The sequence below is a fragment of the Solanum lycopersicum genome, chromosome 8 (assembly GCF_036512215.1).
Source record: "Solanum lycopersicum chromosome 8, SLM_r2.1".
NCBI classification, from domain to species: Eukaryota; Viridiplantae; Streptophyta; class Magnoliopsida; order Solanales; family Solanaceae; genus Solanum; species Solanum lycopersicum.
Genome location: NC_090807.1, coordinates 48,569,364 through 48,713,542, shown reverse-complemented (window position 1 = coordinate 48,713,542; position 144,179 = coordinate 48,569,364). Strand labels below are relative to the sequence as shown.

Genomic DNA, 144,179 nt, shown 5'->3' with positions numbered 1-144,179 from the left:
CCAAGGATAGGTGATCTCTTCGATCAACTCCAAGGTACTTCTTGTTTTTTCCAAGATTGAGGTCAGATTAGGCTATCATCAGTTAAGAGATAGAGAATGTGATATTCCCAAGATAGCTTTTAGAATAAGGTAAGGGCATTATGAATTTATGGTTATGTCATTTGGTTTGACTAATGCACCTGCATCATTCATGGACCTTATGAATAGAGTTTTCAAACCTTATTTGGATTTATTTGTCATTGTTTTCATTGATGACATACTTATTTATTCAAGGAATGAAAAAGATCATGCTAGTCATCTAAGGGTTGTTATTTAGACTTTGAAAGATAAGAAGTTGTATGCCATGTTCTCCTGGCATTCTTAGGTCACATTGTTTCTTGTGAAGGTATTAAAGTTGACACTCAGAAAATAGAAGCAATTCAGAATTGGCCTAGACCCATATGTCTGACAGATATAAGGAGTTTCTTAGGTTTAGCAGGGTATTACGAGAGATTTGTTGGAAGATTCTCATCTATCTCTTCTCCTTTGACAAGTTAAATCATAAGACATTCAAGTTTCAGTGGTCTGAAGCTTATGAGAAAAGCTTTCAAGAGTTGAAAAAGAGATTGACTACCGCTCGGGTTTTGACGTTACATGAGGGTACTAAAGGTTTTGTGGTGTATTTTTATGCATCAAGAATTGGCTTGGGTTGTGTTTTTTATGCAGAATGGCAAGGTTATCGCTTATGCTTCCAGGCAGTTAAAAGTTCATGAGAAGAATTATCCAACTCATGACTTAGAATTGACTGCAATATTGCTTGCATTGAATATATATCGTCATTATTATTTGGTGTTCATGCGGATATATTTATTGATCACAAGATCCTCCAATATGTGTTCATTAAGAAAGAGATCAATCTCAGCCAGAGAAGGTGGTTGGAATAACTCAATGGTTATGACATAAGTATTCTTTACAACCTAGGTAAGTCTAATGTTGTTGTTGAGACCTTAATAAGTTTGTCCATAGGAAGTACCTTCTATGTCAAAGAAGAAAAGAGGGAGTTAGCAAAAGATGTGCACATACTTGCACGTTTGAGAGTCAGAGTAATGGACTAACCAGAAGGAGGCATAGTGGTTATCAATATGGCTGAATCATCCATGGTGTCAAATGTGAAAGAGAAGCAAGAAAAAGACCCTATTCTATTTGATTTGAAGGCAAGTGTCCAAAGAGTATTGGTTTTTGAACAAGGGGGAGATGGTGTGCTGAAATATCAAGGCATGTTATGTGTACCTAATGTTGATGAACTTAAAGAGAGAATCTTGGAGGAAGCTCATAGCTCCATGTATTCCAACATCGGAGTTCCACCAAAATGTTCCGAGATTTGAGAAATATATTGGTGGGAAGGAATCAAGAAAGACATTGCTGAATTTGTTTCCAAATGTTCAAATTGTCAAGAAGTGATGATAGAGAACCAAAGACCAGGAGGTTTATCTTAGGATATATAACTTTCAGAGTGAAAGTGGGAGATTATTAATAGGGACTTCATCATAGGCTTGCCAAGATCGCGAAGGAAACATGATTCCATTTGGGTGATTGTCGATAGAAAGACAAAGTCAGCCCATTTATTGTCGGTCAAGACTACCGATTCGGATGAGGATTATGTTAAGTTGTACCTTCAGAAAGTGGTAAATCTTCATGGGTTCCGATCTCCATTATTTCAGATAGAGGTGCATAATTTACCACACAATTCTAGTAATCTTTCAAGAAAAGTTTAGGTTCTAAGGTGAATTTGATCACTGCTTCTCATCCTCAGAAAGATGGACAAGCATAATGCACCATCTAGAGCTTGTAAGATGTGTTGAGAGCTTGTGTGATCGACTTTAGAGGAAATTGGGATAATCGCCTACCTCTTATTGAATTCGCTTACAACAATAGTTATCATTCGAGCATCCAAATGTCTCCATATAAAGCTCTATATAACAGAAGATGCATCCAAATAATCCATAAACATTACATCGTGATCCTTGAATTCATAATTCAATTCAAGTAAAGTTAAGATAAAAGTCAAAGGAGTTAAGAGTCAAGTCTCGAACTAAAGAAGTAAGTAAAAGTAAGGTTACAAGTTCTCTAAAGTCATTCACAAATATTTTCACATTATTTTAAAGACTTAAAGTTCAAAGTCAAGTAAAGAGTTGAGTACATTTCTCAAAATCTAAAAGGGAACTAAGTATTCCCTAAGATTAAAGTTTCTAGTTATGTAAAGAGAAAGAGTTGAATTGATTTCTCAAAAGATATAAGGGAACTAAGTATTCCTTAGAGTTTTACAAATGTTTCACATTTGAGTAGAGAGTGGAACTAGAAGTTCCAAAAGAGTTTTGAACCAAAAGGGGAACATTGATTCCAAAAGAAGTTTTTTTTAAAGCTAATAGGTGTCGTAAATTATCTCAACCCAAAGGAAGGAAGTTTTATTTAAAGTATGAGCTAAAATACATTTTTGGGAATAGCCGATGTGGATATGAGATTTCATATTAAATCAAGTCTTGATGTAACCATGTAGCCAACATGGGAATTGGCGCGTCATGCTTTATAGATGATCACGTAAGGAGAGGTAATGGATCCACTATGTTGAGTAAGTTCCTATACAGATGGCAAGGTATAGGATGAACCTCTTGCAATGTGAGGTAAGACGTTGTACCATCACTTAGGCTCATTGTGATGGTTGTCGTCTAGAGAAACTCCCACAGAAGCTATATTAAGTTCTTACATAAGTATTATATATATATATATATATATATATATATGTATATATATATTGCATGTGATTCACATCATGTGTTCACACTGCTTTATATGTATACCATTTGAGTTAACTATACTCTTGAGTAAAGTAGAGACATGGTAAGTTCAACGAATCCCCTCAAGGTTACGTCATTGTTTAGATATCCTACTCGCATACTCGTACATTCAACGTAATGATGCGAGTTGGCCTGCATCATCTCATAATGCCGACGCAAGTACCCAAGATAAGCATGAACCGTTTAGTTGATCCAGATTGAGATTCATAGTATGTGGTGAGCCTTGTTGCATTATGGAGGACATCTTTTTATTTCTACATTAGTTTAGCTTTTGAGGATGTTGTGGGGTCTCCACCAACATCCCTCTCTAGATACATTAGAGGCTTCGTAGACTAAAGTATTTAACTTGAAGTTCTTTTCAGTTATTAAAACTCAAGTGCCATTTTGGCAAAAATTATGACATGACGTATTTCACTTTTATTAATTGTACTCTTGTCAAGTTGAGGTTTTGTATTCTGCTGATTTAAGTAGCCAGACCGGGGGTTCGCTTGAAGGACAAAAATTATCTTCGAGTGTCGGTCTTGTCCAGGGTGTAGGCTCGAGATATGACATCAGTGATGGTCTTTGAGTGTTGATCACATCCAGGGTGTAGACTCGGATCGTGACATTAGTATATTTTACTCAATTGAAATGATAGGTATAACAAAAGGTGTTCATTTTTGTCACTTATCCTAAACCTAACAGATTTATCAAACAAAATGTAAAATTTAACTATGAACCTTCTTCATCTAACAAAGTTCACCATTTTTACCTTCTTTGTTAGCTCAAAAGAAAAAACACCATAAAATCTAAAACTAATTTTTTTCTACTTTTTTCAAAAAAATTTACTATGTTCTCTTTTCCAATATATTATTCCACCTATTTATATATTAAGCATTATAAAATAATAAATTTTGTTATAGAAAGTAAAAACAATGATGTTATATCTATGTCATGAACTTCTTTCTTTGGAAATAATTAAAAAGATAACAATGATAAATAATTGCTAGCCACTTGGTTTCCACAAATAACTTTAAGACATTTTTATTGGATAACTTCCAAAACTCTATTAGTTTTGAAGTTAATATTTAGATGTATGTTAATTTGCAATATTATGAATCTTACTAATTTTTTGTGCGACAAGGGACGTCCATAAAACATATATATCGTGATATATGAGATCAAATTTAAGTGTATTTTGTTAAACAATGTAGGCAAGTTTACATAAATATACTACAAATAAAAAATATTTAACATTTATAGCAGTAATTTTTTTTTCACTTTATGTCTTATAATTAGGGGTGTCAAAAATGAACCCAAACATGGTAACCGGCCAAGAATTTTGAGGGTTGGGCTCATGATAATTTGAATTGGGTTTAATGTGAACTCATTCAAGCTTAACCCATTTGAATAGAATTCTCAATTGAGCCCAATTCAATATCCAATTTAAACCCATTTTAGAACTTTTAATTAAGATATGTTCCCATATTAAAATTATGAACTATTATCAATTTAACATCATTTATGATTTTTCTTTCCTTTTGTTACTTTTTTAACAAAAAATCTTGAACGGAAACTCAAATTGTGATTATAAAAGTTAAATATCAATATGTTAAATTATAGAAATTTGGTGGGTCAAGCCCAACCCATTTGAGCCCAAAGTAAACTTGAGTGGGTCAAAACCCAACCCGATTTCTATTCAACCAATTGCAATATTTTCAATTTCAACTCAACCCGCCCATTTGACACCCCTACTTGTAATACATTTATAATAAACTTTCAGTTCATATTACAAAAAATAATTTATTATTCACATATAGTACATGTTTTAACGACGGATAATAAATTTATCACACATTTTAATACCTTTATAATACAATATATAAACTTCTTGCTTAACAAGCATAATATATTTTACAAATAATTATAATAAATATGTATTGCATACTTAATTCACTTTAAATATAAATTGTTGATTTAACACAATATTGCTATAAATGGTAATAAATAAAAAAATATCGCTGAAATAAGTAATTATTCATTAAAAGACATTCATCAAAGTACTATTTCCTACAATGTATCCAAGCAGGTTCGCAAGTATCTAGTATACATAGACAAATCTCAATCACCTCCCCTACATATCACTCACCATTCTCTATCTCGCTCACGTATCGATATCCCTATTACATCTGAATCACACCAAATCTTTGTATCTAGTGTGATTCACAGGTATTTGAGATATATATGCAAATCTCGCTCGCCACCTTCTGGTTCTTGCTTGTATGTCTCCCTATTTTTGTATATAGAAAAAATATATATCTGGTGTATCTACTTAATATCTGATATGAAATTATTACTTGGTGAACATAATATATTAATTTCAAACTATAGAGACAATTAATAAATATGATAGCAATGTTGTGTAATTAAATAGTTTCTTCCTTTTTATTTTATAAATCTTTTACGTTTAGAGAAAACGAGTGAAATATAAAATATTTATTATTTAGAGCAATTTCAATAAAATAAAATATTCTAAAAATATTATAAGAAATGACCATTTTGTTATTTCTGCAACCAAAATTTTTGCTACAATTATGGAAAAAGCACACGTATCTCCTACACTATGACCGATATCCAACAGACACACCTTAACTAAACTAAGGTCCCCAAAACTCATTTCTTTTATAATTTGATACACCTTTTGTCTTACGTGACAAACTTCATGACTCGACACAGTTGAGGTGCATTGGAGATGTTTGGATGCCGTGTACGTTAAAAAGGTGTGTAAAATTCCAAAAATGGGCTCAAGGGTTATTAGGACCTTAGTTTACTTAACGCGTGACTATGATATTTTAGTCATAATCTAGGTAGTAATTGTACCTTATCTCGCTAAAATTGAAAAATTACTAAAATTGGCCAAACCTTCTATTCTTCTTCTTCTTTTTTCCGATTGGCCAAACCTTATCTCGCTAAAAGTGAAAAATTACTAAAAAAACTTTGTTTCTTCTTCATTGTTTTTACTATTCATTAAAATATTACGTACTGCAAAGGTGAACTTTTTCGAGCGAATTATATATCAAAAGACTTGAAACATCGAGAGAATTTCATATCGAAAATTTCATATTCTTTAGACGTAAATATTAGTTGATCGAGATTGAATTGTTAATGTATAGTTCATATATAGTCAATGTAAACCTCATACAGTTAAACAATTTTTTTTAGTGAATCATAATGTATAGTAAGTGTATAACTCTATATAGGTACGATATATTATATAGTCAGCATATATTTTCCATGAATTTTAGTAAATTATAGCATTTATTATATATAATTGAAACTTATATTCCTAACATATAACGCAAAAATAAAACATTAATCTTAAATTAAGTGTCATTTTAGTTATTTTCTTAAAAAGTATCACATAAAGACAAAGGAATTAATTCATATCCTACGCACACACTTCAGTTACTTAATGCCAAAAGATAGTTGAAAAGGCAAAAGTCGGGATTGGACGGTTAAGCTCACAATTATTTCCTTCTTTATTAAGCTACTTTGCTCCATCAACCTCCAATTTTGATTGCAGATTCCTACCTATTGCTCAATTTGATGGATTCCTATATATTTTTGTACTCATCAACATCAATTGTTAAGTTGCTTTCTTTTTTTAAAAAGACGGAAAAAAAAACTTAGTTGAGATGTGAATGAATTTATGATTAATTTTTCCAGTGAATTGGTTTCATTTTGTTTAGAGTCAATATACGAGGATCAAAACATGATTTTTTTTTGTATCCTCAATTCTGTTTGGATGAAATTAGGGTTATGGTTTTTTTGTGCTTGTTTGTGTGGAGGAATGCATTATTTTTATAATATCTTTTATGTATAAGGGACTTTGTCCATGAAATATCAGAGATTTATTTTAAAAAATCATACTTTTTACACTCCAAATCAAGCGCAGTAACTCAAAAACAATGAACTCATATTTATATTCACAACAAAACACAACTCCGTTTTCTATAATCATTATTCGCTTTTTTGATAGTGAAAAATTATAATTGAGAATTGGAGTTGTGAATGTATATTGGAGTTCATTGTTTTTGAGTTTTTGTGATTGAAAAAAGTGAACACAACTTGAATTACATGGCCAACTGTGTTTGTTTTTTGGAGTCTTTCTTCCCTGCAACTAAAATTAGTGGCAGGGGAAGAAAAGAAGTTATGTTATTCATGAATTTTGAAGTGAAGTTATGGAATGAAATTAGATATAAAGTTTCAAATTTTGTATAACTAAGGTGTGAAATTTGGAGAGAATAATGAAACTATTGGTGTCACGACCCAAATCCGGGCCGCGACTGGCACCCAGACTTACCCTCCTATGTGAGCGAACCAACCAATCTAGATCTTAACATTTCAAGGTAATATCAACATAAAGTAATGCGGAAGACTTAAACTCATTAATAAAATCAATAACTATTATTATTCCCAAAATCTGGAAGTCATCATCACAAGAACATCTATAATCAAATTACTAAACTAAGAGTATTCTAAGAAACTAAAAATACATAAGAAGCTAGTCCATGCCGGAAGTTCAAGGCATCAAGACTTGGAGAAGAAGATCCAGTCCAAGCTAGAAGCATTAGCTCACCCTGAATTTCTGATGTAGTAAGACTGGCTTGAGTTACTGTTGAGTCGAAGATGACGGCACGTTTGCTGCACTCCACAAATAAACAAGAAGAAAACAATAAAAGTAGGGGTCAGTACAAAACACGGGTACTGAGTAGATATCATCGGCCAACTCAAAATAGAAAACAGTATGTATTAAGCAATATCATAAAATCAACTAATATCCTTAGCATGCAGCATTTACAGTTACCATAACCCTTGGTTACAACACCAAGCACATCAATGAGGACTCACACCTCCTCATCATACTCATTTGGGAATTTAATTCATTAGATTGGATATATTAACATATTTCAAGATTCATTATCTTTATTCCCCTCGTGTCGGTACGTGACACTCCGCTCCTCAATATACTATCCTGGTGTCGGAACGTGACACTCCGATCCTCATTCTATCCTGGTACCAGAACGTGGAACCCGATCCATATTCTATCCTGGTGTTGGAACGTAGCACTCCAATCCTCATATACTATCCTGGTACCGGAACGTGGCACCCGATCCATATTCTATCCTGGTGTCGGAACGTGACACCCGATCCATATTCTATCCTGGTGTCGGAATGTGACACTCCGATCCTCATATACTATCCTGGTACCGGAACGTGGCACCCGATCCATATTCTATCCTGGTGTCGGAACGTGACACCCGATCCATATTCTATCTTAGTACCGAAACGTGGCACCCGATCCCCTAATCTCACTACTTTCATTCATCAAGCCTTCTTTCATACCAAGGCATCATCATTATTAAAGTAGATTAGGGTTTCTTTTCAAGATTTGGGATTCAATAGCTTCATCATGCTTATTTATTCAGAATTACATAATCACATTATTCATGCAAGCATACAATTAAGCATATAGAAGGGTTTACAATACTACTAACACATATCATTCACTATTAAGAGTTTACTACGAATAGCATGAAAACCATAACCTACCTCCACCGAAGAATTGAATCAAGCAAGAATTTTCCCAAAGTTTTGTTTCTCCCTTCTCGTTCGATTCTCTCTCTCTCTCTCTCTTGTTCTTTCTATTTTCTTTATTCAAACCCTCTTTCTTTTACCCTAATTAGTATATAATTAAGAATAAAAGATGGCAATAATACCCCACTAATTAACTTAGGGTTACCTCTTTTAACCCCCAAGAATTTGCGTTATTAATATAAACCCACGAACTTTATAATTAAGATAAGAATAGTCCAAAAACGTCCCTTGAAACGTGTAAGGAAATCCGATTCTGCCTGGGATTTGCGCAACCTGCGACAGGCCGTCGTGCCTGCGACGGTCCGTCCTGCAGGTCGTCGCAAAGTTCAGAGAATGGATTTTCACTGAAGTCTCCGTGACGGTCCGTCACGCCTGTGACGGTCCGTCCTGCCATTCCGTCACGAAGTTCAGAGAGTCAATTTTCAGTACCCAATTTCAGATTTTCTAAGTGTTTTGCAACGAGACCCTGCGACGGTCCGTCGTGCCCATGACAGTCCGTCGTTGGGTTCGTCTCCTCAGCCTGTTTTTCCAGAACTAAAATCTGCTGCTCAAACGACTAAACAGGTCGTTACAATAGATATCAATTTACCCATCGTTCGTCCCAGAACGATCACAAGAAGAAAACAAGGGCGAGAAGGAGTACCTGAATCTTTAAACAGATGTGGGTATCTTTCTTGCATATCTGCCTCCTTCTCCCAAGTGACTTCTTCAACCGGCCGATTCTTCCATTGCACCTTGATGGATGCAATCTCTCTTGACCTAAACTTGGGAACTTCTCTATCTAAGATAGCAACAGGCTCCTCCTCATAAGACAAGTTCTCATCAAGCAAGACTGAATCCCAACAGATAATGTAATTTCCATCCCCATGATATCTTTTCAACATCGACACATGGAATACCGGATGTACTCCGGACAGCCCTAGAGGCAAGGCTAACTCATAAGCCACCTCTCCTACTCGCTTAAGTACTTCAAATGGTCCAATGTACCTTGGACTTATTTTACCCCTTTTACCAAACCGCATCACCCCTTTCATTGGTGAAACTTTCAACAAGACTTGTTCACCCTCCATGAACTCTAAGTCTCTAACCTTTCGATCTGCATATTCTTTTTGTCTACTTTGCGCCGCTAGAAGCTTTTCTTGAATGGAATTCACTTTCTCTATCGAATCCCTCAACAGGTCAGTACCCCAAGGCCTAACCTCAAATGCATCAAACCAACCAATGGGAGACCTACATCTCCTACCATACAATGCTTCAAATGGAGCCATTTCAATGCTTGAGTGATAGCTATTATTGTATGAAAACTACTCTAAGGGTAGGAAGCTATCCCAATGACCACCAAACTCTATCACACATACACGAAGCATATCCTCCAACACTTGAATCGTTCACTCAGACTGACCATCGGTCTGAGGATAGAACGCAGTACTAAGGTACAACCTAGTACCCGATTCCGCATGCAATGTTTTCCAAAACTTAGAAGTAAACTGCGTACCTCTATCTGATATGATGGATAGTGGAACCCCATGCAATCGAACGATTTCTGAGATATAGATCTTGGCTAATTTCTCGACATTGTAAGTCACCTTAACCAGAATAAAGTGAGCAGATTAGTTAACCTATCAACAATCACCCAAATGGAGTTATACTTACCCATTGTCCTTGGAAGACCCACCACAAAGTCCATTGCAATTCTCTCCCATTTCCATTCCGGAATGGGCATTCTTTGAAGTGTTCCTCCGGGCCTTTGGTGTTCGTACTTTACTTGTTGACAGTTGGGACACTTGGCAATAAAGTCAACAATATCACGCTTCATTCTACTCCACCAAAAGTGTTGCTTTAGGTCACGATACATCTTGGTTGTGCCCGGATATATAGAATACCTTGAACTATGAGCCTCTATCAGAATAGTGTTGATCAAACCATCGATGCGGGGTACACATACCCTTCCCTTGATCCTCAAAACACCTTCCTCATCAATTTGTGCTTCCTTAGCCTCTCCTCGCAATACCTTATCTTGAATTCTGCGCAGTTTCTCATCATCAGACTGTCTTCCCTTAATCTTGTCAAGAAAGGAAGATCTTGCCTCCACAGAAGCCAACAACCCTCCCTTCTCATTTACTTCTAATTTCATCAAGTCATTAGCTAGAGTCTGAACCTCTCTAGCCAATGTGCGTCTAGAAGCTTGCAAGTGAGCTAGACTTCCCATGCTTCCCGCCTTTCTACTTAAAGCATCCGCTACAACATTCGCCTTTCCCGGATGATACAAGATAGTGATATCGTAGTCCTTTAGTAACTCCATCTATCTCCTCTGTCTTAAGTTCAAATCTTTCTGAGTAAAGACATACTGTAGGCTACGATGATCCGTATAGATCTCACACTTAACCCCATATAAATAGTGTCTCTATTGCTTTAATGCAAACACTACCGCAACCAATTCCAAATCATGAGTTAGATAGTTACGTTCATGCACTTTTAATTGTCTTGAAGCATAAGCAATCACACTCTTCTCTTGCATTAGTACTGCACCCAAACCAGAATAGGATGCATCACAATAAACAATGAAGTTCTTACCCTCTACTGGCAAGGTAAGGATAGGTGCGGTAGTCAACAAAGTCTTGAGCTTCTAAAAGCTTTCCTCACATTTGTCCGACCATACAAATGGAACATTCTTCTTAGTCAAGTTCGTCAATTGGGAAGCATTAGAAGAGAATCCCTTGACAAATCGGCGGTAGTAGCTAGCTAACCCAACAAAGCTCCTTATTTCTGACACATTAGTAGGTCTTACCCAATTCTTCACTGTCTGAATCTTAGAAGGATCCACCATCACTCCATCCTTAGAAAGCACGTGCCCCAAGAAGGACACTGCATCTAGCCAAATCTCACACTTAGAGAACTTGGCATAAAGCTTTTTGTCCCTCAACGTTTCCAATACCATTCTCAAATGTTCTTCATGTTCCTTCTTGCTCTTTGAGTATACCAATATATCATCAATAAATACGATCACGAAGAGGTCCAAATATGGCTTAAAAATCCCGTTCATCAAGCTCATGAACGCAGCAGGGGCATTCTTAAGATCAAAGGACATCACCACAAATTTGTAATGCCCATACCTCGTTCGAAAAGCAGTCTTTGGCACATCCGTTGCCCGTATTTTCAATTGATGATAACCGGATGTCAAGTAAATCTTAGAGAAGACACAAGCACCTTGTAACTGATCGAACAAGTCATCAATGCGAGGAAGAAGATACTTGTTCTTTATGGTTACCTTGTTTAGTTGTCTGTAGTCTATACACATTCGAAAACTCCCATCCTTCTTCTTCACAAACAAAACCGGAGCACCCCAAGGAGATGCACTTGGTCTAATAAAGCCTTTGTTTAACAACTCTTGAAGTTGTGCCTTTAACTCTCTTAACTCTGCGGGAGCCATTCTATAAGGGGGTATAGAAATGGGGCGAGTACCCGGTTAAAGATCGATACAGAAGTCAATATCCCTATCTGGTGGCATACCAGGAAGATCTGCAGGGAACACATCCAAAAACTCACGGACTACTGAAACTGACTCAATCGAAGGCACTTGGGTAGTGTCATCCTTGAGATGTGCCAAGAAAGCTAAACACCCTTTACTAACCATTTTCTTAGCACGAAGGAAGGAGATGATACGCACCGGATTGGAAGTGTAGTCACCCTCCCACACTAACGGATCTGTCCCAGGCTTGGCTAACGTCACCGTTTTAGCATTACAATCCAAGATTGCAAATTGCGGAGAAAGGCAAGTCATACCCAGAATCACATCAAAATCATCCATTTCTAAGATAACCAAATCTACATAAGTGTTGCTCCCCACAAAGTTTACCACACAAGACCTATATACCTTTTCAACTACCACAGACTCACCCAGCGGAGTAGAGACACGAATAGGCATATCAAGTAATTCACAATGTAAATTTAGACCATTAGCAAATGAGGAAGATACATAAGAAAATGTGGATCCAGGATCAAACAATACAGAAGCCATGCAATCACAAACCAAAAGATTACCTATGATGACGGCATCAGATGCCTCCGCTTCAGACCGCCCAGGGAAAGCGTAACAATGGGCCCTATCGTTCATCTATCCGTTTCCCCTACCTTGTTGTGATGTACTGGCTCCAGTTTGCCCATCACCTCGGCCATTTTGGTGACCACCATTTCCTCGACCACCACGTCCTCCAGAATAACGGCCTCTGCCATGACCACCTCTACCTCTAACATTTGGAGGTCTGTAACTCTGTTTTGGACAATATCTCTTAATATGTCCAATCTCCCCACATCCATAGCACTCTCTGGGTTCATGCATAGGTCTCTCAGAGAAGTGTTGACCGGTCGGAGGTGGGCCCTCAACTACAGTTTGTAGTGAAGACTGAATGGGTCGAACTACGTAACTTCCCGAACCCTGTCCTTTAGTGTAAGAACCATTAAACTCTCCTCCCTTTCGAAACCTTTTTGATGTCGATGTTGTGGTGAAGTCGTCTGGCTTCACTCCTTCCACTTCTATCACAAAGTCTACCACTTCTTGGAAGGATTTTGCCATTGCCGCTATCTGTAAGGCCGAAATCCGCAATTCTGACCTCAACCCCTTCACAAACCGGCGAATCCGCTCTTGAGGACTGAAACAGAGTTGAGTGGCATATCTGGATAGTGCACGAAACTTAGCCTCATAAGCATTAACCGTTATCCTACCTTGCTCTAGGCTCAAGAACTCATCCCTTTTCCTATCCCTCAAAGTCCGGGGGATATACTTCTCCATAAACAAACTAGAGAATGAGGCCCAAGTCATAGGTGGTGCCTCTATTGGTTGAAACTCGATATGTGACCGCCACCACATTTTGGCGTTCCCTTGAAACTGATAAGTCACAAACTCCACACCAAACCGTTCTACTATACCCATCTTGTGTAGTAGCTCGTGACAGTCAACCAGAAAATCATAAGCATCCTCCGATTCAGCACCCTTGAAGACCGGAGGTTTCAATTTCAAGAATTTACTGAAAAGTTCATGCTGATCATTTGTCATTATATGCCCAGTAGTCAGACGTGGAAATGTGCCTATGTCCAATGGAACATCCATGCGGGGAGCCATAGTAGCCGCATGTTGCACTTCTGAAACCGGAGGTAATGGCGCAGAAAACACTGGAGGTGCCTGACCTTGATCAGATAACCCGCTAAGATAAGCCAGAACCTGATTGATCATCTCTGGGGTAGGTTGGGGTGGCATTTCCTCATTTTGCACTTGTTCAGTTTCCCCATCCTCCCCTTCTCTTATTACTTCCTCAGTCGGTGGAGGAGTCACTGCCCTAGTATCTGATGGGCTAGGGGTTCGTCCTCTTCCCCTAGAGGACGTCCTCCCACGACCTCTTCCACGGCCCCTCGCCGCTGTTCTTCCTCGAGCCACAGCCCCAGTGGCTAGCTCAGTTGTTTCTTGTCTGGCCGGTGTTGGTGTTGACGTAGTCATTGCTCTAGTTCTAACCATCTGCGAAAGAGAGTGAAGATTGTCAGATACCAATTCGTATCGCCTAGATACCAATTGGACTCAAGTAGTAGCACGAAAGAAAGAATGAAAGAGTGAAATTTTTCCTAAAGTCTTATAGCCTCTCAAGGAAAAGTAAAGGCGTCCCCCTATCGTTCCTTAAGACTCTACTAGACCTGTTCCTGTGTGATGAGACCAACGAATCTAATGCTCTGATACCAAGTTTGTCATGACCCAAATCCCGGCCGCGACAGGCACCCACACTTACCCTCCTATGTGAGCGAACCAACCAATCTAATTCTTAACATTTCAAGGTAATATCAACATAAAGTAATGCGGAAGACTTAAACTCATTAATAAAATCAATAACTATTATTATTCCCAAAATCTGGAAGTCATCATCACAAGAACATCTATAATCAAATTACTAAACTAAGAGTATTCTAAGAAGCTAAAAATACATGAGAAGCTAGTCCATGCCGGAAGTTCAAGGCATCAAGACTTGGAGAAGAAGATCCAGTCCAAGCTAGAAGCATTAGCTCACCCTGAATTTCTGATGTAGTAAGATTGGCTTGAGTTACTGTTGAGTCGAAGATGACGGCACGTTTGCTGCACTCCACAAATAAACAAGAAGAAAACAATAAAAGTAGGGGTCAGTATAAAACACGGAACTGAGTAGATATCATCGGCCAACTCAAAATAGAAAACAGTATGTATTAAGCAATATCATAAAATCAACTAATATCCTTAGCATGCAGCATTTACAGTTACCATAACCCTTGTTTACAACACCAAGCACATCAATGAGGACTCACACCTCCTCATCATACTCATTTGGGAATTTAATTCATTAGATTGGATATATTAACATATTTCAAGATTCATTATCTTTATTCCCCTCGTGTCGGTACGTGACACTCCGCTCCTCAATATACTATCCTGGTGTCGGAACGTGATACTCCGATCCTCATTCTATCCTGGTATCGGAACGTGGAACCCGATCCATATTCTATCCTGGTGTCGGAACTTGACACTTCGATCCTCATATACTATCCTGGTACTGGAACGTGGCACTCGATCCATATTCTGTCCTGGTGTCGGAACGTGACACCCGATCCATATTCTATCCTGGTGTCGGAGCGTGACACTCCGATCCTCATATACTATCCTGGTACCGGAACGTGGCACCCGATCCATATTCTATCCTGCTGTCGGAACGTGACACCCGATCCATATTCTATCCTGGTACCGGAACGTGGCACCCGATCCCCTAATCTCACTACTTTCATTCATCAAGTCTTCTTTTATACCAAGGCATCATCATTATCAAAGTAGATTAGGGTTTCTTTTCAATATTTGGGATTAAATAGCTTCATCATGCTTATTTATTCAGAATTACATAATCACATTATTCATGCAAGCATACAATTAACTATATAGAAGGGTTTACAATACTACTAACACATACCATTCACTATTAAGAGTTTACTACGAATAGCATGAAAACCATAACCTACCTCCACCAAAGAATTGAATCAAGCAAAAATTTTCCCAAAGTTTTGTTTCTCCCTTCTCGTTCGATTCTCTCTCTCTCTCTTGTTCTTTCTATTTTCTTTATTCAAAACCTCTTTCTTTTACCCTAATTATTATATAATTAAGAATAAAAGATGACAATAATACCCCACTAATTAACTTAGGGTTACCTCTTTTAACCCCCAAGAATTTGAGTTATTAATATAAACCCACGAACTTTATAATTAAGGCAAGAATAGTCCAAAAACGTCCCTTAAAACGTGTAAGGAAATCCGATTCTGCTTGGGATTTGTGCAACCTGCGACGGGCCGTCGTGCCTGCGATGGTCCATCCTGCAGGTCGTCGCAAAGTTCAGAGAATGGATTTTCACTGAAGTCTCTGTGACGGTCCGTCACGCCTGTGACGGTCCGTCCTGCCATTCCGTCACAAAGTTCAGAGAGTCGATTTTCAGTACCCAATTTCATATTTTCTAAGTGTTTTGCAACGAGACCCTGCGACGGTCCTTCGTGCCCATGACGGTCCGTCGTTGGGTTCGTCGCCTCAGTCTATTTTTCCAGAACTAAAATCTGCTGCTCAAACGACTAAACAGGTCGTTACAATTGGAATGTGTGATGCTTATCCATTTTTTTTGGAAGTTATTTCTTTTTTTTTTGGGTGCTCTTTCATGAGAAGATGAGTATTAGAATATGGAAATTTTGATACATATGTTGGCTATGACTAGTTATCAGAATGGATAAGGGTGATGTAGAGATGGTGGATGCTGAAAAAAATGTCCCCGATAGTGATGTCCTAGTGTCAAATGAATCACCGGTCAAGTACAGAAGTGGCGTTAAGATAGAAGGATTTATTGGCATAAGTAATGTTGAAGACAAGACAGATGATCAAAGTGATTCAAAGACAGAGGACTTGAAGAATGCTAGAAGTGAGATAGAGGACCGGCAACATTGCTTATTCCAATCAAGCCGTTTTTCTTAACACCATTTTCATATTTGATCGATGACTCATTGAACGCTAGGACATTACTAGAAAGGACATTGTTTTAGGTATCCACCATCTCTACATCACCCATATCCATTCTGACAACTAGTCACAGACAACATATCATATGTATAAAATTTTGACAATCTAATACTCATCTCCACGAGAAATAGCACCCAAAAGAAAAATGAAAGGGAATAAATAACTTCCAAGAAAACTGATATGTGTCACCCATTGCGCTAGTTATACGATTATCTAAAAATTTCATACCTATATTTCAAATTCAATTTTCAAAATAAAATAAAATTTATATATTAGTGGCACTGATATTACTTACCATTCTAATTAACAAAAGTATGTTTAGTGCCACGTGGACTCCACATGGATGCCACATAGGGGCCAGCGATTTCCAACTTCCATGTAGACTAATAAGATTTCTAATATCTAATTTTCCCTCATTTCTCTTAAGTAACAATTTCGGCCATTCCCCTCATTTTCGCTGGTAGGTAAAGAAACGATTCAGTGATTTCTTCACCTTGCGGCTAGGTTTCAAAGTGGATCGTCGCGGCCGTAGGTTAGTAAATCTTTGTTCTTATTTTATGTTCTTTACAATTTCAAATTTGTGGATGGATCCATAATTGGTGATGAATTGATGGATTAAAAGTGTAAATTTGATCTATTTACGATACTTAAGTTGTATTTTTTAGCCTTTTCCATAAAGTGTATAATGACTATATAATATAGCGTACCTATATATAAGTTATATATTTACTATATATTATGATACACTAAAAAAACTCAATATAGTTTAACTATATATGAAGTATACATTGACTATTCAATCTCGATTAACTCTAATTCATCTCTAAATAGTCTCAAATTTTATCAATAAAATCATCTCGAATTTTCGAGTCTTTTTTTTTTATAATTCGTTTGAAACGATTCACATTTGCAACAATTCAAATTTTAAAGAAAAGGATAAATAACTAGGAAGACGAATGAAATGAAAAAAGGAGGAGGAGGGGGATAAATGACGGAAAAGATGTTATTAATGGTGAAAATTGAAGGAAGAAGAAGAATAACAACAACAAGAAGAAGAAGAGTGGAATGTCTAGCAAATTTTAGTAATTTTGAACTATTAGCCAGATAAGGTACAAGTAACCCCTAGACTATAATCGAAATGTCTTAGACACCCCTTACCTAAACTAAGATCCTATAAAAAAAAACACCCCACCCTGGAGCTTAGGGAAATTTGAAGTAGTTGATACACTCGATACACTCCACAAAAGAAAAATACATGTAGGGCTAATACAAGGGAACATGTACTACGTAGATATCATTGGCCGACTCAAAATAGTAACCATTATGCATAAAGTAAAACTCTAAAATCAACTATAGCACTTAGTAGGTGATAAACAACAAACGACATGAACAAGTGACTTCTATAGCAAGAATCTAATCAATGACGATGTCTAGCACACACATGAAGATCCAAACCTCCACCCCACACTCATTTGGGAAAGGGGTCCTTTAATATTGAGTATATTCAGTTTACTCAATATGTTTTCCTCTTTAATGTTATTGTATTGGAACTTGACATCCCAATCTATTAATATTGTATAAAAATTTGACACAGCGATCAAATCATACCATGTCAAAATCTGAAACCTCTAATATTGTGTCTAAATGTGACACAATGTAACACCCTGATCCAATAATACCGTGTTAGAATGTGACGCCCCGATCCAAAAATATATTGTTAATTTATCATTTATTATCACCACTTTTTTCACTTTCTTAACTATATTTCATTAAGTCTTTTTAATTCAAGGCATCACTTTTATAGAGAAGGTTCAAGATTATAAATTTCACTAACTAAGGAATCCAGGCCATTCACAAAAAAACACATAGAGTATCAAAACCACACAACCAAGGCATAAAATCACACAACCAAGTATATCGAGAACTTCATAATATCACTCGCTGTATATCAATCACTATTAATAGTCTATTTATAAAATAAAATAAACCATAACCTACCTGCACCTAAGAACCGAAGTCAAGTAAACTATTTCTCTAATTTTTTTCCTTTCCTCAATGCATCTGAACCTTTCCAATCTATCAAGTACCTGTTCATAATTTGTATGTTAAAGAGTATATAAGAACTCATATTATACTTTTTTCTAGCCTAGACCCAAAAACTTTCATAATTCTTTTGATCAATTTCCTAAACTTCAAACCTAAGCCTATGTCTTAATTCCTCTAGTTATAAAAATTTCAATGGAATTTAGATAATTTGATACACCTAATATTTAATTAAATAACTCTAAAAAATAAAAATCTTGATTTTTAATATGATAATTAAGGTAATTTAAAAAGTCAAACTCACTATTTTGTGAAACCAATTACTCGTACTAGAAACAAATTGCAGCACTTTAATCTAATTACACCTCAGTGTTGAACTTCTATTCTCTTAAAACCTATAATTACAAGATAACTAATAACTTCCCATGTGCATAAATACGCAATAAAATTACAAATCATGCCTTTAAAATTAAACTTTGCAACTTCTTTCTCCCAGCACATCATTAAATAAAATGAATGGCCAGACTTTCAACAGTTAACTTTCTTAAATAAAAGATGTAAACATTTTTAATCTAACTTAAGCTTCCTAGTAAAACCCACTACAATGTATTAAATATTGTTTAACCCAATCAATATAAACCTACATGCATATAAGAAATTTCCAATTCCTACCTCTTCTTAATCTGATTTCTCTTTCCAAACTTATAACAATGAAACATACTAATAATAAAAAGAACTCAATACATATTACTGAAAGAAATCAATGAGTTGAAGCATTACCAGGATGAGAGTCGCTTCTAGTTGACACTAGAGGTAGTGTTTTTTTTTTCTTAGTGTTTTTTATTATCTAGGGTACCTAATTATGAACTAAAAAATATTATATCTTCCTAATTCTAATGTTATCTTCCTGAAACACCGACTATTTAAACTTTTAACTATAGCCTACTAATTTTATAATGTAGCTAGGAATAGTATAAAATATCCATTTAGCATCTAACGAAAGTGTTTTATGAAATAAAAAGTTATAGTACAAAATATGATCAAATGGGTCGTTATATTAGATACCAATTTATCCATCATTCATCCTCGGACAATAAAAGAAGGCGAGGGCAATAAAGGGTACCTGAATCAACGAAAGGTGTGGATATCTATTGTGAAGATCCCCTTTAGTATCCATGGGGACTTATCAACTTAGTGATTCTTCCTCTAGACGTTCACGTAGGCAATGTCTTTTGACCTTAAATTTCTGACCACCCTATCTAGAATAGCTACAATCCCTTCCTCTTAATACTCAATCTTCGTGTAGTCTTTGGACATCCAAAAATTACTATCCATCTTCTTCACATATAAAAACAGGAGCACCCCAAGAAGATGCACTAGGTGAAATAAAACCTTTACCGAAAAACTCCTGAAGTTTGGCCCTTAACTCCCTTAAATCAGCTGGGGCCATTCTATAAAGTGGAATGGATATGGGAAGAGTCTTGTGGTCGAAGTCAATACTAAAATAAATATCTCTATCTAGTGTCATACGGTCAGCAGGAAAAATATCCACAAAATGACATACTATCAGAATTGACTCGATCAAAGGCACTTTGGAAGTATCCTATTTGAGATCTTACAAGAAAGTTAATCAAGCCTTACTCACCTACCTCTCAACACGAAGAAACGAGATAATGTGAAATGGGGTTGAAATATAGTAACTCACCCACACTAGTGGATCTATCCCAACCCGCCCGCCACCCTCGCTGAACTGGTGACCACAATTATCTTGACCACCACTTCCCCACAAATAACGGCGCCTTCCATTACCGTCTCGACCTATGACTCAAAAAGATCTGTAACTCTGATAGTATCAAGCATAACTCTATTTTGGACAATTTTTCTTTACATGTAAAACCTCTACATCCATAACAAATCCTAGAATCGAGTGTAGGTCTTTGTGAAGACAAAGAAGACTAGATATAACCCCCAAACTTTGAAAAAGTTTGAATGGTCTATAATGGATCCTCATCTTAAGCTTCTACTGATGACTGGATAGAACGTTTGGATATCTCCTTTAACTTTGTACTCTAGAGTACGAACCACTTAACTCGCCTCCCTTATGGAACTTTGTAAATATTGACACTTTAGTGAATTCATATTGCTTGACCCTCTCTACCTCTATGACAAAATCAACCACTTCCTGAAAAGAATTTACAGAAGCATCTACTTATAAAGATGGAATCTACATATTTGACCTCAATCCCTTTAACAAAGTGGGAAATCCGCTCTTGCACAATAAAAAAAGCACGGTAACATACCTAAATAATGCATGAAATTTATCATCATAAGCTGCAATAGACATCCTTTTCTGTTCTACATTTAGGAACTCATCTCTCCTTATGTTCCTCAATGTCCGGGGTATATATTTCTCAAAAAAGAAGCTAGAATAGGGTTTCCAAGTCATCGGTGGTTCATTTAGTTGTTGACACTCAACATGAAATCGCCACCCCATTTTTGAATCCCCCTGAAACTTATTAGTCCAAAATTTAACAGTGAACCTCTCAACTATATCAATCAAATGTAGAAACTCATGAAAATTAACTAGGAAATCATAAGTATCTTCAAATTCAGTACCCTTGATGACTGAATGTTTCAACTTTAAGAACTTAATACAAAGGTCTAGATTGTCAGTAGTCATTATAGACCATGTAGTCAATCAAAGAAATGTGCTTATTTCTAAGGACACATTCATGTAGGGAGCCACAACATCTTAATGTTGTACTCCCTGAACCTGAGGTGCTAGTGCAGAAAATGATTTTGGTGTGTGGCATTGATCAGATAACCTGCTAAGATGAGTAATAACCTGATTTATCATTTCTGAAGTAGGCTGGGGTGGTACTTCCTTCTTCTGAATATACTTATCTTTCCTTTCATCACCCACTCCCGCTACCTCATCAAACGGTGGAAGAGTCACAACTCTATCCCTAACTGGACCCGATGCTAGTCCTCTGCCTCTAGAGGGCCTTCTCTCGGGAACTCTACCATGACCTCTCTCCATTGATCCCCCCGCGATGTTGCCTCAATGGTTGTCTTTGGAAAACCTTGTGTTACTTGTTATGGTGTTAGCATGATTGTTTCTCTAGTTCTAACATATGCAAAGTACAGTGAATAAAGTGAGGTACTAAATTTATTCAAGCAATAGAATCAAAGAAAGAAAAAGAATACTTTTCCTAAAGTCCTATTGACTCTCAAAAAAAAGTAAAGGTGTCCTTAACTGTTTTGCAAGACATTACATATGTCCTTGTGTGATGAGATCATTTAACATAAAGCTCGAATATGAAATTTGTCACGACCCAAAACGAGTTATTGGTGACAACCACCCTTATCCTCTTAGGTTACAGGAAAAACAAATTCAAAACAAACTTATATTAAATAGTTTAAATACAGAAAACAACCATATTACAGAAGCTTTAAACTTCTTAAAGTAACCACTAAAATAAAACTCTAGAGTCTATTACATATTATCCCCAAAACCTGAAAGTCATCACATCATGGACATCTGATCTTAAAGTAATAAGTGTAAGAGTATTAAATAAATCAAATAATTAAAGTAAATATTTTATTTCTGAAAACTAAGGACATTATGTCATGATCAAAAGAATCCAGCACGAGCTTGGATGAATAGGTCACCCTGGAATCTAATAAACTGGAGACTGGATAGAGCTATGGAAATTCAAAGTCGCTGGTACACTCGATCCACTCCACAAAATAAATACAAAGAAAAACACAAGTAGGGCTCAATATAGGGCAACATATACTAAGTAGATATCACTAGGTAACTCAAAATGGTAATTCATATGCATAAATTAATAATATAAAATCAACTATAACACTTAGCAGGTGATAAACAATAACGACCTGAACGAGTGACAAATGAACCAAGAATGTAATCAAGTACACACATGAGGACTCATGCATCCACACGATGCTCATTTGGGAAATAGGTTCTTCGAGTTTTAGTTCATTCAATTAATTCAATATGTTTTCCACTTTAGTATTACCTTGTCAGAACATGACACCCAGATCAAATAACACTTTGCCAGAACGTGACATCCTAATACAATAATACTGTGTTGAAATGTGACACCCCGATCCAATAATACAATGTCCAAATGTGACACCCCGATCAAAAAATATATAGTAAATCATTTGTCATTTATTATAACCACATTCCACTTCCTTAACATTATGTCATTAAGTCTTCTTTATTCAAGGCATCAGTTTGATAGAGAGGGTTAAATATTTAAAAATTCATGGTCTCAGGGTTCCACACCATTCACAAAGAACACATATATTATCCAAACCTCAAAATCAAGTACATAGAGAACTTCAAAATATCACTCAACGTATAACAATCACTATTATGAGTCTCTGTACCAAATAGAATAAGTCATAACCTACCTCCACAGAAGAATTAAAGTCCAATAAACCACTCCAATGAATTTTGTTTCCACAATTCCTCTGAAACATTCCAATCTATCAAGTATATGTGCATAATTTTTACGTTAACAAGTTTATAAAAGCTCATATTATTCTACTTCTATACCTAAAAAGTATGTGGTGAATTCCTTTTCTGATCTTAGAACAATTATTTTGAGTAACTTTCTTGATAAAATCATTTCTCGGCTTATTCGTGATATATTATAAGGCTTTCTTCCAATGTTGATTGCCAGAATCTATTTGGCTTTGTTAAGGGTATAAATATCTTTGAAAATGTGCTTTTATATCAAGGAATTGTTTTTAATATAAGATTGAGGGGTAAAGTAGCTATTGTGGTTATTAACTTAGATATGAACAAAGCTTATGATAAAGTTGATTGGAATTTCTTGATTAAAGTTTTAGAAAGGTTGGGTTTTAATTCTAATGTGACTACTATGATCTGGAGGATTCTTGCTAAATATTGGTCTTCAGTACTAATTAATGGGCAAGCACATGGCTTTTTTCATTCTACAATGGGAGTTAAGAAAGGATCCCCTATCTCTTGCTGATTTTATTTTAACTTGTGAGGTTTTATCTCTATCTCTTGTTAAGTTGCCCGAAAGATATGATTTAAGTCTGATGGACTACAAAAGTAAAATGAACAATTAAATCATTTAGCTTATGCAGATGGTACAGTTATGATTTCAGCAACAAATGGAAGATCCTTACACCTGATTATGAAGACTGCAACACTATATGAACATTAACTTGGTAAACTTATTGATAAAAATGAACGTTATTATTATATGTTCAGAAAAATTGCACAGATTTCTATTCAGGTTGTGATTGAAATTAGAAGTTTGTCTTAAGGAAAGTTCCCTTTAATGTATTTGGGTTGTCCCATTAGGCATGGTAAGAGAGAAAAAAGGTAAACCTTTCATAATTGATCGAATAAATTCAGAATAATCTCCAACTATGGAAAGGAAACATTCTGTTTTTTTGTTTTTTTGGGGGGGGGGGAATAAATCTGATAAATTATGTGTTACAAAGTATGCCTATTTACCTTTTTTTATGCTATTATCCCTCTGAAATGTGTTATTTATGATATTCATAGGATTTTTGCTAAATTCTTATAGAACTTTAATGATTAAGGCAGAGCCACTCACTGTACTATTTGGGATGATTTCTGTGTTCCAAAGAGTGAGGGAGGTTTGGTATTCAGATCTTTATTTGATGTGCCCGAATCCTTTTCGCAAAACTCTGGTGGAAGTTTAGGACTTCCAATTCTTTATGGGATAATTTCATGTGGAAAAAATATTGTAAGAAACATAGACCTCAAGTAGTTGAATGGAATGGTGGTTTAGAGGTACGGTAGTCTATGCTTCAAGCTAGAGACTTTGTTGATCAAGAAATTTGGTGGGAACCCAAAGAAGGTCATGCTAGTTGTTTGTTTGATAATTAACACAACTGGGATCCCTTAAATATTTCTTACCTATCTCACATGATTATGGACATGTTAAATCTGGTTTTCAATTATACAATATAGGAGGATGGAATAATGAGGTGTTAGTTTCTATCTTCAACGAAAAGGTTAGTGGGCACATAAAAATGTTGTGGGAGATATGCCTTTTGCATAAGGTGGAGATAAGCCTTGGTGGATGCCTATTGGTACTGGTAAAGTTAAAGTTGGATATGCTTGGGATTTGTCCAGGTTGAGGAAATAACCTATAGATTCAATCCTTCACAATCGGGAAAAAGATCATACCGTTTAAGGTGTCTTCTCTTTTGTGAAGAATGTGGTTGGGTTTCATTAGAAGGGGCATAACTGATTCTATGGAGTATTGTTGTTGTAATGATATTATATAAGAATCTTTTATGCATTTGTTTATTATCTGTTCTGACTTATATCAAGTTTGGTGATTTTTTTAATAGAAGTTACATATTCACATTTTTCATTGGTTCAGTTTAGACATGTTCTAGAGGTTTGGTGGAGTGGTGACTGCTCTACAAAACTTAAACCAATTTTTAAAGCAGTTCCTGTATTTATTATATGGAACCTATGGAAAAGAAGAAACTTGATCATGAATGGGGAAAATGAGTAAGCTAGATTTAGTGTTGGAGAGTCAAAGAAACATCTATTTATTAGTTAAATCTAGGTATACTTGGTTGAAAAAAAGCCTAACACTTGGCCCCTAATTGTGAGTTGTTAGAGGGTATTCACCACTGATCAACTACAAGGTTGTTAGATGGATTAATCCTCCCAGTGGAACATAAAATGCAACATTGATGGGTCAGGGATAAATCTTTTGCCTTTTAGGTACGAAATTAAGGTGATTTCCTTTATTCTAAGACCAGGGGATTCAAAGATGTTTCAGTTGTTGAGTCTCAAACTAAATATATCAAAATTGGCCTACATTATTTTTTTGCATAATAATCAAGTTCCACTGATCATTGATACAGACTCTCTATTGGTTCAACAAGTATTCTATGGAAATTTTGAGGTTCCATGGTTGAAAGCTTGGTATGTTAGCTACATAAAAAGTCAGATGATTAATAAGAGTGTGGAGATATGTCATTTATTAAAGGAAGCGAACTCCCTAGCAAACTCTATTACTTATCATATTATTAATTTTGTAGGTATAAATAGGCAGCAATATTACCATTTGCAGGAGGTTTCGCAGAAGACTAAAGGAATTGTGCAATTACAAAAAGTAAAAATTCCTGATTTGTGGATAATAAAAATTTAAAACAACAACTACTTGCTATAATAAGGAGACATAGAGTTAAGTAAATGTATCAACAGCAATGTATTTGTTAACAGACTGAGCTGATATGCAAGAACTAAATCAGTGAAATATTTAGTAGATTTCGGAACAATACCTATTTTTTTTCTTGTCTTGAGCAATGGTATCAACTCCTTTGGGGGCTTATTCTGCTGGGACAATAAATCAGAGGTGAGAACCAAAGAAAACTAAATGTCAATCGAAGGGGTGGGAGACTTGTCTAGATTTGGCTCAATTATGCTGGGATGAAGTTTGAGCATATCGTGAGACCGTAAATTTGAGGCCATTTCAAAGGAAAATGAACTGAAGTTCTCTAGAACATCCTGCATCTCTACTGAAATTTAGATCTACGCCACTCAAATTGAAGAAGTTTTCATTCGCTGGAATCATAGCATTAGTGAGAATTCGGCATAAAATGATTTCACACAAAATTTGTTATCTTGAAGATTGTAGTTTCTGCGGAGGTCGTTAGAGTTGAAAGGAGATCTGCAAGTTGGATTTTCATTGGACAGATGCGACGGTTTGGGGAAAGAGATAAGAGTATATTAAATAGATATCTTCCTTTTTAAGATTTCCATTTTTGTTTTTTTTTATTTTGTTTTTTTAACTTTGAATGCATACCACTTTTGGTCTATTCTTTATAATTTTATTTTACTAAATAAATGACCCTTTATTGGATTGCATTTAAAAAAAGCATACCTAATTCTTTCAATCAATTTCCTAAAGTTCAAATCTAAGGGTAAGGCTTAATTCCTCCAATTAACATAACTTCAATGGAATCTAAATAATTCGATACACATAATATTTAATCATCTATCTCCATATATCAAAATATTTATTTTTTATATTATAAATAAGTTAATATAAAAAGTCAAACTCACTATTTTGTGAAACCAATTACTCCTAATAGAAACAATTGCAACACTATAATCGAATTGCACTACTAAGTGTTGAACTCCCATTTTCCTTAAACCCAGAAATACCAACCCTGCCCTTAAAATTGAACTTTTCAATTAAATAAAATGATTGACCAATCTTTCAACAGTTAACTTTCTTAAATCAGGAATGGAAACATTTTTTCTCTAACTCAAACTTCATAATAAAACCACTACTACATATGTGAGGAATTTCAAGTTCCAACCACATCTCAATTTAATTTTTCTTTCCTAATCAACAACAACGCCACTTAATAAATATTAATGATAGAAATCAATGTTTTTGAAGCATTAACTGCATGTCAATCACTTCTAGTTGACGCTGTATGTAGTGTTTCTTTCGCTTACTCTTTTTGATTATCTATGGTAACTAATTATGAACTAATAAATTTATATCTTATTAATTTTAATGTTATATTCCTGAACCACAAACTAATTTAATTAATAAAACTACCCCACTGATTTTATAACGTAGTTACAAATATTCCGAAATACCAGTTTAGTATATAGAGAAAGTATTTTATAAAATAAAATCTATTAATCAAAATGATCAAATGGGTCGTTACAATAGTGTAGGAGGTACTTGTTCCCTTTCCCAAATATTTGTTGAAATTTTTGTAAAGGAAATAGACGAATGGTCACTTCTTAGCATTTTTTCCATATTTTACTTGATTGAAATAGTCCTAAATGATAAAAAGTGTTCATTTCGATCGTTTGCCCTAAACCAAATAAATTTATGAAATTAAAAAAAAAAGAAACTATCTTATTACACAACATTCGTACCATATTTATTAATTTTCTCTATAGTTTGAAATTATTATATTTTTCTCACTAATTAATAATTTCATATCAGATTTTTAGTAGATATACCTAGATATATATTTTTGCTACCAGATATATTAATATTAGAGAGAGAGACAGGAAAGAACAAGAAGGAGGTGAGCTAGACTTGTCTATATATATCAAATACATTTGAATCACACTAGATACATGTATTTGATGTGATTCTCATGTAATAGGGATACCATACGGGAGCGAGGTAGAGAATGGCGAATGATATGTGAGGGAGACGAGCAAGATTTTTTAATGTATACTAGATACGTATGAATCCAGTTGGATATACTGTATCTAGATCAAATTCCACTAAATTTTATCATGTTTCATGATATCCATGTTTTATGGACGTATATTGTCTCACAAATTTATCCTTGGTTGAATAAATGTAAAATTGCTTACTAGTGGGTGAACTATATCTTTGTAAGGTATAAGATAAAACATGTTATTATATTTATTATTTTATCGATAAAATATATTCCTCAATTTTAATTTCTCAGTTTTTCATGTAAAAATAAAGAAAACCTTTCTTAGTTAACTATTGACTTACAAATAACTATTTTTTATTTATGTAAGCAGTTAATCTAGAAGTCAAATATAAGAGTCAACAAAAAGTACGTCATTTATTAAGTTATAGCCTATAAAATAAAATTTAATGTAAATTGTTGTAAAACTAAGACAAACTAATAATATGAAGATAAAGAAAATAATAATATAAGACAACAGATATACAAGATTAAAACAATAAAAATAGGGAGACGATATGAGAGTTTTTCTTATTCATCAAAGTATTCAAAAAATCTTCAATTGTATACAATATGAATCATTATGCCTCTATCTATGGTGTAACATAGAGACATACAAAAGATTTGTCATAAATATGACATTAACATCAATATAATGAGGAGGTTATGAAACTGAAAGGTTACATGAATAATGGTTATAAAGATGGAGGTAATGATCATCTTCATAATGGAAAAATAGTAGGGATAATGGGTCAGTAACTTCTTGATGTAGTGGACATCCACACTATAATATTTTATAACACTCCCCCCCTTGGATGTCCATTAATAATATTCCTGGTTAAAACCTTACTAGAAAAAAACCACTTGGGAAAAAATCCTATAGAAGGAAGTGGAGTACACATATCTTTTAATAACCTTGAATGTTGCCTCGTTTAACCTTACAAGGAAAACCCATTTGGGACAAAACCATGGTTAAAGAAAATAGTACAACACGTATTTTTATCCCTCTGATAAGAACTTTACTTAATATCTCGAAGACGATGCATTCCGATTTTATATCACAACTTCTCAAATATTGATGTTGGTGATCCCTAGTAAATAAGTTTACAAGATTATCATTTGAACGAGCCATTGAACATCTATCTCACCATTTTGTTGAAGATCATGTGTGAAAAATACTTTGGTGAAATATGTTATGTCTGATCTCTTTTGATTGTATCCTCCATTGAATTGAGATATATAATATTTTCGTATATGGTGGCTGGAATATCCTTTGTCAATGGAAAATCACATATTTTCTGAATATGATAGATTATGATTCCAACCTAACACCACCCTGACTTACTTCGTTGCTCAATATAACTTGAAGAAGTTGTTACAAATGTTTGTTGAATGACCAGATATTGTTGTGCCTCCACATGAAGGTCGTCCTTTCTTCTCAAAGAAATTCACACATCTTCAAGCATTTTCATAACAAGCAATATGAAAGTGCACCAATTTCACTAATACATAATATTTTAAATCATTTTCATGAGGTTTAAAAATATTTTCTTTGTGTAAAGAAATCTCAAAATCTTTCAGTACTCAATGGAATAGCTTTAAGACCTTTTAAATTCTTAAATGATTTTCATATGACCTTCATCGTCAGTTAGACGTAATAATCATTTATTATGCATATTCAAGTATTTCATATATTGCCATACTGAAACAAATCTCATTGCATTCACCATTGGAGAACATATCTTCATTCAATAAGGTCAGGACTTCTGCAAAAATTCTTTATGCCTCGAGGCACAAATAGTACTTTATATCTTACAGTTATACGTTCGCATAATGATTCATTTGTACCCTCACTGACATATATTTTTATATATGAACTATATGTTCAAAGGCAACACTTTTCTAAGTCAAACAAAATATACTTAAATAATGTCAATCATTTATCTGTCCACACTATATCACATTTTTGAATTTAAGATCCTTGTAACCATATATATCACTGAGTGCTACATGATATCAAAAATATCGACGACGGCAATTTTTATATCGATTCAAATACGACACAACTTATCAATATTTCTTCATTTTTCATCATATTTAGGTACCTGAACCTTTTGCAAGGTGTTATGAAATTTTATGTCATAGTGCTCTTCAAATAACTTGTGTCAATATCAATGACCATTTTGATAATTTTATCCTCTCCTTTATTAATCATTTTTAATTTTTGAATCGATTGATCTATCACACTTCAGGCATACCACAGACCCTATCCTTTAAGGACTATTTATTGGAGTTGAACACTCCGAAAATTCCATTAGTTAAACTAGAGATTAATCTATTAAATAATGTTTAAAATTATTTTTCCATACTTCTATTAATGTAATGAGCTCATTTGAAAAAGGTCAGAGCCAAGACGACAAAGAAAGACCTTGACGTCTGAAAAACTAGCTAATTCGAACTAGTTGACCTCCCTATGTTTGGTGAAGGTTTCGATGTGTCAAATGAAGTCTAAAACATATAAAGAGACCTTGAATAGGTAGTATGTATTAAAAATGGTCCAAACAAAAATATGGGTGGGTAGGCTGCCTGGCAGCCTGCGAACAGGCATATTTTGAGGAACAGGTATGCCACGCGCGTTCCTCACGTAAGTCACTGCCTTAATATTTGAGAGGCAGCATCGTGACGCAAGGATGACATACACCTCACTTCCTCAAGTCAAATTTAATAAAAGAATGACGGGATTTGGCCCCTAGATGCGCAACTACTTAGCAGAATCGTTAAACTAGTATTTTTGGTAATTTAACTTCTTGAAAAGACCCATTTAAGTGAGGTATTTTGGGTAATTCATAGGACGAAAATATATTGATATTAGGTCAGTTTTAAACCACTTTTAAACGACACAAATCAAATCAAACAAGTTTTTTCTCATCTGTCTCAAGAACAATTTATTTTCCAATATCCATTGAAAAACAAGAAGGTTTTAAAGAAGAAGCCGACTTCAAGCTTTTTATCCAATTTGGGTGAATTTTTCATCTATAAGTTATTAGTTCTTCACACTTTGGATTCATTTCCCCAATAGGTTCTTTAAATGATGGTTTTCAAGAACTTCAAATACTTGAGTTTTTACTCTACAAAATGAATTTTCTTCCTAACCCTAGATTTATGATTTTCAATGAAAAGTAAGTGTTTTCTATGGTCTATTTCACACGAATTGATGAGTATGTGGTAATTTATGATTGAATTTCTTGTGACGCATGTTCTTATAAAGATTATGATTTCGTATGATTGTTCTACTAGTTGATAATATGAAAACAATAAGATTGGAACTAAGACAAGAATGAACTCTTAAATGAACCTTTCCTTTACCCTACATTATGCGCTAAGCGTTTGTATGATTTGAAGAGTTTTTCTAGGTAATTATGTTGAGTATTTCACCAAGTTATGATTAAGAATGTTGTAAGTTGAACTAAGTTCTTGAATAAGGTTCTTGGAAGCAAGAGGTAAGTCTTTTAAATTTGTGATTACTCTACAATATATATGTAAGCCTATAAATCATGATGCTATAATATGGAAGTATGTATGATGTTGTTATGTGTATATTATGGGCTAATAATATGTTATTTTTGAGATGATGAAAATAATAATATAAATGCAAGTTACGATATGCTCTTATATGCTTTATACAAGATGGTTATGTTAAGTTAATCTCACATACGAAGTGTTATGATGAAAGGAAATTCTCATCTAATCATAAAGAGGTCAGCATCGTGTTTATACAATTAGTTAATCTCCTATGACCTATTATAAGTTTATGATAAAAGACAACTTAACGGTTATTCAAGAAAGAGAATTAATCTAAAGACCGATGAACTAGATATGAGAGGTGTCCCTTCCCTAGTTGGAAGGTAGGTTCACAATGACTCTCATGAGATAGATACTGCAATGTAATGTGGAACTATGATCTTCTAATACATCTCCTATTTATTAAACTATGTTGTCACCATAGGATACTAGCTACTGGATCCACCTAGAAAGCTATGTCATGTTAGGTTCTACTTTGGCCGGTAGACCACTTTCTTCCAGTGTAGGGTTATATGACACTAGATTCCATGTTTAGCTCACATGTTCTATGTCAGATAAGGTGAATGTTGCGTCCTGTAAATTGAATTACAAGTAAATGAACGTTAAAAGGGTGACTTGACGAGTATACTTAGTTGAGGTAGGGGTAAGGGACTTTACTTAGAAATTGCACAAGTTGACTCTAATAGATGTCCTAGGAGATTTTTCTTATGCAATATGATAACATGAAAGATATATGCTTATGATACATGATGGTATTCTTATATGATGTTGGTCATTATGATGAATATGTTATTGGGTTATGTTGCTATATGGAGTGATGACTACTTATGTTACAAGTTATATGAAGCAGAGTTTTACTCATGGTCTCCTATCTTAACAACTTGTTGTGTGGGGTTATGGGGCTTCACATGACCATTGCACTTGTATGTTGGGGATGGGATCATTGGTAAGTGTTTTGTAAGTTATGTTCTATGATCTTTTGAAAATGAAATGTTAACATGAATCTATGATAATAAGCCTTGATTATGATCATGTTATATCATGATGAAGTCTTTAACTTGTATATGATCTATGGTATGTGTATTGAGAAATTCACATGACTTAGCATGTTTTCTAAAGAAACGATAAATGATCATTTTTCATGCATGTCATTAAGTGCTATGCGCATATACCCATAATTTGTACATGTGGCGTACTAACCCCATTACTTTATGGTATTATTGTTGTAGATTCCGGCCATTGAAGTTTAATGAGGTCGATTTGAAGAAGCATGGAACTCTTTGTCTATGTGTTGGTAGGTCATCAATGTTCGGGGATGCTATCTTTTCTGTATTCTAGCTTAGGAAGATTTTAGTAGTTTTAAAAATACATTATTTCCATATGTTCTCTTCATTCTTTTGTACTAAGGCCAATATGATATATTTATTATTTATTGGCTAAGACAAGAGTTGTACTCTTAGATGCTTTTAATATATGTGAGACAATGTTTAAGAATATCGTATGTTTTATGGATGTTCAGTATGAAGTCTAAGTATACTTCAGCTAGAATATAAAAGTCTTAATTTTCCATAATTTTTACTGATCACAAGTTATAACGAATGCGTCCTCTTTGAGGACGACACCGGTCGCATCAGGGGTATGCTCTCCGGGTGTGACAGACTTGGTATCAGAGCATGAGGTTAAATATCCTTGGGATTAATGTATCACTAAACCATGTTACATAGTATCTTATTCATTATTGTGAAGAACACCAAAACTACGGATGAAAGGTTATGTGAGGACTAGGAAACTTCTCTTTTTCTTGATACTCCTATGTCATGTATTTACAGTTTTGACACTATGTGTCATTTAACATTCAATCCCTTTCATGTGGTTATAGGCAATGAACACAAGAAAGACATTTGTGAGAAGAGTAGGAGAAGAGATTGCAAATGTGGTAGCTACTCCCCAAGGCAATCAAGTTCCTCCTCAAGTGCAAGCTGCTGATTAAGTTTCGTTAAGTCCTCCGGCAATGACGGATGGTGAGGTGAGGGAAGCCCTTCTTCAAATGGCCCAAGCTATCACCACCCAAGCTCAATACATCACGGCTCAAGCTAACGGGGAGGTTGTTCCTTGAGAGAACCAACATGCTAGTAATATGGCTAGCCGCTTGAGAGATTTTACGAGAATGAATCCTTCTATATTCTTTGTATTGAAAGTTAATGAATACCCCCAAGCTTTCTTTTATGAGGTTTACAAGATTTTGTTTGTTATAGGGGTGAGAACCACTGAGAAGGCTGAACTTGCTGCCTATCAACTCAAGGACGTGGCTCAAACATGGTACAATCTGTTGAATGATAGTAGGGCTTTAGAAGGTGTTCCTGTGACGGGGGAGATCTTTAAAAAGGATTTTCTTGATAAATTATTCCCAAGGGAGCAAAGGGAAGCTAAGGTAGAGGATTTTACCAACCTTCGTTAAGGAGGTATGAGTGTCAAGGAATACTTCTTGAAGTTTATTAAGTTGTCCAAATATGCTTCCTCTTTGGTTATTAATGATAGGCATTAGATGAACCATTCTGTATGGGAGTGTCCGAAAAGCTTAGAAAAGAATGTCGTGCATCCATGATTCATGACAATATGGAACTTTCTAGGTTGATTGTTCATTCTCCACAGGTTGAGGATAGTTGTCTAAGGAAGAAGAATAGGGAAGCTAAGAAGGCATGGTCTGTCGAAAGTGGTTCCTCTAAGAATATGTTTGATCTGCAAGACAAGCCTAAGTTCAAGAAGAGGTTTTCAAATCAGGTTCCTTCTAATTTGTTCAAGAATTTCAATAATAAAGGTTCTAATCCTAAATCTCAAAGGGGAGAAATGTTGATCCACCAGATTATACACCAACTTGTGGTAAGTGTGGTACGAAACATATGGGTGAATGTCTTGTTGGGACTAACAGTTGCTATGGTTATGGCAAGGATGGCTATATGGTGACAGAATGTCCTAATGTGTGAAGCCAAAGTAAGGGGAATGGTCAAACTGAACCAAGCGGTCCTAATTCTTAAGCACCCAAAAGAAGCCGTTTCTATGCAATCAAGGCTAAGGGTGAACAACAAAACTCTCCCGGCGTTGTCATTGGTATTTTACAAATTTTCTTTTTTAATGCTTATGATTTGCTTGAACCAGGTTCTACCCTTTCTTATGTTACACCTTTTGTAGGTAGGAAGCTTGATATACTTCCCGATGTTTTGATTGAACCCTTTTCGGTTTGTACCCCAATGGGTGACTATGTTGTTGCAAAAAGAGTCTATAAGAAATGCCGTGTAATAGTGCCCAATAGAGTTGCTCTTGTTGATTTTGTAGGAGTTGAGATATTTTAATTTTATGTCATCTTCGTTATGGATTATCTTCATGCATGTTTTTCTTTCATAGATTGTAGAACAAGGGTAGTAAAGTTTCAATTCCCTAATGAACCAATTTTTTAGTGGAAAGGTGGAGGGGAATTCTATGCCAAGAGGCCAAATTATTTCTTGTTTGAAGGCTGGTAAGATGATAGAGAAGGGTTATTTATACAATGTGGTGAGGGTTAAGGACCTGAATGTGAACCTCATTTTATTGATCATTCCTTGTAGTGAGAGATTTCCAAGAAGTTTTTCCTAGTGAACTTCAGGAAGTTCCTCCCGAATGGGAAATTGACTTTGGCATTGATTTATAACTGGATAGGAATCCCATTTCAATTCCTCCATATAGGATGGATCCGGCTGAAATGAAAGAGTTGAAGCTCTATCTCAATGATTTACTAGACAAGGGTTTCATTCAACCTAGTATTTCTCCGTGAGGTGCTCCAGTCTTATTTGTTAAGAAGAAGGGTGGGTCTCTTAGAATGTGCATTCATTATCTCCAACTCAATAAGGTTACCATAAAGAACAAGTATCCTTTTCATAGGATTGATGACCTATTTGATCATCTCCAAGGTGCTAGTTACTTTTCCAAAATTGACTTAAGGACGGGATATAACCAAGTTAGGGTGAGTGGTGAAGATGTTCCCAAAACAACTTTCCGAACTAGATATGGTCACTATGAATTCTTAATTATGTCTTTTGGGTTAACAAATGCCCCAGCGGCGTTTATGGACCTAAGTAATAGATTTTTCAGAGATTGCCTAGTCTCGTTCGTGATTGTGTTCATTGATGATATTCTGATATACTCCAAGAATGAAGATGATCATAAGAGTCACTTGATATTATCCTTTAAAGGTCCTCAAATAACACCAACTTTATGTGAAATTAAGTAAGTGTGAATTTTGGTTGAGGTCAGTTGCTTTGCTTGGCAATATTACCTCTTGTGATGGTGTAGAGTTTGATACGAAGAAGGCGTATGCAGTCAAGTATTGGCCTAGACCTTTGAATCCCATATAATAAGGAGTTTCTTGGGTCTATCTGGCCATTATATAAGGTTTTTTGATGGATTTTTGTCCATTGTTTCTCCTTTGACAGCCTTGACCCAAAAGATGGTGAAGTTTTAATGGTCGGAATCTTCTGAGAAATGTTTTCAAGAGTTGAAAGATAAGCTTACCTCCGCTCTGGTGTTGACTTTACCCGAGGGAAATGAAGGCTTTCTAGTGTATTGTGATGCTTCCCGAGTGGGCTTGGGATGTGTTCTCATGCAGCATGGTAAGGTGATAGTTTATGCTTCTAGGAAACTCAAAGTTCATGAGAAGAATTTCCCAATTCATGATCTTGAGTTAGATGTTGTAGTTTTGCTTTGAAAATATGGAGACATTACATGTATGGTGTGCATGTTGATGTATTTACTGACTATAAAAGTTGTCAGTATGCGTTAACACAAAAGGAGTTAAATCACCGACAGAGAAGATGGTTATAATTGTTAAAGGAATACGACATGAATGTCCTTTACCACCCTGGCAAGACCAATGTGGTTGCAGATGCTTTTAGTCGTATGACTATGGGTAGTGTGCTTCATGTTAAAGAAGAGAAGAAATAACTTTTGAAAGATGTTCATAGTTTGGCTCAGTTAGTTATGTGGTTAGAAGATTCTCCATATGGTGGTTTCATGGTCCATTATAACTCTGAATTGTGATTAGTGGTGGGTGAAATCTAAGAAGCATCATTATCAACTACTGATGGAGTTGAAGGAATCAGTACTTGGTAAGATCAATAAGTCATTCTCCCAGAGTGGTGGGATGGTTTTCTTAGGTACCTAGAGAGATTATTGTTAGGACCGAATCCACGCACACACATTTGATGAATGCAGAACACAAGAACTTTCAAGAGAAACAGATGACAGATCTATAGAGATAAAGAGAGAAACCAATATTTCGTGGTAACACCCAGTGAGTAAACTTTCACGGCGGTGGTGTATATATATATTAATAAATCAGAATACTTTTGGTTACCAAGAATAAATGAAGTACATTAATATATGACAGTACATCAAATATTAATCAGGCTCCACAACCTAAAAATTCTTCCACTTGGAGACTGATTCAGTCATCCAAAAAATACATTCTTAAAGAAAAAAATCGCTTCATCATCAACATCTTCACTGCACCGCAACATCTGTAGCAATAACTACCGAAGACCAATCAAGGTTTTGCGTAACTCCAGTTTTCAAACATCAACACATTTCGTCAACATGTCTGCTGGGTTCTTTGCACCCTCTATCTTCTCCAAGCATATATCACCATCCTCCACTGCCCTGCGAGTGAAATAGTACCGCCTTTTAATGTGCTTTGTCTTCGAATGATAGACTGGATTTTTCACCAACTGTATGGCACTGTAGCTATCTGAGTAAAGAATCTTCTCGCTCTACTTCTTTCCCAATTCCTCAAGATAATCTTCCAGCCATATAATCTCTTTCCCAACATCAGTTATTGCCATATACTCAACTTCAGTAGATGAAATAGAAACACACTATTGAAGCCCTGACATCCAGCTCACTCCTGTTCAACCTATGGTGTAAATGTACCCAGATGTACTCTTGCTCGAGTCAAAAACCCCACCAAGATCAGCATCCACAAAACTCTTTAGAGTTACATTGCCTTTGCCAAAATAAAGTGAACTACTGAATGTACCTCTCATATATCTCAAAAGTCACTTCACAACTTCCCAATGCTCTTTCCCACGGTTTACCATGTACCTGCAAACAACTCGTACTGCATGTGCTATATCAGGTCTAGTGACCATAGCATACATCAAACTCCCAACTGCTGAAGCATATAAAACAAGTGTCATATGCTCACTCTCCTCGGCTATCTTGGGTGACTGCTCCTTTTACAATTTAAAGTGATTTGCCAATGGAGTAGTCCTGGGCTTAGAATCATTAACCCTGAATCTGCTCAACACCTTCTCAATGTATAATTCTTGAGATACATTTACATGGCAAGAAGATCTATCCCAAGAAATCCTCATCCCAAAAATCTGCTTTGCTGGACCCAAATCTTTCATTTCAAACGTTGTAGACAACCTTGTATTCAGATTGTTAATCTCCCTCATACTAGATCCTACAATCATTATATCATCCACATACAAGAGTAGAAGGACATATGAATCAGTGTTTTTCTTGAAGTAACAATGCGGATCCTTCTCAGCTTTGCAGAATCCACTCTTTGTCATGAAGGAGTCAAAAATCTTGTACCAATGCCTTGGTGCTTGCTTTAGTCAATACAAACTCCTGGTGAGCTTGCACACATGTGCTCCTTACCCGGAACAACAATTCCTTCCGATTGCTGCATATCGATATCTTTGTCCACATCTCCCTGTAAAAATGTTGTTTTTACGTCCATTTGCTCTAGATGCAAATTATCTGATGCAACAATACTCAATAGAAATCGAATAGAGGTTAACTTCACAACAGGAGAGAATATTTCAACATAATCAATACCTTTCCTTTGTGAATATCCTTTAACCACTAAACGGGCCTTGAACCTTCTTTTGCCACCTGGTACAGTCTTGATTCTGAACACCCACTTGTTCAGCAAAGCTCTCTTCCCTGCAGGTAACTCAACCAACACCCATGTCGTTCTTCTCATGTGACCTCATCTCATCATCCATGACTTGCTCCCACTTGATCGAATCCTCCACCTATAGGGCCTCATCAAAAGACTCTGGTTTCCCCTCATCAGTCAGCAATAGATAGTTTAGTGAAGGTGAACACCTATTTGGTGCCCTGATGGTTCTGGATGATCTCCTTAACACCTGCTTAGGTGTAACTTGCTGCACTTTAGATTCTTCAGTACGAGTTGGTTGAGTATATGCTTCGACATCTCTGGGGTTACTCTTCTCCAACTCAACTCCCACTTGCTTTGTAATCTCTAGAACCTTCTTCTCTCTGTCTTTGTACAAGACAAACTCATCAAATGTAACGTCACAATGTCTCAGGATCTTTCTATTATTGTCATCCCAAAACCTGTATCAAAACAAATAAGAACCATAGCCTATGAAGTAACATTTCACATCCTTAGCATCAAGATTGCCTCTCTTATGTAGATCAACATGAACATAAGCAGTGCAACCAAAAGTCCTCAAGTGTGAGTACTTGAGTTCTTTTCGTGTCCACACCTCCTCTGGAATCTTGATCCCTAAAGGAACTAATGGTCCCCTTTTGATCAAGTTTGCAACTGTGCTCACAGCATTCGCCCAAACTATTTTGGGCAGCCCAGGAACTGTTCTCCTCAATCTGATTCCCTCAGCTGCACAAAATGCATTGAACTCTGATTTGTCATACTCTTCTCCATTATTAGATCTTAGGCATTTAACTTTCAAACCAGTCTGATTCTCAACTACAGCTTTCCACTTCTTGAAAGTTGCAAACACATCTGACTTATGCTTCAAAAAGTAAACCCATACCTTCTTGCTGGAATCATCAATGAAGGTAACATAGAATATGGATCCTCCTAGTGATGATACTGGAGATGGTCCCCAAACATCTGTATGGACCATTTTTAACCACACTTTCTTTGGCTCTCTAGGAGTCTTTGTGAAGTTTACTCTTTTCTGTTTTCCCATAACACAACTCTCGCAAAAACCCATATCAACAGAATTCAGACCCTCTAATGCCCCCTTTGCAACAAATATCTTCATTCTTTTTGGCACACATGTGTCCATGTCTGTTGTGCCACATACATGAACCGAAAGCACATTCAACAACAACGGCCATGTTAATACACCCTACAGTGGTGTACAAGGTTCCAGATTTGGTACCATGAGCTACTACCATAGATCCTTTCACAATCTTCAACGAACCTTTCCCAAACTCTGTTGCATATCCCGTTATATCCAACTAACAAATAGAGATCATATTTTTCTTGAGCTTAGGAATATATCTTACATTCTCCAATGACCACTAGTTTCCCGAGGTGGTCTTTATGCAAACATTCCCCTTTCCTTCAATCTTTAGGGCTTTATTGTCAGCAAGATATACCTTTCCAGAATTTGAAGATTTGAAATTTTTGAACAACTCTTGCTTGGAGACAAATGGAAAGATGCACCAGAATCCAAAATCCATGATTCAACCGGCTTGTTCACATTAAGGATTACAGCATCCCCAATGTCCTCTGCTGAATTTACAGATTCATTGTCATCTCCAAATTTCTGATTCTATTTCTTTGTTTCTTTGTATAGCTCGTCTGAAAGTGACCTTTTTCTCCACAATTCCAACAAGTCACGTTTGATCTGTTCGGGGATTTTCTTCAATTCTTTGATTTTGATCGACCATGTTTATTTTGGCCTTTCGTCTTACTTCTCCCCCTTCAGTCAACGCTGAGATCACTGCCTGATGAATCCCCACTTCTCGTTTGCAAATACTTTTGCTAAGAACAACATCACGGATTTCATCAAACTTCAATTTCTCAAATCCATAGGAACTGCTAATCGCAGCAATAAATGTATCCCAAGACTCAGGCAGAGATGACATCAAAATAAACTCCTTAATTTAATCTTCGAAATTAATATCCACATAATTGACTTGAATCACAATCATATTGAACTCGTTTATATGATCAGAAACATATCCATTCTCAGACATCTATAAATTGAACAATCTACGCATCAAATATACCTAGTTCATCGCCCATGGTTTTTCATACATGTTTGACAGTGCCTTCAACAGATCGGACGTACTCTTCTACTTCACGATGTTGAACGCCACATTTCTTGACAATGTCAACCGGATCAAACCTAGAGCCTGGCGATCCTTGATCTTCCACTTCTCCTCCGTCATGGATTCCAGCTTCACCCCGGTAAACGGTTCGTGAAGATCTTTCTGGTACAGATAATCTTCGATCTTCATCTTCGAGAAACTAAAATCGAATCCATGTAACTTCTCGATTCAAAGCTTTGAACTATCCATCTTCAATGATCTTGTCGAATCTCCTTAGCTATGATACCAATTGTTAGGATCAAATCGACACACACACACTTGATGAATGAATAACAAAAGAACTTTCAAGAAAAAGAGATGAGATATCTAAAGAGAGAAAGAGAGAAACCAATATTTCGTGGTAACACCCCGTGAGTAAAATTCCATGGCGGTGGGGTGTGAATATATATTCATAAATCAGAGCATTTTTAGTTATAGAGAATATATGGAGTACATTAATATATTACAGTACATCAAATATTAATCAGGCTCCACAACCTCACAATTATGTGTACCCGATGTTGAGGATTTTAGAAATCAAATTATGGAAGAAGCTTATGGTTCTAACTATTTTACACATTCAAGTGCCACCAAAATGTATCATGACCTTAGATACATCTATTGGTGGGATGGTTTAAAAAAGGAACATAGCTGAATTTGATGTTAAGTATCCAAACTACCGACAAGCTAAAGTTGAGCATCTTAAATAGAGTGGTTTAACCCTAATCATGAATGTTCCTACATGGAAGTGGGAAACCTTCAATTTGGATTTTATTGTTGGGATTCCTCGAACCAGAAGGAAAATGATTCAATATGGGTTATTGTGGATAGGTTGACCAAATTTGTCCATATTATTCCCGTTAAGTCCAATTACAGGGATAAGATTATGCAAGGATCTAAAATATGAGATTCTAAATCTTCATGGGATTTCTTTGTCCATCATTTTGGATAGAGGCGCCCAATTCACATCTCGTTTTTTGAAGGGTTTTCAAAAGGGTTTAGGTACTCTAGTGGAACTTACCCTTGCCTTTCATCCCCATACAGATGGTCAAGCGGAGCGTACCATTCTTACCCTCGAAGACATGTGAAGATCCTATGTTATTGATTTCAAGGGAAGTTGATATTGTCACTTACCTTTGATCGAGTTCTCTTACAAAAATACCTATCATTCGAGCATCTCCATGGAACCTTTTAAAGATCATTATGGTAGAAGGTGTAGATATCTGGTTGGATGGTTTGAGGTTGGTGAGTCCTCACTCCTTGGTCCAGAGATTATCCATGAGGCTATAGAGAAGTTTCAAATCATAAGAGATAGATTGAAGACAACCTATAGTCCGCTAAATTCTTATACCGACAATACAAGAAGACATCTTGAGTTTGAAATAGGTGATCATGTCTATTTGAATATTTCACCTATGAAAGGGGTGATGAGTTTCAGTATAAAGGGGAAGTTAAGTCCCCGGTGTGTTGGTCCTTATGAGGTTTTACAACAATTTAGGAAGGTTACCTATGATTTGAAACTACCTAGTGAATAGCTTCAGTTTATCCTGTATTTCATGTTTTTATTCTTAAGAAATGCATAGACGACCCGGTTTCCATTCCTCCCATTGAAGGTTTAGGGGTGGATGAGAATATATCTTATGAAGAGGTTCCGGTTGAGATCATAGATTGCCAAGTAAACGAGTTGAGGAACAAGGAGGTTGTCTCTGTAAAAGTTATATGGAGGAACCATTTTGTCGAGGGGGCAACATAGGAGGCTGAAGCCGACATGAAGTTACGTTACCCTCATCTTTTTACCTTAAGGTTAGACATTCCTCTTGATACAAAAATGAATGAATAATCATAAAATTAACTTGTTTTCATAACTTGGTGCATGTTTAGTAAAAGTTGTGCCAACTAGATTTTTCAGGAATTGCCTTCATACTCTATTCTTGCATATATGTGAAATATGTATGCATGTGTCTTCTTGAGATTTTTTTGTCTTGTTGTTGTATTGAAAAGAACGATAGCATGGTAACTTTTTGATGCATTTTTAGCTTATGATATGGTTGAGAAGGAAATTCCTCACTAAGTGTTATGAATATGGAGCTCTTATATGTTGTTCATCATGAATTGAGTGCAATGTGTAATGTTATAGTATGTGTTATGTGGAGTTGTTATATACTCCTATAAGTTTTGACTCATTTTTATTTTATGTTGTTGATTGGTCGGGCTTCTAGTATTGAGTCTATTCCTCACCTCCAAATGATTTTAGTGTCATTCGGGGATGAATGCTCCTAAGGGGAGGGGGGTATGTAACACTCCGGAAATGTCATGACTTAGACTAGATATTAATCTATTAAATAATGTTTAAATTTATGTTTCAATAAATATACTAATATAATAAACTCATTTGGAAAAGGTCACCACCAAAAAGACACAGAAAGACCTTGACGTCCTGAAACCAGCTAATTTGAACTAGTTGACGTCCCTATGTTTAGTGAAGGTTTTGATGTGGCAAATAAAGTCTAAAACTTGTAAATAGACCTTGGATAGGTAGTATGTATTACAAAGGGTCCAAGAGTCCGGTAACTACACCCCAAGGAACACCCGAAGGGTCCATGGGTAAGATCCAAACATGGGTGGGCAGGCTGTCTGGCAGCCCACGAATAGGCAGACTTGGAGGAACAAATACGCGATGCCCGTTCCTCACGTGGGTCAATCTCTCAAGATTTGAGAGGAAGCCTCGTGATGCGAGGATTAAATTCACCTCACTGTGTCAACTCAAAATTTAATAAAAAATGATGGGATATGGCCCTTAGACACTCAATTACTTCCCATGATCGTTAAAGTCGTATTTTTGGGTAATTTAAGTTCTTAAAATGACCCATTTAAGTGGAGGGTCTTTTGGGTAATTCATAGGACGACTATATATTGATATTATGTCAGTTTTAGACCATTTTTACAAGTCCCAAATCAGATCAAACAAGTTTTCTCTCATCTCTCTCAAGAACGCTATCTTTTCCAAACTCCATTGAAGAGGAAGAAGAGCTTAAAGAAAAAGACGAAGACTTCAAGCTTTTCACCCAATTTTTGTGGATTTTTCATATATGAGGTATGGGTTCTTCACTCTTGATATTCTTTTTGCCAAGATGTCCTTTCACAGATGGTTTTAATGAACTTCACGTACTAATGTTTCTACTCCACAAAATGGATTTTCTTCCTAACCCTAGATTTATGATTTTCAATGAAAAATTAGTGTTTTCTATGGTCTATTTCACAGGAATTGATGATTATGTTGTTATTTATGATTGAAATTCGTGAGAAGAATGTTCTTATCCAGATTATGGTTTCGTATGATTGTTCTACTAGTTGACCATATGAAAACATAAGGATTGGAACTAAGACTAGAATGAACTCTTAAATTACCCTTTCCTTTAACCTACAATATGTATTGATCTTGTGTATGATTTGAAGAGTTGTTCTTGGTTATGATATTGAGTATTTTACTATGTTACGATTATGAATGTTGTAAGTGTCACGACCGGAGTCTAGACCACAGACAAGACTGGCATCGTTAACCTCTCAGAGGTCGCAGACAAGCCTACTTACGTCATTCTTACTTCGTCTAGGTTAATTTTAGCGGAAAATTTGAAACTTTTTTTCCTTAACATACATCTAATGATTCTATTAGATTCATAATTATTCATCATCAACCATCTAACATTAAGACCATCAATGAATTAAATAGTTAAATATAGCATTAAATGTATACTTGCAAAAATGGCACCAATACAATGTTTGAACAAAAGCGGAAAGAAACGCTAGTGGAACAAACTCCACTAGCTACTCTTATAAATAAGATAGAATTTAATGGGCAAGCATCCTCGAAAGCATGAGGTCTTACCAAGTCAGGCTGAATGCTCGACGTCCGGATAGCTGTAGCGTTGATCCTGTATCTCTAGCATCAACCTGTGCCTGCACCTAAAATTTTAGAATTGTATAGGGATAGTACACACTTGTACTATGTATGGGTATATCAAAGAACACACCAAGGACATGCATGAGTAAGAATATCTCTCTCCTAACAACATGATTTTAGAAGGTCAAGTCAATGGACTTTCCAAATTGAGATTAGGAATGTCAGTGAGCTTTCCAAATTTAGATTAGGAAAGTTTTTGAGCTTTCCAAATTTGGATTAGGAAAGTTATTCCATGAGAGTAACATGCATCATCATACTTAACATTTTGCACACAGCACACAACAACATACATATAGTTCATATAAGAATTCATATAAAACATAACGTTGTTCATATCATTCATTCATATGCCATGAGACCTTGGAATCATGGACTTGACATTAAGACTTCTCGAAAATGACGGCTCAATATATAATACCTCAATTACGGAGTCTGTTTTAGAAAACACAGAGTCTACTTAATTCATTCATACGTACTTCATTTCATTTCACTCATGGGTCATTGTAAACACCAGCTATACATAGGATGTAGTTTAAGACTTTCATCGGGTTCATTATGCAATGACCAGGAATGACCTAATTTCATTACTTGAATATCCCATCCTAATACCTTTGGTATCATTCGTTTCATTATGTGCATCATTTGAGGCTGACTTCATTCATTCATTTGGAACTTTAACTTTAACCGACATAGATCATGTGAGCATCATGATATCCAGTGTCATGAAACCCCACACTGAAAAAAGATGGCATCAACGGCCAAAGTGACACAAAACATGCTAGCATACAGGGGAATTTAACCCTGCCAGATCCCTATATTGGCAGTATAGGTTCGAAGACTAGGAGATATAAGGAGACCCATACCTGGCATGTAAGTCACTCTCATCTCATGAGTGTTACATGAACCTCCGCCCTTCCGGAAAGAGGGCATCAACACTCATAGCTAGTCTATCACTGCTAAGTATAATGTTCCAATACATTCAACTCATACATAATGGAAGTTGGCTTCTTGTATGAGGACATCATATCTAAAAAGATGGTTTCTCATCTCATCATTAGTATTAAGTTTTTTAATCTCAATTCTTTCATTAGAGTGTTCATAGATACTGGTCTCTTCATTAACGTTACATTTTCATAGGTGAGTATGTTTTGGTAACATTTACTCAGGCTCATTTTCCATTAGCCTCATATAATGTTGTCACCACATTCATTATCATTAGCACACTTGCTCTTCATAGTTACTGAAATCTATTTTACGTGAATGTTCATTTCATCAACTTCTAATTCACTTGGCATTTTGGTGTGTTTCACACTCTTACTTAACCCTTATAGGGTTGCATTATTTAATCGTTCATTTCATCATTTAATTATTCTTTTCATCATTTCATTATTCATTTCATCATATGTGAATGCACTTGGCCATTTAGTATATTTTACACTCGTACTTAACCCTTCTAGGATTTCATCATTTCATTACATACATCTTAGGTTAACTTACTTTGAAAAGTATGCTAGACTTAAAGGTCTATAATTACAAGCCATGGGGCTTCATCCATAGTTTGTCTAAGTGATTCATATTTACTTAAGATTATGTGGTACAAGACTTATGCTTCTTGTAGATATGCCAAGATATTGATTTTGATCTTTAGAGGTAGCATTCATTAAATATTTACTTGAGTGTGACTTATGTGTCCATAAGGAATTGAGCAAGGGAACCTGATTTTGAATCCCTTGGAAAATACTTAGTCTTATTTTAAACTTGATAATCACATTATTCAGATTTGGGGGACCCTAGTTCGATCTCCATCAACCCCATATTATTTCCTTTCTTTTTCTCCTCTCTTTTTCCGTTTAAGTCAAGGAGGTTGTGGGTTCAATCCCACTCTCCTCATTTATTTTCTCCTTTATTTTTCTCGTAACTCTTTAATCCATCCAACAGGTTGTGGGTTCAATCCCCACTCACCATATCTATTTTTTCTTGCATTTTACTCACAAAATTTTTAATGAAATTTTCATTTAGCGATGTCATGGTTTTTAATCCATAATAATATTACATTTTAAAAATATTTGAAACGAAGCTCATTTAATTAAATGTTGGACAAGACTACAATTTCCAGCAGGCTGGAAATTTAGTCTCTTCCAATCCATTTTAGTCTTAAATATTTTTTTTTATTTGGAGCTTTCATGTAATGATGTCTCTAGTTCAATGCTTAGTGATCTCACTTATTTTACGTTCATATTTCATTCATTTTGTACCATTTTGTTCGGCAAAACCCAACATACCAAATGTTGGAAATTTGTTCACTATTTTCAACTTCTTTTTATCATCATTCATACGTTAATTCTTAAGGCATTTCGTGGATCATTTGCTGCATCTTTAAGTGTAATCTTTTTATGATTATATTATGCCAAGAATTACCCTTTCATGCAGCGACATTACAACACTGTTAAACCTCATGATTTACACAAATATTTGCACATAAAATTCAACCATAAAAATATTTTCACATACTTTCGGTTGACATAACTTAACATGGTTACAATTCCAAACATATAATCAAGAACACATTATCACGAAAATCAAACTACATACTTAAACTACCAGAAAACATACCAACAACATGATCTCTAACCTATTTCACATTGAGATCAATAGGATACTAGGGACAAGGAGTTTGACAAGAACGGGAACAACCCTAGTTTTCGAGTAGATTCATCTGAGCCTTAAGGATCTCTTGGGAAAGGGACTAAGAGTTAGAAAACCCATACCTTTTGTGACGTTCAAACCTCGTTTGGATTTCCAAAATATTCTCCCAAAATCATGTTCTAATACCATCAAAGTCAAGAACAACTCGATGTACAAACTTCTCCTTGCCTACGTGATTGATTGCGTTTGTTTTCTTATATTCTCGTTGTAAGTTCTTCAAGTCTAAAGAACTTTGATTTATCTATTGTTTTTTGAAGTAATTTTGCAGATATAATCATGAGTGAGAGTAATAGAGATGTGACAGAGAGAGAGATGAGCGTGGGAGTGAAGAGTTTTCATAGGATTAGGAGTCTACTTTAGGATTTAGTCAATTAAGTATTTTATTTAACTAGTAAATATATGATTTAATTTTATTTTAAATCATCTAATAAATAATAAATATAAATTAATTATATTTATTTGCCAACTTAAATTAAAAATAATTTAATTCATTGCTTCCACCTAGGTTTGAACTCGAGTGGAGCAAGACTTCACTTCAAGAGCCTAATTTCGGCCCTCTCTCCCTAAAATACCCATCCACCTTTTTAATTAAATAATTAATTATATATTTAGGGTAATTACGATACTACCCTTAGCCAGGAAAAAGACAATTTTACCCCTAGATCCTACAAACCTACGATACTCTCTTTCTAAGTTCGGTAAAGACTCCTTCGAGTAAATCTTCGTATTCGAGAGCCCTACATGGTTAGATCCGACATTTCCTAGCTAAACTAACTCCCCAAGTTAGTTGTAATGGATGTAGCAACGGTTCAAAAGTCAAGTTCTACGTGCATCAATCCGTGTGAACCCTGATCTAATCATAGGCATTCTTGACACATAAAGTATCACTTACTATATCCATTTGTATGGGTTGTTACATTATCCCCCCTTAGGAACATTCTTCTCCGAATTAGAGTACTCTTTACTAACAATAAGTAAGTCCTCTATACAATGTATGCGTACATAGGTAATTCGGTACTCCCCATTGGTGAATATCTGATTCACATATTAACATGATGATGCACATCTTTTAAACCTACTAGTAGCTTTACATGAATAGTCTAATGAACTCTTTCCTAAACTAGTCTCATCGAAGCATACAACATAAATTAACAAGTAATTCATACAAATCAGCAACCAATATGATGACTCAAATATATTAACTTCATAGTAGTGCATAAACACCATACACACTCAAATACATGAAAGACTAATTAAGGCTACGCACCCTAGACTTCACCAGAGTTGCCTTCCCCTGCACCCTTAGACTTGAGTGCGAAGAATCGTTGCCTTCATGGAGCCTCTTCACTTTGACCATTAGGTTGAACTCTCTCCATCCCTTGTTCTTGACTTCAACTATTCGGACAATCCTTCACCATGTGGCCCAGTTTGGTACAAATCTAACAAGCATTAGAGCGCCTCATACACTCTCCTCAATGAAGTTTGACACACTTCCTACTCTAGACTCTAGGCTTGGAATCCCTATCACAGCGATCCTTGGACGAACTTGACTCCTCTTTGTGGGAAGTCCCTTCTTAAACCCGGGCTTATCCCTGATTTCAGTATAATCTTCCTTGAAAAATTCTTCTCAGCTTGTCTCTAGTTGTTCCCTGCCCTAGTATGCTTCTGATTCCTGTTTTCCTTCACTTGTTGGACATGGACAATAAGACTGGAAAGGACCATGCTGGCATGCAATATAGCTACCCTACAGTCCTCTTCGAGATTCTTATCAGTCTTAGATCCAGTGTAAATTGGAGGATTCATCATCTTGAAGTCCCTTAACTTGCTAGCCATGGTGCTGGGACGTGGGTTCTCTCTAGGAACACCTTGTTTATCTGCCTTCGTTTATCCTCGTATTCATCATTTTGATTCTCAGGAGTTGATGTTAGATACACTCTTAACAGCAAGAAACAGATAGTAGAGAAGGCATGATAAGATTAAAAAAAGGGAATTTTTCTACGCATCATGTAAGTATCTAATTCAGGATAGTGGTGCACTTCACTTCCATGACTTAGAAACTACTCAATGTGGTTGATGTGAACTTATAATCCTTGGAATTTAACCTAGCGATATCAGATACCAACTTTGTCAAGATCGGAGTCTAGACGCCGGACGAGACCGGCGTCGTTGACCTCTCAAAGGTCGCAGACAAGCCTACTTACGTCTTTCGTACTTCGTCTAGGTAAATTTTAGCGAAAAATTTGAAACATTTAATTCCTTAACGTACATACTAATCATTCTATTAGATTCATAATTGTTCACAATCAACCATATAACATTAAGATCATTAATGAAAGAAATAGTTTAAGATAATATTAAATGTATACATACAAAATGGCACCAATACAATTTTTAAACAAAAGCGGAAAGAAACGCTAGTTGAACATACTCCACTAGCTCATAAATATAACTAAACTAGAATATAATGGTCAAGCATACTCAAAAGCATGAGGGCTTACCAAGTCTAGATGAATGCTTGACGTCCGAATAGCTGAAACCTTTATCATTTATCTCTAGTGTCAACCTGTGCCTGCACCTAAGAGTTTAGAATTGTATAGGGTTAGTACACACTTGTACTAAGTATTTGTATATGCAATCACCCACCAAGGTTATGCATGAGTAAGAATAGATCTTTACTAACAACATGATTGTAGAAGGTCAAGTCAGTGGACTTGCCAAATTGACATTAGGCAAGCGAGTGTGCTTTCCTAATTTGGATTAGGAAAGTTTATGAGCTTTCCAAATTTGGATTAGGAAATTTATACCATAAGAATAACATGCATCATCATAATTAACATTTTTCACACAACACACAAAAATGTACACATAGAACATATCATCATTCATTTAACACATTATGTTGTTTATATCATTCATTTGTATGCCATGAGACCTTTGAATCATGGACTTTACATTAAGACTTACCAATAATGAGGGCTCAACATATGGGAACTCAACTAGGGAGTCTTCTTTAGAAAACACAGAGTCTGCTTCATTCACTCATACGTACTTCATTTCATTTCATTCATGGGCCATTGCAAACACCAGCTATACCAAGGATGTAGTTTAAGACTTTCATCGGGTTCATTGTGCAGTGACCAGGAATAACCTAATGTCATTACTTATATCTAACTCACATATTTATTATCTAATCCTAATACCTTTGTTATCATTTGTTTTATTATGTGCATCATTTGAGGCTGACCTTATTCATTCATTGATAACTATAACTTTAACCGACATAAATCATGTGAGCATCATGAAATCCATTGTCATGAAACCCCACACAAAAAAGAGGTGGAATCACCGACCAAAGTGACCCAAAACATGCTAGCATACAGGGAAATTGAACCCCGACGAATCCCTAAAGTGGCAGTATAGGTTCGAAGACTGGGAGATATAAGGAGACCCATACCCGGCATACCAGATAGTATCATATGATGAGAGTTACGTGAACCTCCGCCCTTCCCGAAAGAAGGCATCACCGCTCATAGCTAGTCTATCGGTTCTCAGTATAAAGTTCCATCACATTTAACTCATACATCATGGAAGTTGGCTTGTAGTATGATGACATCATAGCTTAATAGATGATTTATCATCTAATCATTATTATTCAATTTGTTAATCTCAATACTTTCAATAGAGAGTCAATAGACTTGTCTCTTGATTGACTTTACACTCTCATAGGTGAGTACATTTTGGTAATATTTACCTAGGCTCATTTGAGATTGCTCTCTTCCTTTACATTAGACTCATATAATGTTGTCACCACATTCATTATCATTAGCACATTTGCTCTTCATAGTTACTCAACTCTTTTTATTAAGTGATGTTCATTTCATCATATGGTCATGCACTTGGCCATTTGGTGTGTTTCACACTCTTACTTAACCTTTCTAGGGTTTGATCATTTCATTGGTCATTTCATGTTTTAATCATTCATTTCATTATTACATTGTTAATTTCATCATATGCCAATGCAGTTGGCCATTTAGTATATTTTATACTCGTACTTAACCCTTCTAGGGTTTCATCTTTTTATTACATACATCTTAGGTTCACTTACTTTTAAACATCTGCTATACTTATGGGTCTGTACATACGAGCCATGGGGATTCATTTATAGTTTGTCTAAGTGATTCATATTTACCCAAGATTATGTATTACGAGACTTATGCTTCTTGTAGATATGACAAGATATTGATTTCGATCTTTAGAGGTAGCATTCATGAAATATTTAATGATGTATGACGTATGTGTAATTACGGAATTGGGAAAAGGAACCCGATTTTGAATCCCTTGGAAAATACATAATCTTATTTTAAAGTTGATAATCTCATTTTTCCGATTTGGGTGACCCTAGTTCGATCCCTATTAACCCCATAATATTTTCTTTTCTTTTTCTCCTCTCCTTTTTCGTTTAAGTCAAGGAGGTTGTGGGTTCAATCTCCCACAAACTTATTATTGTTCTTTTATTTTATCTCTTAGCTTTCTCACCTATCCAAGAGGTTGGGGGTTCAATCCCACTCTTTCTCATTTATTTTCTCCTTTATTTTTCTCCTAACTCTCTCATCCATTCAACAGGTTGTGGGTTCAATCCACACTCACCACATCTATTTATCCTTGCATTTTACTCACGAATTTTTTATGAAATTTTCATTTAGTGGTAATGGTTTCAATTCCCAATGACCTCACATTTTAAAAAAATGAAACGAAGCTCATTTAGTTAAAAGTTTGCAGGCTGGAAATATAATCACTTCCATTCCGTTTTAGTCTTAATTTTTTGTTGATTTTATTTGTATCTTTCATGTAATGATGTCTTAGGTTCAATACTTAGTGATATCAATTATTTTACATTCATTTTTCATTGCATTTTGTGCCATTTTTTTTGGCCGAACCCAACCTACCAAATGCTAGAAATTTGTTCACTATTTTCAACTTCTTTTAGTCATCATTCATACGTTAATTCTTAAGGCATTTCGTGGATCATTTTCTGCATATTTAAGTGTAATCTTTTTATGATTATATTCAGCCAAGAACTACCATTTCATCCAGAAACATTACAACATTGTTACCCCTCATGATTTACACAAATATTCGCACATAAAATTCAATCATAAAATCATTTTCACATTCTTTCGGTTGACATAACTTAACATGGTTACAATTCCAAACACATAATCTAGAACACATTATCACGAAAATCAAACTTCATACTTAAATTACCAGCAAACATACAAACAACATGATCTCTAACCTATTTCATATTGTGATCAAAGGGATACTAGGGACAAGGAGTTCAAAAAGAACGGGAACAACCTTATTTTTCGAGTAGATTCATCTGAGCCTTAAGGGTCTCTTGGGAAAGGGAAAACGAGTAAGAAAACCGATACCTTTGTAACGTTCATACCTCGATTTTCTGCCAAAATCTTCTCAAAAATATCATGTCTAAATCCCATCAATGTAAACACCAACTCGACGCACTACGTGATTGATTTCATTTGTTTTCTTATATTTCCGTCGTAAGTTCTTCAAGTGTGAAGAACTTTGATTTACCTACTATTTTTGAAGTTATTTAGAAGATATAGTCGTGAGTGAGAGTGATAGAGACGTGAGAGAGAGATGAGCGTGGGAGAGAAGAATTTTCTTAGGATTAGGAGTCCAGTTTAGGATTTAATTAACTAAGGTTTTTATTTAAACATTAAAATATGATTTTCTTTTATTTTAAATCAGCTAGTAAATAAAAATTAATTACATTCATTTACCAACTTAAATTAAAAATAATTTAATTCATTGCTTCCACCTAGGTTCGAACCCGGGTGGAACAAGACTTCAATTCAAGAGCCCAATTTCGGCCCTCTCTCCCCAAACTACCCATCCACTTTATTGATTAAATAATTAATTATATATTTAGGGCAATTACGATACTACCCTTAGCCAGGAAAAAGACCATTTTACCCCTAGACCCTCCAAACCATAGATTTCATCTTTTTAAGTTCGGTAAAGACTCCTTCAAGTAAATATTCGTATTAGAGAGCCCTACCTGGTTGGAACCAACCTTTCCTAGATCAACTAACTCCCCAATTAAGTTGGCATTTACGTAGCAAAGGTTCCAAAGTTTGGTTCTATGCGCATCCGTGTGAACACTGGTCTAATCATAGGCATTCTTGACACATTAAGTATCACCTACTATATCCATTTTTAGGGTTGTTACATTATCCTCCCCTTAGGAACATTCGTCCACGAATGACACTACTCTTTACTACTAATAAGTAAGGCCTCTATAGAATGTATGCATACATAGGTTATTCAATACTCCCCATTGGTGAATATCTGATTAACATATAAACATGATGGTGCACATCCTTGAAACCTAATAGTAGCTTTACATTAATAGACTACGGAACTCTTTCCTAAACTAGTCGCATCGAAGCATAAAACATAAGTAAACATGCAATTCATACAATTAAGCAACCAACATGAATACTCAAACAAATTAACTTAATTCTAGTACTTTATAACCATACATAATCAAATTCATGAAAGACTAATTAAGGCTACGCACCCTAGACTTCACCAGAGGTACCTTCCCCAGCACCCCTAGACTTGAGTTCAAAGAATTGTTGCCTCCTTGGAGCCTCTTCACTTGGACCATTAGGTTGAAATCTCTCCTTTACTTGTTCTTGACTTCTACTATTCGGACAATCCTACACGATGTGACCCAGTTTGGTATGAATCTAACAAGCATTAGAGACCCTCATAGAGTCTCCTCCATGAAGTTTGACACACTTCCTACTCTTAACTCTGGGCTTGGAATCCCTATCATATCGATCCTTGGAAGAACTTGACTCCACTTGGTGGGAGAGTCCCTTCTTAAATCTGGGATTATCCCTTATTTCAGTACTAATCTTCCTTGAAAAATTCTTCTAAGCTTGTCTTGACCTTTTCCCTACCGTAGTATGTTTTCTATTCCTGTTTTTCTGCACTTGATGGACATGGACCATAAGCCTGGAAAGGCCCATGCTGGCATTCAACATAGCTGCCCTACACTCCTCCTCGAGATTCTCAACATCTTAGATATAGTGTAAACGGGAGGATTAATCCTCGTGAAGTCCCTTAACCTGCTATCTATGGTGCTGGCAGGTGGGTTCTCTCTAAAAACACCTTGTTGATTAGCCTTCTTTTCTCCTCGTATTCATCAATTTGATTCTTAAGAGTTGATGTTAGATACGCTCTTAACACAAAGAAACAGACATTAGAGAAGGAACAATAAGATCAGAAGAAGGGAATTTTCCTACGCATCATGCAGTCTCTAATTAAGAATAGTGGTACACTTCACTACCATTTCTTAGAAACTACTCAATGTGGTTGATGTGAACTTATTATCCTCTGAATTTAACCTAGTGCTCTGATACCAACTTTGTCACGACCGGAGTCTAGACCCCATACGAGACCGGTGTCGTTGGACTCTTAGAGATCGCAGACAATCCTACTTACGTCATTCTTACTTCGTCTAGGTTAATTTTAGCGAATAATTTGAAACTTTTATTCCTTAACATACATACTAATTATTCTTTTAGATTCATAATTGTTCACCATTAATCATATAACATTAATATCATCAATGAAAGAAATAGTTTAATATCACATTAAGTGTATAGTTAAAAAATGGCACCAATACAATGTCTGAACAAAAACGGAAAGAAACGCTAGTTGAACATACTGCACTAGATCAATCCTATAACTCAGATAGAATATAATGGGCAAGCATACTCGAAAGCATGAGGGCCTACCATGTCTGGATGAATGATCCTGTAGCTCTAGCATCAACCTGTGCCTGCACCTAAAAATTTAAAAATGTATAGGGTTAGTACACACTTGTACTAAGTATGGATATATGCAAGCACACACCAAGGACATTCATGAGTAAGAATAGCTCTTTCCTAACAACATGATTGTAAAAGGTCAAGTCAGTGGACTTGCCAAATTGACATTAGGAAAGTGAGTGTGCTTTCCAAATTTGGATTAGGAAAGTTTATGAGCTTTCCAAATTTGGATTAGGAAAGTTATGCCATGAGAGTAATATGCATCATCATACTTAACATTTTGCACACAACACATAACAGCGTACACATAGCACATATCATAAGTCATATAACCCATATCGTTGTTCATATAATTCATTTGTATGCGATGAGACTTTTGAATCATGGACTTGACATTAAGACTTCCCAAAATTGAGGGCTCAACATATGGGACCTCAATTAGGCAGTCTACTTTAGCAAACACAGGGTCAGTTTCATTCATTCATACGTACTTCATTTCATTTCATTCATTGGCCAATGTAACACCAGCTATACCTCGGATGTAGTTTAAGGCTTTCATCGGGTTCGTTGTGCAATGACCAAGAATGACCTAATGTCATTATTTTAATCTTACTCACCTCTTGATTATCTTATCCTAACACCTTTGGTATCATTCATTTCATTATGTACATCATTTGAGGCTATCCTCATTCATTCATTGATAACATTGACTTTAACCGACATAGATTACGTAAGCATCATGAAATCAAGGGTCATGAAACCCCACACAGAAAAGAGGTAGAATTACCGACCAAAGTTACCCAAAACATGCTAACGTACGTGGGAATTGAACCCCGCCAGATCCCTATATTGGCAGTATAGGTTCGAAGAGTAGGATATATAGGAAGACCCATGCCTGGCATACCGAACAATATCATTGCATGATAGCTACGTGAACCTCCGCCCTTCCCGAAAGAAGGCATCACCGCTCATAGCTAGTCTATCGGTGCTTAGTATAAAGTTCCATTACATTCAACTCATACATCATTGAGGCTGGCTTCTTGTATGAGTACATCATTACTCAATATATGATTTCTCATCTCATCATTAGTATTATGTCTGTTAATATCAGTACTTTCATTAGAGTGTTCATAGAGACTGATCTCTTCACTAACTTTACACTCTCATAGGTGAGTACGTTTTGGTAACATTTACTTAGGCTTATTTGAGATTGCTCTCTTATTTTACATTAGCCTCATATCATGTTGTAACCACATTCATAATCATTAGCACATTTGCTCATCATAGTTACTCATCCCTTTTTAATGTTAATGTTCATTTCATCATATGTGAATACACTTGTCCATTTGGTGTGTTTCACACTCTTACTTAACCCTTCTAGGATTTCATCATTTCATTGTTCTTTTCATTATTTAATTGTTCATTTCATCATTTCATTGTAACTTTCATCATATGCCAATGCACTTGGACATTTAGTGTATTTTACACTCGTACTTAACCCTTCTAGGGTTTAATCATTTTATCACATACATCTTAGGTTCACTTACTTTTAAATGTATGCTAGACTTATGGGTCTATACATACAAGCCATGGGGATTCATTCATAGTTTGTCTAAGTGATTCATATTTACCAAAGATTATGTAGTACAAGACTTATGCTTCTTGTAGAGATACCTAGATATTGATTTCGATCTTTAGAGGTTGCATTTATTAAATGTTTACTTACGTATGACTTATGTGTCAATATGGAATTGGGAACGGAACCCAATTTCGAATCCCTTGGACAACACTTAATTTTATTTCAAACTTGATAATCGCATTTTTCAGATTTGGGGGACTCTAGTTCGATCCTTATAACCCCATAATATTTACATACTTTTTCTCCTCACCTTTTTTGTTTAAGTCAGGGAGGTTGTGGGTTCAATCCCCCACAAGCTATTTATTTTTCTTTTATTTTATCTCTTAGCTTTCTCACCTATCCAAGAGGTTGTTGGTTTAATTCCACTGTCTACATTTATTTTCTCCTTTTTTTCCTTCTAACTCTTTCATCCATTCAAGAGGTTGTAGTTCAATCCCCACTCACCACATCTATTTTTCCTTGCATTTTTCTGACAAAATTTTTAGAAATTTTCATTTAGTGAGGTCGTGGTTTCCATCCCCAATGACCTCACATTTTTAAAAAATTTTAAACGAATCTGATTTTTTTTAAAGTTGTCCGAGACTACAATTTCCAGCAGGCTGGAAAAAAAGTCTCTTTCAATCTATTTTTGTCTTAATCTTTTGTTGATTTTTTTTTGTAGCTTTTATGTAATGATGTGTTGGGTTAAATCCTTAGTGATCTCACTTATTTTACATTTCTTTGTCATTGCATTTTGTACCATTTTGTTTTGCTGAACCAAACCTACCAAATGCTGGAAATTTGTTCATTATTTTCAACTTCTTTTAATCATCGTTCATACGTTAATTCTTAAGGCATTTTGTGGATCATTTGGTGCATCTTTAAGTATAATATTTTTATGATTATATTCAGACAAGAATAACCATTTAATCTAGCAACATTACAATACTTTTACACCTCATGATTTATAAAAAACATTCGCACATAAAATTCAACCATAAAAACATTTTCACATACTTTCAGTTGACATAACTTAACATGCTTTCAATTCCAAACACATAATCAAGAACACATTATCACGAAAATAAAACTTCATACTTAAACTTACAACAAACATACAAACAACATGATCTCTAACCTATTTCACACTGAGATCAAAGGAATACCAAGGACAAGGAGTTCGATAAGAATTGGAACAACCCTAGATTTCGAGTAGATTCATCTGAGCCTTAAGGTTCTCTTGGGAAAGGAACCAAGAGGAAGAAAACCCATACCTTTTATGACGTTTAAACTTTGACTTGCTGCCCAAATTCTTCTCTTTACCTACGTGATTGATGTTGTTTTTTTCTTATATTTTCGTTGTGAGTTCTTCAAGTGTGAAGTACTTTTGGTTACCTACTATTTTTTTTGAAGTTATTTGGCAGAGATAATCATGAGTGATAGTGATAGAGACGTGAGAGAGAGATGAAACGAAATTCCCATCAAATTATAAAGACTCATGATTATGTTTATACAACGATTTAATCTCCTATGACCTATGATGAGTTTATTCTAAAAGACAAGTTAAAGGTTATTCAAGAAAGGGACTTAAACTAAGCACCGATGAACTAGATATGAGAGTTGTCCCTTCCCTAGTTGTAAGGTAGGTTCACAGTGACTATCATGAGATAGAGGTTGCCATGAAATGTGGAATCATGGGTCTCTAATACATATCCTAGTTCTTGAACTATGTTACCACCATAGGATTCTATCTAGTGGATCCACCTAGAAATATAAGTCATGTTAGGTTCTACTTTGGATTGTAGACAACCTTCTTTTTGTGTGAGGTTTTGTGATACCGGATTCCATGTTTAATTCACATGGTTTATGTCGGTAAAGGTGAATGTTCCCTCATGTAAAAAAATACAAGTAATTGAACAGTGACGAGGGTGACTTTAGGAGTCTACTTAGTAGAGATAGGGTATGAAACTCTACCTAGCTATTAAACGAGTTGATTATAATGGAAGTTCTAGAAGATTGTTCTTATATAATATTATAACATAAAAGATATATGCTTATGATACATGATATTATTCTTATGTGATGTTAGTCATTATGATGAAGATGTTATTGGGTTATGTTTCTATATGGAGTGATGACTAATTATGTAATAAGTTATATGAAGCAAAACTTTACTCATGGTCTCCTATCTTACCTACATGGTTGTGTGGGGTTATGGGGCTTCACATGCCCATCGCACTTGTAGGTTGGGGATGGGATCATTTCTAAGGGTTTTGTATGTTATCTTTTATGATCTTTTAAACTGAATTTTTAACATGACTCTGTGATAATAAGCCTTGATTATGATCATGTTGTATGATGAGAAGTCCTTAACTTGTATATGATCTATGGTATGTGCATTGAAGACATTCACATGACTTAGCATGTTTTCTAAAGAAACGATAAATGATCCTTTTTCATGCATTTCATTAAGTAGGTAGATTTGAAGAAGCTTGGAACTCTTTCTCCAAGTCTTGGTAGGTCCTCAATGTTCGGGGATGCTATCTTTTCCATATTCTAGCTTAGGCAGATTTTAGTAGTTTTAGGAATACGATATTTCCATATGATTTCTGGATTCTTTTGTACTAAGCCTTGTATGGCATATTTACTATTTATTGGCTAAGTCCAAATTTGTAATCTTAGATGGTTTTAATATGTTTGAGACAAATTTTAAGAATATCATATTTTTTACGGATGTTCAGTAGGAAGTCTGAGTATATTTCAAGTAGAAAGTAAAATTTTTAATTTTCCACAATTTTTACTGATCACATGTTATCATGAATGCTAAAGTCTTGTCTGAGTCCTCTGAGAGAACGGTGACACCGGTCACATCTGGGGCATGCTCTCCGGGTGTGACAGGAGCATTTGCAGCTTAATTAAAATATTGGGTCAACAAATACATCGTGCAATTAAATGCAACATTTTGGAAATAAATTATCCTTGTCTAATATACCCTTTTTGGCCCCAAAGGTATATTAGAGTATGTACCATTGGACAAACATTCTCATATACATCCCCACTATGTTGTCCAGCATTTGCAGTTAAAGGATTGATCAAAAAAATTGGACTACCTGGTTCTGGCATTTTTTCAATAGAAGAATTAGTAAATCAAACTTTGATTTTGGGAAACTCAATCAATCTAGCACATAACAGTTGCAACATTTGTTTTAATTCAATGGTCTCTTTTCTATCAACCATTATATCATTACCATTCTGATTGACCTCATAGACCATTTTCTCACTCTAATGCGCTTCATTGAGTTCTCGTTCATCAATCTTCTGTACTTGATGATCAATCACCTTCAAATAGCCACTTACCATATAATTTGATCCACTATCAATATTAGGTGTTTTTTTTAATCTAAAGCATATTTCGTTCAAGTTCCTCTTCTCCATTTTCAACACTTTGTGGGACTTGTAAACCGTTTTTTCCTTACCGAATACATTGTCGTGTTCCTATGGCTGACTCTTAGAGTTGAGCTGGTTCTCTGTCTCACTTGTAATATTCTTCAAGTCCTCTCCCTTTGAAACACTCTGATCATATATTTTTTCCTTAACATTACTTATCCCAATCAAGACTTCTATCCTAACACCATTTTCTTACTTGACCGATGACTCAATTGACACTAAGACATCACTAGCAAGGACATCCTTTTCGTCATCCACCATCTCAACATCACCCATATCCATTTTTGACAACTACTCACAGACAACATATAATATGTATCAAATTTCGGCATTCTAATACTCATCTTCTCAAGAAAGAGCACCTAAAAGAAAAGGAAAGGGAAGAAATAACTTCCAAAATAACTTATATGCATCACTCATTCAACTAGTTCTATGATTCTCTACAAATTTTACACCTTCTTAACAAGAAAAGAAACTTTAATCTCATTTCATCTATAACCTCACCTCAAAATTCATGAATAATGTAACTTCTTTTCTTCCTTTGCAACCTATATCGGTGGCAAAGGAGGAAAGAATCCAATAAAAAAACATGATTGGCCATACAATTGAAGTTGTTTTTAATTATTTTCACTCCAAATCACTAACAAAAACTCAAAAAGAGCACAAATTTTCAATCATCATCATTGAAAGTGAATAATTGAATAATGATCACTGAAAATCGGATTTGTGTTAGGTTGTGAATACAAATTGGAGTTACTGTTTTTGATTTTTTGTGAGTGATTTGGAGTCGAAACGTTTTTCAAATTCCATCAGTTTTCATGTTCACTCTCCCTCATATATAAAATCAATTACTGAAAGCATGCATTCCTTCACACAAACACACAAAAAATTGTAACCCTAGTTTCATCAAAACAGTATTGAGGATAAAAAACAGAAAATAAATCATGTTTTGCATCCCCGTATTCTAAATTTAGCAGAATGACAACTAAAAAAGGTCCTCCCACCAATAAATTCACCCGAATAAATATAAAAATTTCGTCCACATATCAAATTTCTTTTTTTCATTCTTTTTAAATAGAGCAACGTTCAACAAATAACAAGTAATGCCAATTAGCAAATTTTTTTAAAGGATTTCATCAAACTGAGTAACACGCAGGAATTTGCAATAAAAATAGAAGGTTAATAAAGAAGGAAATGATCGTGAGTTTAGCCCTCCAATCATGGCTTTTGCTTCTTCAAATACTTTTTTGGCACTAAGTAACTGAAGAGTGTTAGTAGGATATTAATTAATTATGAAAATTACACTTAATTTCAGAGTAATGTTTTCTTTTGGTCTTATATTTTAGAAATAGCTTGAATTATATATAATAAAATTAGTAATTAGTTTACAAATTAATACAGTTATATAAATTTAAAAACTATTCAATATATACATTGATTATATGTTATAGTTTGCTAAAAGTCATATTACGTATACCAAAAACGCTCAAAAATACCCCTAAACTATCGGCAATTGCTCAAATTTTCCATTAAATTATGTTGTGGCTCAAAATTACCCTTCTCATCTAAGTATTGGGTCATGCTTACACTTCTTTTTAAAGGAAGTATGTTAAGTGTCAAATGGACTCCACATGGACGCCAATAAGTGTCAAAGATTTCCCACTTCTATGTAAACTAATAAGATCCCTAATATATTATTTTCCCCTCATTTCTCTTAAGGTTAAATTTCAACCATTTTCCCTCATTTTCACGGGTAGGGTAAGAAACGATTCACTGATTTCTACACTTTGCGTCTGGGTTTTGAAGTTGATTTCGTAGTTGGGTTTCAAAGTGGATCTTCGACGCCATAGGTTAGTAAATCTTTGTTCTTATTTTATTATGTTTTATATTTCAAAGTTATGTTGGATCCATTATTGGTGATGGATTGATGGATATAAGGGTAAATGTGAGCTATTTCTGATAGTTTAAGTGTATTTTATAGCATTTTCCATAAAGTATATATTGACTATATATTGTAAGATACCTATATATGAGTTATAATTGACTATATATTATGATACACTCAAAAAACTTAATATACTTTAATGATATGAAGTATACATTGACTATTCAATCTCGATCAACTAGAATTCATCTCGTAATAGTCTCAAATTTTAAATATGGAATCATCTCAATCTTTCAAGTATTTTTCAATTTAACTTGCTCAAAAAGATTCATGTTTGCAGTGCATTCAAATTTCAAAGAGAATGATAAACAACTAGGAAGACACATGAAATAGAAAAGAGGAGGAGAGGAAGAAAGAAGGAAAATATGTTAATAATGGCGAAACTTGAAGGAAGGAAGAAGAAGAAGAGTAGAAGGTCCTGCCAATATTTGTAATTTTGAATTTTTGCGAGATAAAACACAAATAACCCCTAGACTATAACCAAAATTTAAAGTCGTTGGAACACTCAATGCACTCCAAAAAAGAAAAACAAAGAAAAAACATAAGTAGGGCTCAATACAATGCAACATTTACTAAGTAGATATCATTGGCCGACTCAAAATAGTAACTAATATGCATAAAGTAATAGAATAAAGCAAACTATATCACTTAGCATGTGATAAACAACAAACAACAAGAACAAGTGATAACTAAAACAAGTACGTATTCGATGACAATATCAAGCACACACACGAGGACTCATTCCTCCACACCACACTCCTTTGGGAAATGGGTTCTTTAAAATAGTGTACATTCAATTAATTCAATATGTCTTCCTTTTTTATATTACCGTGTGATAACGTGATAGCCTGATCCAATAATAACGTGTCAGAACATGATATCCCAATCCAATAATACCTTGTCAAAATGTGAAACCCTAATTCAATAATACCATGTGGGAACGTGACACCCCGATCTAATAATACTGTCTCAGAATGTTACACTCGATCAAAAAATATCGTGTCAGAACGTGACACCCCGACTATAAAATATATTGTTAATTTATCATTTATTATCACCACTTTTCACTTCCTTAATAATTTTTCATCAAGCCTTATTTGTTCAAGGCATCACTTTTATAGAGAAGGTTCAAGATTATAAATTCACGGTCTTAGGATTCTAGACCATTCACAGAGAACACATAGATTATCAAAACCACACAACAAAGTCACACAAACACAGAATCAAGTATATAGTATCAACCTCTATTAAGTGTCTATCTATCAAGTATAATAAACCATAACCTACGTCCAATGAATAACCTATGTCAAGTATAAGTGCATAATTTGTAAGTTAACGAGTTTATAAACACTCTTATTATTCTTTATCTATCCTAGACCCAAAACTTACCTAATTTTTTTAATCAGTTTCCTAAAGTTCAAACGTAAGGGTAATTTCTAATTCCTCCGATTAGCGTAAATTCAATGGAATGTTTGTAATTTGATACACCTAATGTTTAATTACGTATATTATATATCAAAATCTTGATTTTTACTATGATAATTAACTTAATTTAAAAATTCAAACTCGCTATTTTTTGAAACCAATTACTTGTACTAGAAACCGATTTCAATACTATAATCCAATTGCACCGCTATGTGTTGAACTTCCATTCTCTTTAAACCCACAGTTACTAGATAACTATTAACTCCCATGTGCATAAATTTCTCAATCAAAATACAAACCCTGCCTTAAAAATTTAACTTTTCAGTTTCTTTCTCCAAGCACATCATTAAATAAAATGAATGGCCAACCTTTCCACAATCAACTTTATTTCTTAAATTAAGAATGTAAACACTTCTTTTCTAACTTAGTCATCGTAATTAAACCCACTACAATGAATTAAATATTCTTTTCCCCCAATTAATATAAACCAATGTGTATATAAGAAATTTTCAATTCCAACATCTTCTTAATTCGATTTCTCTCTCCCTATAAATAACAATTGCAACATACTACTAATAAATAGATCTCATTACATATTATTGAAAGAAATAAAATAGTTGAAGCATTACATGGATGGCAGTTGCTTCTAGTTGACAGCAAATGTAGCGTTTCTATCTCTTACTATTTTTAATTATCTAGGGTGACTAATTATGAACTAACAAATATTACATCTTACTAATTTTATTGTTATGTACTTGAAGCGCCGACTAATTTAACTATTCAAAACAACCCTACTAATTTTATAATGTATTATGAATAGTTCAAAATATCCATTTATAATCTAGAGGTATTATTTTATGAAATAAAAAGCTCTGGTACTCAAAAGGATCAAATGGGTCGTTACATTAGATACCAATTTAGCCATCGTTTGTCCTCAAACGATAAAAGAAAGCGAGGAAAATAAAGGTTACCTGAATCAACCATAGGTGGGGATCTTCTGTGCATATCCCCCTCATTATCCAGAGTGGACTTATCAACTTTGAAATTCTTCCACTAGAGATTCACTAAGGCAACCACTTTTGACCTCAACTTGTAGACCTCCGTATCTAGAATAGCTACCAGATCTTCCTTGTCAGACAAGTTCATATCGAGAAATACTGAATACTATAAAATAATACAGTTCGGATCAACATATTATTTCTTAAACATAAGCACATGAAAAACTCAGTGTGCACCTCACAACCCTTGATGAAGGCCAATTCAAAAGCTGCCTTCCACACACATTTAAGAACTTCAAATGGCCCAATATACCTAAATTTAAGCTTACCCCACTTAACAAAATGCATTACACGCTTCATGGGTGAAACTTTAATCAAGCCTCGCTCACCCTCCATAAACTCTAAGTCCATGACCTTCCGATTTGCATACTCCTTATGCTTTCTCTAAGATTCTAGAAACATCTCCAGTATGAATTTGAGTTTCTCTAACAATTCCCTCAAAGGTTTAGTACCCCAAGGTGTCATCTCGAATGCATCAAACCAACTGATGGGAGACCTACATCTCCCACCATACATGCCTCAAATGGAGCCATATCACTACTAGAGTGGTAGTTATTGTTGTACGAAAACTCTGCTAAGGACAAGAGCTAATCCTAATGACCACCAAAATCAATCACGCACGAACCAAGCATATCCTTTTGCACTTAATTTCTCGCACATACTACCCATTGGTTTAAGGGGAAATGTTGTACTAAGATTCAATATAGTACCTAATTGAGCATACAAGTTCCTCCACAAGTTAGAAGTGAATTGCGTACCTCTATTTGATATGATGGAGATTGGAACTCCATGAAATCAAACAATCTCACAGATATAAAGTAAGGCTAACTTCCCAATATTATAAGCCATGTTAACAGGAATAAAGTGATAATATTTGAGCAATTACACAAATATAATCAAACTTACTCAACGTCTTTGGAAGACCAACCACAAAATCCATTACGATTCTCTCCCACTTGCATTCACAAATAGACATTCTCTAATGTGTCCCTCAAGGCCTCTGATGTTCATACTTTACCTGTTGACAATTTGGACATTAGGCAACTTTGTCAATAATGTCACACTTCATTCTCCTCCACAATAATGATATCTCATATTACGATACACCTTGGTTGCACCAAGATGTATGGAATACATCAAATTATGCACCTTTACAACAGTAGAATGAGTCAAATCATTAACACGTTGATCGCATACCCCCCCCCCCTTAATTCTCAAGACGCCTTCATAATCAATCAAAGCCTCTTTATCTTCTCCAAGAAATACAATATCTTGAATTGATCTCAGGTTCTCATCATCGAACTGCTTTCCCTTAATCTTTTAAAGAAAAGAATACCTTTACTCCAAACAGGCCAAAAGTCCTTATTTCTCAAGTAATTCAATCCTGATAAAGTCATTAGCTAGAGTGTGGACTTATCTAGCCAATGGGCGTCTAGAAACATGCAAGTGGCTAAACTACCAATGCTCCCTACTTATCTACTTAGGGCATCTACCACAACATTAGTTTTTCCTGGGTGATATCAAATAGTCGTATGATAGTCTTTCAATAACTTGATCCACCTTCTCTTCTTCTAATTTAAATCCTTCTAAATCAACACATATTGTAAGGTGCGATGATTTGTATGCACTTCGTGCTTGACACCATATAGATAGTGCCTCTATTGCTTCAATGCAAATAAAACTGCAGCCAACTCTAAATCATGGTTCATATAGTTACATTCATGCATATTAGATTGCTTTGAAGTATAGAAATTACATTTTGTCCTGCATTAGCACTGCATCCAAATAAGAATAAGATGCATCACAATATACAATGAAATTCTTACCTTCCACTAGCAAGGTAAGAGTCGGTGCAATACTCAAAACGGTTTTTAGTTTGAGGATGCTTTCTTCACACTCAACTGACCATACATATTGAACATTTTACTTGATCAAATTTGCCAGATTACAAGAAATGGAAGAGAATCCGTTGACGAATTGGCGATTAGTATCTATCTAAACAAACAAAGCTTCTTACCTCAGAAACATTAGCAAATCTTGCCCAACTCTTCACTACTTCAATTTAGTGGGGTCCACTATCACTCTATCCTTATAAACCATGTGCCCAAAGAAGGACATTGAATCGAGACAAAACTCACACTTGGAGAAATCGTCATAAGACCCGTTCTCCCATAACAACCCTAATAAAATTCTCAAATGCTCCTCGTGTTCCGTCTTGCTCTTTATGTATATCAGTATATCATTAATGAATATAATAAGGAAGAGATCTAGATATATATATTTAAAAAATTGTTCATCAGGCTCATGATAGAAGAATGGGCATTAATAATCCCAAAACACATTACTAAGGATTTGTAGTACCCATACTAGGTTTTAAAATAGACATTTGGCACGTCTATTACCCACATTTTCAATTGATGATCAGCGAACCTCAAATCTATTTTATAGAAAACACAAGAACATTATAATTGATCAAACAAGTTATCAATGTGAGGAATGACGTACTTTATCTTAATAGTTACCTTATTCAACTTCCTGTAGTCTATGCACATCCAGAAACTGTTATCCTTCTTCTTCACAAATAAAGTTGGAGCACCACAAGGAGATGCACTGGGTCTAACAAAATCTTTACCTAACAACTCTTGAAGTTGGCCCTTTAACTCCCTTAACTTAGTTTTGTTTATTCAATAAAGTCAAAAAGAAATTTGGCGAGTATCCGACTCCAGGTCAATACAAAAATCAATATCTCTATCTGATGGTATACCACACAGGTCTGTAGGGAAAAAAAGCACAAACTCACAAAAAAATAGGCTCGATCGAAGGCACTTTGGAAGTACCATCTTTGAGATGTTCCAAAAACGCTAAACAAGACTTACTCACCAACCTCTTAGAATGAAGAAGAGAGATATAATGAACTGCGGTGGAAATATAGTAACAGTCACACACTAGTGGATCTATCACAGATTGGCTAAGGTCACAGTCTTAGTATTACAATCTAAGATACCAAAATTTGGAGAAAGCCAATTTATACCCATAATTATATCAAAATCAACCATCTCTAGAATAATCAAATCTACATAAGTGTTTCTTTTAACAAGATTCATAAGGCAATACCCATACACCTTCTCAACTATCAAAGACTCACTAACAAGAGTAGAGACACGAATAGGCATGTCAAACAAGTAACAATGTAAATCGTGACTAGTACTGACTGATGAAGATACCAAAGAAAATATGGATCTACGATCAAATATTACGGAAGCCATGTGATCACAAACTAGAAGAGCACATGTGATAAAATCAATAGATGTCTTAACTTGTGGGCTCCCAGGCAAAGAATAAGTATGGGCCCTATAATCTATAAGTCCATTGCCCTTGCCGGAATGCACTCTAGTTATTCCAACCTTCCGACCACCCTACCTGAACTGGTGGCCACCATTACCTTGACAAACATATACCCCAAAATGACGGTCCCTTCCATGACCACCTCTACATATAAAATCTGATCGTATCGAGCCTTACTTGGCTTTGCACAATATTTCCTGATATGTATGGACTTTACCCACCAATAACAAATCCGGGAATAGAGTGTAAGTCTTTGTGAAGTTCAAAAAGACTAGAGATAAACCCCAAACATTGAAAAAGGTTTATTGGTCTTCAATGGACTCTCAACATTAGCCTATAGTGAAGACTTAATAGAACATTTGGATAGCCCCCCATAAATCTATCCTCATGAGTATGAACCACTAAACTCACCTGCATTATGGAACTTGTAAAATATTCACACCATTGTGAAGCCATTTTGCAAAACCCACCTCTTCCTGAAAAGATTTTGCAAAAGCAACAACCTGTAAAGCTGGAGTATGCAAATTTCACATCAATCCTGTTACAAAAAAACAAAACCACTTTTATTGAATGAAGAAAAGTTTAGTGGCATATCTGGATAATGCACAAAATTTAGCCTCATAAGCTGCAACAAAGAAGATAGCTAGTTTAGTAAAATAAAGAAACTATGATTTGAAAGAGAGATTTTAAAGCTATGTTTGAGAAATTATCTCAAACCAGAGATAAAGTTGTTTCAAAAATATATGAGCTAAGTATTTTCAAATTTCTATTGAGAACCTATATGGGGACGCGAGTTCATATCAAATAAAGTCTCCATAAACCATGTTGCCAACACGGACGGGATAAAAGATAATACTATTTAGATGATTACTCAGTGCTTTTTGGCATAGACTAGTGGATTGACTTAGTAGTTACGGTTTTATACTGATGTCAAGGTGTAGAGCGGTCCTCTTGCAACATGAGGTAATACGTTTTACCATCACTTAAGCTCATAGTGATGGTTGTCGGTTAGAGAATCTCCAACAGAAAATATATTACTTTCATATATAAGTAAAGTTGAGTTTATTATTTTTTTATCTATGATGAACTAACTGTTTACACTATTTTACAAGTTTTCCTTATATTGCATACGTCTTTACTGCTTTATATTAAGTTATGACTTTTTTAGTTTAGCATCGCCAAAGTAATTTAATTCTTACACTTTCAAGCCTTATAGTTGTGTTTAGTATTCCAACTGGCATAGTCCTACATTCAATGTTCTAATGCAAGTTGGCCTGCTTTGTCTTATGATGCAGACTCAAATAACCAGGATCAGCGCGTACTGCTTCATTTATCTATATTGGGCTTCAGATTTAGTGGTGAGACTCCTTGTATTTCGGAAAATCTTTTTATTGCATTCTAGTTAGTTCAATAGAATGTTGTGGGGTTCGTCTGAACATTCATCTAATTCAGTTTACGGGCTTCATAGACAGATACGCAATTAGTAGTTTAGTTTTGGAGCCTCGTTTACTTTGTAACTTCATATGTTCAAGTGTTGAGACTTAAGTGCAATTTTTGCCAGATTATCATATTAAGTATTTCTTTTAACCATACTTTATTTCTTTTTTTAGTTGAGTTGAGTATTCCATCGAGTTAAGTAATCCAGGCCAAGGATTCGCTCAAGGCTAGCAATAGTCGTAGGGTGTGTTCCACATCTTGGGTGTAGGCTCGGGGCGTGACAACTTGGTATCACGACATAGAGTTCAAGAGTCCTAGAGAGTCTATGAATCCCTATCAGTAGAGTCTTAGTCATCGGTGTAAAGCACGCCACATCTACTATTATGAGGCTACAACATTTAGCAATGTCTCACTTCTTTCATTTTCTTTTTGTGTGTTAGAGCTCTGAAATTCTCTCTCTAACTCGTGCTTGGACGTATTTCAGTGGTTTACAATGCCTCCAAGAAGAGCAGTGAGATGTCGTCCCCTAGAAGTGATATTGAGGAACAAGAGTTACCCAATGCACCTTATGTGTAATTACAAGGAAAAGACGCAAACACCAAATTCCCGGAATTTATCCAGATATTAAGTCAAGTAGCAACAAAACATGTCGAGCAACAGAGAGAAGTTCGATAAGAATGGACTGACACCTCTAGTGTTCGTGAGTTTTTGAGAATGGATCCTATTAGTGCAACAGTTGAATCAATAATAAGGATCAGGAATTTTTTTTTTGAAGAATTGAAGAAAGTGTTTGAGGTGATATATGTGTTTTAATACTGAGAGGGTTTAATAAGCTGCTTATGAAATGAAGAGTGTGGCTAGAATTTGGTTCGACCAAAGGAGGAAAGAGTGAGGATGTACCACATACATGTTGGAATTTCATTGAAGAAGCCTCCTTGGGGATTTTCTTTTTTCGAGAATAGAAGGAAGCAAAGGTACATGAGTTCCTCACTTTGAAACACAACTCGTTGAATGTGCACAAATATGGGTTGAAGTTCACCGAACTGTCTCGCTATGCTCTGGTGATGGTGAATCATATGAGGAGCAGAATGAGTTTGTTTGTCGCTGGTTTGGGTCGTGCTTCAAGCAAAGAAGGCAGGGATATAATGTTGATTGGAAAAACAGACATATCCAGGATAATGAACTATGTGCATCATGTTGAAAAGAAATAGCTGAGGAAAAGAGAAGGGTACAAAAACAAGAATGACATCATTGTAAATGAGTCTGGACAATTTAAAGGTGGTCCGATTCGACAACAAATTTAGAAATAGAAAGGGAATGCCCCATCATCTACTGGTGCACATGCGCCAAGAAACAAAGATTATTATAATGGTTCAAATTTGTAACTGTAAGGCTAGACCAGCCCATTCGCAAGGTAGTGTGGCGCAAGGTAGTGTGGCACAAGGTGATAGTTGGACTCATGCTTCTGGTCTGGGAAATTGAAAGGTGGTCCGATTCGACCACAAATTAAGAAATAGAAAGGGCATGCCCCATCATCTACTAGTGCACATGCGCCAAGAAACAGAGATTATTATAAGTGTTTGAATTTGTAACTATAATGCTAGACTAGCCCAATACCAAGGTAGTGTGGCAAAAAGTGGTAGTTGGACTCATGCTTGTGGTAGGTATGGTAGAAACCACATCGGTAGATGTCCTGATAGCCTGCCATGTTTCTTCAAGTGTGGTCAAGAGGGAGATTACATGAAAGATTGTCCTAAGATTAAGCAAGTGGGTTGAAATTCAGGCAATAGAGACCAATCCTCACCAGTTGCCCCACCAAATAGGGTTGTACGTAGAGTAGACACTTATGGTACTGACGGAGGGGAAAATTGTCTATACGCAATCACTACTTGTGAAGAGCAAGGGAACTCTCATATGATGTCACGGGTATAATCGAAGTCTAATTTCGATGATTATTCTTTGTTAGACCTAGGAGAAGTTAATCTTTTGTAACTCCTTATGTTGAAAATCAGTTTGCGATTCTTCTTAAAATAATTAGTGAACCCTTTTGTGTATTTTCACCTGTATGAGAGTCTATTCTAGCGGAAAGAGTCTATCGTGAATGCCCAATTTCCATCAATCACAAGAACACTATGGCTGATATAGTAGAACTAGACATGGTAGATTTTGATGTCATTCTAGGTATGGACTAGATTCATGCCTGTTAATCATCAATATATTGTAGGACTCATGTTTTCAAGTTTCAGATTCCTAATGAGCCAGTCATAGAGTGGTGTAGCAGATCAGCAGTGCGTAAGGGTCGTTTCATTTTGTACCTTAAGGTGAGAAAGTTAGTCTCAAAATGGTGTTTCTGTAACATAGTCCGAGTTAATAACTCAACTGCTGAGATACCTTTCCTTTAGTCAGTTCCTATAGTAAGTGAGCTCCCAGAAGTCTTTCCTGATGATCAACCTAGAGTCCCTCCCGAAAGAGATATAGACTTCCACGTAGACATCATTCGAGATACTCTTCCTATCTCTATTATTCCATACATAATGGCACCAACAGAGTTAAAAGAGCTAAAAGAACAATTGAAAGATTTATTACATAAAGGTTTCATTCGACAAAATGTCTCACCTTGGGGCGCTCTAGTCTTTTTTGTATGGAAGAAGGATGGCACCCTTAAGATGTGTATAGATTACCGTCAGTGAATTAGGTGACCATCAAGAATAAGCATCATTTACCAAGAATAGATGATATATTTGACCAGCTTTAAGGTGCTTCTTGCTTCTTGAAAATTAATCTTAGATTAGACTACTATCAGTTCAAAGTTAGGAAATGTGATATTTCAAACAGAGATTTAGAACCAGATATGGGCGTGTTTTGGGTTATGTCTTTGGATTAACAAATCTCCCTGCAACATTCATGGATCTTATGAACAGATTCTTTAAACCTTATTTAGATCTGTATGTCATCGTCTTCATTTATGACATACTGATTTATTTAAGGAGTGAAGAAAATCATGCTAGTAACCTAAGAATTGTTCTACTGACTTCGAAATATAAGAAGATAGATGTCAAGTTCTCCAAGTGTGACTTTTTGCTTACGTGTGTGGGATTCTTAGTCCACATTCTTTCTGGTGAAGGGATTAGAGTTGACACTCAAAAGATAAAGGCAGTTCAAAGTTAGCCTAGAGCCACATATCCAACTTATATAAGGAGTTTCTTTGTGTTGGTTGGCTTCTATACAAGGTTTGTTGAATGATTATCATCTATGTCATCTATTTTGAACAAGCTAACTCATAAGACAATTAAGTTTCAATGGTCTTAATCTTGTGAGAAAAGCTTTCTGGAGTTGATACAGAGATTTACTACAGATCCCGTTTTGACCTTACCAGAGGATACTCAAGTTTTTCTGGTACATTGTGATGCATCAACAATTGTCTTGGGATGCGTGTTGATGCAAAATGTAAAGGTTATAGCTTATATCTTCAAACAATTGAAGGTTGATGAGAAGAATTATCTAACTCTTGACTTAGAATTGGCTATTGTAGTTTTCACCTTGAAGATATGGTGTCACTTCTTATGGGGTGTTCATGTTGATATATGCACTGATTACAAGAGCCTCCAATATGTGTTTACTCATACAGAGCAAAATCGCAAATAGAAGGGGTGCTTAGAACTACTCAAGGATTATGATATGAGTATTCTTTACAACCAAGGTAAGTCTAACATAGTTTTTGATGCCTTAAGCGGGTTATCCATGGGGAGTACCATCCATTTTGAAGAAGAAAAGCGAGAGTTAGATAAAGAGGTGCACACACTAGCATGTTTGGGAGTAAGACTTATGGATTCCACAGAAGAGGGATAGTGGTGACCAATGGAGCTGAATCATCACTAGTATCTGTGGTGAAATAAAAGCAATATCAAGACCCCATTTTGCTTTTATTGAAGGCAAATGTTCATATGCAAAGAGTATTGAATTTTGAACAACGGGACATGGTGTGCTAAAGTACAAAGGTTGATTATGTATACTAGGGTGGATGTACTTCTAGAGAGGATTTTGGACGAGGCTCATAGCTCAAAATATTCCATTCGTCGAGGTTCAACCAAGATTTACCGCAATTGGATAGAGGTATATTGCTAGGAAGGCATGAATAAAGACTTGGGATGATCACATACCTCTCATAGAGTTCTCTTACAACAATTGTTACCATTTGAGCATCCAAATGGCTCCATATGAGACTCTTTACATGAGAAGATGTAAATCTCCTGTTGGGTGGTTTGAAGTTTGTGAAGTAGGGTTAGGTGGACAAGACTTAGTTCACCAAGCCATAAAGACATTAAAAGTGATTAGAGAGAGATTTAAAATTGCACAAAGCCGCCAAAAGTCCTACATAGATGTTGCGAGAAGGATGTTAGAGTTTAAGGTGGACGATTGATATATCTTAAAGTTTAACCCATGAAGGGGGTTATGAGGTTTGGTAAGAAGGCATGAAGAAAGGTATATTAGTGGGAAGGCATGAAGAAAGGATTGAAAGTTTCGTTTATGCTCCTAATACTCCATTCATCCGAATTTTACCAAGATGTACCGTGATTTGAAAGAGGCATGTTGTGCAAAGTTATGAAGAAAGATATTACTGAGCTTGTTGCCAAATGTTCAAATTGTCAGCAAGTTAAAGTAGGGAATCAAAGGCCTAGAGGTTTTCCTCAGACTATAGAACTTCTGGAATGGAAGTGGGAGATGATTAACATGTACTTTATCACTGTTTTTCAAAGATCTCGCACGCAACATGATTCTATTTGGGTGATCGTCGATAAAATTAAAAAATCTGCCCATTTCCTAGCTGTAAAGACTACCTATTTGGCAAAGGATTATGCTAATATATACCTTTAAGAAGAGGAAAGACTTCATGTTGTTCCAGTCTATGTTATTTCAGATAAGGCTGCACAATTTACTGCATAATTTTGGGAATCATTCCGAAAAGGTTTCTGTTCAAAGGTTAACTTAAGCACTGCTTTTCATAAGAAAGATAGACAAGCATAGAGTGTTATCAATACATTAGAAGATATGTTGAGAGCTTGTGTTATAAACTTCAAAGGGAGTTGGGATGATCACGTACTTCTCATTGAGTTTCCTCACAACAACATTTACCATTCGAGCATCCAAATAGCTCCAAATAAATCTTTATGGTAAAAGATGCAGATCATCAATTGGATGGTTCGAAGTTGGTAAATCAAAGTTGATAGGACAAGATATATTTCATCAAGCTATGGAAAAGGTAAAAGTGATTTAAGAGAGATTGAAAATGGCACAGATTCGCCAAAAGTTCTATACAAATGTTAGGAGAAGGCCGATAGAGTTTGTGGTTGATGATTTGGTGTATCTGAAAGTCTCACCCATGAAGGCTGTTATGAGGTTCGGTGAGAAGGGGAAACATAGTCCCCGATATATTTGACCTTATAGAATCTCCAAGAGAGTGATCAATGTGGCTTTTGAGTTGAAGCTACCCCATGAATTAGAGGTGGTTAATTCGATATTTTATGTGTCTATGTTGAAGAAATTCTTGGGTGATCCTACATTAATTGTACCAACATAGAATGTTGGTATTAAGGATAAGTTGTTTTATGAGGAGATTCTGGTTTAAAGTTTGTATTGTAAAGTTTACAAGTTGAGAATAAAGGAAGTTGCATCAACCAAAGCCATTTGGAGGAATCAGTTTATTGAGGAATAAACTTGGGAAGCTAAAAGGGATATGAAGAGGATACATCCACATCTCTTCGAATCCAGAGAATGAAGATCAAGGTAAAAAGATTTCTTCTTAACATTTAATTAGACTATGTGTATTCAGGTTGTTATTTGCTTTTGTTATTGAGTGCTCAAATGGTATTACCACCCTTAGCTTAGTGAAAGAGTTTGCATTTGGGTACGAATGTTCCCAAGGGGGAGATATTGTAACATCTCATAACTTTAAATAACTAATAATAAGCTAAAAACCCAAGTGTAAAAAATGATTTATTTTGTCATTTAAAACGGCCATAACTCCCAGCTCAGGAAGACTTAGGGTGATTTCTTTATATGGTTTGAAATCCCTTGGGAATATCTTTCAAAAGGCGCCAAGTTTGCACAACTTTAATATCATATGTGTGAGATATTCCTTTCTAAAGTTGGGCTATTGAATTGACAAGAATCCAATTCGGATTTAAGTAAGGGTAAAGTAGTCTTTTCACCCTACTATTTCCTAATTTTTTTAAGGGTTCATAGGAAAAAGTTAATCCTTATGTTAATTTTTATAATATTGAATACTCTTAGGGATTTGGAAAAAAGATAATAGAATAAGTAGAAAGAAGAAAAAAATAAGATTTCACAAAGATCGTGGAAAGAGTTTCATTGGGGTGATATCTTTTAGGTAAGTGAGATGTTTCGATGTTGGGTTCTTACACCCACAACCAATTTGATTCAATTAAGAAAGCTTAGTGTAGATTAATTTATTAACATGGAAATTCTTGATGAATAATGGTTGAATCCTTTTTGGTTAAATTGTAGCATACCTTTAGTTGTTTGATTCGAGATTTTGGGCTGTTTACAAATCTAAGATCTTGGGTATTGAGTATATTAATGATTTCAAGTGTTTGGGGGTGAATTCATGGAAGTTTGGGATTTTTAGAGTTGAAAATCAGAGTTGAAAAGTTAGAAAACCCGTCAGACAGGATCTAGGCGTTGCGCTTACCAGAGCCTCTCAGGACATACTCTATCTGTCATGCTCTGGCACACCAAACCAGCGAGAGTTCCTGAGGATAGCCTATGTCCTTCAGGCTCTGGTGCACTGCGCCTCTCAGAGTGACATGGTCACCTGAAGTCCCCATTACTCCCCCATCTTTTCGTACGGTGATGTACTTATTGTCCTAGTTGATTCGAACACACTTAAATATATAAAAATCATCAAAATCATCCATAAACATGAGATCTTGATCCTTGGATACATAATACAATTCAAAGGAAGTTAATATCAAATCTAAATAAGTTAAGAGTCATGTTAAATGTTAAGAAGAAAGTCAAAGTAAGTCCCAAAAGCATTCAAGAGTCTTAAAAACATTTTAACTTTGCTTTAAGGCTTACGAAAAGAGTTGAGCAAATAGTAAGAGTTGAGTTAAATTATTAAAAGAGCTATAAGGGAACCAAGGATTCCCTAAGAGTTAAGTTTCAAGTTTTTTAAAAAAATACCAAGTTGAGTTCACTTCTCAAGAGTTATAACGAAACTAAGTAGTCCATGAGAGATTTAAAAAAAAATATTCAAACTTTTGAGAAAGAGAGGAAACTAGACTTGCACATAGCCTAAGTCTAGTTTGAGTAAAAGATAAAGGAAACTATGATTTCCAACAAAGCTTTTAAAGATAAGTTTGAGAAATTATCTCAACCAGAGAATAAGGTGTTTAAAATATATATGAACTAAGTATTTTGAAAATAGTATTGTGCACCATATAGCGGCGCTAGTTAATATCTACTTAAGTCTCCATAAACCATTTAGACAATATGGGAAGATAAAGGATCAACTTTTAGATGATTCCTTAGTGCTTTTTATCATAAACTAGTGGATCCATTTAGTAGTTCAGGTCCTATATTGACGGCAATAAGTTGATGGTCCTCTTGCAACATGAGGTAATATGTTGTACCATCACTAAGGCTCATACAAAAAGTATATTACTTTTATATATGAGTAAAGTTGAGTTGATTATTGTTTATATTTAATGAACTAAGTGTTTACATTGATTAAAAAGTTTTTCTTATATTGCATACGTCTTTATACTTTATATTGAGTTATGAATTCTTGAGTTGAGCATGACCAAGGTAAGTTCATTCTTAATCCATTCAAGACTTATAGTTGTGTTTAGCATTCCAACTCGCGTACTCGTACATTCAATATACTGATTCCATTTAACAAGCATCGTCTTATGATGCATATGTAGGTAACGAGGATTAGCATTGTAACGACCTGTTTAGTCGTTTTGAGCAGCAGGTTTTATTTCTGGAAAAATTGTCTTGGTCGACGGATCTCACGACAGACCGTCATGGGCACGACGAACCGTCGAGGGGGTCTCGTTCCAAAACAATTAGAATTCTGAAATTTGGGTACTGAAATCGACTCTCTGAACTTCGTGACGACATGGCAGGACAGACCGTCGTGGGCACGACGGACCATCACAGACTCTTCAAGGAATTGAGTCTCTAAACTCTGTGATAGAAGCAGCAGGACGAACCATCGCAGGCACGAAGGACCGTCACAGGCTACGTAATCCCAGGCTGGGTCGGATTTCTTTAAATGTTTTAAGGGACATTTTGGACTGTTCCTGCTATAATTATAAATTTAGTGGGTTAATGTTAATAATTTAACTACTTGAGGGTTAAAAGAGATAAACTTGAATTAATTAATGGGTTAATTCATCATCTTTTATACTTAATTATATGCTAATTAGGATAAAAGAAAGAGGGTTTGAATAAGAAAAATAGAAAGAACAGAGGAGAAAGAGAGAAACGATCGAGAGAGGGAGAAAACGAAGAAGATAGCCAAGATTTTGAGGAATTGCTTGCTTGATCACAATTCTTCGGTGGAGGTAGGTTATGGTTTTTTTTATGCTATTCGTAGTAAACTCTTAATAGGGAATGATATGTGTTGGGTAGTATTATAAAACCTTCTATATGCTTAATTGTGTGCTTACATGATGTGATTATATAATTGTGATGAATAAGCATGATGAGTCTATTGAATCTCTAATCCTAAATGTACCTTGTTAATGATGATGCCTTGGTATAAAATAAGGCTTGATGAACTAAAGTAATGAGATTGATGATGCCTTGGTATAAAAGAAGGCTTGATGAACTAAAGTAATGAGTTTGATGATGCCTTGGTATAGGAGAAGGCTTGATGAACTAAAGTAATGAGATTGATGATGCCTTGGTATAAAAGAAGGTTTGATGAACTAAAGTAATGAGATTGATGACGCCTTGGTATAGGAGAAGGCTTGATGAACTAAATTAATGAGATTGATGATGCCTTGGTATAAGAGAAGGCTTGATGAATTAATAGAATGAGATTAGTGGAGGGGGTGTCACAAACCAACATGTAGAATTAGGGGATCGGGTGTCACTAACCGACACGTAGAATTAGGGGATCGGGTGTCACGAACCAACACGTAGAATTAGGGGATCGGCTGTCACGAACCAACACGTGGAATTAGGGGATCATGAGTCACGAATAGTCACGTAGAATTAGGGGATCGGGTGTCACGAACCAACACGTAGAATTAGGGGATCAAGGTGTCACATTTCGGCACATTGTAGTAGGGGAGCGGAGTGTCGCGTACCGATACAAGAGGAATAAAGATAATGAATCTTGAAATTATGTTAATAAATTCGAATGAAAAGAACCTATATCCCAAATGAGTACGGTGTGGAGACTTGAGTTCTCATAGGTGTGTTTGATGTGGTTACACATGATTTGTGAACTTGTTGCTTTCACCTGTTGAGGAATATGGTTGATTTTATATTAATATTCGATATATATTGTTTTCTATTTTGAGTTGGCCAATGATATCTACTCAGTACTTGTGGTTGTACTGACCCCTACTTATAATTGTTTTTCTTTGTTATTTGTGGAGTGCAGCAAACGTACCGTCATCTTCAACTCAACCGCAACTCTAGCCAGTCTTCGTCACACCAGATTTCAGGATAAGCTAAAGCTTCTAGCTTGGACTGGTCTTCTTCTTCATGTCTTGATGCCTTGAAGTTCTGGCATAGACTAGCCATTATTTATGTTTAGTTTCTTAGATACTCTTAGCTTTAGTAATTTAAGGATAGATGTTCTTGTGATGATGACTTTCAGATTTTGGGAATAATAAGTATTGAGTTTTAGAAGTTATTTATTGATTTCGTTAATGAGTTTTAAGTCTTCCGCATTGTATTCTGTTTATTATGGTTAAACGTTGGGGTTTAGATTGGTTGGTTCGCTCACATAGGAGGATAAATGTGGGTGCCACTCACGACGCAATTTGGGTCGTGACAAACTTGGTATCAGCGTATTAGGTTCGTTGGTCTCATCACACAAGAACGAGTCTAGTAGAGTCTTAAGGAACGGTAGGGGGGCGCCTTTACTTTTCTTTGAGAGGCTATAAGACTTTAGGGAAATTACATTCTTTCTTTCTTTCTTTCGTGCTATTACTTGGGTCCAATTGGTATCTAGGTGATACAAATTGGTATCTGACCATCTTCACTCTATTTCGCAGATGGTTAGAACTAGATCAACGACTGCGCCAACACCAACACCGGCAAGACAAGAAGCGTCTGAGCCAGCCATTGGGGCTGTAGCTCGAAGAGGAGTAGTGGCAAGACGCCGTGGAAGAGGTCGTGGGAGGACGTCCTCTAGAGGAAGAGGACAAGCACCTAGCCCATCTGGTACTAGGGCGGTGACTCCCCCACCGACTGAGGAAGTGGTAAGAGAGGGTGAAGAAGGGGAGAATGAACAAGTACAGAATGAGGGATTTCCACCCCAACCTACCCCAGAGATGATCAATCAGGTTCTTGCTTATCTTAGCGGGTTATCTGATCAGGGCCAGACACCTCCAATGTTTTCTACACCAGCACCTCAGGTTCTGGAGGTACAACATGCAGCTATTGTGGCTCCCCACATGGATGCCTCATTGGAAATAAGCATGTTTCCTCATCTGACTACAGGGCCTATAATGACAAATGATCAGCATGAACTTTTCAGTAAGTTCTTGAAATTGAAACCTCCAGTCTTCAAGGGTGCTGAATCTGAGGATGCCTATGATTTTCTGGTTGACTGTCATGAGCTACTACACAAGATGGGTATAGTAGAATGGTTTGGTGTTGAGTTTGTGATTTATCAATTTCAAGGGAACGCCAAAATGTGGTGGCGATCACATGTTGAGTGTCAACCAACAGAGGCACCACCTATGACTTGGGCATCATTCTCTAGCTTGTTTATGGGGAAGTATATCCCCCGAACTTTGAGGGATAGGAAAAGAGATGAGTTTTTGAGCCTAGAGCAAGGTAGGATGTTGGTTACTGCATATGAGGCTAAGTTTCGTGCATTATCCCGGTATGCCACCAAACTTTGTTTCAGTCCACAAGAGCAGATTCACCGTTTTGTGAAGGGGTTGAGGTCAGAACTGCGGATTTCAGCCTTACAGGTAGCGGCTACGGCAAAATCCTTTCAAGAAGTGGTAGACTTCGTGATAGAGGTGGAAGGAGTGAAGCCATATGACTTCACCATGGCATCGACATCAAAAAGGTTTCGAAAAGGAGGTGATTTTAATGGTTCTTACTTTAGAGGACAGGGTTCAGGAGGTTACTCAGTCCGACCAATTCAGTCTTCACTACAGACTGTAGTTGGGGGTCCACCTCAGACCGGTCAACACTTCTCTGAGAGACCTATGCTTGACTCCAGGGAATGTTATGGATGTGGGGAGACTGTACATATTAGGAGGAATTGTCCAAAACAGAGTTATAGACCCCCAATAGCTAGAGGTAGAGGTGGTCATGGTAGAGGCCGTTATTCTTGAGAACGTGGTGGCCGAGGTAATGGTGGTCACCAAAACGGCCGGGGTAACGGGCAAACTGGAGCCACTACAGCACAACATGGTAGGGGCAATGGGCAGACAGGTGATAGGGCCCATTGTTATGCTTTCCCTGGGAGATCTGAAGCGGAGACATCTGATGCTGTCATCACAGGTAATCTTTTGGTTTGTGATTGCATGGCTTCTGTATTGTTTGATCCTGGATCCACATTTTCTTATGTATCTTCCTCATTTGCTAATGGTTTTAATTTATATTGTGAATTGCTTGACATGCCTATTCGTGTTTCTACTCCGGTGGGTGAGTCTGTGATAGTTGAAAAACTATATAGGTCTGGTCTGGTGACTTTTGTGGGGAGCAATACTTATGTAGACTTGGTTATCTTAGAAATGGTTGATTTTGATGTAATTCTGGGTATGACTTGGCTTTCTCCAAATTTTGTGATCTTGGATTGTAATGCTAAAACTGTGACGTTAGCCAAGCCTGGGACAGATCCGTTAGTGTGGGAGGGTGACTACACTTCCAATCCTGTTCGTATCATCTCCTTTTTTCGTGTTAAGATAATGGTTCGTAAGGGTTGTTTAGCTTTCTTGGCACACCTCCGGGATGATACTACCCAAGTACCTTCAATTGAGTCGGTTTCAATAGTCCGCGAGTTTTTAGATGTGTTTCCTGCAGACCTTCCTGGTATGCCACCGGATAGAGATATTAACTTCTGCATCGATCTTGAACCGGGTACTCGCCCCATTTCTATACCCCCTTATAGAATGGCTCCCGCGGAGTTAAGAGAGTTAAAGGCCCAACTTCAAGAGTTGTTGAGCAAAGGCTTCATTAGACCAAGTGCATCTCCTTGGGGTGCTCCGGTGTTATTTGTGAAGAAGAAGGATGGGAGTTTTCGGATGTGCATAGACTACCGGCAGTTGAACAAGGTAACTGTTAAGAACAAGTATCCTCTTCCTCGCATTGATGACTTGTTCGATCAGTTACAAGGTGCTTGTACCTTCTCAAAAATCGATTTGAGGTCCGGTTACCATTAATTGAAAATACGGGCAACAGATGTGCCCAAGACTGCTTTCCGGACCAGGTATGGGCATTATGAGTTCTTAGTGATGTCTTTTGGGCTTACGAATGCCCCTGCTGCTTTCATGAGCTTGATGAATGGAATTTTTAAGCCATATCTGGATCTCTTCGTCATTGCATTCATTGATGATATACTGGTATACTCAAAGAGCCAGAAGGAACATGTGGAGCACTTGAGAATTGTGTTGGAAATGTTGAGGGAGAAAATGCTTTATGCCAAATTCTCCAAGTGTGAGTTTTGGCTAGATTCAGTGTCCTTCTTGGGACACGTGGTTTCTAAGGATGGAGTGATGGTGGATCCATCTAAGATTGAGGCAGTGAAGAATTAGGAGAGACCTACTAATGTGTCAGAAGTAAGGAGCTTTGTTGGTTTAGCCAGTTACTACCGCCGATTTGTCAAGGGGTTCTCTTCTATTGCTTCCCAATTGACAAGCTTGACTAAACAGAATGTTCCATTTGTATGGTCGGACAAATGTGAGGAAAGCTTTCAGAAACTCAAGACCTTGTTGACTACTGCACCAATCCTTACCCTGCCAGTGGAAGGTAAGAATTTCATTGTCTATTGTGATGCATCCTATTCGGGTTTTGGGTGTAGTGCTAATGCAAGAGAAGAACGTAATTGCTTATGCTTCAAGGCAATTAAAGGTGCACGAACTTGATTATCCGACCCATGATTTGGAATTGGCTGCGGTAGTGTTTGCCTTAAAGCAGTGGAGACACTATCTATATGGGGTTAAGTGTGAAGTATACACGGATCATCATAGACTACAGTATGTCTTTACTCAAAAAAATTTGAATATGAGACAGAGGAGATGGATGGAACTACTGAAGGACTACGATATCACTATCTTGTATCATCCGGGAAAGGCTAATGTTGTGGCAGACGCCTTAAGTAGAAAGGCAGGGAGCATGGGAAGTCTAGCTCACTTGCAAGTTTCTAGACGTCCATTGGCTAGAGAGGTTCAGACTCTGGCTAACGACTTTATGAGGTTAGAAGTAAATGAGAAGGGAGGATTGTTGGCTTGTATGGAGGCAAGATCTTCTTTTCTTGACAAGATTAAAGGAAAGTAGTTTACCGATGAGAAACTGATCCGGATCCAAGATAAAGTATTGCGAGGCGAGGCTAACGAAGCACAAATCGATGAGGAAGGTGTTTTGAGAATCAAGAGAAGGGTATGTGAACCCCGTATTGATGATTTGATCAACACTATTCTGACAGAGGCTCATAGTTCAAGGTACTCTATACATCCTGGTGCAACCAAGATGTATCGTGACCTAAAGCAACATTTTTGGTGGAGTAGAATGAAGCGTGACATTGTTGATTTTATTGCCAAATGTCCAAATTGTCAGCAAGTAAAATATGAACACTAGAGGCCCGGAGGAACACTTCAGAGAATGCCCATTCCTGAATGGAAGTGGGAAAGGATTGCAATGGACTTCGTGGTTGGTCTTCCAAAGACAATGAGTAAGTATGACTCCATTTGGGTAATCGTTGATAGGTTAACTAAGTCTGCTCACTTCATTCCGGTCAAAGTGACCTACAATGCATAGAAGTTAGCCAACATCTATATCTCAGAAATCGTTCGATTGCATGGAGTTTCAGTCTCCATCATATTAGATAGAGGTACACAGTTTACTTCTAAGTTTTGGAGAACATTGCATGCTTAATTAGGACTAGGTTGGACCTTAGTACTGCATTTCACCCTCAGACCGATGGTCAGTCAGAGCGAATGATTCAAGTGTTGGAGGATATGCTTCGTGCATGTGTGATAGAATTTGGTGGTCATTGGGATAACTTCTTACCCTTAGCGGAGTTTTCATACAATAATAGCTATCACTCAAGTATTGATATGGCTCCATTCGAAGCATTGTATGGGAGGAGATGTAGGTCTCCCATTGGTTGGTTTGATGCATTTGAGGTTAGACCTTGGGGTACTGACCTTTTGAGGGATTCATTGGAGAAAGTAAAATGCATTCAAGAAAAACTATTAGCGGCTCAAAGCAGACAGAAAGAATATGCGGATCGAAAGGTTAGAGACATGGAGTTTATAGAGGGTGAGCAAGTCTTGCTGAAGGTGTTGCCCATGAAAGGGGTGATGCGGTTTGGTAAGCGAGGTAAGCTAATCCCAAGGTATATTGGTCCATTTGAAGTTCTAAAGTGCGTGGGGGAGGTAGCTTATGAATTAGCCTTGCCCCCAGGACTGTCAGGAGTGCATCCGGTGTTTCATGTGTCTATGTTGAAAAGATACCATGGGGATGGAAACTACATTATCCGTTGGGATTCAGTTTTGCTTGATGAGAATTTGTCTTATGAGGAGGAACCTGTTGCTATTTTAGATAGAGAAGTCCGCAAGCTGAGGTCAAGGGATATTGCATCCATCAAAGTTCAATAGAAGAATCGACCAGTTGAAGAAGCCACTTGGGAGAAGGAGGCAGATATGAAAGAAAGATACCCACACCTGTTTACAGATTCAGGTACTCCTTTTTGCCCTTGTTTTTCTTCTAATGATCATTCGAGGACGAACGATGGGTATATTGGTATCTATTGTAACGACCTGTTTAGTCGTTTTGAGCAGCAGATTTTATTTCTGGAAAAATTGTCTTGGTCGACGGATCCCACGACAGACCGTCATGGGCACAACGGACCGTCGAGGGGGTCTCATTCCAAAACACTTAGTATTCTGAAATTTGGGTACTGAGATCGACTCTCTGAACTTCGTGACGACATGGCTGGACGGACCGTCGTGGGCACGGCGGACCGTCACAGACTCTTCAAGGAATTGAGTCTCTAAACTCTGTGACGGAAGCAGCAGGATGGACCATCGCAGGCACGACGGACCGTCATAGGCTGCGTAATCCCAGGCTGGGTCGGATTTCTTTAAATGTTTTAATGGACGTTTTTGACTGTTCCTGCTATAATTATAAATTTAGTGGGTTAACGTTAATAATTTAACTACTTGAGGGTTAAAAGAGATAACCTTGAATTAATTAATGGGTTAATTATTCATCTTTTATACTTAATTATATGCTAATTAGGGTAAAAGAAAGAGGGTTTGAATAAGAAAAATAGAAAGAACAGAGGAGAAAGAGAGAAACGATCGAGAGAGGGAGAAAACGAATAAGATAGCCAAGATTTTAAGGAATTGCTTGCTTGATCACAATTCTTCGGTGGAGGTAGGTTATGGTTTTTTTTATGCTATTCGTAGTAAACTCTTAATAGCGAATGATATGTGTTGGGTAGTATTATAAAACCTTCTATATGCTTAATTGTGTGCTTACATGATGTGATTATATAATTGTGATGAATAAGCATGATGAGTCTATTGAATCTCTAATCCTAAATGTACCTTGTTAATGATGATGTCTTGGTATAAAATAAGGCTTGATGAACTAAAGTAATGAGATTGATGATGCCTTGGTATAAAAGAAGGCTTGATGAACTAAAGTAATGAGATTGATGATGCCTTGGTATAGGAGAAGGTTTGATGAACTAAAGTAATGAGATTGATGATGTCTTGGTATAAAAGAAGGTTTGATGAAATAAAGTAATGAGATTGATGATGCCTTGGTATAGGAGAAGGCTTGATAAACTAAAGTAATGAGATTGATGATGCCTTGGTATAAGAGAAGGCTTGATGAATTAATAGAATGAGATTAGTGGAGCGGGTGTCACGAACCAACACGTAGAATTAGGGGATCGGGTGTCACGAATCGACACATAGAATTAGGGGATCGGGTGTCACAAACCGACACGTAGAATTAGGGGATTGGGTGTCACGAACCGATACGTAGAATTAGGGGATCGGGTGTCACGAACCAACACGTAGAATTAGGGGATCGGGTGTCACGAACCAACACGTAGAATTAGGGGATCGGAGTGTCACGTTCCGGCACATAGTAGTAGGGGAGCGGAGTGTCACGTACCGACACAAGAGGAATAAAGATAATGAATCTTGAAATTATGTTAATAAATTCGAATGAAAAGAACCTATATCCCAAATGAGTATGATGTGGAGACTTGAGTTCTCATAGGTGTGTTTGATGTGGTTACACATGATTTGTGAACTTGTTGCTTTCACCTGTTGAGGAATATGGTTGATTTTATATTATTATTCGATATATATTGTTTTCTATTTTTAGTTGGCCGATGATATCTACTCAGTACTTGTGGTTGTACTGACCCCTACTTGTAATTGTTTTTCTTTGTTATTTGTGGAGTGCAGCAAACGTACCGTCATCTTCAACTCAACCGCAACTCTAGCCAGTCTTCGTCACACCAGATTTCAGGGTGAGCTAAAGCTTCTAGCTTGGACTGGATCTTCTTCTTCATGTCTTGATGCCTTGAAGTTTTGGCATAGACTAGCCATTATTTATGTTTCGTTTCTTAGATACTCTTAGCTTTAGTAATTTAAGGATAGATGTTCTTGTGATGATGATTTCCAGATTTTGGGAATAATAAGTATTGAGTTTTAGAAGTTATTTATTGATTTCGTTAATGAATTTTAAGTCTTCCTAATTGTATTCTGTTTTTTGTGGTTAAAATGTTGGGGTTTAGATTGGTTGGTTCGCTCACATAGGAGGATAAATATGGGTGCCACTCACGACGCGATTTGGGTCGTGACAAGCATGCAGTGTGCTTCATTGATCTAGTTTGGGCTCCACATTTAGTGATGAGCCTCATTGCATTTCGGAGTATCTTTTTATTGCGTTAGAGTTAGTTCAGTAGAATGTTTTGGGGTTTGTCTCAACATTCATCTTAGTCTGTTCAGAGGCTTCATAGAAAGATAGATAGTTAGTAGTTCAGTTTTGGAGTCTCATTTTTCTTTGTAACTTCATATGTTCAAGTGTTTAGACTGAAGTGCCATTTTTTTCATACTATCATATTAAGTATTTCTTTTAACCATGCTCTATTTCTTGATTTAGTTGAGTTAAGTATTCCGATGAGTTATGTAATCTAGTCCAAGGGTTCTCTCAAGGCCAGCAATGGTTGTTGGGTGATGTCCACATCCAGTGTGTAGGCTCAGGGCGTGACAGAAACTATAATAAGGTGTCAAAGTCATATGTGGTGCCTTTGACGGTCGATACTCAACATAAGACCACCTTCGTATTTTTTGCATCCCCTCGAAACTATTATGTGACAAACTCAACGCCGAATTTGTCCTCTATATCTGTATCATCTCATAAATCGAAATATCTAGGATTAGTCAAATAAACTAAGAGTAGTTTTTTTAGGAAAGAATAGGAAATATGTGGAAAAATTCCAGTGTAAAAAGTGAGTTTTTAGTATTTTCAAATGACCATAAATTCTAGATCAAGATGAGTTAGGGCCAGTTCTTGATATAGGTTGAAATACCTTGAAGATATCTTTCCAATTCCACCAATTTTTCATAACTTTTATTTAGTATGAGAGGGATATGCCTATCTGAAGTTGGGTGGTTGGATTGAGGAAAATCCAATCCAGATTTTAGTAAGGGTAAACTTTTCTTTTCACCCTACTATTTCATAATTATTTTTAAGGTTTTATTAGGGGTAAAAAAATTAAGCTTTAGTTCAATTTTAGAAAAGTCAAATACTCTTAGGACCTGGGAGAAAAGAGAATAAAAGAGGAAGATCAAGAATCCTTCAACAACACTAGGGTTTCGCAGGTGGAATTCGTCTAGGATGTTACCTACCAAGGAATGTGAGATCCTTCAGCGTTGGATTCTTCCACCCATGCAACAATATGTTAAATTCAGCACAATAAGAGTGATTTGATGAACGTTGACATTCTTGAGGAAAAACCGTTGAATTCTTGATGGCTGAGTTGTAGTATACCTTTGCTTATTCGATTCATGTTTCCGGGATGTTTTACAACTCTAAACTATTGAGTATTGAGGATTTTAGTTATCATAAGTTTTAGGGGGTGAGATCCATGGGACTTAAGGAGGTTTACAATTGAAAATCAAAGAAGAAAATCCAAAAATCCCGTTTGACAAGCCTTAGGGGGCCACGACTGCCAGATCCCCTTGAGGAAGCCTTTTTCTGACAAGGCCTGGCGCGCTTCACCAGCCAGTGTCCCTCACGACATTCTCTATCCATTAGGCTCTGGCTCCCCGCGCCTCTCAGAGCGCCAGGGTCACCTGGAAATTCCATTTTCCCTCATCCTTTTTTATGAGTTCCTAAGTGATGCACCTTGAATTCGTAGTTTATTACAACACCCTAAAGTACATCTTAACATCATGAAATCATCCATAAACATTAGATCATGGTCCTTCAATCCATAATACAATTCAAGGAAAGTTAAGATCATAGTCAAAGAAGTTAAGAGTCAAGTATAAAAGTTAAGAAGCAAGTCAAAGTGAGTTCTTAATGTTTTCAAGAGTCTTAAGGAAACATTTTAACTTTGTTTTAAGGATCAATCTACGAGATGAACAACGAGTAAAGAGTTGAGTTGAACTCTCAGAAACAATAAGGGAGCTAAATATTCCCTAAGAGCTAAGTTTCAAATTAAGCAAAAATTGAGAGTTGAGTTCATTCCTCAAAAGATGTAAGGAACTAAGTATTCCCAAGAATGTTTATAAATCTTATTACATTTGAGTAAAGTGGAAACTAAGATTTTCCAACAGAATTTAAAAACAAGAAAGGGGAACATGGATTCAACGATGGCTTTTTAAAGCTAAAAAGGGTTGAAAAAAGTATCTCAACCTAGAGGAAGGAGGCTATTTTAAAAGTGTGAGATAAAGTATATTTGGAGTAATTTTAAGCACACATGTGTGGATGAGAGTTTATATTAACTTAAGTCTCCATGTAAACCATGTAGCCATCATGGGTATTAAAGGGTCATACTTGTTATATGATCACATAAGTTTAGCGAGTGGATCCAATAGTTGAGGATGTTCTACGTGACTACAAAGTATTGGACAGTTCTGGTAGTGTGGGCAAGACATTGTATCACCACTTAGGCTCATAAAGGTGGTTGTCACTTAGAGAATCTCCCATATTACTATATTACTTTCATATATAAGTATTGTTGAGTAGCTATAGAATTTTCATTGATGAAATAAATAAGCTGCTTAACCATTTTACAATATATATATATATATATATATATATATATATATATATATATGTATGTATATCACATGTGTTTTAAATTGCTTACATTCATTTATTGTGTTGAGTACTTCTTGAGTATAATAGAGCCAATGTAAGTTCATATAATTCTCATCAAGCCTAAGTTTTGTGTTTAGCATTCTAATTTTAATACTATATATATATATATATATATATATATATATATATATGAAATGTGTTTTAAATTGCTTACATTCATATATTTAGTTGAGTATTTCTTGAGTAGAATAGAGCCAATGTAAGTTTATATAATTGTCATCAAGCCTAAGTAGTTTGTTTAACATTCCAATTCGAATACTAGTACATTCAATGTACTAATACAAGTTGGCATTCATCGTCTTATGATGCAGACACAGGTAACCAGAATCAGCACCTCTAGTTTGAGCACTCAAGGTCTATGGTGAGCCTCCTTGAAATCCAGATGATCCTTTTTATATGTTTTTCAGTCTTTCAATTTAAGAAAATTGTGGGGTATATTCCATCATTTTTCATCACAGTATTGTTAAAGACTTGATAGACAGATAGTAAGTTAATTCATTTGATTCTCGTTTATTTCAGATTAATTTATTGAGATTTAAGTACCATATTGGCCAGACTATTATGTTTTAAGTCTTTCTTTTAAGCTAGTCTCTACTGAGTTAAGTAAGTCATACCAAGGGTTCACTCAAGGCCAATAATGGTAATTGTGTTCCGACCACGTGCAGGGTGTAGGCTCTGGGTGTTACAATATCTATCGTATGTAGAAACATATGACAATCAACCTGAAAATTGTAAGCACCTACATATTCAATACCCTTGAAGATTATAGGTTGAAGTTTAAGAACTTATTAAAAAGGTCATGTTGGCCACTAGTCATTATAGACCCTATAGTTAATTGGGGAAAATTGCCTGTTTCAAGGACGCATCCATGCGGGGAGACACAATAGTTGTCTGTACACCTTGAGAGTTTGTCCCTTATCAAAATGCTGAGAGTTTTTGTCCCTGATCAAATAACTAGCTGAGATAAGTAAGAAGTTATTTTATAATCTCTAAAGTAAGATATGATGGTACTTCCTTCTCTAGAATCTCCTCTGCTTCCCTTTCCTCATCCTCTCTTGCTACCTCGTCAGTCCGTGGAGGAGTCACTCCTCTATACTTAACTGGACCTGGTGCTTGTCATATGCCTCTAGTTGACCTTCTCCCCCAGTCTCTACTATGACATCTCAACTTTGTTCCCACTCGAGCTGCAGCCCTGATGGTTGGCATTGGAGAACAAAATTTACTTGTATTGGTATTCTTACAGTTGTTGATCTAGTTCTACCATTTGTGAAATAGAGTAAAAAGGTTAGATACCAATTAGATTCAAGTAAAAACAGGAAATAAAGAGGACGAATGGTTTTCCAAAAGTCATATATCCTCTCAAAGAAAAGTAAAGGTGTCCCTATGCCGTTCAGTAAGACACAACTAAACATGTCCTTGTGTGATGAGATCATCGAACATAAAGCTCTAATCCTATGTTTGTCACAACTCAAAACGAATCAATAGTGAAACCTACACTTAACCTCCTAGTTGGGAGAACCAACAAAGTAAACCCCAACATAAATTCAATTGTTCAACTACGGATAACAACCATAATGTAGAATTTTAAAACTTATTAAAGTAACCAACCAAATAAACCACTAAAGTCTATTACATTTTATCCCCAAAACCTGAAATTTATCACATCAAGAACATCGAATCTTCAAATACTAAGTCTAAGAGTATTAAAGACACAAAATAAATAAAATTATTTATTTTTGAAAAATAAGAACATCATGACATGACCAAGAGAATCAAACACGAGCTTGAATGAATGGCTCACCTTGGCACCTGATATGCTGGAGACTAGCTAGGGCTGAGGGAAATTCAAATTCGGTTGTACACTTGATGCACTCCACTAAATAAAAACAAAACAAAAAATACAAGTAGGGTTCAGTATAAGACAACATGTACTGAGTAGATATCATTGGTCAACTTAAAATAGTAACAAATATGCATAAGTAATAATATAAAATAACCTATAACAATTAGCTATTGATAAACACCAAATGATATGAACAATAAAAAAAGTGTCTAATCCTTCACAATATCGAGCACACACATGAGGACACATGCCTCCAGACCATTCTCGTTTGAGAAATGGATTCTTTGAGATTTAGTACATTTAGTTAATTCAATATGTTTTCCCCTATAATATTACAATGTCAGACCGTGAAACCCCGATCCAATAATACCTTATCAAAATGTTACACCCTGATCCAATAATACCATATCAGAACGTGATACCATTCGAATAATACCATGTCAAAACGTGACACCCAATCCAATAATACTGTGTCGAGACGTTCCACCCAGATCGAAAAATGTATTGTTAATTTATCATTTATTATCACCACTTTTCACTTTCTTTACTATATTTCATCAAAGTCTTCTATATTTAAGGCATCACTTCAATATAGAGGGTTCAAGATTATAAATTTCAAAGTCTCAGGATTCCACATCATTCTCAAAGAACACATAGATTATTAAAACCACAAAACCAAGTAAAAATTCACACAATCAAGTACATAGAGAACTTCATAGTATAACTAAATACATATCAATAACTATTGATAGCCTATCTATCAAATATATTAAACCATAACCTACCTCAATAGAATAACCAAAGTCCAGTTAACTACTTCTCCAATGCTTTTCCTTGCCTCAATGCCTCTAAAACTTTCTGATCTATCAAGTATATGTGCATAATTTTTAAGTTAACAAGTCTATAAACAATCATATTATTATATGTTTAGCCCAAAAATGGATGTGGTGAATTCCCTTTCGGATATTACATTAAATTAGTTTGAGTAATTTTCTTTATTAAATCATTGCTCGCCTTATTCATGATAGATTGGAAGGCTTTCTCCGAAGGTTGATTCCAGAATCCATTTGGCTTTGTGAAGGGTAGAAATGTCATTGAAAATGTGATTTTAGCTTAAGAAATTGTTTTTGTTATTATATTGAGCGGTAAACTACTTAATGTGGTTATTGAGATGGATATGGACAAACCTTATTATGATGTTGACTGGAATTTCTTGATTTACGTTTTAGAAAGGTTGGCTTTGATTCTAATGTGACTGATTAGATTTGGAGGTCTCTTGCTAATAATTGGTACTCGGTTCTAATTAATGGGCAAGCACGTGAATTTTTTCATTCTACTAGGGGAGTTAAGCAAGGGGACCCTCTATCTCCTACTCTTTCTCCTTCGATCAGGGAGGTTTTATCTCTATCTCTTAATAAGTTGTTTGAAAGGTCTAATTTTAAGTATTATGGACTACCTAAGTAAAGTTGATAATTGAATCATCTAGCATATGCAGATGATAAATTATATTTGCAGCAACTGATATAAGATCCATAGAACTGATTATGAAAACTCAAATATTATATGAACATCAATCTGGTCAACTTATTGATAAGAATAAGATTATTATTATGTGTTCATCGAAGCTTCACAGACTTCCATTAAGGTTGTCAAACAAGTCACAAGTTTCTCTAAAGAAAAGTTTCCTTTGATGTATTTGGATTGTTTTATTGGGAATGGTAAGAAGAGGGTGGTAAAATTTTCAAAATTTATCAAATAAATTCATAATAAGCTTCAATTATGGAAAGAAAGATAAGTTTTTTTTTTGGGGGGGGGGGGGGAATGAATTTGATAAATCATGTATTGCAATGTGTGCCTATTGACCTTTTATCTACTATTAGCCCTCTGAAATGTGTTATTATTGATATTCATAGGATTTTTGCTAAATTCTTATGGAACTTTAAAGAGGATTGGACAACCACTCACTAGATTGCTTGATGATCTGTGTTTCAAAGAGTGAGGGAGGTTAGGGGTTTAGATCATTATTTGATGATTCCAAATATCTTTTAGCAATATTCTGGTGGAAGTTTACAACTTCCAATTCTTTATGGGCTAATTTCATGTGGAACAAATATTGTAAGACAAATAAAACTCAAGTAGTTCAATGGAATGGTTGTTCAAATGTATGGGAGGCTACGCTTCAAACTAGAGATTTTTTTATCGAGACATTTGGTGGGAACAAAAAGAATTTCATGCTAGTTTTTCGTTTGATAAGTGGACACAATTGGGAGCCCTGAAGTATGTCTTATCTATATCATATGATTATGGACATGTTAAATTTATTTTCAATTGTACAATACTTGATAATAGAATAATGAGGTGTTAGCTGCTATCTTCAAGGAGGAGGTTTGTAGGCACATTAAGAAAAAGTTCTGGGAGATAATCCTTAGTGGATACCTAGTTGTATTAGGAAATTTAAAATTGGTTTAGCTGATACTGCTTGGAAGCTGTGCCTGGGAGGAAAGAACCTATAGAGTGTAATGAACCAAAAGATCAATTTTGTAATTTTTTTTGTAAAATTAGTATTTTTTTCAACCTCGATAGTTGCCTCGATTTGTTTCTAATCAGTTGATAAAGTTGTTTTGGAAATTTTAAAAAAAATTGTTTAACTATGGGTAGTTAATTGATGGATATTTATAAGATATTTAATTTAGGTCAGAATAATTTCCAAATATGAAATATATTACATACCCTATACTATTTGACTTTTATTAATTAATGGGAAAAGGGTCTGATATACTCCTCAACTTTGTCATTTAGAGCTGATATACCCCTTGTTATGAAAGTGGCTCATATATACCCCTACTTGTAAACAAATGGCTCACATATACTTTTTTCCTCTAACGGAATTGAAAAAAACAATAATTTTAATCTAATTTTTTATTATTCTTTTCTAAAAAATATAATTCCATATGAGTAAATTTAATCCTCGTCAAACATATTTTTTTTGACTTTTTTTTGTTTCAATGACTAATTTATAATTATTATTTTGATAATCAAATTTATTTATGTTTCACTAATATTCTTGTAAAACTTATTGTAGATGACCAAATTTTTTCTTCGAATACGAAATTAAATTACAATACACACAAAAAAATAGTTTAATTTTTTTCTTTAAACTAAGGAATGAAAGAAAAAAATAAAATAAGAATAAGAAACTCAAATAATTATAATAAAAAAAGTCAAAAAATAATTTATGTATGAAAAAAATTAAAATATACCTTAAACTTTGATAGAAGAATCATATATACCACTAAATGATTTTTTAAAAAAAAATTAGAAGTAACAAATATAAATTTAAAACTAATTTTTTAACTTCCATTAAATGAAGGGTATGTGTGAGCCATTTTGTATGGGCACGGGTATATGTGAGCCGTTTGTATATATCAGCTCCAAATGACAAAGTTGAGGGGTATATCAGACTCTTTTCCTTTAATTAATTTACAATTTAAAGAGAAGGAAGAAACTAACTTGTGCATATGAGGCACGAAACGGAAAACAGAAGGTAATCGTCCAAACTTTGTATTGTGGTGTATATGTGATCGGTATAGTTAGAATAATTGGAAAAAATTGTTTATTGTATATGCTGTCTTTTCAATGGAAAAAAAGGGGTTCACCAATCATTATGGAATGATTAGTCAATGATGACGAAAGTAGTAAATGGAAATATATGGCATTATAAACGTAATTAAGGTTTGAACAGTAAGAATTCTCGTGATTTTGTTCGTAATTACTTCGTTGTGTTTTTATTTAGTTATTATTATAATATTATGATTCAAGTTTTGTTATATTTGTGATGTAATTAAATATTCAATGTGATGTATAATATGAGTACCATCAGATTTAGGATATTGGAGGAATTAAGACTTAACCCTAGATTTTAAACTTGAAAAATATGATTGTAGAAATGTGAATTGGAATCAAATTTACGAACTTGATTATAAATTTTAGTGATTTTTCATGACCAAGGCTATACACATAGTAATTTGAGTATTGTTAGTTTCAAAATATTATTTTCAATCTATACTTGAATAGATTGCATTGATTTGGAAGTTCAATGAAAAGAAAAGGATCAAGTCCAAGGATGATTGTTTGGTTATTTGAGAAAAGTGAATTTCCAAACCCTTCTTAAGTATGTGGAATTCGTGTATTTCCTTGTTATATGTGTTTGGGGATAATGAAACTTGGTGATAGGTTGACTAGTCAATATTGATTAATTATAGTAACGAAAAAGGGGGTAATAAGAGACAATATGATTAATTTTCTGTGTATGATGTGTTAGAGAAAGGTATGAACGGCTTATTGAATAATAGTTGATGTTTTATCCTGATTGTGTTGTTGTGAATTGTGTAATGTTATGAAAATGATTTATCTCGTCATTATTTGTGCGAACATGTCATTTGAATTAGTTCTAAGACATGGTGGTGATAAATGTTATGTAAAAAGAGGATGTACTATTTTGAGTGACACTACAACATATTGGGTCTTAGTCACACTAATTCTAGACTACACTTTAAAGTGTTTCATAAAGTATTTTTGGGAACGCTTTCAAAATGTAGCAAAATTTTTTAACTTTTAGCAACAATACTATTGGCAACACTTAAAAAGTGTAGTCTTTATTGCTATAAGATACACGTTATAAGTGTTGCTATAAAATGATATAATTGACAAAAAAAATTTACATATATGACCACACTTTTTTTAATGTCATATTTTAGTATTATAAAAACAACACAATATAAGTGTGACCTTAAATTTTCACCAAAATTTTATATTCCCTCCAACAATTATAATTCTCGCTCCTATTTTTATTGCCAAAACAAATAAACATTAATTAATAATAAAACAAAAAGAGTTTCTCTTTCCTTCTCCCTGTCCCTTTCCTTTTATGAAGAACTCACGCTTTCCCTTTCCTTTCTCTGATATTGTGCTAAAGATCGAGCTCATTCCTTCAAATCACACTTTCAGTTTACTTCTCCGAGCTGAACAACTCACAATTTCCTTATCGAAGATGAAGATCGAACTGAAGATCAAGCTGAAGATCGAGCTTCAGAACTCACCGAGCTGACCGAGCTTTCTCTTCTCATAGCTGAAGATTTCGTCAAGGTAAGAGCTGAAGATTTCATCAAGCTTCTTCATATTGAATGAATTTTATTTTATTTTTGTTTAGAAGGAATTGATTGGGGTTGTTAGCAAGATGAACTGAAGTTAAGTCTCTCCATCACACTTTTCACTCATATTTCTCATTGCAGGACTTGATTTCAGACAGATTTAGGGTTTGCCGCGTAAGAATTCTATCTTTGAAAGTCTAGATTCTAGCTTTAGGGTTTTGATGTTCTTTTGTTTTTATACAATTTTAGGGAGTGTAGCTCATAATTTATCTTTATTAGTTAATTTGTGGGTTCCTTGAGCCTTAATACCTTGTCTTGTGATGTTGAACAAATGAAAAAAAGAAAACTGAATGAACAGAGATATTAGTTGTTCCTTAGATAAAAGTAAAAAATTGTGAAGATTGAGTATAATGAAATGATGGGCATTAAACAGAACAAGTGTTGTTGTAATATGTTATCAACATATTTTGAATTTGATATGGAACCGTTAGTGTAATGTTTTCGTTGAACATTACTCCTCCAGTTCTATTTATATGACATAGTTTCAATTAATTTTTTTAAACTTGCGTGTTAAATTTTTTTTGTCATTTATGTAGCTATAAAACTTTTGAAACATGTAGATTCTCCTGACTAGCTAATCTGAAAAATGGAAGAGTTGAGTTGAAGATTCTCATCTCCAGATTATGATTTTCTCGAAGAAATGAAGAGTTGATGCTAAAGACCTGGGGATCGAAGAAATAAAAATCGAAGAGCTGCAGGACGGAAGCTGAAGAATTGATTTCATCAAGTAAGTACTAATTTACACTAACTTTAGAGACTGAAATAGAGGTGTCGGGTAGTATTATTAGAAGTGTGTGCTAAGGTGACCTTGTTTCATTGACACTGTCTGCACTTGTTGTTAACCCTGCTGCTGTTTGGATTGTTGTTGTTGAGTTTTATTGTTAGCTGGACCTCTATGGTCTGGGTTAAGGTCTGAGTGCACCCCCTCTTGGAAAACATGAGGCAAATTCCCTCCTCCTGTTTCCCCTTTCTGCAGAAGTGAGGCTGTATTAACAACCCCCATCCATCCCTCCTTCAACTTCAACAATGTTAGTAGCATTTTTTGACAAATTATTTGAGTAAGGTTTCATATCTATGATAGCTGATATTTTGCTATTGACATCCCCTCCTTATTGCAACTTTTTGTTTTTCTTTATCATTTTCATGCTCATACCTTTTATGTGTTACCTTTATTGCTGGATGCCCTGTGGTGGTAGGTTCTTCTCTTGTTATAGCTTGAATTTCCTGTATTTCAAGTTAGTGAAAGCATTGTGAAGTAATATGGGAAGTAATATGTTGCTTGTGCGGTGTTTTGGGGAGCTTCCTTGGCTGTCGGACTTTTTGGTGAGGTAGGTTACCATGTTGTTTTATGGGGTCTCACTTCTTGATGTCTTTGATTCCTTTTTCTTTGTGTTTGCCATTCTTCTTCCTTCTGTTGTTAAGGTTTATTTTGTTTGTTCATCTCCCTAATGTTTTGTTGTTGTTTTTCTGTAGCATCTTTTGCATTGTCATTGTTATTTTATTTCTCTTTCTTGTTTTGATTCTCCTTGCTTTTATCCTTCTTTTCCTTTTCATTCTCTTTTCTATTTCTGTAATCCTCCTCCCTCATTCGAAAATTCCATTCCTCTATGTAGTGTCCTTGGTGCCTGCAATACTCACAGTATGGGGGATGTTTTCATATGGTCATTCTTTCCATTCAAGCTTGCCTTCAATCGTCATTCTTTGTTGTGTTCAGACTGTGTTTTAATCAAGTTTATTTTACAGGTTAATAAACATTTGTTTAGCATTATAGTTTGCAATGTTGACCCCCCCCCCCCCCCCCACACACACACACACACACACACACTTAATTGAGTATTTGTTGCTGCTATTTATTATGTTCTAACTTTTTGGAGATTTATGTTACCCATGGCCATGGACTATGGGTAAATGAGTAAGCATTTAGTGCTGATTTTTTCTTCTTCTTGAAACTACTGTTCAGTTGGGAAGATCAGAAACTGCAGCAGCCATTCACTGGCGAGCACGGAAGACCCTTAAGAAGAGTATTTCACTTCTACCCTCATTGGGTATCTGATCAATCTCATGTGAGAATACTTTTTTGACTTGGGAATGAATACTTTGAGCTGGGTAAAGTGATTTCTTATGCGGTGCACCATCTCATATATCATTAAGGTGCCAATCTTGATCTACATCACACTCTGAGGTATTTTTTTGTTTCGATGACATGCTTATGTGATCTAAGTCACTGTTAAAAGAGCTTTCCCTATATTCTTAGGCAGGACCTTGGCAAAAACTGTTATATAAAGGTTTTAGGAGAGCGAGCTATTGTCATATGCGATTTAATTTTCTTGACCTCTCAAACTAGTTGGAACAACAAAATTTTGTAGATGAGTACCTTAAGCTTTGTGTGTTAAACAAACAATGTACCATTTCTATCGAGAAAGCCTTCATATGGTCTCTTTTAATTTCAAAATTTTCTTTTTTATCAAATATAGTAATATTTTCATGTTGAGTTCCAGTTTAGTCATCCACCTATTTATTCCAGAAAGATAATTTCTCAGGATTGCAATTGATTTTGTGCATAAGTTGATTCTTGTCTTGTCATTTGTACCTTATTTATGACATGTTAAGAATTTGATTTATGGCCATGGGTAACATAAATCTCCACAATGTTAGAACATAAATGCTGACTTTTTTGTGTGGGTAAGGGACGTTTGTAAAAGTTGATGGAAATCTTGGGAAAGTCCTTATGGTAATTACTTTACTCATCATTGGTTTTAGGATGGTGCTGATGGTCTTGGGTCCAATTGTTCAGCATTTCTTTTTGGTTATGATTGGATTGTTGTCCACACTCACTCACACTCTCCCCTGTATTTATTCACAACTTTCCACAGCCTTTTGTCCCATGGCATTAACATGCTCATGGTAAACAATTTGATCATTAAAAAAAACTGGTTGAGCATAGAGTTAGAGGGAGTAGACTTACCATTTTGATGATTCTTCTGTTTTGAGATTGTGTTCTGTATTTTAGGGACAGTAGCATGGGATTCCTGAAAAATGTCATGTGAATCGTTAGTGGTATCAACAAGTATACCTGTATTAGGAGAGTTATCCGTGCTTGGGCTTAAAAATGAAAAATATGTAAATCGTCAAATCTGCAGATCTACGGATCTATGTTGCATTTTAAAAATGTGTTGTGGTATCCTGTTGTTCTATATTTAGTGGAAAAATTGTAATCTAAAATATATATGTAAATCTGCAAATGTGCAATATGCAAATCTGCATATCTGTACTTTCTAGCTTGGGTTTTTACTTTTGGTCTTCTAAATAATGTGTTTGAACTTCTTTAAAATGATGTTTACAACTTGAACATGTTTCTCGATAAGATGAAACTGGCGTAGAAGAACAAAAAGAGATCTTTTCAAAATTTGAGTGGCAAAGGTATGTGATTTGTTGACTGCTATCAAGAAAAAGAGATCTCGATATGTTTTTGAATATTGTTGAATGCTGGTTAAACACTCTAAATGTTTAGCAATTTTCTCTTTTTAGTTGTTGTTAGTGGCTTGTTTGGTATGGTTAGAGTCTAGTTTTTGCTATGTGAGATTTTGTTTCCATTTTAATTATGTTCTGGGTGTTAGCTGCTAAGATTCGAAATGGTATTTCTCTACTACTCTAGTCGACTGATCCTTCAGTGTATGCCATAGTCAATCTGGAATCTGGAATCTGCAATCTGCAGAATTATTATTTTCTGTAACATCCAAATGCAATCTGGAATTTGAAATCTGCAGATTTACTATTTTATAAACTTCCAGTTGTAATCTGCAGATATATTACCTCAGTATGCAATCTGCAGATGCCTGTGCTCTTCTCCACTGAGATTTTCTTGAATTAGTGTCACCACATGCTATCTGTTTAATTTGTTGAATTGCTTCAATGGCTTTCTCTTTCTCTTCTTTCCTCCATTTCATCCTCCGAAGCCCATATCTCTCCCATTTTCATCTGAAATGTGTTTCTTCAACTATTTTACCTTCTAAAGCACAAGAACTCTTGCAAGATTTCACACCAAAGTAATTTCTCGACACCCTTCGTTAAGAAAATGATGAAACTTCAGCTTTTCATCACTTTAAATGGGCTTCTAAGCAGCCCCATTTCATACCCACTTTGTCTATATTCGAAAAGATTCTAAGGAAGCTTGGAAATATGGGATGTTTTGATTTAATGAAGGGGGTATTGGATGATATGAAGAGATTGAAGATTGAATTAGTTGAAGGTACTTTCTTTATCTTTATTGAAAGTTATGCGAAATTTGAGTTGTATAATGAAGCTATTAAGGTTCTTGATATGATGTAGAATGAGTTTTGTGTAATGGCTGGTACTTTTAATTATAATTAGTTGTTGAATGTTCTTGTTGATGGGAATAAGTTTAAATTTGTTGAAAATGCCTTGGATGAAGGTGTAAAGGCAGTAAAAGGAACACCTGCTGGCTGTAAAGGCATCAAAAGTAGAATGTGCAAGTATAATTATAATAATAGTAATATAAAATATAACTGTAGATATTATTCAGGCACATGTACAAATACAGAAATAAAATAGGAAATAAATAGGAAAAAATTATTTTCTGTATATAAATGTTTATTACCTACCATTTGAGCCATATATTGTATATAACAAATTTATTGTAAGAACAGATAATACACAAGTAAAATGGTGGTTAACCAGAAAAATACAAGATTCGGTAACAACAAAAGAAATTAGAAGACTAGTATTAAATATATTAAACTTTACATTTACAATTGAAGGAATAAAGACTAACAAGAATGGTGTTGCAGACTACTTATCAAGACAAAACTACTCAGACTGAGAACAAAAATGAAGATACAATCGAAGAGCTACTTAAAGCCATTACTACACTTTGTACCAAAGTGGATAGAATGGACAATGAGATACAAAAGTTAAAGACTAATGAAGATAACCTGAAGTCTAAAGCTAATATAAGTCAGCAGCATGACTATAAAAATGCGGAGCTACGTCGATCGGAAGATGATAAAATTTCAGAGATAAAAAGAGACGATGGAAAACTCCCTAAACCCAAAACGTTTGTTTAAATACAGTTGCAGGTACAAGCAGGAAAGTTCGTGAGAAATCACGAACTACAAACTTAAACCAGTTATTTATAAAACCATTTACCCAAAACACACAAAAACATATACCCACAGAACCACAAACTTGTACATACGCAGTTAGTATACAGAGTAATAAAAAAAGATACAATTATATCACACAATCATACGTTGAAAATATATATAAGATCCAAACCTATTTAAATCTCAACCCCAGATCTAACAAAACCAAAGATCTAAACCAAAACTATATAACCCAAAAATTACAAGGATACAATAGACTTATAGCACAACCAAAAACTAGTGCTAATCTAGTCAAGACATGTTATAGTTATGGACTACTAAGTACAATATTTACATACGACGGAGAAGAAATTAGTAGAATACCAGAGTTATACAAAGCATCTATTACATATAAAAGAGTTACAAAAGGAAATTTGTTTTATATTAAGTTTTATACAGCACGAGCAGAGATATTGTATGAAGAAATTAGGTCACCGATTCAAGTTATTAAGATAGGATTAACAAAATATATGATCATACCAAAAGATATTGGACATCTGAACAAAATACCAAAAATGTAAATACCAGATTTCTATGCCAATAAAAGAATAATGGGTATATCAACTATCATATAAAAATTAGCAAACAATTATTTAAATGGAAACGCTATATGGAGTTATTACGCTAGAGATCAAGTTATGATATATTCGAACTCGAGGGAATTAAGAAGAGAAGATATGGATGAAGTGCAGCGATGTATTTTGTCACTATTAAAACCAGAAGAACAACCTACGACAAGAGCATTGAAAAAGGAATTTATTTTAGAAGAATTATTAATCAGATATTGAAAATTTATTGGACACAAATATCCATATCACAGATGATCCAAATGCAATGGAGGAGATAACGTTATACTAGATGTTGATTTGAAATAAGGATAAGGAGAAAAAGATGCAATATAAGATAAGGTGAAGAAAAGAAAAAGAGTTATGGCAGACAAATAAAAAATGACAAAAGAAAAAAGAGACATAAAGATAGACAATGTGGCAAACAAAGAGATAGAAATCTTTGGAAAAATGTAAAAATAAAGAGATAAGATTCCTTTGTACAGTAAATAACTTTTGCTTTTTTGAAAAGTCAATGTGTATAGCCGGCATTTGTAAAGTTTTGTTTAAAAAGTCGTAAAGTATATATAGTAGATGCACTTATGTGTAGGCTTAGGATTTAGTATATATAGATTGTCAAATTGTAAATGAAAGGCAGGCAATGCCAAACTAATGTTCAACTTAATAAATCCTCTCTCAAAATACAAACCTCTCTTAAATATACAAACTAAGAAAAACATATGGAAAAATCGGAAATACAATCAGATATCTCAGATAGCATGACAAATCAAGAGGCAAATATATATTGTTTATTAGATATGCAGAATTAATTTCATATATTCCTGAATATCATATTTATGATTGATTAAATTTCATATATTCCACTGTGAGATGGCATAGTCTAGAAGTTTTCTCCCTATTTCCCGTTTACTAACAAACTAGAATTCATGATTCAAATATTTCTAGTGTATAATAACTAACATAAATTTAATCAATCATAAATATGATATTCAGGAATATATGAAATTAGTTCTGCATATCTAATAAACAATATATCTTTGCCTCTTGATTTGTCATGCTATCTGATTGTATTTCCGATTTTTCCATATGTTTTTCTTAGTTTGTATCTTTTACAGAGTTTTGTATTTTGAGAGAGGGTTTATTAACTTGAACTTTAGTTTGGTATTCCCTGTCTTTTATTTACAATTTGACAATCTATATATACTAAATCCTAAGCCTGCACATAAATGCGTCTACTGTATACTTTACGACTTTTTAAATAAAACTTTACAAATGGCCGGCTATACACATTGAACTTTCAAAAAAGCAAAAGTTATTTACTGTACAAAGGAATCTTATCTCTTAATTTTTATATTTTTTCAAAGATTTCTATCTCTTTGTCTGCCACCTTCTCTATCTTTATATCTCTTTTTTCTTTTGTCATTTTTTCTTTGTCTGCCATAACTCTTTTTCTTTTCTTCAACCTTATCTTATCTTGCATCTTTTTCTCCTTATTCTTATTCCAAATCAACATCTAGTATAACGTTATCTTTTCCATTGCATTTGGAGCATCTATGATCTGGATATTTGTGTCAAATAAGTTTGCAATATCTGATTAATAATTCTTCTGAAATAAATTCCTTTTTCAATGCTCTTGTCGTAGGTTGTTCTTATGATTTTAATAGTGAAAAAATCCAGCATCTACTGGATGGAGGGGCACCTCAGCTTGTGGATCTGGATAGAACCGATATGTTGGAGGATTCCGAGCCTGGTGGAAATACCTCAGCGGTATATCGCTGGACTTCATCCATATCTGCTCTTCTTAACTCCCTCGAGTTCGAATATATCATAACTTGATCTCTAGTGTAAAAACTTCATATAGCATTTCCATTTAAATAATTGTTTGCTAATTCCTGTATGATAGTTGATATACCAATTATTATTTTATTGGCATAAAAAGTTGGTATTTCTATTTTTGTTATTTCGTTCTGATGTCCAATATCTTCTGGTATGATCATATCTTTTGTTAATCCTATCTTAATAACTTGAATCGGTGACTTAATTTCTTCTCATACAATATCTCTGCTGGTGTTGTATAAAACTTAACTTAAAACAAGTTTCCTTTTGTAACTCTTTTATATGTAATAAATGCTTTGTATAACTCTGGTATTCTACTAATTTATTCTCCGTCGTATGTATATACTATACTTAGTAATCCATAACTATAACATGTCTTAACTAGATTAGCACTAGTTTTTGGTTGTGCTATAAGTCTATTGTATCCTTGTAATTTTTGGGTTATATAGTCTTGATTTGGATTTTTGGTTTGGTTAGATTTGGGGTTGAGAGTTAAATAGGTTTGGATCTTATATATATTTTCAATGTATGATTGTGTGATATAATTGTATCTTGTTTATCACTCTGTATACTAATTGCGTATGTAGAAGTTTGCGGTTCTGTGGGTATATGTTTTTGTGTTTTTTGGGTAAATGATTTTATAAATAACTGGCTTAAGTTTGTATTTCGTGATTTCTCACTAACTTTCCTGCTTGTACCTGCAGCTGTATTTAAACAAACGTTATGAGTTTGAGGGAGTTCCCCATCGTTTCCTTTTATCTCTGGAATTTTATCATCTTCCGATCGACGCAGCTCCGCATTTTTATAGTCATGCTGCTGACTTATATTAGCTTTAGACTTCAGGTTATCTTCATTAGTCTTTATCTTTTGTATCTCATTATCCATTCTGTCTACTTTGGTACAAAGTGTAGTAATTGCTTTGAGTAGCTCTTCGATTGTATCTTTATTTTTGTTCTCAGTCTGAGTAGCTTTGTCTTGATAAATAGTCTGCAACACCATTCTTGTTAGTCTTTATTACTTCAATTGTAAATGTAAAGTTTAATATATTTAATATCAATCTTTTAATTTTTTTTTTGTTATTGAATCTTGTATTTTTTCTGGTTAACCACCATTTTACTTGTGTATTATCTGTTTTTACAATAAATTTGTTATATACAATATATGGCTCAAATGGTAATAAACATTTATATACAGACAATAATTCTTTCCTATTTATTTCCGTATTTGTATATGTGCCTGAATAATATCTACAATGATATTCTATATTACTATTATTATATTTATATTTCAATACTCCTCCATAACTCTTTTCACTTGCATAAGTTTCTACTATATAAATAATTTATTTATCTTCATCCGGAAAATATAATTTCGGTAATGTTTTACATAATAATTTTATCTTTTGTATTTGTGTTTGATCTCTATTATCAAAATGGTATTCACGTCTTTCTTTAGTTTTTATTGTAATAGTTTTATGTTTTCTACTAATTTTGGTATATATTCCCTTAATTGGGTAAGTAATCCTAAAAAGGATTGTAATTTCTTTTTTGTATCTAATTGTTAATTTGAGGTTATTTTTTTTGTACTATATACGTTTGCATCTTTATTCCATTTTTATATATTTGTATTCCTAGGAATTCTATTTGTTTTTTTCATTATTTCTGCTTTCTTTTTGCTTAAACTTATTCCTGAGTGTTGTATTATATGTATAAATTTTTCCAGTAATCTTATGTGTTCATCTTGTGTTTTAGAATATAATAATATATCATCAATATATACTACACAATTTTCTAGTTGTTTAAAATAGTTATCCATAAAATGTTGAAACCTACATGGTGCATTTTTACATCCAAATGGTAAACATTCCATTCGTAAAATCCTTGTGGTACTGTGAATGCGGTAAGTTTTTTAGATTCTTCTTCTAATTTTAAATGATAAAATCCTGATTTACAATCAAATTTACTAAAGTAATTATATCCATGTATTTGTCTTATCTTTAATATTTTTTTTTTGTATTGGATAATTGTATGTTTTAGTTTTTGCATTTAAATTTCTATAATCAATTACCATTCTACTTTTTCCTCTTTTTTTTTCACTATATTTATTAACAATAAATGACAGACTTGTATGTTTACTATTACTTTCTTGTATATATCCATTTTTTAATAATTCACTTATATGTATTTTAAATTCATTTAAATCATTAAAATTATATTTTAATGGTTTCTGTGTTATTATACTATTTTCATCAATCAGTTCAATTTTAACTTGTGTTTTATGTTTTTCCCATCCTTGTAAAGGATCTTTGTCATATAATAATTCTAATTTTCTTGGATTATTTTTACTTTATCTAAGGAAAATATAATTAATTCTATTCTAGGGTCTTCTTTTTTTATATTTTCTAATTTTTGTGTAATTTTTTCACTGCCTTTAATTCATTCTGTTGTTTTTCTTCTTTTATTACCTACTCTTCTTGCTCCTACCTTTGTTTACATGGTGTTGTGAACCACCAGTGTGTTTTGTTATTATATGTGGATATAATTTTTCTAAAAATGGCATTCCTAATAACATAACATTTGTTGTTAGTTCAAAATTATATATTTTGTTTACAGTTAATATTTTATCCCATATTTGTATTTTTATATTTTTTGACTTGTATGTGATCATACATTCCTCATTATTAAATCCTGTTACTACTATTGGTGTTTTTAACTTTTCCCATTTTTCTTCTGGTAAACAATTGTATTTACATATATTAGCCTCTGCTCCTGTATCTATCATTGATGTATAATATCTGTTATAATATCCTTCTATTATTATCTTCGCGAGTATACATATTTTCATATATTTATATTAAAGTTCTTTTTATTATGACTTTTTTATTTTGATAATTTATCTTTAATTGTTTATCCTCTATATTATATGGTTTTACTTGTTCTAGCCATTTTATTCCTAATGTTATATTCTCATTTTCTTGATGTATTTTAAATTTTACTATCATTGGTATACCTCCAATTATTATTTCTTGTTCTGTTCTTCTTCAATACTTATTAATACTTTTGGTAATGCTGGGCATGAGTGTTCCGTAATTATTTTATCTTCCATTACTAACTCTCTTGTAATATAGCTTTCTTCTTGTCGTGTATTTATTAGTATTAAATATTTTCTTTGTTCTATTATTCCTGTTATATAATAATGGTGTGATTTTATTTTTTCTTCTATTAATCTTTGTGAACTTATATTTATTTTTTTGGAATTATTTGAAGTACTCATTCTTGATTATGTTTGTGATATATCATTATTACATATTCTTTTTGATGTGCTTAGTCTTTCTTGTACTATCTCTAAATCTCTTTCTATATCAATTTCGTTATAACTATAGTCATTATTATCTATAACCGTAACTATTTTTTCAAAGGGGTTTTCTACTTTTATTTTATTTATTTTATTTTTTGTTGTTATTTTATGTTTTGTTGTTAAAACATATAAATTTTTACATCTGGATGTAAATATTTTACTTCCGGGTGCTAGCTCTATTCCTGACATTTTCCAATATAATACTAATGATTTATCTATATTTTTGTCATTAATTGCTACTGAGTAATTAGCACGTATTATAAATTTAAATTTTTTTGTATATTAAATTACTTTTTACTGCATTTATTATACTTTTTTCTATAGGTTGTATAATTCTGTCATCTGCTAAACATATTCCTATAGGTGTATCTATTCCTTCTCTAAAACATGCTTTTATTAATATTTCAGTTCCTCCTAAATGTACATATTTAATTGGATTTTTAGCATTTATATCTTGTATTTCATTATTAATTATTCTTTTATTTATTATTGGTATTTTAACTTTTCATTTTGTATACTTATAGTCTATGATATGTTCTCTTTGGCTTACTACATAATATATTTTTTTTGTCTTTTAAATCAATTTTTTATTTTTGGTACTTCTAATATTTTTTCTACACTTAGATCTAATTCTTTTCCTTTTATTTGTTCAAATATACTATTATCAAATAGTATTTTTTGTTCTAAAGTTTCTTCATCTTGAAATTCTTCTTTATTTATTATTTGTATATGTGCTTCAGTCAATTATACTATAAAGTTCATTATCTGATTCTTATTCTATGTCATTATCCATTTCATTTTATGATATTTCATGTATACTATCTTCACTTTCTAAATCGCAATCGACATATTCTATTTGTGTATATTTTTCGTTTTTCATAATTATTTCTGATATCTTTTTTTTCTTTGGATTTTTAGGTAATTTACAGTCTTTAGCTAGATGTCCTAATTTTCCGCTATCATAGCAAGTACATTCCGTCAATTTTCTTTTTGGTCTAAATGGTCTTTTAGTTTTGTATTTTTTTACATAATATCTCTTTCTTGGTTTTTTATATTTATATGTTGATCTATATTTTTTTTATAGTTTTTATTTTTATTATACTTCTTTTTATAATATCTATCTGTGCAACCAAATTAAGGTGCTATTGTATTTTTGCAACATGCTAAATTTTTTACTAATACTTTTTCCATTTTTATGTCTTCTTTATGTTTTTCACATAATTCTGTAAACCATTTTTGTAACAATTTCATTCTAGCTCCTAAAGTATCTTTTAATTCTGCTTCATTCCAACTTTTTATTATTTTTGAACTAAAAGGTTCTGGTAATTTTTGTAAAATATAATTTTCTTATTTCTTTACTTTCTTCCATGTTATATGTTCCTTTATAATAATATTCTCTAAATGTGCATGTATATTTATTTATATAACACATATTATTATAAATATAGAGAATTAGAAGAACAAAATAAATAAAAAATTATAAATAGAAATGAATTAAGTAGTATGACAACAGAATTAGAAGAACAAAATAAAGAAAAAATTATAAATAGAATTTATATTCTCTATTTATAATTTTTTGTTTATTTTGTTCTTCTAATTCTGTTGTCATACTACTTAATTCATTTCTTATAGCTATTTCATATTAATTTAATATTTCCATAGATGTTGTAGCTATTTCTCCATTAAATTTTTATTATTTTTTAAAGTCTTTATACTTTCTTGTGTTAAATTTTGTAACCATAATTTTGCTATTCCTATAAGTGTTCTTTCTATATATCCTGGTGTTTCCGTCATTCCTATCTTATTATCTATTAATTGTTTTGATATATATCCCATCCATAATTGAATTGTTTTATTTATATCTGCTACACAGTCTAAATCTAAAAAATTATGTTGTTCAGTTGTTGGTTTAGGCGTCCACTTATTTAATCTTTTATCCCATAAAATCTTTTCTCTATCATATTTTTCATAACTTATATTATAATATGTTGGATTTAAGTATTTGAATTTTTTACTCGTGATTTACTAGGTTTTTCATTCATGTCTATATCTCCCGTATTTATTTCTACATTTTTCGTATTGTCAATATTATCTAAAAGTTCTGTATATGTTTCACTTATCTCTGAGTATTGTTCTGCTAAATTATTGTTGATATCATCAAATCAATTCTTACCTCTGGTAGATTAGTTATATTATTTTATTAATTTCTTTATCGTCTAATTGCAATCTTTCTTTAAATTTGTTTATCTCATTTGCCATGTTTTTTTTCTGTTCTTTATCTTTTTGTTTTATTTCATACATTTCTTTCAACATTGCTAATTCTTTTCTAGCTCTAAAATTTCTTTGTTTTTTACATTTCCTATTTGTTGTACTTCTTTCCTCGCTTGATGTTTTATTTTTTCAATTTCCATTTTTCTATCTATTTCTTCATTTTCTTTTGCTATCCTTTCCATAGCAGTTAAACTATCTTCTAATTTTACCGTTTTTTTTTCTAACATTAAACTTAAATTGTCACCTATTTTCTTATATCTTCTTCCTAGATTAGAAAATATTATTCTTATTTTTAATCCTTCATAGTTTTCAAATATTTTCTCATCTATTGCATATTCTTCCTTATTTATAAATTATGTTGTAGTTTATATTCTAAATTATTTATTTGTATTTCTAGATATAAAATAGTATTTCTTTGTGCTATTATAGATTTTTAACAAATTCCTGCAAATATATTGTTATTTAGTCTATTTTGTCTGTGCCTTAATTCTTTTCTTTTTGCCATAATTATTTTATCAAGTTCTTGTTTATATTCGTTATTCATCATATTTTTAAGTATTTAATACATTTATATTCTAATTTAGAAATAATATCTATCATTTCTTCTAATCCTTTATTGTTGGTTTTTGTAACATTAAGTTCTTTGTATTCTTGATATAATTTGTTCAATTTTCTTTTTATTTTTCTTATCTTTCTGTTGATACCATACTTCTTTTCATCTTTCATAGATCTGATACCATTTTGTGGAGGTTGGGGGGGGGGGGTGTTTGACCTAATTTTTAGTAATAAAATAGAAATATTGAGGTTATGAATCCATCATTTTATACAAAAATTTTGACCTATTGTTGCATGAATGATTATAAAAACTACTACAACCTGGACTTCTTGCCTCTTAAATAAATGTTGCGGTATGGAACTTCTTGCCTATTCTATAACCATCGCAATTTGATTTGTGTAGGGAAATGGAAGTGAACAAATTCGAAGTGGATGATGATGAGTTTTTGAACATTTGTAAAAGTTTGAATACATTAAATTGATTTTGTGAAATATATTCATTTGTGGAATATATTGAACTATTGTAAGAGTACTTTTTGAACTATTGTATACACATTTAGAATATTAATGCTTTATAAGTATGTGTATGTACACAACACATATTATGTTTTGAAGTTTATGAAAATTCTATCAATTTGAATTACTTATTAGCTAACTTCATGCTTTTGATTATTTATCACAAAACAATATTGGTATATTTTAATTAGAAATTGTGGCATATAAATTGTGTGTCCTTTTTGTCTATTAGGCTATGCTTGAAAATGTTGATGCTTAAGCCACACTTTTAAGCGTAATTGAAAAGCATGGCCTTTTTGCCTTTAAGGCTATGCTTCAAAATGTCGTTGCTAAGGCCACAATTTTAAGCGAAACTGAAAAAGCGCGGTTTGTCTTTAAGGCTAAGCTTAAAAGTGTAGCTGCTAAGGCAACACTTTTAAGCGTTGCTGCAGAAGCATGGCCTTTTTGCCTTTTGGCAACTCTTTTATGCGCAACTGCTTAGGCAACACTTAATCTCTAATGTTACGGGGTTTTCAGCCACCCCTGAAAAAGTGTGGCTTAAAGTCAAAAAGTGTGGCCTTTTATCAAAGGCCACACGTTTGTAGGGAGATAGCTTTGAGATGTTCCTTAGGATTTTTCTCAGTGTTGCTTGGTAAAGAACCTTGAATTTTTTCCGATACAAGTGTTTCTATTTCACTTACCTGAATTTTCAAGTTTCTAATAGCTAAAAGATGGCTTTCAACCTTCTCATTAGTGACCGTGATGTGTTCTTTTATCAACTAATCAGTAGCCTTCAGGTCTTTATTGAGAAAATCTTCAATGTTTGATTCTTGATTTATCTGAGGTTGTTGTTGGTACTGCTGAAAGTTCTGTTGTCCTCTGTTTTTGATTTCGAAAACCAGATGGCCCCTTCTACTTTTGATTAAAAATCGTTGAGGATTCTCAGCGCTATTAGGATTACTCTAATGAAATCTTGGGTGTTTTTGTTCCATAAAACTACTAATTGGATAATTATTGTTATGCCCAATAGCGTTTACATGTTAATCATTTTGAACATAAACTTGATACTCATGATTCAGATGATTACCTACACAAGCATCACAATTTTCAAGTTGCCATAATGATTGATAACTTACCTGAAATGCCTCAAATTTTTGTGTTAGAGTTGTGATTTGTTGGTTAAATGAATTTAAAGCTTCAACTTGATTGATTCCTACTGCTTTTTTCATAATCACTCGGTCAGATGGCCATTGAACTGTATTTCTGAAATTTCATTTAGTAGTTTTATTGCTTCTGCAGTTCTTTAGCTCATTATAAATCCTCCTGATGATGCATCAATTACATTTCTAGCTGATGGTTTTAGGCCATGATAAAAAAATTATAACATATCGGGATATGAGATTCCATGGTATGGACATTTTCTTAGCATTGAACCTAGTTTTTCCCAAGCCTGATAAACAGATTCAATATATGTTTGCATAAAATTATTAATTTCTTTGTTCATTTTAATTGATTTTGCAAGTGAAAAGTACTTGTTAAAATTTTTCTAGGTCATTTGATCCCATGTGCTAATAGAACCTCTTTGTAAGCTACGTAACCATGTCTTGGCTTCTTCTTTTAGTGAAAAAGGAAAAATTCGCAATAAAATTGCATCAGTTGTGACACCATTGTACTTACAAGTTTAAACTAGCTCAAGAAAATCAATCAGGTGACTGTGAGGATCTTCAACTACAGAACCTGTAAATTGACATGAATTTTTTATGGTCTTAATTAAGCCTGTGCGGATCTCAAAGTTATTTGCTGCTATTGGTGTCCTCCGCACACTTGATTCTCCTTCAAAGTGATCAGGTCTTATATAATCTCCAAGAATCCTATCAAGTTGAGGTGCTACCTCATCAAATTGTTCTTCTACTTGATGTGGTGGAAGTGGATTGTTATTATTATTAAGCTCGTTGTTCACTATTTCTTATTGTGAAGAGATTCAAGATTGAGAGGCCTGCTCTTTTTGTAAGAACCGCAATGATTTTTCAATTTCGGAATTGTATAAAACCAATTTTCCTAAAGAAGAACGGGTGATATACTTCCTGAAATTTTAGAAAAATGATTTTAAAGTTTTTTTTTTAAAAAAACCTCAATTTAGTTGTAAAAAACAATTAATCTGTTGTCGATTTTTGCCAATCCCTGGCAGTGGCGCCAAAAATTTGGCGAGTCACTGATTGTATATATCTTTAACGCGCAGTGTGTCAAATAATAGAATAAAAATATGTCGAACCCATAAAGATTGGTTTGTCTTTTCTACAGATGTTTCTTGTTTAAAATACTATTTAAGAAAATCAAAAATAGTTGAAGGGTTAATCAATTAATTAATAATACAAAAATAGAGAAAATATGTTAGTTATCACAATATATTAAAAGATGTTGGGGATCTTGACTTCAACAATATTTCTATGTAAAGTAAATTATTTATTCCTAAATTTATATTTCTCATAAAGTATAATTATCTCTCATGATTATATTTATATATTTTTACAAAAATTAAACAATTAAATGCACTCCACTCGTTTATACTATTTAATTGCCAAAATAGTAATATTTTAGAACATGAAATGTGTACTTGAACTAAAACATATTTTTCTAAGTAAGTCTCTTTAGATTAACTTACTTGTTATAACTAATTATTACACTATTTGCCTCTTTCGATTACAAATAAGTGTAAATTAATTATAACATAAAATAGATAGATGTCCCTACCATATAAGCAAAATACCAATACCCCAATTAACAATATTACTTCTTCGTCCTCTCTTGATTACAAAATTAGTAATATGTTAATACGTAATAATCAATGGATATATGTTAATAAATCAAATAACATTTAACTATAAAATAAATAAAAATGAAATCTATAACTTAAGGTCACACACATAAATTTAGATATAATAACTACTATTATATAGAAGAATCAAGATCCGTCAACTTCCCAACACAAAAGAAAATTACTCCATAATAGAAATAATATTACCAATGAAAATATTCTTCTCCATTAAATAAAAAATAGAAGAAATATTCAAGGAAAATAATTCCACTATTTAATTAAAAGCAGGAATTAGAATAATTTTCAACATTAAATACTTAAAAATGTAGTACAAAAAGAACTCAAAGAAATATATCGATTGTTTTGTTTTGGGCCCTCTCTACACTGCTATATCAACTCGTTTCTCGTGCAATTTATAGAAATTCTTTGAAGAAGAAAATCACCATTTTCTTCCATTTTTTCCACTTTATAGTTGATAATTTTAACAAAATCAAAATGGTAGGTCAAATGTATACCAACATTTGACAAAAAATTTTCATTTAACTTGTCTTATGCTTTTTTTCATTTTGGTTGCTATCATGCTTCCATATTTTTCAACTTTATTTTCCGTATTTGCTCAATCTTTCTTTCCTCTCTTTCATAATTCTTTAATATCTCTATTTATGTTGGATAATTCCTTCTAACGACACTTTTGTTTATATTGGCACATATCTACTTAGTTGATATTTTATTATTATAAAGCAACATTTTTTGTAAAGAAAAATTTAAAATATTAATATTAAAATTAAATAACAACTTAATATATATATATATATATGTGTGTGTGTGTGTGTGTGTGTGTGTGTGTGTGTGTATGTATGTATATATATATGTATATATATATGATAGTTTTCGATTATAATATGTATAGCGCTCCATGATGGATACTATATTTCAAGGGACATATCGCATGCCACGATGGATACTATATTTTGTGGGACGTATCACGTTCCATTATGGATAATATATTTTGAGGAACGTATTGTGTGCCACTTTGGTTACTACTATTGTGGGTTGTATCACAAACCGTGATACATGCATGTACATATATATCCCGTAGCGGTCCTGGTCTGAGAGACAACGGGTGTGTATTACTAAGTCATACATGACCATTACATTCCATTGCATTACACATATTTCTCATTAGTGAACTTGATATTGTAGCGGATCTTGGGAGTTCCTTTCTGTGGAACTTTGATTGATGAATATTGAGGTTGCTGTTAGAGCTATGTAATTGGTATAGTATTGTTGTTGAGTTGTTTACTATGTGAATTATGACTTGTTAGGTTGTGCAGGTTTAATGCAAGATGTACTTGTGGAAGTTTTATTGATGATTATTGAGCTCATTGTTTAGAATATGTGATGCTTAGAATGTTGTTGTTGAGATATGTGCTTGTAAATAGTGAATTGTTAGGTTAGGTTGATTTTTAAGCAAATTATAGTTGTAGAAGCTTGGTTAGGGTTGTAAGGGTACTCGTATTCCATTTCCTTAGCTTGTGTTTAGAGCTTTAGTTTTTGTGTACCGTGTGATTTGGTACTTACCCCTTTCTTCTATAGTTTTTAGTTGGTTACTAGCCCCTTCCTTTGTAATATGTTCTCTTTTTTTCCGAGGCTTCTCGTAGATTTGTGAGGTAGCTGTTTTTCATCTCACCAAACTTTCTTAATCATGTTTATGATCTTTTCTAATTCAGAAACAATGTAATATGTGCCTTGTATTTTTCTTTTAATTCAATTGTATCTCAACCAAATTTTGGGGGTATTTAATTTACGCATTTTATTGTAATGGTATAATTTCAGGCTGACTTTTATTGGTGGGACAAGATCAGTGTCATCACATCAATTTTTGGGGTCGTGACACAGCGATAATTCTCAACAGTTGGGAAAAGACATACCTTTTAAGGTGTCTTTCCTTTTGTTGGAGAATGTGGTTAAGAAGAATTCGTACATGAGAGGTTTTGATTAGAAGGAGCATAATTGATTCAATAGAGTGTTGTTGTTCTATTGATGATATACAAGAATCTTCTATGGATTTATTTATTCTCTATCTTGATTCATATAAATGTTGAGGTTTTCTGCAGAAGTTACATGTTTGCATTTTCCAGTGGTTCAACTTAGGTATATTTTGGAGGATAGGTGGAATATTGATTTCTCTAAAAAATTGAAACCATTTCGTAAAGCAGTTCCTGCATTTATTATATGAAGTATATGGAAAAGAAGAAACTTGAACAATCATTGGGAGAAAATGAGTAAGCTAGCTTTAGTGTGGGAGATTAAAAAAACATATATTTATTTGAAAAATGTTGATATCCTTGGCTTAAAGAGATGGGTAAGACTTGGTCCCTAATTGTGAAGTTCTTAGAGAGGTATTTACCACTGATTAACTACAAGGTTGTTAGATGGATTCATCCTCCCAGTGAAACTTATTAATGCAACACTGATAGGTCAGGGATAGTTTCTTTTACCATCTGTGTAAGAAATGAACTTGGTGACTTCATTTATTATAAGACCAGAGTATTAAAAGATGTTTTAGTTATTGAGTCTGAAATTAAAGTTATCAAAATGGACCTAGATTATTGTTTGCATACTAATCAAGTTCCACTGATCATTGAGATGGACTCTCTATTTGCTCAATAAGTATTAGATGGAAATTTGGAGGGTCCATGGTTTATATCTTGGGATTTTAGATACATAAATAGCAGGATGATTATTAAGGAGGTGGAAATATGTCATACATTCATGTACGGCAACTCCCTAGCAGACTCTTTTTTTTACTAATCGTATTGTTAATTTTGACATATAAATAGGCAGCCATTTCACAATTTTCAAGAGATTCTGCAAAAGGCTAAAACATTTGTGCAATTAGAAAAAGTAAAAATTCCTAATTTTGAGATAATAGAACTTCAAAACAAGGACTACATGCTACAATTGGGAGACAAAGAGTTAAGTAAATGTATCAACAACAAGGAATTGTGTAAAAGAGTCAGTCGATATGAAAAAGCTAGAACACTAAAATATTTAGTAGAATTTGGAACAAAACCTGTTTATTTGTTGTCTTGAGAAATGGTATCAACTCCTTTAGGGGTTCAACTTGCTGGGAGGATAAATTAAATGTGAGAACCCAAGAAAAAAATATGTCAATTGAAGGGGTGGAAGACTTATCTGGATTACGCTCAATTTAGCTGGGATGAAGTTTTGGCAGCTTCTGAGACCGTAAATTTAAGGCTATTTCAAAGGAAAATGAACAGAAATACTCTAAAACATCTCGTATCTCTATTGAAATTTAGATCTATGCCACTCAAACTGAAGAAGTCATCATTGGTCGAATCATAGTGTTAATGAGAAATTTACCGATAAAATGATTACACACCAAATCTGTGTGTCTTATAGATTATAGTTTGTGTGGTAGTGATGATACATGAATGGAGATCTGCAAGCTGGATTTTAATCGGAGAAGATGTGACAGTTTGGGCAAAATACCCAAGAACATGAAATGTAGATTTCCTTTTTAAGCTTTTCATTTTTGTTTTGCTTTTTTTTGTTTTTTTCTCTCGTTCAATGCAGACCACTTTTGGTCTATTCTTTATCCTTTTATGTTATTAAATAAATGAACTTTTATTGGGTTCATTTAAAATAAAAAAACTTATCTAATTCTTTTAATTAATTTTCTAAAGTTCAAACCTAAGTGTAAATCTTAATTCCTCCAATTAGCATAACTTCAATGAAATTTAAATAATTTGAAACGCCTAGTATTTAATTATTTATCTTCATATATCAAAATATTTATTTTTAATATGATAATTAAGTTGCGTTATAAAGTCATGCTCACTATGTTGTAAAACCAATCACTAGTAAAAGAAACCAATTGCAAAACTATAAGCCAAACCCTGCCTTTAAAATTGAACTTTGCAACTTCTTTCTCCCAGCACATCATTAAATTAAATGAATGACCAACCTTTCAACAATTAACTTTGCTCTAACTCAAACTTCCCAATGAAGCACACTATATGAGGCATTTTAAATTTCAATCTCTTCTCAATTTTATTTCTCTTTTCCAATCAATAACAATGCAACATACTAAATATTACTGCGAGAAATCAAAGAGTTTGAAGCATTACATGGATGACAGTCACTTTTAGTTGACGCCGCAGATAGTATTTCTCTCACTTAGTACTTTTAATTATCTAGGGTAACTTATTATGAACTAATATATATTAAATCTTACTAATTTTAATGTTATCTTCCTGAACCATGAACAAATTTAATTATTAAAATTCCCGCCCTAATTTTGATAAAGTAGTTACGAATAGTCCAAAATACCAATTTATAATCTAGCGGAAGTATGTTATGAAATAAAAAGCTCTACTCTAAAAAGTTTCCATTAAATTCATGTCTGCACGTGTTTTCACATTTTCATGCCTCCACAAAGAGCAGTCAGAGTTCGACCCACCAGAAAGAGTATCGAATAGCCATAGGTGCCTAATGCAAAGAATGTTCAACCTCAAGGAGAAGTCCCCGACCCTGAATTATCCGGATGTTAAGCAAAGATGTGACAAACAATGTGGGAAACAAAGAGGTTCTCAACAATAAGGGGCAAAAACTTCTATGAATCTGGAATTTTTGAAGATGAATCTCGCAAACATCACTTGTCAAGCACTATTGAGGATCCGGAAAACTTTGTGTAAGAGGTGAAGAAGGTGTTTGAGGCAATTCATGTTTTGGACACTAAGAGTTAAGGTAGATGCTTATCAACTCAAGGGCATTACTAGAACATAGTTTGATTAGTAGAAGGAGGGTAGAGGTGGATACGCACCACTTGCTAGTTGGGCTTGTTTTGAAGAAGCCTTCTTGGGATGCTTCGTTCCCCGAGAACTGTGAGAGATCCTTAAGATGGATTCTATATGTGTTCATGAGTATAGGGTAAATTTCATCCCACTTCCTCGCTATGATCCGGAGATGATTAAGGATACGAGGAGTAGAATGAGCTTGTTTGTTGCTGGCCTGGGTGGTGCTTCAAGCAAAGAAGGTAGGGTTGCAATGGTGATTGGAGACATGCACATTTCAAGGTTTATGGTCTATGTGCAATAAGTTGAAGAAGTAAAGCTAAGGGATATAGAGGAGTACATGAACAAGAAAGCTAAGACTGGTAATGAGTCTAGTTAATTGAAATGTGGTTCAAGTCGACCACAATTTCAGAAGCAAAAGGGGCATGAACCATCATCTTCTAGTGCACCTGTGCCCAGAAATAGAGGTGAGTATAATAGCTAGAAGTCTCAGAACTTCATGGCCAGGAAAGCCCAATCCCAAGGTAATATGGAACAAGGAGGAATTTTGGATCCTACATGTGCTAAGTGTTGTAAAAACAACCCCGATAAATGTCGTGATGGCAAGCCAGGTTGCTTCAAGTTTTGTCAAGAGGGTCACTTCATAAGAGAGTGCCCTAAGAATAAGCAAGGTGGTGTAACTCCGGGTAAGAGGGATCAATCTTCATCAGTTGCTCCACCAGACAGGGCTGCTGTCACGACCCAAAACGAGCCGCGAGTGGCACCCACACTTATCCTCCTATGTGAGCGAACCAACAAATCTAACTCCAACATTTACCAATATTTCAACCATAACAAAACAAAATATAATGCGAAAGACCTAAAACATATTAATATAACCAATAAATAAGCTTCTAAAGTTTATCAATTATTATCCCCAAAATCTGGAAGTCATCACACCAAGAACATCTATCCTCAAATTTATAAATCTAAGTGTATTTAAGAATCTAAAATAAGTAAACAGATGGTCCATGTCCGAACTTCAAGGACATCAAGACGTGAATGAGAGAATCCAGTGCGAGCTAGGAACAATAGCTCACCCTGAAAATCTTATATGCTGGAGACTGGCTAGAGTTGAGTGCGAGTCGAAGTCGATGGCACGCTTGCTGCACTGCACAAATAACAAAGAAGAAAATTACAAGTAGGGGTCAGTACAAAGAACACGTACTGAGTATGTATCATCGGCCAACTCAAAATAGAAAGCAATATATACTGAATAATAATATAAAATCAACCAGAATACTGAACAGGTGACAACAACAAGTACAAGAACCATTGGCAACAACACCAAGCACACCTATGAGGACTCAAGCCTCCACACTATACTCATTTTGGGAATAGTTTCTTCGATTTTGAGTATATTAACATAATTCAAGATTACTTCTCTTTACTATTATCGTGTTGGAATGTGACACTCCGATCCCCTAATACTACCGTTTCAGAACGTGACACTCCGATCTATTATTACTACCGTGTTGGAACGTGACACTCCGATCCCCTAATACTATGTGTCGGAACGTGACACTCCGATCCCCTAATACTACGTGTTGGAACGTGACTCTCTGATCCCCTAATACTACGTGTCGAAACGTGACACTCCGATCCATATACCTCATTATTTTAGTTCATCAAGCCTTCTTTATGCCAAGGCGTCATCTTAATAGAGAGGATTTAAGATTGAAGATTCAATAGTCTCATCATTCTAACCACCACAATTACACAATTCACAACATACAACCACACAATCAAGCATATAGAAGACTTTACAATACCACCCAATACATATCAATCACTATTTAGAGTTTAGGTATCATATAGAAATAAACCATAACCTACCTCCACCGATGAATTGTGATCAAGTAAGCTACTTCCCAATGCCTTTGCTTTCCTCTTCGTTCTCTCTCTCTCGCTCGTTCGTTCCCTTCTGTTCTTTTTCTTTTTCTTCTCCAGATTCTTTTTCTTTTACCCTAATTATCATATAATCCCTTATGATAAAAGTACCCCATTATTTATTTCCCTATTATCCTCTTTAACCCCCATGTAAATAAATTATTAAACTTACCCCACTAATTCCATAAGTATAATCACGAATAGTCCGAACCACCCCTTAAAAACTTTTAGTAGAAGTCCGACCAAGTCGGGGTTACGCAACCTGTGACGGTCTGTCGTATCAATGACGGTCCTATCTGCAGGTCTATCACAAGGTTCAGAGAGTTAAATTCAGTAAAGAGGTTTGTGACGGCCCGTCGTATCTACGACGGTCCGTGCTGCAATTCCGTTGTGAAGTTCAGAGAGTCGATCCCAGTACCTAGATTTCAGAGTTGATGTGTTTTGGAACGAAGACCCTTGACGGACCATTGTGTCTATGACGGTTTGTCCTACCTGTCGTCGAGGGTAATGAGAAAAGCAGCAGAAGAAATTACACAAGTATGGGACGACGGAGTCCATCACGGTCCGTCGTGGACATGACGGTCTGTCGCGTAATCCGTCGACCCAAACTGTTTTTATCAAAATAATTCTACTACTCGAACCGACTAAACATGTTGTTACAATATATACCAATTTACCCATCGTTCGTCCTCGAACGATCACAAGAAGAAAAACAAGGGCGAGAAAGAGTACCTGAATCTGTAAAAAGATGTGGATATCTTTCTTGCATATCAGCCTCATTCTCCCAAGTGGACTCTTCAACTGGCCGATTCTTCAACTGAACCTTCATGGATGCAATCTCCTTTGATCTAAACTTGCGGACTTCCCTATCTAAAATAGCAGCAGGATCCTCCTCATAAGACAAATTCTCATCAAGAAGAACTAAATCCCAACGAATAATGTAGTTTCCATCCCCATGGTATTTTTTTTAGCATAGACACATGAAATACCGGATGCACTTCTGAGAGTCCTGGAGGCAATGCCAATTCATAAGCCACATCCCCCACGCGCTTCAGAACTTCGAATGGACAAATATACCTCAGACTAAGCTTTTCTCGCTTACCAAACCGCATCACCCCTTTCATGGGTGAAACCTTCAGCAAGACCTGTTCACCCTCCATAAAATCCAAGTACCTAACCTTTCGATCTGCATATTCTTTCTGCCTGTTCTGAGCTGCCAGAAGCTTCTCCTGAATGAATTTTACTTTATCTAACGATTCCCTCAAAAGATCGGTACCCCATGGTCTCACCTCAAATGCATCAAACCAACCAATGGGAGACCTACATCTCCTCCCATACAGTGCCTCAAATGGGGCCATATCAATACTTGAGTGATAGATATTATTGTATGAAAACTCTGCTAAGGGTAAGAAGTTATCCCAATGACCACCAAATTCTATCACACATGCACGAAGCATATCCTCCAAAACCTGAATCGTTCGCTCAGACTGATCATCGGTCTGAGGGTGAAATCCAGTACTAAGATCCAACCTAGTACCTAATTCAGCATGCAATGTTCTCCAAAACTTAGAAGTAAATTGCATACCTCTATCTGATATGATGGAAAGTGGAACTCCATGCAATCGAACAATTTCTGAGATAAAGAGTTTGGCTAACTTCTTTGCATTGTAAGTCACCTTAACCGGAATGAAGTGAGCAGACTTAGTTAATCTGTCAACAATTACCCAAATAGAATCAAACTTACCCAATGTCTTTGGAAGACCAACCACAAAATCCGTTGCAATTCTTTCCCATTTCCATTCAGGAATGAGCATTTTCTGAAGTGTTCCTCCGGGCCTCTGGTGCTCATACTTTACCTGCTGACAATTCGGGCATTGGGCAACAAAATCAGCAATGTCACGCTTCATCTTGCTCCACCAAAAATGTTTCTTTAGGTCACGATACATCTTGGTTGCACCAGGATGTATAGAATACCTTGAACTATGAGCCTCTGTAAGAATAGTGTGAATCAAATCATCAACACGGGGCACACATACCCTCCCCTTAATTTTCAAAACGCCTTCCTCATCAATTATTGCCTCTTTAGCCTCTCCTCGTAATACCATCTCCCGAATTCGACTCAGCTTCTCATCAACAAACTGCCTTTCCTTAATCTTGTCAAGAAAAGAAGATCTTGCCTCCACACAGGCCAAAAATCCTCCTTTCTCTATTACTTCCAGCCTCATGAGGTCATTAGCCAAAGTCTGAACATCTCTAGCCATTGGGCGTCCAGAAACCTGTAGGTGGGCTAGACTTTCCATGCTCCCTGCTTTTCTACTTAAAGCATCTGCCACAACATTAGCTTTTCCTGGGTGATACAAGATAGTAATATCATAGTCCTTCAGTAGTTCCATCCACCTCCTCTGCCTCAAATTCAAATCTTTCTGAGTAAAGACATACTGTAAACTACGATGATCTCTATAGACTTCACACTTGACCCCTTATAGATAATGTCTCTATTGCTTTAATGCAAACACAACTGTAGCCAACTCCAAATCATGGGTTGGATAGTTACGTTCATGCACCTTTAATTGCCTCGAAGCATAAGCAATTACATTCCTCTCCTGTATTAGCACTGCACCCAAACCAGAATAAGATGCATCACAATACACAATGAAATTCTTACCTTCTACTGGCAAGGTAAGAATTGGTGCAGTAGACAACAAGGTCTTTAGGTTCTGAAAGCTTTCTTCACATTCGTCCGACCATACAAATGGAACATTCTGCTTAGTCAAATTTTTCAGTGGGGAAGCAAAAGAGGAAAATGCCTTGACAAATTGACGATAGTAGCTAGCTAAACCAACAAAACTCCTTACCTCTGTAACATTAGTAGGTCTTACCCAACTCTTCACTGCTTCAATCTTAGAAGGATCCACCATCACTCCATCCTTAGAAACCATGTGCCCCAAGAAGGACACTGAATCTAGCCAAAACTCACACTTGGAGAATTTGGCATAAAGCCTTTTCTCTCGCAACACTTCCAATACAATTCTCAAATGCTCCTCATGTTCTTTCCTGCTCTTTGAGTATATCAGTATATCATCAATAAATACAATGACAAAGATATCTAGATATGGCTTAAAAATCCCGTTCATCAAGCTCATGAAAGCAGCAGGGGCATTCGTAAGCCCAAAAGATATTACTAAGAATTCATAATGCCCATACCTGGTTCGAAAAGCAGTCTTTGGCACATCTGCTGCCCGTATTTTCAATTGATGATAACCAGATCTCAAGTCAATTTTTGAGAAGGTACAAGCACCTTGTAACTGATCGAACAAATCATCAATGCGAGGAAGAGGATTCTAGTTCTTAATAGTTACCTTATTCAGTTGCCTCTATTCTATGCACATCCGAAAACTTCTATCCTTCTTCTTCACAAATAAAACAGGAGCACCCCAAGGGGATGCACTTGGTCTAATAAAGCCTTTACCTAACAACTCCTGAAGTTGGGCCTTTAACTCCCTTAACTCAGTTGGATCCAGGGTATGGAAACGGGGCGAGTACCCGGCTCAAGATCAATGCAAAAATTAATATCCCTATCTGGTGGCATAACAGGAAGGTCTGCGGGAAACACATCCAGAAACTCACGGACTATCGAGACAGACTCAATCGAAGGTACTTGGGAAGTATCATCCCTGAGATGTGCCAAGAAAGTTAAACAACCCTTACTATCCATTCTCTTAGCACGAAGAAAGGAGATGATCTGAACTGGAGTGGAAGTATAGTCACCCTCCCACACTAGCGGATCTGTCCTAGGCTTGGCCAATGTCACAGTTTTAGCATTACAATCTAAGATTGCAAAATTTGGAGAAAGCCAAGTCATACCCAGGATTACATCGAAATCCACCATCTTTAGAATAATCAAATCTACATAAGTATTGCTCCCCACAAAAGTCACAAGACAAGTCCTATACACCTTCTCATCTATCACAGACTCACCCACAGGAGTAGAGACATGAATAGGCATGTCAAGCAAATCACAATGTAAATCAAGACCAGCAGCAGATGAGGAAGATAAATATGAAAATGTGAATCCAGGATTAAATAATACAGAAGCCATGCAATCACAGACCAAAATATTACTTGTGATAACAGCATAAGATATCTCTGCTTCAGACCTCCCAGGGAAAGCATAACAATGGGCCCTATCACCTGTCTGCCCGTTGTCCCTACCATGTTGCGCTGCAGTAGCTCCAGCTCGCCCGCCACCCCGGCTGATTTGGTGACAACCATTACCTTGGCCACCATGTCCTCCAGAATGGCGACCTATCCCATGACCACCTCTACCTCTAACTATTGGGGGTCTGTAACTCTGTTTTGAACAATACCTCCTAATATGTCCAGTCTCTCCACATCCATAACAATCTCTGGAGTCAAGCATAGGTCTCTGTTAGAATGATGAAGTCTGGGGATAACCTCCAAACTCAGAGAAATGTTGACTGGTCTGCGATGGACCCCCAGCTACAACCTGCAGTGAAGACTGGTCGAGCTGGGTAACCTCCTGAACTTTGCCCTCTAGAGTAAGAACCACTAAACTCACCTTCCTTACGGAACTTCTTAGATGTCGACGCCATGATGAAGTTATCTGGCTTCACCCCCTCCACCTCTATCACAAAATCAACCACTTCCTAAAAGGATTTTGCTGCAGCAGCTACCTGTAAGGTTGGGATCTGCAAATCTGACCTCAATCCTTTCACAAAACGGCGAATCCGCTCTTGTGGACTGAAGCAAAGCTGGGTGGCATACCTGGATAGTGCATGAAATTTTGCCTCATAAGCAGTAACAGACATCCTTCCTTGCTCTAGGCTCAAGAACTCATCTCTCCTCCTATCCCTCAAAGTCTGGGGTATATACTTCTCCATAATTAAGCTAGAGAATGATGCCCAAGTCATAGGTGGTGCCTGTGCTGGTTGACACGCAACATACGACCGCCACCATATTTTGGCATTCCCCTGAAACTGATAGGTCACAAACTCAACACCGAATCATTTTACTATGTCCATCTTATGTAGCAACTCATGACAATCAACCAGAAAATCATAGGTATCCTCAGATTCAGCACCCTTGAAGACTGGAGGTTTCAACTTCAAGAATTTAGTGAAAATTTCATGCTGATCACTCGTCATTATAGGCCCTGTAGTCAATCGAGGAAACGTGCCTACTTCCAATGAGGCATCCATGCGGGGAGCCACAGCAGCTGCATGTTCTAATCCCGGAACTTGGGGTGCTGGTGCAGAAAACACTGGAGGCGTCTGGCCCTGATCAGATAACCCGCTAAGATAAGTAAGAACCTGGTTAATCATCTCTAGGGTAGGTTGGGGAGGTAATTCCTCATCTTGCACCTGCTCATTTTCCCCTTCCTCACCCTCTCTTACTACCTCATCAGTCGGTGAAGGATCCACCGCCCTATTACTAGCTGGGCCAGGTGTTTGTCCTCTACCTCTAGAGGACGTCCTCCTGCGACCTCTACCACGACCTCTTGCCACTCCTCCTCCTCGAGCTACAGCCCCAGTGGTTGGCTCAGACGCACCCTGTCTTGCCGGTGTTGGTGTTGGCAATGTTGTTGCTCTAGTTCTAACCATCTGCGAAATAGAGTGAGGATGTCAGATACCAATTTGTATCACCTAGATACCAATTGGATCCAAGTGATAGCACGAAAGAAAGAAAGAATGGAATTTTCCTAAAGTCCTATAGCCTTTCAAAGAAAAGTAAGGGCGTCCCCCTACCGTTTTTCCAGACTCTACTAGACTCGTTCTTGTGTGATGAGACCAACGAACCTAATGCTCTGATACCAAGTTTGTCACAACCCAAAACGAGCCGCGAGTGGCACCCACACTTATCCTCCTATGTGAGCAAACCAACAAATCTAACCCCAACATTTACCAATAATTCAACGATAACAAAACAAAATATAATGCGGAAGACCCTAAACTTATTAATATAACCAATAAATAAGCTTCTAGATTTTATCAATATTTATCCCCAAAATCTGGAAGTCATCACACCAAGAACATCTATCCTACAATTTCTAAGTCTAAGAGTATTTAAGAATCTAAAATAAGTAAACAGATGGTCCATGTCCAAACTTCAAGGACATCAAGACGTGAATGGGAGAATCCAGTCCGAGCTAGGAACAGTAGATCACCCTGAAAATTTGATATGCTGGAGACTGGTTAGAGTTGAGGGTGAGCGAAGTCGATGGCACCCTTGCTGCACTCCACAAATAACAAAGCAGAAAATTACAAGTAGGGGTAAGTATAAGGAACAGGTACTGAGTAGGTATCATCGGCTAACTAAAAATAGAAAGCAATATATACTGAATAATAATATAAAATCAACCACAATACTTAACAGGTGACAACAACAAGTACAAGAACCATTGGCAACAACACCAAGCACACCTATGAGGACTCAAGCCTCCACACCATACTCATTTTGGGAATAGTTTCTTCGATTTTGAGTATGTTAACATAATTCAAAATTACTTCTCTTTATTATTATCGTGTCGGAACGTGACACTCCGATCCCCTAATACTACCGTGTCGGAATGTGAAACTCCGATCCATTATTACTACCGTATCGGAACGTGACACTCCGATCCCCTAATACTACGTGTCGGAACGTGACACTCCAATCCCCTAATACTATGTGTCAGAACGTGACACTCCGATCCCTTATACTACGTGTCGGAACGTGACACTCCGATCCATATACCTCATTATTTTAGTTCATAAAGTCTTCTTTATGCCGAGGCGTCATCTTAATAGAGAGAATTTAAGATTGAAGATTCAATAGTCTCATCATTCTAACCACCACAATTACACAATTCACAACATACAACCACACAATCAAGCATATAGAAGACTTTATAATACCACCCAATACATATCAATCGCTATTTAGAGTTTATCTATCATATAGAAATAAACCATAACCTACCTCCACCGAAGAATCGTGATCAAGCAAGCTACTTCCCAATGCCTTTGCTTTCCTCTTCGTTCTCTCTCTCTCGCTCGTTCGTTCCCTTCTGTTCTTTTTCTTTTTCTTTTACCCTAATTATCATATAATCCCTTATGATAAAAGTACCCCACTATATATTTCCCTATTATCCTCTGTAACCCCCAAGTAAATAATTTATTAAACTTACCCCACTAATTCCATAAGTATCATCACGAATAGTCCGAACCACCCCTTAAAAACTTTTAGCGGAAGTCTGACCAAGTCGGGGTTATGCAACCTGTGACGGTCTGTCGTATCAATGACGGTCCGTCCTGCAGGTCCGTCACAAGGTTCGGAGAGTTAAATTCAGTAAAGAGGTTTGTGACGGCTCGTCGTATCTACGACTGTCCGTGCTGCAATTCCGTCGTGAAGTTTAGAGAGTCGATCCCAGTACCCAAATTTCAGAGTTGAAGTGTTTTGGAGCGATGACCCTTGACGGACCGTCGTGTCTATGACAGTTCGTCCTACCTTTCGTCAAGGGTAATTGGAAGAGCAGCAGAATAAATAACACAAGTATGGGACGATGGAGTCCATCACAGTCCGTCGTGGACATGACGGTCCGTCGCGTGATCTGTCGACCAAGTAAGTTTTTATCAAAATAATTCTACTGCTCGAACCGACTAAACAGGTTGTTACAGCTGCACCTAGAGAATCCACTTCTGGCATTGACGGAGGGGCGAATTGTCTCTATGCAATCACAAGCCCCCAAGAGCAAAAGAACTCTCAAGATGATATCACGGGTATCATCAAAGTCTTTACTTTTGATGTTTATGCTTTGTTAGAACCATGAGCAAGTTTTTCTTCTCTAACTTGTTATGTTGTATATCAGTTTAAGATTCTTCTAGAGAAACATCGTGATTGTCCTATTTCTATCAATCACAAGAACACCATGGATTATCGAGTAAAATTAGACATGTTAGATTTTGATGTCATTATAGGTATGGATTTCTTTATGTTTGTTATGCGCCAATAGATACTAGTCCTATGTCTATACCTTCATATTGAATGGCATCAACAATGTTAAGAATGTTGGAAGTGAAGTTGAATGATCTATTAGATAAATATTTTATTCAACCAAATTTCTTACTTTGGGTAGCACCAGTTTTATTTGTGATTAAGAAACATGATTCTCTTAGGATGTGTATAGACTACCTCTTATCGAATAAGTTGACAATCAAGAACAAATATCCTTTTTTGAGGATATATGATATTTTTTGCCAACTTAAAGGTGCTTCTTGCTTCTCAAAAAATTGATCTCAGATAAGGCTACCATCAGTTGAAAGTTAGGGAATGTGACATTCAAAAGACAACTTTTAGAAAAAGATATGGGCATTATTAGTGTTTTATTATGTCATTTGGTTTGAAAAATGCACCTGCAACATTCATGGATCTTATGAACAGGATCTTCACACCTTATTTAGATATGTTTGTCATCGTCTTCATTGATGACATACCAATTTATTCAAGGAATGAAAATGATTATGCTATTCACCTTAGGATAGTTCTTTAGACTTTGCAAGCTAAGGAGCTTTATGCAAAATTTTGCAAGTGTTAGTTTTGGGTAAAGTATGTGGCATTCATGCGCTACATTATTTCCGCTAATTGCATTAGAGTTGATACCAAACATATTGAAGAAGTGTAGGGTTTGCCTAGACCAAAGTCTCCAACTGGTATAAGCATTTTCTTGGGTTTGGTTGGATATTACAGGAGATTTGTTGAAGGTTTTTCATCTATCTCGCCTTCTTTAACCGATCTAACTCGAAAGACACTAAAGTTTCAATAGTTTGAAGCTTATGAGAAGGCTTTACGGAATTGAATAAGGGATTTACTACTGTTCCAGTTTTTACCTTAGCAGACGGTACTCAAGGTTAATTGGTGTACTATGATGCATCAAGAGTTGGCTTGGGCTATATGTTAATGCAGAACGACAAGGTTATAACTTATGCCTCCAAACAGTTGAAGGTTCATAAGAAGAATTATCCAACTCATGACTTAGAGTTGGTTGTTGTGGTTTTTTCCTTTAATATATGGCGTCACTATTGTAAGACATTTATGTGGGTATATTCACTTACCACAAGAGCCTACAATATGTGTTCATCCAGATGGTGGTCAATCTCAGAAAAAGGACGTGGTTAGAAATACTAAAAGATTATGACATGAGTATTTTTACCACCCAGGTAATTGTTATGTGGTTGATGATGCCTTAAGAAGATTATCCATGGGGAGTACTTCCCATGTGAGGAATAAAAGAAAGAGTTATCTAAGTATGTGCATAGACTTTCACCCATGGGATTCAAACTTATGGATTCCACAAAAAGAGAAATAGTGGTGACACATGGGGTTCAGTCATCATCAATGTTAGAGGTGAAAGAGAAACAAGACCAAGATTTAATTTTGCTTGAGTTGAAGGCAAACACTCATAAGCAAAGAGTATTAGCTTTTCAACAAAGGGGAAATGGTGTGCGAAAGTATCAAGGTAGGTTGTGTGTACCTAGGGTTAATAGACTCCAAGAGAGGATCGTGGAGAAGTCTCATAGCTCCTGGTACTCCATTAATCCGGGTATCACCAAGATGAACCACAATTTGAGAGAGGTATATTGGTGGGAAGGCTCAAACAAAGATATTGTTGAGTCTGTTGCCAAGTGCCGAATTGCCAACAAGTGAAAGTAGAGCACCAAAGCCTTGGAGATTTAGCTCAGACTATAGAACTTCCATAATGAAAGTGGTAGATGATTAATATGGACTTTGTCATACGGTTACCAAGATATCACAGGCAACATGAATCTTTTTGGGTGATTGTTGATCGAAAGACAAAGTCAGCTAATTTCTTGCTAGTAAAGACTACCTATTCGAACGAGGATAATGCTAAATTGAACCTTCAATAGGTATTGAGACGGCATGGAGTTTCGCTCATCACTATTTCATATAGAGCTGTACAATTTACTGCTTAGTTCTAGGAGTCCTTAGTTCTAGGAGTCCTTACAGAAAGGTTTGGGTTCGAAGGTGAACTTAAGCACTACTATTCATGCTCATACATATGGACAAGCAAAGCGTACTTCAAGAACTTAGAAGATAGGTTAAAAACTTGTGTGATCAACATCAAAGAAAATTGTCTTCAAAGATAATTGGGATGATCACATACCTCTCATTGAGTTCGCTTACAACAAAAATTACCATTCGAGCATCCAAATGGCTCCATATAAGACTCTTTATGGGAGAAGATGCAGATTTCCTATTGGATGGTCCTAAGTTTGTGAACAAAGGTTATGTGGACAAGACTTAGTTCACAAAGCCATGGAGACATTGAAAGTGATTTGAGAGAGATCCAAAACGACACAAAGCCTCCAAAAGTCCTAAATAGATTTTAGGATAAGGATGTTAGAGTTTGAGGTGGATGATTGATATATCAGAAAGTTTCAAACATGAAGAGATTTTATAAGGTTTTGTAAGAAGTGGAAACTTAGTCCCCGGTATATTGGTTCTGACGAAATTTCAAAAAGGGTTTGGAATGTAGCATATGAGTTGGATTTATCCCAAGAGTTATAAGTTTTTCATCTGGTATTCCATGTGTCTATGTTGAAAAAGATCTTGGGGTGATCCTTCATGATTGTACTAACTGAGAATGTTGGAAATAATGGCTTATCCTATGATGATATTCAAGTTAAAATTTTGATCAGCAAGTTCGCAAGTTCAGGACTAAGGAAGTGGCATCAGTCAAGGTCCTTTGGAGGAATCAGTTAGTTGTAGAAGAAACTTGGGAATCTAAGATGATATGAAGAAGATATATCCACATCTATTTAGATCCCGAGAGAACGCATATCAAGGTACTAAATTCTCTTCGTATCTTTTTATAAGACTATGTGTAAGCACTTATTACTTGCTTTTGTTGGTTGAGTGCTAAAATGATGTTACTACCACTAACTTAGTGGAAAAATTCTCATTCGATGAAGAATGTTCCCAAAGGGGAGATATTGTAAAATCTTATATTTTAAATAGCTAGGATTAATCAAGCACACTAAGAATTGTTATTTTTGGAAAGAAATGGAAAATTTCCAAAGTGCAAAAAGTGAGTTTTTTGTAATTTTAAAATCGGCATAACTTCTAGATCCAAATAATTTAGGTCATGTTATTTATATTTTTGGAAATCCCTTGAGGATATCTTTCCAACGTCGTCAAGTTTATATAATTTCAATTTCGTATGAGGGAGATATTCCTATTGAAAGTTAGGTTGTTCGATTGAGGAAAACCTAATCTAGATTTTAGTAAGGGTAAATTAGTCTTTTCACCCTACTATTTCCTAATTTATTTTAAGGGTTTATTAGGGGTAAATTTATTCTTAATTCAGGTTTAGAAAAGTCGAATATTCTTAGGGCTTGGGAGAAAAGAGAATAGAAGAGGTAGTCAAGAATCCTTCAAGAACGCTATGGTTTGGCGAGTGGAATTTGTCGGGGTTGATCCCCATTGAGGTATGTGAGATCCTTCTGTGTTGGGTTCTTTAACCCACATAACAATATGTTTAATTCAACGCAATTATAGTAATTTAAATGATGAATATTGATGTTTTTGAGGAAAACCCGTTAGATTCTAGTTGGTTGAGTTGCAGTATACCTTTGATTGTTTGATTCATGTTTCCAGGATGTTTTACGAGTCTAAAATATTGGGTATTGAAGATTTTAGTGATCAAAAGTATTTTGGGTGAGATCCGCGGGCGTGTAGGAGGTTTAGAATTGAAAACAGAGAATAAAAGTCGGCAATCGCGTCTAACAAGCCCTGGGGTACCGTACCTGCCACAGTTCTTAGGGCAATCACTGTCTTACAGGTCCTGGTGTTCCGTGGAAGCCAGATCCCCTCAAGACAATCTCTGTTCGGCTAGCTCGAGTGCCCCATGCCTCTCGGAGCGCCAAGGTCACCTAGAGATCCTATTTTTCAACATTTTTTTTCGTATGAGTCCCTAAGTGATGTACCTTCAATTCCTAGTTGATTCCAACACTTTAAAAACAACTAAACATCATTGAATCATCCATATACATGATATTATGGTCCTTCAATCCATAAACAAATTCAGGGAATGTTAATATCAAAGTCAAAGAAGTGTAGAAGCAAGTCAAACTTAGTTCTAAAAGTTTTAAAGAGTCTTTAGCAAATATTTTAACATTTTTTTAAGGCTCAAGCTACGAGTTGATCAAAGAGTAAGAAGTTGAGCTGAATTGTTAAACACTATAAAGGAATTATGTATTCCCTAAGAGATAAGTTTCAAGTTAAGAAAAGAGTAAGAGGTAAGTTCATTCCTGAAAAAACATAAGGGAACTAAGTAAGTATTCCCTAGGAAATTTATAAATGTTTTTACATTTGAGTGAAGTAGAAACTGATAATTTCCTACAGAGTTTCAAAACCAGAAAGGGGAACATGTATTCCAAGAGGTCTTTTTATCTAATAAGGTTTGAACAAGTTATATCAACCTAGAGGAAGGAGGTTATATTAAAAGTATGAGAGGAAGTATATTATGGGAGTAGTATTGAGCACTATTTAGCCATAATGGGTATTAGCGGGACATAGTTTTTAGACGATCACTTGAGTTTAGCCAGTGGATCCACTGGGTTAATGATGTTTTATGTGACAGCAAAGTATAGGACAATTCTGGCAGCGTGGGCGAGACATTGTATCACCTTTTAGGCTCAAAGCAGTGGTTGTCAGTTAAAGAATTTCCTGTAGATCTATATTACTTTCATATATAATTAAATTTGAGTAGCTATTGTATTTTTTATTGATAAACTGAGTTTCTTTACCATTTTACAAGCTATATATGTCACATCTATTTTACATTTCTTATATTCATAGATTAAGTGGAGTACTTCTAGAGTTAAGAGCCAAGGTAATTTCAACTTATTCTCATAAAACCTAATTTGTGTATTTAGCATTCCAACTCACATACTCGTACATTCAATATATTGATGTCAGTTGGCCTGCATCGTCTTATGATGCGTACGTAGGTAGCCAGAATCAACACCCAATACATCATTGATCTAGTTTGATTACGAAGAGTCTGTGGTGATCCTCCTTGCATTCTAGAGGATCCTTTTTATATGCTTTTATGTCTTTGCATTTCAGAATGTTGTGGGGTTTTCCCAACATTCGACAATATTGTTATACGCTTTATAGACAAATACTCAATTAATTCAGTTTAGTCTATTTTAATTTAGATATAATGTTTTGAGATTTAAATGCCATTTTGGCTAGACTATTACTTTTTAAGTCTTTCTTTTAAGTTAGTCTTTCGCTAAGTTAAGTAAGCGAAAGTAAGGGTTTTCTCAAGGCCAACAATGATCATTTCTTGTCTGCCACGTCCATGATGTAGGTTATGGCCGTTACAATATCTATGATATATAGAAAGTTGTGACAATCAACTAGAAAATCATATGCATCTTCAAATTCAGTAACCTTGGAGACTAGAGGTTTCAAATTTAAGAATTTAGTATAAAGGTCATGTTGGTCACTAGTCATTATAGGCTGTGTAATCAATCGAGGAAACATGCCTGATTTGAATACCGCATCCACATGGGGAGCCACAACAGCTACATGTTGTACACCTAAACTTGAGATGCTCGTGTAGATAATGCCGAGGGTGTTTCGAACTAATTAGATAACATGATGAGATAAGTAAGAACCTGATTTATAATCTCTGAAGTAGGATGATGTGGTACTTCCTTCTCCTAAATCTTCTCATTTTCCCCCTTCATCAACCTCTCTCTCTACCTCGTCAATCCATGGAGGAGTCATCGCTCTACCCTAACAGGACCCAGTGCTTGTTGTCTGCCTCTAGTGAGACTTCTCTCAAGACCTTTACTATGACCTCTCGACTTTGTCCCCCTTGAGTTGCAGCCCTAATTGTTGGATTTGGAGAACCCTATCTTACTCGTTTTGCTGTTTTCATAATTGTTGCTCTAGTTATACCATTAGTGACATAGAGTGAAAAAGGTCAGATACCAATTAGATTCAAGTAATAACACAAAATAAATGGAAAAAATGGTTTTCCTAAAGTCATATAGCCTCTCAAAGAAAATTAAAGGTGTCTCTATACCATTCCGCAAGACTCTACTAGACATGTCCTTGTCTGATGAGATCATCGAACATAACGCTTTGATACAAAGTTTGTCATAATCCAAAACGATTCATAACTGAAACCCACACTTAACCTCCTAGGTGGGAAAACATACAAAGTCAAGCCCAACTTATATTCAATTATTCAACTACGGATTAGAACCATTATGCAGAATTTTAAAACTTATTAAAATAACTAATCAAATAAACCTCTAAAGTGTATTAAATATTATCGCCAAAACATAAAATTTATCACATCAAGGACAATCAGATCTTCAAATGCTATGTCTAAGAGTATTAAAGACACCAAAATAAAATAATTTATTTTTAAAAAACTGACATTATTCCATGACCAAGAGAATCCAACACGAGCTTGAATAAATGGATCACCCTGGAACCTGATATGATGGAGATTAGCTAGAGCAGAGGTAGTTCAAATCCATTGGCACACTGCACTCCAGTAAATAAAAATAAAGAAAACACAAGTAAGGTTGAGTATAGGGAAACATGTACAATGTAAATTTCATCGGCCATCTCAAAATAGTAATTAATATGCATAAAGTAATAATACAAAATAACCTATTACAATTAGTAGGTGATAAACAACAAATGACATGAACAAGTGCCAACTGAAGAAAGTATCTAGTCGTTCACGATATCAAGCACACACATGAGGACTCATGCCTCCACACCATGCTCGTATGAGAAACTAATTCTTTGATATTGAGTATATTTAGTTAATTCAGTATGTTTTCTTCAATAATATTACCATGTCAGACCGTGAAAGCCCCATCCAATAATATCGAATCAGAAAGTGACACCTCGAACCAATAATATTATATCGAAATATTACATTACAATCTAATAATACCATGTCGAACGTGACACCCTAATCCAATAATATTGTGTAAGAACGTGACACCCCGATCAAAAAGTATATTGTTAATTTATCATTTATTATCACCACTTTCCACTTCCTTAACAATATTCCATCAAGCTTTCTATGTTCAAGGCATCACTTTGATAGAGAGCGTTCCAGATTATAAATTTCAAGATTTTACGATTCCAGACCATTCACAAAGAACACATAGATTATCCAAAGCACACAACCAAGTCGCACAATCACACATTCAAGTACATAGAGAACTTCGTAATATCACGAAATGCGTATCAATTACTATTAAGATACTACTATCAAATAAAATAAACCATATACTAACTCCATAGAATAACCAAAACCAAGTAAACTACTATCAAGTGTATGTGTATAATTTATAAGTTAACGAGTCTATAAAAACTTATATTATTATCTTTCTAGCCCTAAAAAGAATGTGGTTTGGACGACTTTGTCCCAAGATTGATTTTCAACATCAATTATGGTTTTTGAAGGCTAAATATATCTTTGAAAATGTGATTATAGCTCAAGAAATTGTTTCTAATATTATATTGAGGGGTATCTAGACAATGTGGTTATTAAGCTAGATATGGACAATGTTTATGATATAGTTGACTGGAATTTGTTGATTCAAATTCTAGAAATGTTGGGTTTTGATTCTTATGTGACTGATAATATTTGGAGGATTCTTGATAATAATTGGTACTCGGTACTAAATAATGGGCAAGCACATGAATTTTTTCTTTCTACTAGGATAGTGAAGCAAGGGGACCCTCTATCTCCTACTCTTTCTATTTTGATTGGGAGGTTTTATGTCTATCTCTTAATAAGTTGTTTGAAAGGTCTAATTTTAAATCTTATGGATTACCCAAGTAAAGTTGACAATTTAATAATCTGGCATATCCATATGATACAATTATCTTTTCAGAAACTGACAGAAGATCCTTACAACTAATTGTGAAAAATCAGATACTATATGAATATCCATCTAGTCAACTTATTGATAATAATAAGAGTTACTATTATTTGTTCAGCAAAGCTGCACAGACTTCTATTCATGTTGTGGAGGAAGTTAAAAGTTTCTTGAAAGAAAAATTTCCTTTGATGTATTTAGGTTGTCCTGTTGAATGGTAAGAAATAGAAGGTAAACTTTTCAGAATTGATCAAATAAATTCATAATAAGGTCCATTTATGGAAAGAAAAGTTTTTTTTCTTTTTGGGGGAAATGATTTTGATAAATCATGTGTTGCAATATATACCTATTTACCTTTTTTCCACTCTTAGCCCTTCAAAATTTGTTATTTATGATATTCATAGGATTTTTGTTAAATTCTTATGGAATTTTGAAGAATATGGCAAAGCTACTCACTTAATTGCTTGATGATATATGTGTTCCAAAGAGTGGGGGAGGTTTGGGGTTTATATATTTATTTGATGTGTAAAAATCTCTTCTCACAATACTCTGGTGGAAGTTTAGGACTTATAATTCTTTATGGGCTTATTTCATTTGAAACAAATATTGTAAGAGTCATAGACCTCAAGTAGTTGAATGGAATGGTGGTTCAAATGTATGGAAGGCTATGCTTCAATCTAGAGATTTTTTTATCGAGAAATTTGGTGGGAACCAAAAGAAGGTCATGCTAGTTTTTTTTTATAATTGGACACAATTGGGAGCCCTGAAATATTTTTTACCTATCTCACATGATTATGGACATGTTAATTCAGTTTTTAATTGTACAATATATGATGATGGAATAATGAGGTGTTATCTGTTATCTAAAATAAGAAGGTTTGCAGGCACATTACAAAAGTTTTGGGAGATACACCTTTTTCAGAGATTATACATAAGCCTTGGTTGATTCCTAGTAGTAATGGGAAATTTAAAATTGGGTTTTCTTAGGAGTTGTGCATGGTGAGGAAAGAACCTATAGAGTGTAATGACCCGGATGATCATTTTTGTAATTATTTTGGTAAAATTAGTATTTTTACTACTATTGTTAGTTGACCCAAGTTATTTTTTATTAGTTGATGAAATTGGTTTTGAAATTTTAAATTATTTGTTTTACTGCGATAAGGTAATTGACGTATATTTAAAAAATAATTAATTTGGTTGATAATATTTTCCAAATATGAAAATTATTAAATACCCTATACTATTTGACTATATTAATTATGTAAGAAGATAAAGAGAAAGAAGAAACTAACATGTGCATCGGCGGCACAAAACGAGAAACATAAGGTAATCATCCAATTTGTATTGTGGTGTATAAATGATGGGTATCATATCATTATTTTATTAGTAGTAGTATATCGAATGTAGTGGTAAAAAAGGAAATAATTAAGTGGGTTTTAAATTAGAATAATTTGAAAATTTTGATTACTGTATATGCTGTCTTTTCAATGGAAAAAAGAGCTTCACCAATCATTATGAAAGGATTAGTCAATGATGACAAAAGTAGTGAATGGAAAGATATGGCATATCGACATAAGGTTTAAAACAGTAAGCAATCTTTTGGTTTTGAATAATTAAGAGGGGGAGGGGGGTTAATAAAAATTCTCTTAGTCAGCTTCATGAAAGAGTTATTCAACTATCATGCAGATTAGTTAACTATATAATATAAATCAAAATAACAGTAACTGAAAGGAAACAAAAAGTTTATCCTGGTTCGGATCACCGATATAGTGCCTAGTCCAGTCCCCTTGGGTTTCCTTGAGAGTTCAAAGTACTTGGATAACATATTGAGTAGTCTCTTTATCCTGTATTATATGCAAATAATATATTCTAAAACTTAACACTGCCTCTACTTGTATAACCTACTCTCAGTATCTTTCTTTCTCTTTTTCTTTTACAATTGTTCACTAGCGTGTACAATGTGTTATCAAAGAGGAAAGAGGATTACAAATAAGATCCAGTAAAGTAGTGTATTTTTTACATCTAGGGTTGAGAGTGTTTTATATAGATTCTTGAGGCTTGTTTCTCTATTTCGGAAACTCAAGGGATTTGTCAATCAAGGATCACCTGATTGCTTCCTTGATTCTTTAATTAATTTGCTGAATCATGTCCATATTAGATATGTGCATGATTAAATAAATTATTTCCTTTGTTAGTTGAATTTCTTGGAATTCCTTCCTTGAGTCACGACTTGATTGATTTGGGTTTGGTAACCATATCTTCTTTCCTTTGTTGGCCGATTTGCGAGAGCTGTCTTCCTTGAATTTTAGCTTGACTTATTAGTGATGATCTTCAATTCATCCTAATTGTTAAGTAAAATCTTCTCCCTATCTAAAACTGTATTTCATAAGGATTTGTTTTGTTATTTCTTGTATGTTGTCATTAGGCAAAATATAATAAGTTAACAATCTCCCTTTTTTTTTTAATAATGACAACTAAGATTAAATGAGAATGTAATTTTAACTTCCCTTTTGAATGTTATTGTGAAATGACGAATGCTTTGTGTATGCTTCCCCTGCATTTATGCCAGTATATTTTCTGCCCCTTTGACATAATCAAAAAGGAAAAAGAAGAAGGATAGGCAAAAACACATACACAACGCAAAATGTATGGGGTCAGAGGCCCTGATTTACAGTCCTAAAAGAACATCACAGATTAGTGTATTGAGCAAAAGAAAAGAGATTCTGGACTTAATGTTTATCAAGAAAGTACGTCAGATTGTTGACCATGTTCATGCAGAAGGTGTTAAGGGATTTGTCAATAGTTTTTGAAAAAGTAGAGTAAGATGTGTGCATAGAGATAGCCAGTTAATTTTGAGCTAAGTTTGCTCCAGTCTTAATGCAGTTGACTTCCTTGAGAAATTTTTTGACTGAGCGAAGAGCATCCTTGTTGAGATCCTCTACTTCAACACGTAACTTGCCCACATCAGTATTGGAATCCTTCTATAGTTGTACCACCCTCCCAAGGGTATGCAGTATGACCTGTATATGGATTCCAGACCATCGAGCCTTACCTTAATGTGTTTCACTTCTTTAAGGATCATTGCGATAGAGTCGGCAGATATGTGAGTGGCCACAGGTTCTTCGGTTCTTGACCCAACAGACTCTATTTTGTACCATTTTTCATTGATCAATTCATATCACATGCTTGAATAACTTCTAGTGTCATAAGGTGCATCAATCAGAGTAGGCATGTACCTAGAGGGATCAACCAGGGAGTTAACAATGATACGAGATATAATAGTCCATACGACAAGCTAACAGAAGAGTTATGGCTTCAGTACTTTCAATTATATATTCTCGAAACCACATAGCCCAATTCAGAGGGATCCTTTTCAGAAGACAGTAAAGAACAAAAAGAGTTCTATTTGAGATATTTGTCAGTGATCCTTTATGAGGAACAAGGGTAGTAGACACAATATGAGCAAGAATACAATTCTCAAAACCCAAAGAGAATGTACTAAAACTAGAAATATCATATCCAGATTCGACAATAAAAGCCTTAGCATATTCAAGAGATACTTCAATATTATCAAGCTAGAGATTACCATGCATGAAATGAACATTACCACAAAATTTAGAACCAAAAACTTCTTTAAATAGAGAACAATTTATGATTATATGATGACCCAGAACTAGGGGTTCCTATTCACTAATTTCAGCCGTGATCTAAAGGTTCACATTGAAAAGATGAACACGTTCTTCGAAAAATTCATTCCTATAAAGATGCAATAACAGAGATAACTTTTGAGCACGAAAGTGAGCACTTACAGAGCAATGAGAGGCCTCGAGATGTTCAAGATTGATTATCCTCCATGGTACGATGGTCCGTTTTGAGAAGGAGGTAAGCCTCATCTTGTGTTCAATTCCCCATAAAAGTAAGGAGTCATCATCTATGAAGGAGTGAGGAAAGTGAATCCGAGATTTCTTTGCACCTTTTTTCTTGGATGAGCAAGGAAATTTTTTTAATGAGAAAAGATGCACAAGTGATTCAAAGTCAGATGAATCAGAGGCGATAAGTTCTACTTCAATGGATGAAGATGGATATGGGGAGGCGTTCTCTAGAGTAGCCATTGTCCGAGTGCGAGTCGTTTGTGAAAGACAATGAAGTGAGAAGAAAGGAATAAAAAGAGGAAATAAGAAAGAGATATAGGGATAGAAGAAAGGACAGAGAAAGAACAATTGAAGGGATGGTTGTTGAAGTCGAGGATTTTTTGTGGAGAGACGGGACAATCATAATTACTACAAAAAGAAAGAAAATATTTAGTAGAATAAATATAAGGAAATAAATTAATTTCCAGTTCTAATAATACCAAGTTATTCCCTAAGGGAACAAAATCTTTCCTCAATCAAGGGTTTAGTAAAAATATCTGTTAATTGATTTTTATAATGAATAAATTCAAGCACAAAATCACAACTTTAGACATTATCACGAATGAAATGATGTTTACTATCAATGTGCATAGCCCAAGAGTGATGTACGGTATATTTAGACAGGCTTATAGCACTAGTATTATCGCAAAAAATAGGTACTCCCTCGAATGTTAGACCATAGTCTAAAAGTTGATTCGTCATCCATAGCAGTTGAGTGCCACAACTTCTGACTGCCAGATATTCGGCCTCAGTGAATTAGAGGGCCACAGAAGTCTGCTTTTTGCTATGCCAAGATATGAGATTTTCTTAAAATTGCCATGTTCCACTAGTGCATCATTTTTATCACCTTCAAAATCAACATCTGAATATCCAATTAAGTCAAATTCATTCGAGAAGGGGTACAATAATCCTAGATTTGATGATTCAATTAGATATCATATGATACGCTTTACTGCAGTAGATGCAATTCTTTAGGAGCTGATTGAAAGCGTGCACATTTACACATACTAAACATGATATCTGTTTCATTGGCAATGACATATAGTAGAGAGCAAATCATTCCTAAATATCTTTTCTTATAAACAAGTTTGCCAGTAGCATCAGTTTCTAGACAGGTAGATGGGCTCATTGGAGTGCCAAACTCTTTACCTTTTTCGGTTCCAAACCATTTTATAAGCTCCTTTGTATGCTTACTTTGATTTATGAAAATTCCATTGTCTGATTGCTTGATTTAAAGGCCTAGAAATAATGAAAGTTCACTTATAAGACTCATTTAAAATTCTCCTTTCATAAGAGTGGAAAAATTCTCAAAGAGAAGGAGATTAGATCTTCCAAAAATAATATCGTCAACATAAATTTGAACAATGAGAGTTCATGAATCAGGCTTTTTTGCTTTATTGTAAATAAGGCGGTATAAATTTTTCCTTATTGAAAATTATTTTAATGAGAAAGGTGTTCAATCTTTCGTACCAACCTTTTGGATCTTGTTAAAGACCGTAAAGAGCCTAGGATAATTTAAAAACATAGTTTGGATAAGAAGGGTTCTCGAAATCGGGAGGTTGTTTTATGAACACTACTTATTTAATAAAACCACTTTAAAAAGAACTTTTAACATCCATCTGAAAGAGTTTAAAAAGCGATTGAATGATGCAAAAGCTAACATAATACGAATGGATTCTAACCTTGAAACCGGTGCAAATGTTTCATCATAGTCAACTCCTTCCTGTTGTGAGTATCCTTGAGCTACCAATCTAGCTATATTTATAATGACTTTTCAGCTTTCATAAAAATTGTTTCAAAATACCATTTGGTTCTTATAACTGAATAATTCTTTGGTTTTTCAGTAAAGGTCCATAGTTTATTTATTTCGAACAAATCCAGTTCTTCTTTCATAGATTTTACCCATGATTCATCTTCCATAGATTCATTAATTCATTTTGTCTCCATTTGAATGATAAGAGCCAAGGATGCTTATTTTCATAAGGAAGGTCTTGTTTGCATTATTGTCATCTGGTTTTCCAAGAATGAAGTTTTCAGGATAATTTGAATTATGTCTCCATTCCAAAGGAATGCTTGTTTTATCGATTGGTGTAGTCCACTTATCCTCTACTACAGTTGACTCGTTAGTACTAGTTCCAGGAGCATTCCATTGAACGACTTCAGTTCTGCTGGCATGACGAGTTTTGTCTTTGTAGTTATCCATTTCCTTTAATGTTGGATTAGTTTCATCAAAGACAATATGCACAGATTCTTCAACACATAAAGTTCTTTTATCGAAGACTCTAAAAGCTCTACTAAAGATTGCGTAGCCCAAAATATGCCATCATCTCTTCTTGGATCAAATTTACGAAGATTATTCTTACCATTGTTATGAATGAAGCACCTATAGCTATAGGGACGGAAGTAACTTAAATTCAGTTTCTTTCCTATCCAGAGTTCATAGGGTGTATTCTTTAATATGGGTCTTATTAGACATTGATTCAATATATTACAAGCGGTACTTACTGCTTTTGCCCAAAATTTGTTGGGTAGACTTCGATCCAATAACATAGTTCTTGTTGTGTCTTGTAGAGAGCAATTTTGTCTTTCAACTTGTTGAGGTGATCTAGGTGAAGAATTTTTTTGAGTGAATCCATTATAAGCACAGAAGTCTTCAAACAATTTATTTTCAAATTCACGACCATGGTCACTTTGAATTTCTTTGAACTTTTCTACAAAAAGCTTCAAAATTAGCGAATGCTTCATTTTGTGAGAAAGAAAAATTACCCATGTGAATCGAGAGAAGTCATTGACAATTACAAACACATACCATTTACATCCAATGCTGGAAGTACGAGTAGGACCGACTAAATCCATATAATGGAGTTGAAAAGGTTTAGAAGTACATTCAATGTCTTTTACCTTAAACGAAGTGTGAGTCTGCTTGCCTAGTTGGAAAGCGTGAAATATATGATCTTTTTCAAATTTTAACTTTGGTAGGCAAACTACTAGTTCAAGTCTTGATAGTTTCTCCAGGGCATACATGCTTGGATGTCCTAGTTTTCGATGCCAAAGCCAAGGATCATTTGTGACTGCAATAAAACGTGCGAGAGAAGGAAAATCAACATTATTTAACACATATATATTTTGTACTCGATCTCCAACGAGAGTGAGTTTTTTTTTCTGGATGATTTATGATAAAAGTAGTTGTGTTAAAGGTAACTTTGAATACATCATCACACAGTTGACTAATAGTGAGAAGATTGTGCTAATGTCCTTCAACTAGATCACATGAAGAACTTAAAGCAATAGTTGCGATTCTTATTACTTCTCCTTTTTCATTGTCTCCAAATCTTACACACCCTCCATCAATTCTTTTGATGGTTTTAAATATTTCTTTATTTCCACACATATGTCTTGAGCATCAACTGTCAAGTACCGACATTCCTTTCTTGTAGGTTTTCTTGATTTTATCTTGCAAAACAATGAAGTTAGTTTCTTTAGGTACCCAAATATTTTTGGGTCCTTGATGATTAGTAGTTTTAGGTCTCCAGATACACTTCCCAAAAGTGAAACAAATAACTTTAGAAACAGATTTTGAGGAGTGACAATTTGTCAAAGATTTATTTGATCCGTTAGAACTGCAATTTTGAGGGTTTCTTTTGTAGAGTAGAGTTCTGTTGGATCGAACAAAACTTCGACTTAGATATTTTGTTATGTTGTTCAATTGCATCTTTATTTCTTCCAATTCTTCTGTTAAAAGGTCACTTTCAATCTGACTTGCCTCAAGAAGAATTTTCCAATCTTTCTTTTCTTGAGCAAGTTTATTGTATTCGTGGATAACTTTGTTTAATTTGTCAGCAACCATATCTAAAGAATTTTTTAAGTTATCATAATTATTAATGATTAAAGATCTTACCTCACTTGTTTAACCTAGAGCCATGAAGCATAGGTTCGCCATTTCATCATAATCATTGTCAATCATTTATCCTTGTTCCCATGCTCCGAGACTTTTAGGATCCTCAGTTCTTCGACTGTTCTTTCTCCTTCATTTTTGACAATTCTGTTTGATGTGTCTTTGTTCTCCATAATTGGCGCATCAATCATCATTTCTCTTGAATTCATTTTTCTTAAGTCATGTTGAGGCCTTTATCTTCTTTGTTTGAGCGTTTGCCTTACTCCACGAGTTATGAGTGCCATTCCTTCATCTTGATTTTCATCTGCTTCTTCTCCAGCATCAGCTGTCTCATCAGCGAATGCTACTCTTTTCTTTTTATCATCTTTATTGTACCTGCTTATGTGATTTTGTTCATAGGACATTATGCTTCCTCGAA

General features: G+C 35.0%; 1 protein-coding gene and 2 long non-coding RNA genes across 6 annotated transcripts; 1 reads left to right on the top strand and 2 right to left on the bottom strand.

The window, feature by feature from the left end:
• Positions 1-7,295: 7,295 nt before the first annotated feature.
• On the bottom strand, positions 7,296-26,681 carry LOC138337725 (uncharacterized). Of its 2 annotated transcripts, XR_011211113.1 has the most exons (4): positions 25,915-26,681; positions 14,522-14,586; positions 12,513-13,980; positions 7,296-7,517 (listed from the first exon to the last, which is right to left on the bottom strand). XR_011211113.1 is itself a non-coding variant. In XM_069288002.1 (3 exons), the coding sequence occupies exon 3, from the start codon at positions 13,978-13,980 to the stop codon at positions 12,586-12,588; it is 1,395 nt and encodes a 464-aa protein (XP_069144103.1). In that variant the 5' UTR covers positions 14,522-14,586; positions 25,915-26,681; the 3' UTR covers positions 11,088-12,585. The 2 variants fall into 2 exon arrangements, 1 of the variants encoding a protein (XP_069144103.1); XM_069288002.1 differs by lacking the exon at positions 7,296-7,517 and having other exon boundaries at positions 11,088-13,980.
• A 17,579-nt stretch (positions 26,682-44,260) lies between these two features.
• LOC112942073 (uncharacterized) lies at positions 44,261-116,932 on the bottom strand. Of its 2 annotated transcripts, XR_003247895.2 has the most exons (8): positions 116,339-116,932; positions 100,019-100,183; positions 99,171-99,234; positions 90,954-91,028; positions 68,324-68,450; positions 55,042-55,091; positions 49,708-49,784; positions 44,261-44,499 (listed from the first exon to the last, which is right to left on the bottom strand). It is a non-coding gene; the product is annotated as an uncharacterized lncRNA (long non-coding RNA). The 2 variants fall into 2 exon arrangements; XR_011211112.1 differs by lacking the exon at positions 116,339-116,932 and having other exon boundaries at positions 68,383-68,450; positions 100,019-100,158.
• Positions 95,356-104,853, top strand: LOC104648804 (uncharacterized). Of its 2 annotated transcripts, none has more exons than XR_011211111.1 (4): positions 95,356-96,140; positions 96,826-96,932; positions 98,166-103,700; positions 104,474-104,853. It is a non-coding gene; the product is annotated as an uncharacterized lncRNA (long non-coding RNA). The 2 variants fall into 2 exon arrangements; XR_003247897.2 differs by having other exon boundaries at positions 95,357-96,140; positions 96,766-96,932.
• Positions 116,933-144,179: the final 27,247 nt, after the last annotated feature.

What these genes read in the sequence shown, in the direction of transcription:
- LOC138337725 (XM_069288002.1), bottom strand. Translation starts at nt 13,980, where the DNA reads ATGGTTAGAACTAGAGCAATGACTACGTCAACACCAACACCGGCCAGA.